This window comes from Staurois parvus, unplaced genomic scaffold (genome assembly GCF_062004578.1).
Source record: "Staurois parvus isolate SC_StPar_1 unplaced genomic scaffold, SC_StPar_1.0 ptg002140l, whole genome shotgun sequence".
NCBI classification, from domain to species: domain Eukaryota; kingdom Metazoa; phylum Chordata; class Amphibia; order Anura; family Ranidae; genus Staurois; species Staurois parvus.
The window spans coordinates 1,076,676-1,198,571 of NW_028319936.1; the positions used below are offsets into that span (position 1 = coordinate 1,076,676).

The window sequence follows — 121,896 nt, forward strand, 5'->3', positions numbered from 1 at the left end:
GGGCGCCGGACCCCCAGGTGGAGCGACAGGTCTCGGGCCCTCAGGCGGAGCGGCGGGCGCCGGACCCCCAGGTGGAGCGACAGGTCTCGGGCCCTCAGGCGGAGCGGCGGGCGCCGGACCCCCAGGTGGAGCGACAGGTCTCGGGCCCTCAGGCGGAGCGGCGGGCGCCGGACCCCCAGGAGGAGCGACAGGTCTCGGGCCCTCAGGCGGAGCGGCGGGCGCCGGACCCCCAGGTGGAGCGACAGGTCTCGGGCCCTCAGGCGGAGCGGCGGGCGCCGGACCCCTAGGCGGAGCAACAGGTCTCGGGCCCATAGGCGGAGCGGCGGGCGCCGGACCCCCAGGAGGAGCGACAGGTCTCGGGCCCTCAGGCGGAGCGGCGGGCGCCGGACCCCCAGATGGAGCGACAGGTCTCGGGCCCTCAGGCGGAGCGGCGGGCGCCGGACCCCCAGATGGAGCGACAGGTCTCGGGCCCTCAGGCGGAGCGGCGGGCGCCGGACCCCCAGGTGGAGCGACAGGTCTCGGGCCCTCAGGCGGAGCGGCGGGCGCCGGACCCCCAGGTGGAGCGACAGGTCTCGGGCCCTCAGGCGGAGCGGCGGGCGCCGGACCCCCAGGTGGAGCGACAGGTCTCGGGCCCTCAGGCGGAGCGGCGGGCGCCGGACCCCCAGATGGAGCGACAGGTCTCGGGCCCTCAGGCGGGGCGGCGGGCGCCGGACCCCCAGGTGGAGCGACAGGTCTCGGACCCTCAGGCGGAGCGACAGGTCTCAGGCCCCCAGGCGGGGCGGCGGGCGCCGGATCCCCAGGCGGAGCGGCGGGCGCTAGACCCCCAAGCGGAGCAACAGGTCTCGGGCCCCCAGGCGGAGCGGCGGGCACCGAGTCACCAGGCACGACAGTGGGCTCCGAGTCAACTGGTATGACCGCAGGCACTGGGTCAGACATTGTATGGTCTGGCTGGACAGCGGGCATCGGGTCACCAGGCATCAGGTCATTTGGCTCGACAGCGGGCACCGCGTCATCTGGCAAGGCAGTGGGCTCCGAGTCAACTGGTATGACCGCGGGCACTGGGTCAGACATTGGATCGTCTGACCGGACAGCGGGCATCGGGTCACCAGGCATCAGGTCATTTGGCTCGACCGCGGGCACCGCATCATCTGGCAAGGCAGTGGGCTCCGAGTCAACTGGTATGACCGCAGGCACTGGGTCAGACATTGTATGGTCTGGCTGGACAGTGGGCATCGGGTCACCAGGCATCAGGTCATTTGGCTCGACAGCGGGCACCGCGTCATCTGGCAAGGCAGTGGGCTCCAAGTCAACTGGTATGACCGCGGGCACTGGGTCAGACATTGGATCGTCTGACTGGACAGCGGGCACTGGGTCACCAGGCATCAGGTCATTTGGCTCGACAGCGGGCACCGCGTCATCCGGCAAGGCAGTGGGCTCCGAGTCAACTGGTATGACCGCGGGCACTGGGTCAGACATTGGATCGTCTGACTGGACAGCGGGCACTGGGTCACCAGGCATCAGGTCATTTGGCTCGACAGCGGGCACCGCGTCATCTGGCAAGGCAGTGGGCTCCAAGTCAACTGGTATGACCGCGGGCACTGGGTCAGACATTGGATCGTCTGACTGGACAGCGGGCACTGGGTCACCAGGCATCAGGTCATTTGGCTCGACAGCGGGCACCGCGTCATCTGGCAAGGCAGTGGGCACCGGGTCACCAGGCATTGGATCGTCTGGCTCGACAGCGGGCATCGGGTCACCAGGTATGACAGCGGGCACTGGGTCACCAGGCATCAGGTCATTTGGCTTGCCAGCGGGCACCGCGTCATCTGGCAAGGCAGTGGGCACCGGGTCACCAGGTATGACAGCGGGCTCTGAGTCAATTGGCACGACAGCGGGCACTGGATCAGGTACCGGATCATCTGGATCAACAGCGGGCATCGAGTCAACTGGCCTAATAGGATCGTCGGGCTGGATCAGTTCATCATGCTGAGTAGCGGCATCAGGCTGAATGCAGGCTTCAGGCTGAGGAGAGGCTTCAGGCTGAGGAGAGGCATCCGGCTGAGGAGAGGCATCCGGCTGAGGAGAGGCATCCGGCTGAGGAGAGGCATCCGGCTGAGGAGAGGCATCCGGCTGAGGAGAGGCATCCGGCTGAGGAGAGGCATCCGGCTGAGGAGAGGCATCCGGCTGAGGAGAGGCATCCGGCTGAGGAGAGGCATCCGGCTGAGGAGAGGCATCCGGCTGAGGAGAGGCATCCGGCTGAGGAGAGGCATCCGGCTGAGGAGAGGCATCCGGCTGAGGAGAGGCATCCGGCTGAGGAGAGGCATCCGGCTGAGGAGAGGCATCCGGCTGAAGAGAGGCATCCGGCTGAAGAGAGGCATCCGGCTGAAGAGAGGCATCCGGCTGAAGAGAGGCATCCGGCTGAAGAGAGGCATCCGGCTGAAGAGAGGCTTCAGGCCGAGTAGAGGCTTCAGGCTGAGTAGAGGCTTTAGGCTGAGTAGAGGCTTCAGGCCGAGTCACGGAAGGCAGGCTCACCGGTTTGGATACTGGCAGGATGGTATTGGTTGGAAAGAATTTTCGCTTTTTTCTGGTTTTAACTACTGGAGCACTGCAAGTAAACGCAGGTCTGCAAACGAATGGAGCAGCTGGAGACAGAGAAGAACTGGAGGATGGAACAGGAGAGGGAGCAGTTGCTACAGAGGGCTCTTTTACAGGGTTAAAGGCAGGATAGGTGCAGCGAGTGGGAACAGGGGACTGACATGCGGTAGATAGCAGGGCAGGAGGAGCTGGTGGGAATACAGGAGTAGAGTTAGAAGCAGGACTGGGTCTTTGTAAGCTGACTGAGGCTGGGTGCAACAAGTCTGTCCATGTCTGCAGTATGGGTTGAACAAAGCTGAGCTTACACAAAGCCTGTCTGGTCAATGACTGCACTGCGTTGATACAATCTCTTAGTGTCTGTGGTGAACATGTGGAGTAACGCTCCAAAAGGTAACCCACATCATCCTCTAATAACCACACCAGGGACTCTACCTGGTCTGCACTAAATGGTGGCAAAAATTCATCCCTGCATTCGGGGGAACCAGATGAAACCAACTCTGCACAAACCTCAATCAATGGCTGCACCTCAGAGAACACTGTGCCCTGATCTACTAGAACATGAGCGAGCCGTATACATTCTAGCAATTCATCCCGGGTATACTCCTTCAGAGTTTGATAAGCATACTCCCTGTCATCAAACACTAGCAGATATAAATACTCAACCTCATCAAGATCCATCCTTCCCATCAACAAGCCAAGATGGCTTCCCTGTGCAGCCACTTCTGGTCAGGATTGGCCTTGGTGTAATGTCAGGGCTCCCAGGTATGACCAGAGATGTGTGACTGATGCAGGGAAATGCAGACTTCAGAAATGTGATAAACAATATAATTTATTAACACTAACCATACAAACATAAACGCAGGGCAATACTAAACATAATACAGTGCAAACAAACCAAACCAACCACCCACAGATAACAGTACATACAAGCAAGCGTCGTCAGGCAGGCCGGGTCAATATCAATTGGGCAGGTAGGTACGGGGGGAGCAAGCAGAGAATGGTCGGGGTCACAGGCCAGGTTCAGCAGGTAGCAAGCAGCGAGGTACAGAGGGTCAGACAGAGGGGTGGTCAGGGTCACAAGCCAGGATCAGAGCAGGAGAAGTCAGCAGCAGTTCAGATCAGGGTCAGCGAAGGCACAGAAACAGGATGCAGGACAGATACAGGGCCCAGGACAAACACAACACCAAGGCAGAGTCTGCAAGTCTGGCCATCCCTTAAATACCCCAGTATCATCAGTTCCAGGTGTTAGCTGGCTGAAAGGTTGAGTCTCTGATTGCTGGGAGCACCCGCTGGCCAGCCCTGGTACTGCAGATCAAAAAGGCAGGTGAGTCCCACCATTGCTGGCCAGTCCATTCCTAACAACAGCCTAGCATCCCTTGTGCACAGTCTTAAAAGGACAACGTCACATGTACCTTCTTAGAAATTGGCCCCAACATTAGCTGGCCTAAATCTACTAGTTAAGGTGCCAAGTACTTTACAGCCATTCCCAGGGGTACCCCTCTCTGGAACATGTACACCCACCCACTCCTAGGGGTGTATGTATTGAGTACACTTTTTATTTAAATAGCTATTGCAAAGAGTTACACTGAGGCTTTATTTTGTGTTATTCATGCTTTCACCATTGATGTTGTTCTTACCAACGCTGTGTATACTAGTTTAGTGGGGTTTAAATCAAGGGCCATAGATGAGGCTAACATGCCTATCATTAATCTAACTTATTCATTGCTTTTTCATTGTTCTATGCATTGCATTTTGCTTTCCTTGCAATATTTCATTTACTTTATTCACCATCAAGCAGCGTATGGTCTGTCTCCTGTGTGCTAATACAGTTGTGGTATTATACTAATGCCTAGGTGCCTGTAGCATGCTAAGATATATCCAGGTGTGCCAGTGGGGATGAAGCTGTTCAAAAGAAATGGCTTGTGAAGATTCTAATCTCCGATTTCCAATCTTTTACTAAATTCTCCATTCCTCAGAGCAGAAGGCAGTTGATTTTGGTTGATCTTTTTTCACACTGTATTTTTAGGTGTAATATATAAAATACAGAAAACACTATCCGCAATAGGGGTCATCTAAAGACTGATATAGTAATAGAGCCAACATTATAACTGATTATTTGCTGTTGTCTTGTGGCCATTTTAGATCATTACACTCTGTGCTATTTCACACCTTATTTTGTTTTTGTGTATTGATAATGTACTCCCCTGATACTATAGGACCCAATACGTAGTGCCACACAATGCTGTGGGATGGAGGTGTTCTTATGTACACATTACATCATATACATCCTTTCATGTTCTAGGTTCTCATGCTCCTTCTCCTGGACAATGTTTGTTCTGGGATTATAGAGTGATAGCACTGTGAATACTATTTTTGAGATGTTCAGTGTCCCAGGACCCTAATGTTGGTGAGTACGCATCAGGTATTTCTGAGATCTCTTCTTGGGTTCCCGTGCTGGCGCTCCTGGCCCCTTTCACCTGCCGAGTGCCCCCTGAGCAAGCAGTTTGCTATAGGGGGAGCCTGCATGGCCCCCTGCCCCCGCTCTCTCCTTATTGGTTCACTACCTGTGATTGAGATAGCCGGAGCCAATGGCTACCGCTGCTGTCTCAGCCAGTGAGGAGGAAGAGTCACAGGAGACTTGCTGCTCTTGTACACATCGCTGGATCCTGAGGAGGCTCAGGTAAGTAATAGGGGGAGCTGCTGCACACAGAAGGTTTTCTTACCTTCATGCATAGGATGCATGAAGGTAAAAGTCCTTGAGCTTTTACAACCACTTTAAACAAGCAAGTCAGCCTGGCGTCCCCTGTACTTCCTGATTAAAGTAATAAATGCTCAGCTTTTTCATTGTCTGCATTAAGATAACAAAAATTGATTTTTTTTTTTTTTTTACTGTAAATTGCTTTCTTTGAGTTGATTGACATGCACAGCCTTTTCGAAATCTTGACCATCTTTAGGGGGCAGTATAGTCCTATGGTCACGGTTATGAAGAGGCCATCTGTCAATGAACATAAAAGACCCCCATGGCAAAGGCCATATTGTGCTTTGGTGCAAATTATCCAGGCTAAGGGCTCGTTCACACTTGATTAGGTTCTATCTCTTACTCGTTGACAAGCATTAGACAGGTGTTTGGGAAGCGGTTTTAAAGTTTTTAAAGCTCTTTAAATGCTCCCCAAACGCCCTATGCGTGTTTTGGATGTGTTTAATAGATGTTTGGCAAGCGTTAAAACTGCACCACAAACACCTATAATGAAGTTTAATGGTATTAACGCTCCACAAACTCCTCGTAAACACCCCACAAATGCCTGCCAGGCGTTTGAGGAGCGTCACCATAGCCTTGAATGGGAGGCTTCAACTCCTCCTGACTCAGCGTCGCGCCACAGCAAAATTGACATGATGTTAATGCTTCAGTGTGAACAGCACTGTGTGCTGCCATACTGGTATGTAGAATTTCATAGGCGTTTGAGGAGTGTTAAAAACGCTTCCCAAATGCCTGTCTAACGCCTGCTAACAAAGTTTGCCTAATGCTCCCTGCTGGACTGCTCATGAAAGCCTCACTCTCCTCACACATCCTTCACTTATTAAAATGTTACTAAACCCCTAACCGTAAAATTGGTCTATATATGCAGTAGAGCATGCTTGTTATACTCACTGTGGAACCTAAGGGGTTAATCCTCCACAGTATGTAAAAAGGCGGTTTGATCCTGTCTTCTCTGATTATTCTCATCTTTTACTGTCCCCCAATCCATCTGCTGATAGTACAAAGTCCTAGGAGACACTCTGCACATGCTCAGTTTAGTGTGTATTGCTAGAGAGGGTTTTTTTTTTTGGAAGGGTGCATGTGATCGGCACAGGGCAAATCAGCACTGTCCAGACAGAAGGTCAAGGATGATGCAGCCTCATAGGACAGTCAGAGAGGAATGAAAACTCCTACAAGATTAATCACTGATAGAAGTCACAAGACTGTTATATACTGCCGATGAGAAAAGGTATTTAGTAGTTTATATTCACTAAAATAATTGTATTTCCATCTTCTATGTTCTACAGAAGACCAGATATAGTGTTTGCAGGGTCATGGGTTTAGTAGCACTTTAAATCCAGCAATCGTCAAAAGCTCTGGTGATGCAAGATAAATCAATCACCCAAACAAAATAAAACTAGCATAGTGATCACTGTAATATCTTAATTGAAGACAGAAATAAATTGCACTAACATGGATATAGGGGGAAAAAACACATCACTTTAAAATATAGCGGCGCTGCTGTTCATCCAAAAGAGTCATGTCTATGTCAATATCCAAACCAGCCCAGCCAGCTTGCATACAGCTCTCTGGATGTGGCACTTTAATACAGTTTAGGTATAGATTAGCAAATATCAATATATTGAAATAACCACATGATTTAGCTGAATTATTTTTCAAGATATCTTTATTATGTTTTGTAGACAGTTTAACAAGAGAAAACGTACACAGCAGCTCAATTGAACCCTAGCGGAAAAAAAATCCAAAAACTAAAACAATAGTCTTTCATGCTTGAACAAATCCTTATAGATGCAATACAAGAGCAGTTCCATAACGGCATGTATATTTCGGTGAAATTTATTTTTTTCACATTTATTGAGATTTGTACACATTTATGTCTGTTTGGAGTATGACAAACATATATACAACTGTGCTTTAAAGTTTGCATACCCTAGCAGATTTCTGTTTCTTTAATTCACCTGTTGCAAAGAAGTTGTGATAATATGTACACTTTTACTAGCACATGTTGAGAGCTATGTGAATATCTTTGATTTTCATAAGTTCTTTAATGGTGACAGAAATTAATTAAAGCTCGTATGCAGATATATCAGGGAAAAACAATTTACAGTTGTCTCCAGAACAAAGCTAGAGAGGTCATATTCAAAAGGGGAAATTAGTTGGGGTCTCCCTTCATTTTAATTAGATTTCCACCTACTTTACGTTATATCTTGGGACAAGGTGTGAGGGGATACATAGTTACATAGTTAGTCTGGCTGAAAAAAGACAAAAGTCCACCCAGTTCAACCATAGAAAAAAAAAAAGGTATATTCCTATACCCACAGTTGATCCAGAGGAAGGCAAAAAAAACCCCAGCAAAGCACAATCCAATTTGCTCCTGCTGGGAAAAAAATTCCTTCCTGATCCCGCGAGAGGCAATCAGATATTCCCTGGATCAACTTTACCTATAAATGTTAGTCCAGTTATATTCTGTGTATCCAAGAAAGAATCCAGGCCTTTTTTTAAAGCAATCCACTGAGCTGGCCATAACCAACTCTTGAGGGAGTCTATTGACTGTGAAAAAACCTTTCCGTGTTTGGAGATTAAATTTCTTTTCCCCCAGACATAAAGCGTACCCCCTTGTCCTCTGTGATGACCTCAGGGTGAATAGCTCTACACCAAGTTCATTATATGAACCACTGATGTATTTTTACATGGACATCATATCCCCCCTTAATCTCTTCTCAAGAGAGATTAACTTCAGTCGCTCTAATCTTTCCTCATAGCTGATCTCCTCCATGCCTCGTAGCAGTTTAGTTGCCCTTCTCTGTACTTTCTCAAGTTCCCCAATGTTTGTTTTGTGAATTGGTACCCAAAACTGGATACAGACAGCCTTAAAACCTTTTAACCCTTCCCCAGTCTGTCCAAAACTGAACAAGGTGGGGGGGGGGGGGGTAGAAAGATTTGAGTGTCATCAGCATAAGCATCATGAAAGCCATGAAAGACTAACCCAGACAGGGAGGTGAGTGCAGAACCTGCAAAGTGCTTTGTGGGGATAGAAGGGTTCCAACTGCACCTCTTTCCCTCCAGTGGGTCTTGGAGAGTTCAGAGGAGGCCAGCACGAGAGAGGGCAGCAGGACAGGCAGAGTCTTCTATCCAGGTTTTATGAGAAATAGAAACTATATTGTGTACTTTGGTACTGCTTCCAGAGGGTGGGGAATGCTGGGCGTGTTGGTCAAAGTTAAATGGTGGAAGCCCAGTGTTTGGGGAAATATCTCCAGAAGTTAGTAGAAGCAGAAGGGTGAGAGAGGTAATATGGGAGTATGATTTATATGGAAGGACATGCTCTCTACTCCAGTTGCATTGATATTCTTAATGTCAGTTTTGAATATCTCTACTGAGACCAAAATCTTTCATTGTTCTGTCCTCCTCTCTTCCCCTTTTTTCCTCTTTTTCACTATTCTACTGCTCTCTTATTCTACCTCTTCTTGACTACTGCATAACCCAGTTGAATTCTACATGATATTGCAATCTCTGTCCCTCTGCTGGAGGGGCAGAGCAGAGAGCCAGTGACTGACAGTCACCACTCTCTGCTCACTGTAGACCAAGAACTGAGCAATCACATGACCACTGATGGCTCATTTCTTGGTCTACAGAGGCGTCAGGGTCCAGTTGAAGCATCAAACTAATGCTGCATCCACCTAGGTGAGCATGATTGTTTTGTTTCAAAACCCACACTTCTCTTTTAGGTCAGCAGCAGAGAGCTGCGAGAGTGCTTTACTGCTTCAACAGCTGTCTGCTGCTGGCTTCCTTGTTTTTGTTTTAAATAAACTTTATTTGAAGTGTACAAAATGTACACTTCATTCATGTGTTGCGGCGCTGTACATTGCCATGCGATTTGGCATGCTGTGATAAAATGCAGCATGTTTGCATTTTATTGCAGCACACTGCAACCTAGCCATGAGCTGCGTTGCAGTATGAATGGGGCACATAAGAAATAACTGTTTCCTGTGTGTCCTTGCAGTGACAGACATTTTACAATGCAGTAAAATGTCTATCACCACACACGGGCTTTTTTTACTAAACCTGGAGAGTGCAAACTCTGGTGTCTGGTGCAGCTCTGCATAGAAACCAATCTGCTTCCAGGTTTTATTGGCAAAGCTTAAATTGTTACTAAACCCAGGACACTGTGTTCACTATATCTGGTCTCCACAGTACACAGAACATAGAAGTGCAATTATTTTAGTAAATATAAACTGCTAAATATCTTTTCTCATCAGCAGCTACAGTAGTCTTGTGGCTTCTATCAGTGTTCAATAGCGCACTGGTTAAAGCTTGTAGGAGGAGTTTTCTTTCTGCTCTAGGAGGATGCAAAACCCCTGACCTCTGTCTGGAGAGTGCTGATTGGCCCTGTGCTGATCACATGCACTCTGACAAGAAAAAAAAAACCTCTCTAGCAATACACACCAAACTGAGCATGTGAAAAATGCCTATTGTTCAGTCTGTCTTATCAGGAGATAAGAGGTGGTCACTTAAACAAGGAGAGGAACATAGCAGTGCAGACGATTAACCCCTTAGGTTCCACAGTGAGTATAACAAGCTTGCTTTACTGCGTATACAGACTGATTTTACTGTTTTGGTTTCAGTAACACTTTAATTGATTGAGCTGAAGCTAGAAGCTGACTGGATACCATGCAAAGCTGCACCAGATTCTGAGTGCACCAGTTTTACTAAATTGCCCCCACAGTGTAAATTAGCACTTAAGGCTCAGTTAAAGTGTTACTAAACCCAGGACGCTGCATTCACTATATCAGGTCTCCCACAGTACACAGAATATGGAAATGCAATTATTTTAGTAAATATAAACTGATAAATACATTTTGTTAGAGCAGTCTTGTGACTTCAGCAGAGCACTGGTTAAAGCTTGTAGGAGGAGTTTTCTTTCTGCTCTAGATGGATGTGAAACCTCTGACCTTCAGTCTGGACAGTGCTGATTGACCCTCTGCTGATCACATGCACCCTCTCAAGAAAAAAAAAAAAAAACCTCTCTAGCAATACACACCAAACTGAGCATGTGCATGTGGCCATGGGTTCTGTCTGTATCTGGCAGTCATTTCAACAAGAGGAGGGGCAGAGAAGTCAGGATCAAATAGCCTTTTACACAATGCAGAGGAATAACCCCTTAGGTTCCACAGTGACTATAACAAGCATGCTTTACTACATATACAGACTGATTTTACTTTTGTGGGTTAGTAACACTTTAAGTATCCCGGAATAGGAAATTTATCCCTCAAACCTTTGTTTTTTTTACACATAGTTTGAGAGTTACCCTTCATAAGAAATGTTCTATTAAAAATACAAATTCATTAAAAATCAATGAAAAATAGTAACATATGCTTGCTGATCTTAGAAAAATGTAATAAATAGTTTGCTACTGGAGCAATGAAGGGCAACATGGTGACTATCAGAACGCCACAGATCAAGGTTTCTTCAAGGGAACCACAGATAACGTGAAGGATGTGGAATCCAACAGTATTACAGCACACTCTGGTGTACAAACATCAATTAGCATCTACCAGATCCAATAATACCATACAAAAGCAACAGCACAATAGACTGCAAGAGACAGGTAAGTAGGCATACTGGCGTTAGCTTACTTTTTCTAAATGTTTTCTAGAAATATTAATCAAATTTCTGGCTGGCTGCTATATGCTATGCCATATCGTCATTTCTTCACTCCATTTATTGACAGCAAACCTGCCCAACTCTTTAACGGTTAAGTTGCTATGCATTATTTATGTATTTATTTCTTTCAGGTACTTACAGTCAGGTCCATAAATATTGGGACATCAACACAATTCTAACATTTTTTGCTCTATACACCACCACAATGGATTTGAAATGAAACAAACAAGATGTGCTTTAACTACAGACTGTCAGCTTTAATTTGAGGGTATTTACATCCAAATCAGGTGAACGGTGTAGGAATTACAACAGTTTGCATATGTGCCTCCCACTTGATAAGGGACCAAAAGTAATGGGACAATTGGCTTCTCAGCTGTTCCATGGCCAGGTGGGTGTTATTCCCTCATTATCCCAATTACAATGAGCAGATAAAAGGTCCAGAGTTCATTTAAAGTGTGCTATTTGCATTTGGAATCTGTTGCTGTCAACTCTCAAGATGAGATCCAAAGAGCTGTCACTATCAGTGAAGCAAGCCATCATTAGGCTGAAAAAACAAAACAAACCCATCAGAGAAATAGCATAAACATTAGGCGTGGCCAAAACAACTATTTGGAACATTCTTAAAAAGAAGGAACGCACCGGTGAGCTCAGCAACACCAAAAGACCCGGAAGACCACGGAAAACAACTGTGGTGGATGACCGAAGAATTCTTTCCCTGGTGAAGAAAACACCCTTCACAACAGTTGAGCAGATCAAGAACACTCTCCAGGAGGTAGGTGTATGTGTGTCAAAGTCAACAATCAAGAGAAGACTTCACCAAAGTGAATACAGAGGGTTCACCACAAGATGTAAACCATTGGTGAGCCTCAAAAACAGGAAGGCCAGATTAGAGTTTGCCAAACAACATCTAAAAAAGCCTTCACAGTTCTGGAACAACATCCTATGGACAGATGAGACCAATATCAACTTGTACCAGAGTGATGGGAAAAGAAGAGTATAGAGAAGGAAAGGAACTGCTCATGATCCTGAGCATACCACCTCATCAGTGAAGCATGGTGGTGGTAGTGTCATGGCGCGGGCATGTATGACTGCCAAAGGAACTGGTTCTCTTGTATTTATTGATGATGTGACTGCTGATAAAAGCAGCAGGATGAATTCTGAAGTGTTTTGGGCAATATTATCTGCTCATATTCAGCCAAATGCTTCAGAACTCATTGGACGCCGCTTCACAGTGCAGATGGACAATGACCCAAAGCATTCTGCAAAAGCAACCAAGAGTTTTATAAGGGAAAGAAGTGGAATGTTATGCAATGGCCAAGTCAGTCACCTGACCTGAATCCGATTGAGCATGCATTTCACTTGCTGAAGACAAAACTGAAGGGAAAATGCCCCAAGAACAAGCAGGAACTGAAGGCAGTTGCACTAGAGGCCTGGCAGAGCATCACCAGGGATGAAACCCAGCATCTGGTGATGTCTATGCGTTCCAGACTTCAGGCTGTAATTGACGGCAAAGGATTTGCAACCAAGTATTAAAAAGTGAAAGTTTGATTTATGATTATTATTCTGTCCCATTACTTTTGGTCCCTTAAGAAGTGGGAGGCACATATGCAAACTGTTGTAATTCCTACACCGTTCACCTGATTTGGATGTAGATACCCTCAAATTAAAGCTGAGTGTCTGCAGTTAAAGCACATCTTGTTTGTTTCATTTCAAATCCATTGTGGTGGTGTATAGAGACAAAAATGTTAGAATTGTGTTGATGTCCCAATATTTATGGACCTGACTGTATATAGTAGCATTACAAAGTATGTTGAAAACATCTTCATTTATTTAATAAATAAAAAAAAACCCTTGTAGTGGAGTCCCTCTGCCACTGCAACAGTTACAAACATGTACAGTTTAGGGGGAGAGGAATAAGATATACAGTGATACTTACCATAGATCTGTCTGTCAGTTTTTCAGGTGGATCCAGACTGAACCACAATAAATGTCTAAGGGTGGGCAGATGTAAACGGATGATCATCCATTTACATCCAACTACATCTGTCATTTCAGGTCTGTTTTTTTTTTTATATGGAACAGCCAACGTCCAGATCCGTTGAAACAGAATGGAACAGATGTAGACTGATGCAGGGGCGGACTGACCATTTGGAAACTCGGGCACTGCCCGAGGGCCCGGGGTCAGTAGGGGACCCCATGAGATGCCCCTGGTACCTTTTTCATAGGCTTTTTTGCGTTTAGGCAAGGACACAGAGGCCCCATGATCCCCTATTGCCGGGGGCCTCATGAGTTGTCAGTCCGCCCCTGGACTGATGTAAGCTGAATAGAACTACACTGATATAAACCAATGTAAATTGGACTGAATTGAACTAATATAAACTGCCGGGAAAGAAAGAGGACCATTGAGTGGACTTTATGTTCTACAACAATATTAATTAAAATGATTGCTTTATTGAACATACATAGACATACAACAATTATTACAATCCTCTCTGGAGAGTGTACTCCCCCAATGGAATTGTACTCTCAGTGCAGTTACAAATCGTGTAGGTACGTATATATTGATACATCCCACAGTAAAAGTATACCGTAACCCAGTAAGGGTTTGAAAACAGATATTCTGATAGCAGTAGCTGTAGTGACCCGACATGTTTTGCGATGATATCGCTTCTTCAGGAGTTAGATTTCTTGATCCACAGGCATCAGAGTGGGGGTTAAGGAGGAGGATCTAAGGCCCTCCCAACCAGGGCCAGTCAATGGGGGGATCCCAGTAAGTCAAACGGACAAGTGACAGCTTCAAAAGGCTTCCTTCCTACAAGTGAAGGTACGTTAGTATTACCAATTCCGGATCAATTGTGGCACATATGAAAAATCAGCGGTGTATTGGTATAATGTAGAAATATAGTCACATTGCCAGTTCTGGTCCAAACAAGATAAGTACGAAACCACTGATAGTCAGCAAGTATGGCGTATAAGAGGATCCCTATATGTATGGAAAGTGAGCCATAAAGGGCAAGGATTCTTCAATGTAGTGGCACAATAATTGCGTTAGAATGATCAGATATGGTCAATCAGAGTTCCATCTGTACGATTGAACAGAATACATCGACCATATTGGTCCCAGAGCCATCAGTTGCTGAAGCCTCCAAAGACACCTCACCCACCAGGGCCTATCCTCAAACGTTCGCACTGTCCTACCATTGTAGCCAATATAAACTGAACTGAATATGGATGTGCAAACTGAATCCATTTTATCTTGTCAAAAAAATTTGACTGAAAGACCCCTTTCACCGTGTCTGCTTGGTCTCTCCGCTGATCCCCGCTGAGCAAGCGGATGACAGGTCCATATCCACTCCGTTGCTGCAGAGCGGACACAGACACAGCCCACTGTCCTCTATGGGTGGTCAGATGGAAACAGACCGCCTGTCCGTTTCCATCCTACTGCCATCCCATCCGATCCAACAGACGGAAGGGGAATGGGATCCCCATCCATCTCTTTTTGGTGGATCGATTGGATCGGCTTGGATGTTAGCAGGTGGAAATGGACACGTCCAGAATAGAGGTCGCAATCGGGTGCACCTGAAGAACGGGCAGGCGGACCTGATCCAAACGTCCATGTGAAAGAGGCCTAACAGATTTAAAAACAATAATGCCAACAAGTTTAGGCTACCAAATGTTAACAACTTCAAGAAATGATGTATGGCAATCTTAAAAACACACGAGTTATCCAACAAAATATATCATGTAAAAGACACAAATAATTTAGTTATATATCAGAAAATGATGAAATATGTTTTTGAATATGTTTATTATAAATATTTCAAATCTGCAGAACTCAGATTGTGGAGATGGTGGAAAGAAAGGGTCAGCAGTGTCAGCCACTGAGACTCTCTTTCACAGTGGTGTCAGTCTTGGTAAATTTAAAGGAGGGTAAAACAGTGTTGACCTCAGAAACAAATTTCATTTATCACTATCCATTCAGAAGGTTGGGAGAAATATTTGACAAATTAAATTCCTTAAAATAAGATCAAACACAATTCTTTTTTTCATTTTGGATTGGTTAAGGTAGGGTGATAGCCCCTGTCAGGTTTTTTTGCCATCTGATCTGCACATGCCTGATGAAGGGGTTCTGCGAGACTCCAAAACGTTGCCTTGCTGTAACTACGTGATCATTCATTAAAACTTTTGGACCCATATTTTTCATCCTTGGTGTGCTGGTGACATTCTCCCTTGCTTATTCCCATTCCACTCTATTCAAAACTAAAAGAAAAAAAAATTTATGCTTTTAGTTTATCTAAATTATCAAAAAAAAGACCGAAAATTTTGACAAAAACCAAGTTTTTCTTTGTTTCTGTTATAAAAGTTTGCAAATAAATAATTGTTCTTCTTACATTTAGGCCAAGATGTATTCTGCTACATTTCTTTGGTGAAATAATCCAAATCAGTATTTATTATTTAGTCTGTAGGAAAGTTATAGAGTTCACAAACTATGGGATATATCTGAAAATTGATCAATCCTGAAGTACTGACGGCCAATCTAATTTCTTGAGGCTCAAAAATGTCAGAACAGTACAGATATCCCCCCAAATTACCCCTTTTTGCAAAACAGACAGTCCAACGTATTTCATAAGAGGCATGGCAAGTTTTTTGAAGTTGTAATTTTTTTGTCATTTTTTTGAAAATGAAGAAATTAAAAAAATTATTTTCTACATTTTTATTTAACATACTGTCACCAGTGCAGTATAGCGTCAGCATATAACTGGTGTGGCAGTGATCAGGGACACTGACTGGTGTTTTATAAATTTATAAAAAAAAAAAATTTTATTTTTTAATTACATTTTTTCTCTTTTACGATTTTTTGTCATATTGCACTATGACCAAAGTAGTATAATGTTAACATAGTAACATTGTACTACTTTGGAGAAGTGATCAGTATTTTTTTTTTTTACACAATTTAATTGATTATAGCAAAGAATTTCTTTGCTATAAGCAAGCATTTAACTGAATGAAATTGATTAATTCAGGTTTTTTTGTTGTAATTAGCTGTGATTGGCCATGGCTAATCACATGACACAGATGGGCTGTGATTGGCCCAGCCTGTGCATTTGATTGCTGTGACCATTCACAGCTAGACACACTTGTATACAAGGGATGGCATGAAAGGAAGCCATCCATTGTATCCAGCTGTCATGTGACCTGCTGTGATTGGTCACACTGCCCGAGGGCCCGGGGTCAGTAGGGGGCCCCATGAGATGCCCCTGGTACCTTTTTCATAGGCTTTTTTGAGTTTGGGCAAGGACACAGGGGTCCCATGATCCCCTATTGCCCGGGGGCCCCATGAGTTGTCAATCCACCCCTGGTCACATGGTACTGGCAACGGGGCCGGTACACAGATCTGTCATCGACCGTGTCCCAGGTACATGGCTGGTGACAGATCTCGCTACATCGCAGCCCTGTGGTCACGCACAAACTGCGATCTGGGAAGGACGCCATATGGCGTCCTCCCAGAGGGACGAAATGTTCGCCCGGCTGCCATTTGACCATAGGCCAGGTGGCAAATGGTTAACCAGTGAATTGAATGAAAGAAAAAAAAAACCTCACAGATCCTCACATTCACACAACAATGTGGATGCAGGGATTTCTCCCCAACCCCATCAGAATACACAGATCAGCACTACAGCCATTGGCTGCAGCAACTGATCAAATTCTGATTTTCTAGCAGGATTGTTTGACAGAAGCCTGTCTAACGACTGGCTTCTGTTGAATAGACACAGATACACACGAACTGAAATTCAGCCAGTTCCTGCTGAACCAGCCACATTTCAATACATATATACTCGGCTTTAACTATGGCAGAGAAAAAAAGTCAGATCTTTTGCCTTCCAGACAGTGTAAATCTCAGAAATGGTTGCAAAATCCTTTGCAAGGTAGAACATCTCCCTTACGTGTATTGAAGTTGTGTGTTTAGCTGTTTGCCTTAAAGCTCAGCTCTAACTCATATAGAAAGTGATGCCAATCCTGACATAATGGAAGACAGGTGTGTAAGTCACAAAGATGACTTAACAGAATAACAACTTTTTTTTCCATATGAACATTATAAATGCTATATAAGGCAGTCATTGTATACAATATTTTTTGTAATTGGAAAATGATCCAATGTACCGAATTGTGAATGCATTTACCATAAAAAGCCTTCTGTTCTATTGCCAGGAATGTTCTACCATGAATGCAGCTATGGATAAAAGTCGGTGATCGTGTTACTTTTGTAGAATAAATATTTTTTATTATTTAAATAGTTCATTTATATAACATTATGCATACGCACTCAGTGTTATGTACTTGATCTTTTTAGAGATGGTACTCCTAGTCATTAAATTTACCCATGAAGATTATAAAATGTCAAGGGCCTCATATATTATTTGAGCTGAACCTGTTTTTTCATTAAAGAATGTTACTCCAACAATTCATATTCCTGATATGTGCCTGCTTTACCATGTACTTGTGTTAAAAAGTATCCTGCTCTATTAGTATTGATTCCTTTGTGTGAAATCCCTGATGTACCTGCCACTTCCCCCTGCTTTCTTATTTCAAACTGACCACTCCAGGGCATGAGAGCACATCCATCCCAGAGTGGTCAGAGAGAGGTTCTGGTATGGCCTGGTATTATTACTGTAATAATACCAGCCCATACCAGAACCCCACGTCTACCTTGCTGGCTTCTGTGACGAAGTGAAACTCTGTGCCCATTGCTGATCCAGCCACAGGCCCATCCATCTGGTCTGTCAAGAGTCATTCTCATCTCATCAGTCCATAAAACCTTTGAGAAACCTGTCTTCATATATTTCTTGGCCCAGTCTTGAAGATCCAACCTGTGTGTCTTGTTCAATGGTGGTCAGGTTTCAGCCTTCCGTACCTTGGCCATGTCTCTGAGCACTGAACTCATTGTACTTCTGGGCACTCCAGGTAGGTTGCAGTTCTTGAATATGACAGCACTGGAGGATAATCTGTTCCTGATAGCTTTAGGTTTGATTCCTCTCAAATCTTTGGCAGTTTGCGTCTTTTTTTTTTTTTTCCTCGACATGTTTTTTGTGACCCTGTTGACTATTTGCAACAAAACGTTGCAAATGTGGCACCAGCATTTTGGTAGAAAAAAAACCTGACGCTTGTCAAAGTGTCTAATGCTTTTACAAGCGTTTAGGTGTGTTTACAGGTGTGAAGCACTTGGGTGTTAATTCATTTTATTGGCCAAAATAATATTTTATTATAATGTTATATTATAATTTTATTTTAATATTTTAACACTTAAGCACTAAATGCGCCTAGCATTAACACACATCAAGTGTTTTTTTCTGCCAAAACACTGCTTTTCCTGGACTCGTTCGCCCTGGGATTTCTTCATGCTGGTAAATGCTACTGCTACTAAAAGCTTCTAAATGTCTATGTGTGCATGGGCACATTGCATAACTTGGAGGGTCGTTTGGAAGCAGTAAAAAAAAACCCCACCTGACTCCCATAAAAGTGGCTACAAAAACGCCCTGTGTGCATGAGGCCTCAGAATAAATTAATTTTTATTTGTTTTCAATCTGAATTTGTTAAACATTTTCATATAAACAAAATAAAACATGGAAATGAAATACTGAGGAAATTGATAACAAATCCAACTTTTAACAATTTTTAACTTTTAACAACTATTATAGCAAGTAAAGGAAAATCACATCACTTACTCTGTAGACAAAGATCACTGCATGTAAAAGTGAGAGAACAGAGTTGACCCCACATAGGAGCACAGACAGAAAAATTGCAAAGCCAATTAGTGTGAGACAGTTAAAAAAAAAGGAAAGAAAAAAAATCAGAAGGAGAAGATGGGGGGGGGAATGACAAAAATAGATAAAAGACAATAAACAACAACAAAAAACAAAACAATAACAACAAAAAAACAGAACACTGCGCCAAGATGAAAATATGATACTAAGGAAGGCGATTGATTCCACTTTATCTTGATATGAGGAGATCTTTCAGTTCTTGAGAAAGTCTAAAGACCTTCCAGGAGAGCCAAGTTTGGTGGTGACAATAATAATAATAATAGGTGCCAGTTCATGTGCATTAAGATCATCCATATGCTCTATATGGTCCATCTCAAAAGCACATTCCAAAAGAGTTGGAGCCTGTGTCGATTTCCAAAGGTGCAGGATAACTGCCTGGGCTGCTGTTAAAAATGCCATAATATGTCTTTCTTAATATGTTTGAGAGTACCAGGAATAACAGAGAGCAGTGCTATCTGGGGAGAGTTTTGTATAGTCACATCAGTACATGTACACATCCAAGATCGAGGTCCAGAACCTATGAACAGGAGGGCAGGCCCACCAAATGTGTGTCAGGGTACCCTGACTCTGCTGACAATGCCAGCAGAGATCAGTCACAGATGGATAGAGATGATTAAGAAAGGTTGGGCTCCTGTTTCACCTAGATAGTAATTTGATGCTAGTCTCATGGGCCCTACTGGCTAAGGATAAATGGTGAGTAAGTATAAAGGATTTAATCCAGTCTTCCGATGAGAATAAAACATCAAGTTTTGATTCCCAGCAGTCTGTGGAATCAGGAAGATCAAGATGTTTGCAACACACAAGCATGTTATATATCACTGGGAGAGTACGATCAAGCATGGAGTCTCGAAGAAGCAGATCCTCTAAGGGGGTTGGGTCCTTAACCAATAGATCTCTATTAGGTAAGAAAAAGAGAAGTAACTGACTATATTCCAACCAATGAAAAATGGACATAGATCCAATAGGGATGATTGAAGTAAGAGGGAGTACCATTCATTCCCATCACATAAAATATGAACCAGCCAGTGGGACTCAGACTTATGCCAAGTCAGAAGTGTTGTCCGGGACAAACTGATTAGAAACTTTAGGGTCCCAAAAAGGGGGGGTCATAGGTCCCACAGGATATGATAGGGAGAACCTATCCATGTATCTATCCCAAAGGTGCCAAACTTGAAATGAAAGAAGGGGAAGCAAGGGAGAACCCCCTCTTAAGGCAGGTTCAATCCAGAGAAGTGCTTGTAGGTATCATTGGGAGATAGCCTGCTCTACAGAGACCCACTGCTTAACAGAGCCACTGTGAAACCAGTTGACCACTCTGGTCAAAACTGCTGCACCATGATACAAAGAAAGGTCTGGGACTCCAGCTCCAATGTTATATTTTAGAAGGGATAACATTGTTTTGTGCAGTCGTGGTTTTCCGATTCCCTCTGATAAAATTAGTAAATGCCCTCTGCAGAGATTTGGAGAATAAACATGACACTACAATAGGGATTGTCTGGAAAACATATAAGAAACGTGGATCGATATCCATTTTTAAAATGTTAATTCTTCCAAACCAAGAATAAATACGATCTAAGATAAGTACGATCATGTGACCTAAAGTCAGTTAGGATCTGCTGTAAAAGGGGAGTGAAATTTAATGCATACAGTTGAGTAAGATCAGTGGGGATATACAACAGTCAGAATAAATTAATATCCTGGCCAATGAAATGAATGTACGCCCAAACACTTGTTGCACCTAAACGAGTTTGAAAAACACTGCTTTAATCACGTATTTAATACTGATTTTCTTCTGTCAGGAGAAAGGAATTTAGCAGTGCCTAATGTGCATGAGCCTTTATTGAAACACACATTTATTGGGGAACGCAGGAGAAGAAGCCTCCAGGACGCTGCTCCCGGCCCACCTCCGCTTCACAGACCCTCCGGTCCCTCCAGTGACATCACCAGCACCGACAGCAATGGTCCAGGAAGCCGCCAAACACCAGCCCCAGGCGAAGGCGATCAAAGAGGCTTCATCCAAGGTGGCCACCGGCACTAATATACAGCCTCAGCCACAGTCACATTCCTATGCAGCACTGCAGGCAGCACATTCCCGCTGTACATCAGATGGTGAGTCAGATTCTGATATGGGGACACCTCTCTTTGCTCCAATCTCCGTCCCTAGACATCCTGACCTTCTCAAACAATTTGAGACAATGTTGCACAAAGACCTGAAACAGACCATATTACGGGAAAATTGTCTAAAGAAAGCCATGACCTGGAAAATAGGGTTGACAACTTAGACACTGCTATTCACACTCACTCTGATGAACTTGATGTCTTACGGGATGAAAACTTGACGTTACAGTCCGGACTAGAAGGCTTTGAAAACAGAGCCCGCCGCTCAAATATCCGTATTCGTGGCCTTCCGGAGACCATAACGGATGTCCTCTCCATGGTCATGGCCCTTTTCCAAGAACTGGCCCTTGCTATACTGATCGAATACCTCAAACTGGACAGAGTGCATCGGGCTTTGGCACCCCGCCGTCCGGACGGCGATATTGTCGCCAAGCTCCATTATTTCAGGACTAAAGAGTAACTACTGCAGGCGGTTCACAAAACAGGGACCCTAACCTTCCAAGGTAACAACTACCAGCTATTTCAAGACCTGTGCCCTAAGTAGATCCATAAAACCACATCTACAGGTCCTCCAACAACAGAGTATAGCCTATCGATGGAACTTCCCTTTTTTTTGTTCGCTTTTCCTACCAGTCTCGCGACTACACTTGCAGGTCTCCAGAGGAGCTGCTCGGTACGTTGTACCACCTTCAGCTCCAGCCCTCTACAGCCTCCCCAGATGGATCGTGCAGACGTCGCTCCTCAATTTCTGCTCCAGGTCAGCTCAGCGCCCACAAACGTGGATGATACTCATCTCCAGCTCCAGTCCCCCAGGACTCTATTGACTGAAGCTCTCATGTGCAAGCTGCACCACCTCACAGCCCTATACCGGGCCATGCCTGCTACTGGGACCATACCTTCTGGCCTCCTCACCATAACACAACACCGCTGATCTACCCCCTTTGATGATACACACTGAGAACATCTCCATTAGCCTCAGCACCCCAGCCGGCCACCAACCAGAAGCTACTTCTTAAAGTTTGGCCCTGGCAGAGGTCCACCTGGGATCCCCGGCTCTTCCCCATCTTCACATGAAGCCGCATTCCCTTATCCTCAAGCGGTTATCCTGCCGGGTGTTGGGCCCTGGACTCCCCTGATATCCCGGGAGCTCCAGGCACTGGTTTAAACTGGCGTTTGTTCACTTGTGTTTACATTCGGACAGTCTTCTCCCCTATGTCCACCACTGCACACCCACCACTAGTCCATGCTGTACAGGCCTCTTGTGCCGCCCGGGCTACCTCTGACCCCCTGGACTGTTTGTGAAACTTTTGTCCAGAGGGCCAGACTACTGACCTCTGTTGCTCTCCTCCTTCCTTATCTGCCTCTGTCTTCATCGTTTCCCATCATCCTCTCACTCCCATGTGACTCCCCTTCTGTTCTCACCTTTCCCTCTCCCTCCCACCCCTCTCGGGACCGTTCCACGCATGCCCAATCGTGGACTCACCACCTATTTGCTGATCACATGATTCCACCATGGGACCCCTGAATGTCCTCACCCTGAACATGCAGGGCCTCAACGTCCCCCAAAAGTGCAACAAGGCCTTCCGCTCTTTTGCATCCCAAAAGGCACACGTTGTCTGCCTACAAGAAACACACTTTACCCCCACCTCTACACCTACATTTTTTGACCCTCACTACCCCCAAGTCTTTACTGCTTCTGCTAAATCCACACATAGAGGCGTCCTTATCGCCTTCCATCGCACAGTCTCTTTTACGCTACATACAGAGATTGGAGACCCAGAGGGCTGTTACCTCATCCTGTCGGGACTTCTCCTTGATTCTGAAATCACCATAGCCTCTTACTATGCTCCCAACCTGGGTCTTCTTCCTTTCCTCTTCCACCTACTGACTCTCGTCGACCACCATAAACGTGGCGCACTGATTTTATGCGGGGACTCTAACTGCACCCTATACCCCTTCCTTGATAAGTCCCCCCTGTAGTAATCGTACCCACAGAGATGGACGCGGTTCAACCATTTTGCTTCAACCTCCATCTTGGCAAAGGATCGTCCATCTTGTACAAATATATCTTTCCTCATCCCCCTCCTTCTCTGCTCATCCACAGTGACATGTGGCCTGAGTGATGAAAAGTGTCACAGGCGAGCTATAAAACCTCACGAGCTGGGTGCCGCTCTGTCTAAGAAACTGTGCAATCTGGCACATCAAAACTGAGGGAGAGACCAGAAATCCTTTTTGGCTCATGAGATTTGAAGCTGCTTAACCCAAGGCTTTTTGGCAAGTACTTATCTACCTAAACTTCTTTCTGTTACCTTCTTGCTGTGTTATTGCTCTCTGAATATTTATATATATATATTGGTTACATCTTTTTTCTGTAAATATTTTTATTGCACCCTTTTGACCTTTTAGTAATAAATCTTTTCTTTCTGGAAGTGTTGAACTGTTTCTATAGCTCTTTAATGCAACTTACAAATTCCTGCCACAGGTTTTAGATTGGCTAGTCCTTCGGTCACGAGTTTGGTGAGGTCTGGGGTCTGACGTCGCGATCGTCACATATTGGTGGCAGCAGTGGGATAGTTGCATTAGAGCTTCAGTACATTGTTAGGAATTAGCTCTGCACTGAAGGATTGTAACCTTTGTGGAAACAGTCCTTAGAAACAAGCGGTGCATATTTTCTTTTTTTTATATATAGAGAGAGAGAAAGCAGAGTCTCCCTGTAACATCGAAACTGAGGGAGAGACCAGAAATCCTTTTTGAGCTCATAAGACTTGAAACTGCTTAACCCAAGGCTTTTTGGCAAGTACTTTTCTACCTAAACTTCTTTCTGTTATCTTTTTGCTGTGCTAGTGTTCTCTGTATATTTATATATATATTGGCTACATCTTTTTTTCTGTAAATATTTTTATTGCACCCTTTTGACCTTTTAGTAATAAATCTTACTTTCTGAAAGTGTTAAAGTGTTTCTAAAGCTTTTTAATGCAACTTACGAATTCCTGCCGCTGAAGAGTGCTACTATGTGTGTTTAACCCTCTGTATAACCTGTCTGTGACAGTGGTATACAGATGATTATTTCAACCATCCTAGTGTTATTGCTGATATTGCCGAGTTTCCTCTTTCTCTACAAAAAGGAGGTGGTGGCAGTGTGAAGGGTTAATTGCGTAATTAACCTGACCCAGTAACAATCACGCTCAGGCTGCCGGTACATCGATTTGTGGTCCAGTGAGCTGGAAAATCGTTGTGCAGGGTGCAGCTGGGCGTGGCATTGTTACGCACATGACATCGAGGTTTTAGATTGGCTAGTCCTTCAGTCACGAGTTTGGTGAGAAAGTCTGGGGTCTGACGTCACGATCGTCACACCCCCAACCACCCCTCCCTTCTGCCTCTAAAATCTGTTTTCACCAACTCCTGAGTGCCACTTCTTAGTTGACCTCTTTTTAACGGACCAAGCAGAACTAGCTCTCCGCAGGTTCCGACACAAATATTACACCAAAGTGAACAAACCCGACACATTCCTGGCCCTTTCACTTCACAGACTAGACCGAGTCGCTAAACCAATTCGCCTGAAACTATCTCAAGGCAGTTATACCAGCAACCCTACACGAATATTGCAAATTTTTTGTAAGCACTTAGCTTCGTTATATTCTCAGATGGAGCCCTTCAATCAGTCTCATGCAGAAAATCTCCTTGCTCACCTTTCTTTCTTGACTTTGTCCGCTCATCAACTGGAAGTCCTCGAGAAACAGATCACATCGATTGAAACCCTGCACGCAATTAAAGACCTTAAGCTATGCAAGCGCCCTGGCCCGGACGGTTTCTCTGCCTCCTATTACAAGAAATTTACCCACCTTATTTCTCCTGTGCTAGCCAATGCCTTTAACGTCATCCTAGCTGGCCAGTCTTTAACCCTGGAACTGTAACAGCTACTATAACCATGCTCCTGAAACCCAACTCTGACGACTCTGCCTGGTCCAATTACAGGCCTATCTCTTTTCTTAATATCGATATTAAGCTTGCAAAAATCCTCTCTACTCGCTTGAACCCAATAATAGGCTCTCTAATCCATAACAATCAAGTGGGCTTTTTCTCCACATGGAAAGCCAGCTACAATGTGCAACGCACGGTCCTCCTTTCGCACATAGCTCGTGCCCGCAATATCCCCACTTGCTACCTGTCCTTAAACATTAAGAAAGCCTTTGACACGGTCTCATGGTCCTATCTCAATTTCATTCTGCATTGCTGGGGTTTTGGAATCCACTTCCTATCCTGGATCTCAGCTCTATACTGCAACCCCTCAGCTAATATTCGATATCTGGGTCACAACTCGGCCTCTTTCCCAATATCACGAGGTACCCGCCAGGGATGTCCATATTCGCCATTGCTTTTCGCCCTAGCTATTGAACCCTTAGCCCTTTTGATCAGACCTGATTCTGATATACGTGGACTCGAGATAGGTAGATCCTACCACAAACTTTGTCTTTTTGCGGACAACGTACTTCTCTTCTTAACCTCTCCGCTGACTTCTGCCCCTACCTTACTATGGCTTCTACAGGATTTTGGTCGCATCTCCGGTCTCCATGTTAACCCTCAAAAGTTGACAGTACTGAATATCTCCCTTACCTATCAGGAGATATCACATTTGCAACAGGTCCTCCCATTTTCTTGGTCTCACCAGTCTATTCCCTATCTAGGCGTCAAACTGACGACTGACCTATCTGATTTATATCCCGCCAACTGCTTGCCAATGCTAACCCACCTAACTAGCCTTATGCACAACTGGTCTTCACTGCCGCTGGCATGGATGGGGAGAATCACAGTGGTTAAAATGTCCACCTTGCCTAAGATACTATACTTGTTTAGAGTCCTCCCCATCTCTGTTCCGGCACATTTTCTTCACATCCTACAATGGCGAACCTACACATACATTTGGGGCTCTATTCGCCCTCATGTACCTTGTTTCACCATCCACAAGACTAAACTGAAGGGTGGTCTAGGCCTCCCAGGCTTTGCTAAATACTACCAAGCTGCACATCTTGCGCAACTCCTGAAATACCATGTGATGCACAGATCCCTCAATGGGTCGTTCTTGAATCAGTTGACTTTCAGTGGCCAATCTTCTATGGCTCCAGCCCTCTGACCGTTGGACTCTCCAGAATCCAGTCACATCCCATTATATATCCCTATGGGACAGAATCAAATTCCGCTAGCCCCTCCAATGACCGCACAATTCTCTTCTCTCACACCTTTGCAACCCGGCCTTCCCTCCATCCTGGTCCTCTCCACGTTCTTTCGCACATTGGTCCTCAGAAAACCTAATCTGAGCCCACCACTTTTTGACTATCACTGGGTTCAAGTCTTTCCCCTCCTTTCATGAATCGCATTCTTTACCTGCGTCGGAAATCTTCAGATACCTCCAACTGAAGCACTTCTATGCTCCTTTATCCTCTAAGTCACACTCCATCTGCTCCATGACCTTTTTTGAACGCTCCTGCAACAAGGACTCGCATAGGCAGGGCCTTTTCTCCACTCTCTACGCTCTCTTGATGACTCCCGAGTCTTCCCCCATCCCTACCTATGTCGCTAAGTGGAAGAAGGATCTTGGATCCCAGCTGAGCCCTAATGATTGGGACCGCATCTGGTCAGCAACCAAATCCTCTTGACAGAACGTGGTGGCAGTTGAGATTAACTACAAGGTCTTGGCTCGATGGTACCTAGTCCTGACCAGGATTGCAAAATATAACCCGGGTTACTTTCCAGACTGTTTTTGGGGCTGTGCGATGGCGGGAACATATTTCCATATTTGGTGGTCTTGCCCAACTGCTCAAGTTTTCTGGCATGAAATCTTTTACATGCTGTCCACTCTCCTTGAGCAACCGATATTGCCTACCCGGCCATCCCCCTGCTTAATCTTCAACCCCCCTCATTATCCAAATCCCAATTTAAACTTCTTTTTCAAGTCACTACAGCAGCAAAGCAAATTTTGGCCAAATCCTGGAAGTCCCCATCCCTGTGCGTTCTGGCAGTCCGGAAGAAGGTAACGCAGACAATGATACACGACAAAGTGGACCATACTGGACACTGTTCCTAAATTTTTGTCAGTTTGGACCCCTTGGTTGGAACACTTCCTTCCTCCGAACTTTGATGAATCATTGCTCCTTCCCTAATACTCCCCTACCTCACCTATTGGTAGTCCTGAGCCTTAGTCCAGTCTCGAGCCCCACTCTTTATTCTGGAAGTCACACGTCCTTTCTGCCCCCCTTCTATTCCCTTTTCTTGCTCTCCTTCCTTTATTCTTACCGTTAACACTGTTCCACTTCTTTTCTTTTGCCTTTAAGGAATCCGCACATTAGTTCTAGGAGCTACACTCCCTTGTTTACATATAATATTGCCTCACTCCCTTTTACATCACATGCGCCGCTCCCGTTCATTTCGGTTCCATACTGTTCGTATAAGTTTGTCACTTTTTATTGGCCATCTGGCCTATTACTTTTTTTTCTGTGAATGTAATTTGATTGTCTCACATATGTCACAGCACTTGAAAAACCAATAAAATGAACATTTGAACAAGAGATACACATTTATCACCAGTCACGCCATTTAGGAGCCCCTTCTTCCCCCCTCCCCTTGTCCTCCGCCGCTGTTATAACAGCAGAGTGGACAGCAGGAGACAGAACATTTCTGGAGCGAGTGTGGGATAACAGCATAGTACTGAACAGAGCACGGGAGCAGGAGCTGTCATAAAATTTCTGGTCAGATGCGGGAAGGACAGCACAGCATTGAATAGAGCGCTGGAGCTGCCTGGGTTAACTTTTTAAGTTAACCAGCAGCTGATTGGAAGCAGGGCAGTCCTAGCAGCCAATCACCTGCTGGTTAATACAAAAAGTTAACCCCCCCCCCGCAGCTCCCATGCTTTATTCAATGCTGTGCTGTGTTTTCTGCATCCAATCCAGAAATGTTATGACCTGCTCCCGTGCTCTGTTCAGTACTGTGCTGTTATTCCACACTCGCTCCAGACATGTTCCATCTCCTGCTGTCCGCTCTACTGTTATAACAGCGGCAGAGGATGGGAGGAAAGAAGGGGTTCTGATCAATGATGTACTGTGCTTCCCACACCCGATCCAGAAATGCTCTGCCTCTCGCTCTACGCTCTAAGGTAGGAGAGTGAAGAGGGGGCCGGGGACACTACTCTGGCTGTGTGTGATGTAAAGGGGGGGGGGAACGTGAAAAGGATCAGTGCTGTGTGCATGTGGTGGTGGGGGGGTGATGTAAAGGGGGCAGTGCTGTAAAGGGGTGATGTAAAGGGGGCAGTGCGGTGGGGGGGGGGTTAATGTGAGGAGGGCAGAGAAAACTACATTTGGGGGAGGGAGTTATGATGCGGGGGGGCAATATTGTGGAAGGGGAGATGTAAAGGGGGGCAGTGTTGTAGTGGGGGTGATGTGTGAAGTGGGGGGTGGGGTTGATGTGAGGAAGGCAGAGAAGACTACTGTTGGGGGGGGTATTTGTGAGCTGAGGGGGTGGGGCAGTGCTGCTGGGAAAGATGTAGAGGGGCAATGCTGTGGGGAGGGAGATGTAAAGGGGGGGCAGTGTTGTGGGGAGATGTGAAGGGGGCACAGTTCTGCTGGGGTTATGTGAAGGGGCAGAGGACAGCACTGTGGGAGAGAGATGTAAAGGGGACAGAGGACAGTAGTGTGGGGCTGGGGGTGATGATTTGAAGGGGGGTTGAGGACTGCTGAAAATAATGGGGGTGTACTGTAAAGGGGTGGGTGGGGGTGATGTGCAGGGGGCCTGAGAACACTACTGTAAAGGTGAAACTGATGTGAAGTTGGGGACTGTGACATGTAGGCGGGGGGACTGAGGACATTGAAGTATAGGGATTATGATATAGAGTAGGAGAGCGCTGGGAAAAAAAAATGTGGTTCGGACTGCTGTTGGAAGAAAATTTTAATGTTTGGACCTCCATGAAGTTTAACCACTTGCCCTCCTGAGGATTTACCCACCTTCCTGACCAGGCCATTTTTTGCATTACAGTGCTGCATTACTTTAACATACAATTGCACGATCATGCAACGCTGCACCCAAATGAAATTTACATCCTTTTTTCCCATGAATTGAGCTTTTTTTCTTTGGTACTTGTTCACCTGTGTGTTTTTTTATTTTTTGCAACCGACAATTTTGAGGAAAAAAAACAATATTTTTGACTGTTTGCTATTAAACATATCCAGTAAAAAATTTTTTAAAAATCTAATTTGTCATAAATTTAGGCCAAAATGTGTTCTTCTGCATGTCTTTGCTAAAAAAAAAAATGCTTATACGTGTAAATTAATTGGTTTCCGTGAAAGTTGTAGTGTTTACAACTGGTGGTATAGATACTGGAATTTTTTTTTCATTTTTACTAGTAATGGCGGTGATCAGCGACCTATAGCGGGACTGTGGAGGGCATTCTGACACTGGGGGGAACTGACTTGGTGTCACTGACATCCCCAGTAACACCAATTCAGTGATCAGTGCTAAAAAAGAAAAAAAAGCACTGACACTGTACTAATGGCACTGGGCAGGAAGGGGTTAACATGAGGGGCGATCAAAGGGTTAACTGTGTGCTGGGAGCAGGGGCGGACTGACGATTTGGAAACTCTGGCTCTGCCCGAGGGCCTGGGGTCAGTAGGGGGCCCCATGAGATGCCCCTGGTACCTTTTTCATAGGCTTTTTTGAGTTTGGGCAAGGACACAGGGGCCCCATGATCCCCTATTGCCCGGGGGCCCCATGAATTGTCAGTCCGCCCCTGGCTGGGAGTGTTATACATAGGGAGCTGTGTCAGTGTGCTTCACTGTTTGCACAGTACAGCCATCCACCCACAGCAGTGTGCCCGAGCTGTCAGGGAAAACTGTTAGTAAACAAAACAGTTCTCCTCATCGGAGATCGTTGGAAATCACCAGGCGCCGGAGAGTAATCACTGGCTGGGACCTGGCGATTGACAGCTGCAGCTGCGAATGGCAGCTTGGGTAGGGCGCGTGCGCCCCATATCTGGGAATGAAAAATCACGAGTATATATTTGTGATTTTGCGCACCTGTGCAACCCTGTACCAGTGTTTCTACTATAGGGTGGACGGGAAGCGGTTAATTCAGTACCCCTGCTCTAAATCCTTTGTAGCTAAGGAATTAGTTTAGATTAGTTTTTGAACCTGGAGATCAGCTTTAGGCCTAGTTCACACTGGCATTGAAAGCATGTGTTTAAGGGGTGTTTTAACGCTGCCCAAATAATACTATGGACAGCACACAGTGCTGTTCATATGATCAAAATATGAAGCATAAAAATATGTCGTGTCGCTTCAAAATGGAAGCCTTATGTCAAGTCTGGAGGAGTTTGAAATTTTTCAATGCCTCCCATTCAAGTCTCTGGAGACACTCTGCAAACGCACTGGCAGGCATTGGCGGGGGGTTCATAGCGTGCTGCAAGCACGTTAATAATATTATATAGTTTATTATAGGCATTTGTGGTGCAGTTTTAACGCTTGTAAAATGCATCAAAAGCACGCATAGGGTGTTTGGGGAGCGTTTTAACGCTTGGAAACACAAGTCTAACACCCATACTAACGCTATAGGAGATGCACAGGATGCTTATGCACAGGAATTGACAAAAGAATTGCCATGCAGCATTTTTTTCTGAAGCAACACACCACAACATATGGGAGTGCGTTACTGCGTGTTGTGGTGTGCTACAATTGATGTGCATTGGAGCTGCATTACCCTAGTGTGCTATGTGCCATTCAAAATGAACAGCAACATGCAGACTCATGTAACATGTTGCTAGCGTGTGTTTTGGTCATAAAAGAAAAAAATGGCTGGAGTTAGGAAGTATGGAGGCTGTCATTGCTGTCCTTCTCTTCAGGAAACCTAGCTCCCTGGCTAACAAGATGATCCAATGACTTCAATGCTTTCTCAGAAGTCACTTTTATTTCATCTTATTTGAAATCAGATTTAGCTATGCGGATGAATGACACCAAAAGCTGCCACATTTCTTGGTTTGGTTTAACCTTCATTCTCTGTATTCCCCTGCAACAGAAATCTAGCGTGCATCCCACATGGTCACTGAGAGTGTACTTCCTTACGTCTGCGCTGTGTAACCTCCTTACTGCCTCCCGCATCACTAGGCAGATTTTAACTTTCAAAAGCCAATTTTGAATCTGATTGGTGGCTGTAAGAGACATTTCATTGTTTTTTTTTTTTGTTTTTTTACATTGGGCTTTCTGTAAGTAAAATTAACCATGAAGCCTGCAGGTTTTTTGAATTCCTCTCCTTCTAAATGAGTTCTGCCACCCTGCGATATTACAGTGAGATATAATTTATACAAATTGTTTGCCTAGTTGGTCAACACTGTGTATTGTTGGTTAGGTCAATTTCAGGTGTGGTGAGCATGAGGGTTTTCTTGTTAAAGCAGAACTTCATTCTCTCAATCAACACTATTTTAATCATTATGCTGCTAGCACTAGTAAATAGGTAGGAAAATACACTATAGTGCCAAAAGTATTGGACCACCTGCCTTTACACGAACATGATCTTTAATGGCATCCCAGTCTTAGTCCGTAGGGTTCAATATTGAGTTGGCCCACCCTTTGCAGTCATAACAGCTTCAACTCTTCAGGGAAGGCTGTCCACAAGGTTTAGGAGTCTGTCTATGGGAATATTTGACCATTCTTCCAGAAGCACATTTGTGAGGTCAGGCACAGATGTTGGATGAGATGGCCTGGCTCGCATTCTACGCTCTAATTCATCCCAAAGGTGTTCTATCAGGTTGAGGTCAGGACTCTGTGTAGGCCAGTCAAGTTCCTCCACCCCAAACTCGCTCATTCATGTCTTTATGGAGCTTGCTTTGTGCATTGGTGCACAGTCATGATGGAACAAGAAAGGGCCATCCCCAAACTGTTCCCACAAAGTTGGGAACATGAAATTGTCCAAAATGTCTTGGCATGCTGACGCCTTAAGAGTTCCCTTGACTGGAACTAAGGGGCCAAGCCCAACCCCTGAAAAACAACCCCACACCATAATCCCCCCTCCACCAAACTTTACACTTGGCAGAATGCAGACAGACAAGTACCATTCTCCTGGCAACCGCCAAACCCAGACACATCCATCGTATTGCCAGAGAAGAGTGATTCATCACTCGAGAACACGTCTCCACTGCTCTAGAGTCCAGTGGCGGTGTGCTTTACACCATTGCATCCGACACTTTGCATTGCACTTGGTGATGTAAGGCTTGGATGCAGCTGCTTGGCCATGAAAACCCATTCCATGAAGCTCTCTATGTACTGTTGTTGTGCTAATCTGAAAGTCACATGAAGTTTGGAGGTTTTTTAGCTATTGACTCTGCAGACAGTTGGCGACTTCTATGCACTGTGCACTTCAGCATGCACTGACCCCGCTCTGTCATTTTACCTGGTCTACCACTTCATGGCTGAGTTGCTGTTGTTCCCAGTTGCTTCCACTTTGTTATAATTATTATACAGGATTTATATAGCGCCAACAGTTTGCGCAGCGCTTTACAATATAAGGGAGACAGTACAATAACAATACATTTCAGTACAGAAGGAATATGAGGGCCCTGCTCGTGGAGCTTACAATCTAAAGGAAGGGGGAGGTGATACAAAAGGTGATAGCTGCGGGGGATGATCTGGTGGAGGTGATTCAAGTACAGTTCTTAGGTGGGGTAGGCTTCCCTGAAGAAGTGAGTTTTCAAAGATTGCCTAAAGGCAGACAGGGTGGGGGCTGCCCAGAAATACTGTGGTAGGGAGTTCCAGAGGATGGGAGGCTCTAGAGAAGTCCTGGAGGCGAGCGGGGAGGAGGTGATGAGGGAGCTAGAGAGGAAAATATCTTGGGAGGAGTGGAATGGGCGATTTTGGGTGGTATCTGCGGATGAGGTTGGCGATGTAGCTAGGGGCAGTGTTGTGGATGGCTTTGTAAGCTGTGGTTAGTATTTTGAATTTTATACATTGGGTTAGTGGAAGCCAGGGAAGGGATTGGCAGAGAGGGGCAGCAGTCGCTGATCAGTTGGTAAGGTGTATGAGTCTAGCAGCAGCATTCATAACAGACTGAAGGGGGAATAGCCTGTCTAACGGTAGACCAGTGAGGAGGATACCACTAACAGTTGACTGTGGAATATTTAGTAACAAGGAAATGTCATGGATGGACTTAATGCACAGGTGTCAACCTATCATGGTACCACGCTTGAATTCACTGAGCTCCTGAGAGTGTCCCATTCTTTCACAAATGTTTGTAGAAGCAGTCTGCATTCCTAGGTGCTTGATTTTATACACCTGAATCCAATGATCTGGAGGGGTGTCCCAATACTTTTGGCAATATAATGTATATCATAGTTACTTGTTTTAAACTTTTTTTTCCCATTTCTTCAGTTACGTCCTGGTTTCCAGACCTAGGCAAATAATGTCATACATCCCAAGAGACTTCATAATGGGAGGAAGGGTTTTCTCAGCAAAGCACACACTCTTGTCTGCATGTCTGATCTAAGGGTAGATGGATTCCAGGAAGTAAATCCTACAAAAATCATATGCTCTTACTTAAATAGCATTTTTGGTTTGTGGTGCTCAGATGCAGTGTAGTTACACTTTAAAGGTTTAGTTCACCTTTTACAAAAAAAAAGGTAATAAATGCACATCTTTTTGCAGGCAAAAAAGTGTATTTATTATTTTCTTGCATTGCAGATCCCATACAAGTAGGCCGTTACGGAATGGCAGGAAAAAAAAAATCAATGAACTACTAGATCGCTCACCAGTGTCCTCACAGTTCATTAAGAATTCCAAGCTGTTGGTTGTGGAGGCCAATGGTACTTGTAGTTCATTCATTCACAGAACTCTGTGAATGAATGATGTAGCTGTGGGAGCAGAGCCACACACACCTGCACTGTATTTAAATTGTGACCACGGGTCTGGGAAGAAGAGCCCCTACTCTTTGTCACAAGGACTTGTAGTTCATTCATTCACAGAACTCTGGATGAATGATGTAGCTGTTGGGTCAGAGCCCCACACAGCTGCACTGTATTTGAATTGTGACCACGGGTCTGGGAAGAAGAGCCCCCGCCCTTTGACACAAGGACTGGCCGATGGTACTTGTAGTTCATTTATTCACAGAACTCTGGATGAATGATGTAGCTGTTGGGTCAGAGCGCCACACAGCTGCACTGTATTTGAATTGTGACCACGGATCTGGGAAGAGCCCCTGCCATTTGACACAAGGACTGGCCGATGGTACTTGTAGTTCATTCATTCACAGAACTCTGGATGAATGATGTAGCTGTTGGGTCAGAGCGCCACACAGCTGCACTGTATTTGAATTGTGACCACGGTTCTGGGAAGAAGAACCCCCGCCCTTTGCACAAGGACAGAGAAGGATAAAGGGGAGAGACGGCAGGAGCTGGAACATGTTACAAGTCAACCCTAAATATGGGTGGAACATGGTACAAAGGTGAACTTATCCTTTAAGTTCTGAGGTTATGGACAAAAAGGTACTGGGGTGAATTAGTGCAGTACAGCAATACGTGACTGAAAAACAAAGTGTTGATTACGTAGAATAAGAAGCTTGTATGCATCTCAATGTTTAATTCTGAGTTTTGACTGGTGTGTACCTTTAAAATGTATTGTAAAAATGTGAAGGCAACAGAGTAGATACATGCATATATAACAAAACAACAAAAAGCATCATATCTGCAAGAAAATGTTTATTAATTGTAAACCCCACAGAAAAAAAAATGAATTGCAGCCAAGACTGGGTGATTAACAAAATTTGCCTCTCAGGCAGCAAGAGAAAAAAAATGTTGGGGAACTTTTAAACACAAAAGTCAATGATTTTCCATGTTTTTTTTACAAAGCTGGGAAAAACTATGAGACATCTGTGTAACACTTTAATGGTGACAGCAATACAAGATGGTATAAAATGCAAAAATGATGGCAAATACACATCTTGCTAAAAACTAGAGGTTTAATCCAAACAGAAAGAAAATAATAATACTTCTATTGCACGGATTTGCTTTTTCTACTTTATGTTTTATTGAGGACCCCCATGACAGTACAGAAGTCTTTGCTTCATTTCAAAACACTGATCCTAAAAAAATGTAATTTGTATATTAGATTTTGAGACCATTATTGTACTTTTTCTAGGATTAGAGTAAGAGTGAGAAATAATGTAATGTGTTCCAGTGAAGTTTCTTCTTTCAAGTCCGATAAATCCTTGGCACAACTGTTGGTCTAAAATCTTTAAACTCTGGATCTTTTCTATATATTTGGTAACTGAGCCTGTTGTAGTGATATTTAGCCAAACCAAATAATTATTTCCAAAAAATAAAAGACATAACGATGATTCATTGTAAGAAACCAACTTTCATGACCAGGTTTGGAGACCAACAGAAACGAAAAATACTACGTAGAGCTAAATTTACATTTTCCACAATTCAATATAATTGCTTCAAAAGGAGACCAGCTGTAAAATCTGTCTGTGGTGGTGAAAGGGTGAAGTCAGACAAGCACTTTTTTTTGCATAGTGCTTTAGGTCCCTCTTGAGTTAAAAAAAAAAAAAAAAAAAGTCAAAATGATAAAACATTATTTCGCCTAAAACTAGGGCAAACACCACTAGATCTTGCATGTGCAAGAAGCAATTGCTCCAACCTTGAAAAGGTGGAAGTGAAATAGGAGCATGCCTCATGATCATGAAGCCAGCTACATGTTAGGTGGTGGTTGAACATTCTGACTACAGTTACTGCTGCTACACTTTGAAGATTAACATGCAAGTTTTGATAACACTGGCATGTATGTTAAAGAGTAACTCCACTTTTGAGGGGAAAAGAAAAAAGAAGCACATTCCCCTTTGAGTGATCCATGTACACTGACTGCAAGAATTTTAACAAATTTGTTGCAGAATCCTACCTTTTGTTATTCTGAAGAAATAGATGTTTGTCTGTGTCCACGTGCAGAGTGAACCTGTATGGAAGTGATTTAATAATCAACAATCAATCAGCTACCGCACCTACAGGGCTGTAATGAGACAATTGACAAGGTCTGCATCCCTTTACGCCTGTGTTTGCACAAGCATGGCAGCTCATTCATTTGAAAAAGCTGCTGTGCCCGCATTTATCACACCTTTCTAAATAAGCAGCCACAAGGAAACCGCATGGTCTTTTTCACCATGCAATTTCCCTTTGGTTCCCACACCCACAGGCTGAGATCCATGGGGTTCCATTCAGAATGAATGGCAACCCTGTGCATCTCTAGAGCAGCACAATGTGGTTACGGGTGTAGGAACAGAAGAGATTTCAGCACCCACCACCAGCCCACATCGTGTGAACCAAGCCTTAGACGTGTTTTGCCTTTGTGAGTATCTCATCAGCAAGGATATATTTCTTGCAGGGGATTCCCAAATTCTGACTTCTATCTTAGTGCAGACCTCTGGGAAAATCAGTAAGCCAATCACACAAGCAGGACATGACATTTCTGGGCAGTGTTCTGTACATCTTCTGTGTACAAAATGCCTCCAGACTGCCATATTGTATTACATTTTATAGAATATTACAGCTCTGCATTGAAAGGGAATGGTCATTTATTTTTAACCACATTCAATTACAATTTGATCTGTGTTGCAATTGTATACACTATTCTTTTTTTATTTGCTTTTTTTTCTTCCCATGAAAGTGGAGTGACCCTCTAAAAAGAAAAAAAAGATAAGGGGACCAATAGGTGACACTCCAAGCACTAAAACTAATGCCTTGGAAAGATGTCACAATTTCAAGTCTTACCCAAAACCAGCAGCAAAAATTATTATTGGCAGAGGAAAAAAAAAATTAGCCAAAATCTACTGGATTGGGCAATCATTGTACTAGGTTTATTGGCACTGCATCACAAATCTGAAAAGGTATAAATGTAAGAAAGGGAATATTTTTTCAGCCTAGTTTTACTGCTAGCACAATTCCAAAAAGAGTTTGTCTGACATCAACTTTCCGGTAGGACCTTTTTTCACTGTAGCTTTCAGTGAGTACAAAGTAGAATATTTTTGTAAAAGGTCCTCAAAATGAAGGAAGAAAAGTAAATCCCAAGAGCTAACCATTGCACCATTAACAGTCTATTCTCAAGGCACTGAACGAGACCCATTCCACTAGAAACACCAATAGTAAGAAATACTTCACAGTTCAACTAACAATCAAAACCACCACAATCTCGTTCCTTTACACAAAGACTATACCCACAGTAATAAGAGATTTGGTCCATTGTAGGCATTCTTAGAATTCCAAAACCATTTTCTAAACTTTCATCAGTCTATTACTGTAACAAAAAAGTTTGTAATAGAGTGCTTAAAGCATAAATGAACAATTTAAACATTTAAATTCAGTACCTGATCATTCAATGGATTCTCAGGCTTATTTAAAACCCTGTTATGGAGAGGAAACAGGGCGGCAGCATGGCAAACAAATGTGACCTTTCAGCTTTATGAACCTATTCCCAACATGGTACTTTGAGTTACTGCATACTACTCATTTCTCTTCATCTTAATAAAAGGCATGTATCCAGCTGGTGTCTCTGGGGTACAACATATTCGTATGGAAAGGGACTAGAGCCAACAAAACATGTTTTTATTGAAATTTATCACAAAGAAAAAATAACTGCATTTACCAATTAGCACCCATTCTTCACCACACTTACCAGCATATTGGGGGAAAATGTCCATGCTTGCTTTTTATCAAAAAGCTGTGACAGTGTCAAAAAAAAAAAAAAAAAAAATTGGTTGTAAAATGGAGAAACTTGGCAAAGATAATTCAGACACTCAAGATATTCCAGAGACCAAAGCTCATGTAATCTTTTTAAGAATACAATACACAAATTAGGTTTTCTAATATGGTAACCTGAACCTTTGTCACGCCGTTTAAAATGACTTTTTTGGTATCTCTGTATGCTGGACTTTTCTAGACATAAAAGACCCATTCACACCAGCATTTAAAGTCCAGGTACTTTGAGCTTTGTATATCTATGGCAGGGGTAGGCAACCTTCGAGGTGGAGATCTATTTGAACAACATAGGAGTCAAAGATCACCAGACAGTGTTGCCCGTCACCTCCTCGGTGCCCGATTTAATCCGAATTGCTGTTCTCTCACACAGCGATTGTGTGTATTGCATGGCAATGACACATTTTACCACCTGTCAAACACAAATAGCTTTTCAGATAGGAGTAGCTGTGCCTGTTGCACTTGTGAATGAGTCCTTAGTTGCACTGCATGATGGCACCCTTAGGGTGCGGTGGGGGGGGTTCAAGCCATGCATTTGAATTGTGGATTTACCCAACACCCCCAATCCCTACCCCCTTTAGCTGCAGAGACAGCAGGATTTATACCCCGTTGCTTTTGAGAGGAGCTACCACTCACCAATCATGACACATTCAAGTGAATGGGGCTACTCTGCAAGCACTGAACAACCATTGTCAATGTATGCAGTTACAGCATGTTCAAGCAGGTGGTGAGGAGGCAATGCAACACCTCCTCACCACCTGCTGTAACACATTGGTTGCTGTACTGCACAGGGTTGCAGGGCATTTACAGAGTGGTCCTGTTCACTTGAATGTGTCTTGCTTGGCAAGCACTACACCCGCCAAACATCACAGGGCATACATTTCCCACTGCAGCCACGGCATGTGTACACCAATGGCCACTGCAGCTAAAGGAGGTGTGGGGGGGGGGGGGGGGGGGGACGACGACAAACACAGCTCACCTGTTGGGGGGTCTTTATTGTCCTGAGCCCCCTAAAATAGTGGCTTGCTCTGTTTGTGGGCTTCACATGGACCTGAACAAGATAATACAGGAAAGGAGTCCACTGTCCATCAGAACAAAGTCTCTTGCAGGAGTTGCTGCTGTTCTGGTCCTACTAAGCAGGGAGAGAGGCCGAGTGCAATTGATATCACTACAGAAGCGGTATCGGCTGATGTGGTCAATGGCTCTCTACATGGCCAACCTCCAAGTAAAAGAAGAGAAGGAAAGAAAAAAAAAAAAAAAAAAAGCTTCTCATAAGGGCTCCACTGTGTTTGAGGTTCTACAGAGGGCAGGTTGACAAGCCAAGGGCACAATCTACCAGTCACCAGGTCAAAATCTACTGGTAGATCACAATGAATGGGTTACTGACCCCCGATTTACGATCTATTTCGGAAACAAATATTTTTGTCCTATATCAGTTATAAGAATTGTAGTTGTCATCTAGTAAAAGCCCTCCAAACATACTGCTTACCTCCTATGATGCATTGACATGAGCAAACATTTAGAGCACTTTTGCACCACAGACTCATTTTATTTCTAATACGCCGGGCACTTCAAGCCCTGTCCAGTGAATTCGCCACAGGATTGAATGAGTATGATGCTTGACTATCAGATAAAGTCAAAAACTAAAATAGGAACAGGCAGTGCTGAAATAGCACTTGGTTGATCTCTGTGTAGAGTCCCAGGGGAAAGGAAAAAAAAAAAGTTTTTACTGAATAATGAAATGTCCACACATTGGGTGGACTTGCCCTTTAGTTTTGCATTTTCTAACATTACTTGTATGCCGTGTAATTTATTTTTTTTTCTTTTTACTCCCAGAAAAAAAAAAAAAAAAAAGGGGATGCAATGAGCTAACTGGCATAACAAATGTACTCTCCTTTAGCAAAGACTTTTTTTTTTTTTTCCCCATAACCTTACATGGAAAATCTTCCTTATTTCCTCCCCCCCCCCCCCCATATACATTGACCTGGGAATGTTACTGATCATTGCATAGTATTAACTGAGAGTGTAGTTAGTAAACAATCATTTGTTTTTGGTTGTACAGGAAGAGCTCTACAAAAAAAGGACACCAACAGAAGTCATTTTCCTCATAAGAATAAAATGATAAAAAAGGTGGGCACATTATGAGGATGATTTTAAAATTTACATTCGATGAAAGAATATTTCTAATAAACCTTTCATTGTTTGGAGAGGGGGAAAAAAAAAATGAATGAAAGGGATGATTCACTGTAGTATACATTAAATAAAAGGCAGAGATTGGAGGAGGTAAAATGAAGATGTTTCCATTGGCAACCAATAAAAGAAAGGCATGCAGTTTGCCCTCTGTTTTGATTACAGCTTTTAGGAATAAAAACCACAAAATTATGAATGTGACGAGGACATAAGAGGAAGGATTATATTTCTTAGACTGAAATCAGGCACATGCATATAGCATTCCCATCTTGTGGCAGCAGGTTTACAATTCACATACTTTCCTCTTATGTCGAGACAGCTTTTGTGCCTGATATGACAGTTCTGGAAAGGAGTGTGGTTTTGGAGGAATGAGTTGAATTAGTGATCAGCAAATTTACCAACCATTTTTAAGCTGCTTTGTTGCAGAGATATGAAGCACCAAAAGAGATTTTGTTCATATTTCTGCACTGCAGGTAAAACATGCCAGACCTTCCAAAGGGGGCTAAATGCACACAAACTACCTTTTGAAGAAGCAGTAGATCTTCAATAGTATGTTTAGCATGAACACCACTACACCAATGACATTTTTGGCAAGCTCTGGCCTATTGATTACACTGGGCCAGAAATCTGAGGCTCAGATATGACACCTTGTTTTCCTCAGTGCTTCAGCTTTGGCTACAGAAAATCAGTTTCCCATAGTGCAGCTGTACATTTTCTGAATGCACTAAACCGCAACACTAAGGGGTGTGTCCATGGTACCACAATGCATAGAATGTGTTAGATTGGATGTTCTCCCGTATGTGGAAATGCAGAAAAAAAAGAAACACTTAAATGTGATCAGGGTGGCTTTGCTGCTGTCAGCCAAAGGACCAGGAATAGAAATAGTTAAGCCATGTTTGTGCAGCAGCACCCTCTCTCTCTCTTACTCCTGGTGGAAGCAGAACTCAGATACTGATATTTTTAGAGGGTGGAGAGGGAAACAAAAAAATACCTTAAATAACAAAGGAAAAAATTAAGCATCATGTGTTTAACTAGTTTTCATTAAAGCGCTTCATATTCTCCAAAAACGAGAAAATATTCCCTCAGGTATGTTTGATGTGGTTTATCAATTCCTTAGGTAACCAAAATGACTGCAAACACAGATGTATAATAAAAATATGATAATGAATAAAACTCATGTGAATCACGTGTAGCCACTATATGATGAACTGCAAAATTCTGTGAGGTTTATTAAAAAAACAAAAATGAAAAAAAAAAAAAAAAAAGAAAAAAACACTGCTCTCATCCTATCACAACATGATGTTATCAGCTTTGTTTTTTTTTTTTTTTTTTCAGTTTAAGGTACAACAAATGCAGTTCTTGTAATACAATTCCATCTTTAATTGCAACAGATGCTTTTGCATGTTGACTCCAATCAGACAAAACTCATGGGGGATTGAGTGGATTGATGGCAGCTGGCATTCATTTCTTGAGAGGCTGGTAAACTGATGCATTAGGGTCCAGCCCAGATGAGCTAGTTTCCACAAACTTGGAAGAATAGTGTGGGGAAACGGGGCTTAGGGTACTTGTCCCTGCAGTGTAAGCAATGCTGGGCATTACAGCCATTACTTCTGCAATCTTCTGTTTGAGGTCTTTGATTTCTTGATCTTTCTGAAGTATCTGACCTGTGGAGGCAAAGAAAATAAAAAAATATTAGAAAAACGCTTTTAGAAATACTTTTTGCTTTCGTATCTTTCACATAACAGAAGTCACAGACCCGCTCAAACTGAGGATTTTCTAGGAGGTGCAACAATTTATAAAGCGGTCTTTAACCACTTCCAGACCAAGCCGGTTACATGTAACACTCAGTTTTTTGCTACAAAATTATTTCGAACGCCATACATTTTAAAGCAGAGTCCCTAGAGAATAAATTGGTGTGTTTTGCAATTTATGTCACACGATATTTGTGCAGTGTTTTTCTTAGATGCAGTATTTTTTTTTGGGGGGGGTTAATAGGGGGAGGAGAAAAAAAAAAAACACACGCGATACAGAACCCTTTTTTGTAAAATATAAATGTTATGCTGAGTAAATCGACACCCAAACATGTCCTGCTTTAAAAATTGCTCGCGCCCATGCAACGGTGACCAATGCTGTAAATTTTACTATCCATAGGTGACGCTTTAAAAGCCTTTACAAGCTACCACTTTAGATTTACAGAGGGGGTCTGCTGTTAGAATTACTGCCCATTATCTGACGTTTGCAGAGATACCTCAAGTGTATGAAGAAGCAGTTACCATGTGTGCGGGTCCAACGAGTGTCTGGGGACTAGGGCACTTTAAACTTTTTTTTGAGATTTAATTATTTTGACACATTTTTCGTTTTTTTTCTAGTTAGCCGTTCCGATTGCCATTACAAGCAAGCCAAGCATCTGCACAAATACCAGTACCAGGATGATGGGTGCGTCGCTGGAGCTGAAGTAGTTAATGTATAAAAAAATGATTCACATTATTTGGGTATAGTTATGATTTTTTTACCAGGCAATTCACAGGAGTGAGATTTAACAGGATTTACCCTGAAGCCACATTCACCATTTACAAAAGCATAAATGTGTGCCGGACCTCCAAAAACACTGATGCTTAAAAGGAGAAGTTCACTTATTGATAAAAAAATAATAAATGCACATTTTTTTGCAGGTTAAAAAAATGTGCATTTATTTTTTGCAGCAGCAGAAGCCTGGAAAGCATTGCACCAGCGATCAGCAGATCGTTGGTTTCATTCAGGTCTCCTGCAGATCTGTCCATATATCTGCTTGTCCATACAAGATGTACAGCAAGCAGATATACTGACAGGAAGATTCAATGAACTAGCATGGCACTCCACAGCTATATATCTAACACTTACCCGTCCCACCACAGCCCCCTGTACTTTTCGTCAAGGACCAACCTTCCACCATCACAGTGGGCCTTGTCCTAAATATCTTCAAGGATCAAACTGCACAGGGTTTGAAAACGCAGGGTCCAGTGCCATAAAGCTGCGTTACAGGCAAAACCCCAAGGATTCTTCTCCTTAACCAAAATGAATGGTACCCGAGCCTCATTGGACAACAGCTTTTCGAATGGATCCGATTGAGGCCCTTGACTCTCAGTAGAATTGTTCCAGACCTCCCAGTATGCTTCAAAGAGCATATGCAGCACATGTTCAGTGAACATCCACCTTATAGACACTGGCGAAAAAAAACTGAGCCCTTCCTGTGTAGGAGGGGTTATATGGGGGGGAAGACTTCCTGCTTGATTGGTCAGCCAGTACCCATACACCTATAGGTTGGCATATAACCCACACAGTCAATATTATGGCCTGCTCTGTGTCCCGTAATGTACGATAAAGAAACCACTTTTGGGTGTTTGACTTTTTTTTTCCAGCCTCTAAATTGCCCCTCTGTAAGCCTATTAGGCAATGCATACATAAGCATTTACAGGCATACCGGAAGTAGAGTGTTTAGAGGCTGAAAAAACCCATCGCTTGCACATTCAGTAGAGGAGCGTTTGAGAATAAAAATGCTTGATGCACAAACGCTAGGAGTGTTTAGCACTTGAGCGATCATTAGTTTCAATTGCCAGAATAAACTGATTTGGCTAAAAGAATGAGGCCTAAGAATGCCACAGGCTACACACCGTAAGCATTATGCTATCTCAGAGTAAAGGGATATATAGCGTTTTTTCATCTTGTCACAGAGAAAGCAGCTAGTTAGTCACATGAAGCAACAGAGTAAACTTGTAGTAAGGGACCGTACCTTGGGCAATCTCCAGCTGTCTCTTTGCATCACCTAGTGCAGAGAACAAATCCAACTTGATTCTTGTTTCTGCACTGAGGCTATTTTCTAAGTGCTGTGTTTTATCCTGCATGGCCGAAAGTGCAGACATTAACACCTCTGTATCCTTTTCATTTTCTTTGTACTTTCGTAGCTCCTGAAAAACAAAATCAACAAATTGACCAGATACATTTATGGACATAAAGAAAAAAAACCCAAAACATTTAAATGTCTGGGGAACACAATCTTTAATGCTGCTCCAGTTATACTGGAAAGGAATGTCTTCCTATCAGATCCCAGAATAAAATCTAATAAATTGAAAGTAGTGAAAATGTAAAAGTAAGGACAGAATGTAAACAATGGGGGAGATTTGCTCAGAATCTGGTGCAGCTTTGCACAGTAGTCAATCCACTTAACTTCAACTAGCTCAATTAAGCTTTGGCAATACAACCTGGAAGCTGATTGGAGTATGCAAAATCTGGAGCAACATTTCATGGAAACCAGTTTTAGTAAATAACTCCTACTGTGTCAGTCAGCAATCTGCAAGAGGTGGTTAGCTGTGCTCCCAAACATCTAGGCTGTCACAGAATAAACCTCACATATAAAACATTTTGTGACAGAATTCTGTTCTCTTCAGCAAGCAAATAAAATCCTGCCTTTAATTTTCTAATACACAATAGAAGCTTGAAAGGATGTACTAAACTTCTATGGCCTGATGCTTCCTAAACTTTGGTCAGTTTTTTTTTTACATCACATTTCTGTACTTTCTAGGTATGGCTTGTAATTGTGCCACAAATCATAACTGAATAAGTTTAACATTTACTTAGAATATGTGTGCTCTAAAAATATTTTGTCTGTCCTAAAAAAAAAAAAAAAACATTAGGACCCCACTCCAAAATAAATTCAACTGCTTGCTGCCGACAGCCAGGCTTGGTAACAAACTTGTATGTTACCACCTGCTGACACGTGCTGTGAATGGACACAGCCTGAGTTTATCAGCAGGTTTCAGCCAATGATTTGGTCTACAAACACACAGAACTCTGTAGACAGAAGAGCAATCTGGCTCCCCCCCCCCCCCCAAAGACATGCAGCAGAATACATTTTGGCCTACATTTATGAAGAAATCAGATTTTTTTTTTTTTTGCAATGTTTTATAACAAAAGTAGAAAATATTGTTTTTTCCCTCCTTTTTTCTTTATACAGGGTAGCCCTAAAGTTTGGACACAGGCAAAATACATATGGAGGGGAAAAAAACAAACAAAACAAAAACCACATACTTAGTGATATTTCCTATGTACTTTATTGACACCCTGTATAATAAATCAAAAACCCAGTGGTGACCAAATACCATCAAAAGAAAGCCCTATATGTGAGAAAAGATACAGATTTCATTAGGGTACAATGTTGCATGACTGAACAATTGCCAGTTAAAGTAGTACAGCCCTGATTATCAAAAAAAGGCCTGGTCATGAAGGGGGTAAAACATTCCGGAGGTCAAATGGTTAAAGAGTGTATGTTTAGTGATTTTGTTTAGCAGGATTTAATAAAACTTTTAAAAAAGGTTTTAGTGTGGCAAACATGAAAATGTTTAATATTAAGATTTTGTATTGTATTTTCCAGTTGCTTATTTTCTCCTCTGATGCAAAAAGCCCGTTTAGAAAGCTCAGCAGCTCAAACTGAAATTTACATACAAGTGATTAAAGTACTGGACTGGTGACAATACGTATTAAAAAAAAAAAATAAAAAAAAAAAAAAAAAAATTAGTTTGCAAATTTTATAACAGAAACAGAGAAAAAAAAAAACAAAAAAAAAAAACCAACATGTTTTTCCCAAAAGTTTCAGGGTTTTTTTTTTATTTAGCAAAAATAGTTTCAGTGGTGATTAAGTATCACTAAAAAGAAAGCTCTACATGAAAAAAAAAAAATATTTATGTGTACGATGTTGCATGACTGAACTATTGTCATTGAAAGTGCAACACTGAAAGCTGAAACTTGGCCTGGGCAGGAAGGGGGTAAAATTGCCTAGTTTTGAAGCAGGTAAAGTACAAAGTTGTACTATTGATCATTTAAAAAAAATTGGAAATGTGTCAACACAATGTCAAAGATGGGTTGCATGTGTAATATCATTGGTTTTTAACTGGCATATTAGGTTTGTTTCACTTTGCCCCATTTACGCATCTCCAATCTCCCATTTCTACAGTGATCTGCCATGACTGAACTGGTGAGGACAGGCCAACCACATATGCATCATTGAAAAGGTGCAATACCTGAACTTTCAGTTCCAAATCCCTTATCTGGTCTTCTTTAACTTTCATGTCTATTGACAACTTTTTACATTCACTCTCCAGATCTCTGATTCGACTTCTTAATGTTTCTGTGCATTCACCTCTGGTGGGAAAAAGTAACAAACAGCATTTAGTAACAGGAATTTGAGAAAACCTAGCTTACAAAAACAAACATCCTAAAAAAAACAAACAAAAAAAAAACAACCACCCCCCCCCCCCCAAAAAAACAAAAAAAAAACAAAAACAAAAAAAACTTAGCACATGTAACCTTTACACTCATTTTTACACATGGTAATATAAAACTACCTGTTTGCTGCAGCAAAGGCTACTGCTCTGGCTGCTGTGGCTTCTTCTAATTTCTTTCTCTTCTTCTCCTCCATAAGCTGCTTCTCTACAAATGCTCGAGCTTCCTGCTCTGCCTTTAGCTTCTTCTCCAGCTGACTGATCGTCTGCTTGTCTTTCTGTTTCATCTGAACTGCATTATGCAATCTGGTGAGAAGACAAATATTGAATCATCTGGTGATATGAAACTGTTACAATGTTTCTTACTGAAAGAAGACTTACTTGTTTTGTAGCAACTCATTCTCCTGTCTGAGCTGCCCTATTTCATTTCGAATTCCCCGCTCTGTGCTTGTGAGTACACTGATCTGACTGCGCAGATCCTGTTCAATCTGCCTGCTGCCCTGCAAATCTGCTTTTAACTTCTTTACATCTTGTTCCAGCCTAAAAAGAAAAAAAAAATACACACATTCAAGTGATCAGTAATCGCTTAAAAAATGAATGTCAAAAGCTGAATTGGCGGATGACAGGAACAATGCAAGTGTATGTATGTGAATACAGTGGGAGGAACAGATCAATATCTCTTAGATGAATGACCAGAGTCTTGTATATACTACAAAATTATGCTTATCGCAACTACAATTATATCACATTCATGTAGAATGCCAAAGAACATTTCTTACAGGATAAACCTAGCAAATCATCTCAAGCCACATACCCAAAAAGTGTAAACCCCTGCACCTAAAAAGTGCAGTTATGTATAGACCAAAAAGCGGTTTTACCTTTTTTTCGGCAGGGTCCCACTTAAAAAAAAAAAAAAAAAAAAAAAAAAAATCATACCAGACCTGGAGGGCCCGGTATTAAAAGGGGTATCCCATGCCATTTTCTCCTGTGCGGGAGTCCCCCAACATCCACCTTTAGGGTCTGGTATAGATGAATGGTATGCCCTGGCTGCTTTGTTTACATTTTGCCAGCAATTTAACTGCTTGCCGTCCAGCCACTGTAGAAAAACCAAAATCACGTTTTAAAATGTCATTTTGCAAAAACAGGTAGGGGGCGCACGCTCGCCCTACCGATCGTGGCTGCGGGTGTTAATCACCAGGCCCAGGCTGGTCATTGCCCGCCGTGTCCCGGCGATTGCCGGCAAACAGTGACACAGAGCACAGCTGCATTGTTTACAATGCAGCGCTGCTCCATGTCAGCTCCTAACACACTGATCCTGAGAGAGGAGTTTATCTCTTGGGATCAGCTTGTTCTGTGAAGCACACCCCTGCCCCTAGTAAACCACTCCCCTCACAGTTAACCCTCTCATTGCCTTAAAAAAAAGTTAACCTCTTCCTCCCCAGTGCTATTAGTACAGTGTGTTTTTTTTATTTTTTTGCACTGATCACTGTATTGGTGTCACTAGGGATGTCAGTGACCCCAAGTCAGTTCCCCCCCAGTTTCAAAACGTCCGCCACAGTCTCGCCATAAGTCGCTGATCACGGTCATAAATCGCTGATCGTCGCCATTAGTGTAAAAAAAAAAAAAAATCCCAGCATCTTTCCCGCCATTTGTAGACGCTATAACTTTCACGTAAACCAATTAATTTACACGTATTGGAACTTTTTTTTTTTTTTTAGCAAAGACACGTCGCAGAATGCATTTTGCCCGAAATTTATGATGAAATTTGATTACATTTTTTTACTGGACATGTTTTATAACAAAAAGCTCAATGTTTTTTTTTTTCTCAAAATTGTCAGCCTTTTTTTTATAGCACAAACAAAAAAAACAAAAAAAAAAAAAAAATGCACAGGCAATCAAATACCACCGAAAGAAAGCTCAATTTGTGGGAAAAAAAGGATGTAAATTTAACTTGGGTGCAGTGTTGTATTACCGCACATTTGTCAGTTAAAGTAACACAGCGACGTAACACAAACCTCTTCTGTAACCGCATCCTGACCGCCCTATAGCGGAAATACTGCTACAGGGCGGAATGGGTGCGCAAAATTACACATACATACATATACACACGCGATTTCCGCTCCCGTGGTTTTCACACCCCTCCCAGATAGCGTCAGATTGCCGGTCAGTACACCAGTCATCACATATAACCCCTTGATTGCCAGGAGCACGCTCATGCACAATAAACCTCCATTGCTAGTATAAAGTCTGAACGGATCAATATCTTTGATCAGATCAGCACTATACCAGTGTTCACATTAATATAGCATCCCCAAAAGTGCAGCATTAGTGGGATCAGCCCCGGCACCTGCGTTTAGCCCCTACACTTACCCCCCCTTCTCCCCCAGCAAGTGCAGTGTCAGTAGGTCACTGTCACTTGATATATTACACACAAAACCACAGTGTTCGCAGAATCAGGCCTGATCTCTGTTAGCACTTGCTGAATACAAAAAAAAAACAAAAAAAAAACAAAAACCATAGCATGTACACCCAACAAGGACCAGCAATGTACTGGTAAATCACTGGACTTTGAATGTTTATACCAGGATGATGCCTACAGCTGCAGGCATCATCCTGGTATCGTTTTTTTTCAGCCAGCAATCGGCATTCATGTAAAAGCAATCCTAGTGGCTAATTAGCTGCAAGATTGCTTTCACAAGCAAGGGGATATGATCCCTCCCCCGCTGCCTTCCACAGCCTTCTCGGGCTGTCCTGTGCCATCAGGGGAACCTGAGAATGCAGCCAGTGTTTCTGCCAGCTGACCATAGAGCTGATTGGAGACCAGAATGGTGCCAACCATCTCTATAGTCTAAGAATTTGGAAGCTATGCGCATTTCTTCACTTCAGTTTCGCAGGATATAAACAGCACCATTTGTAAACTGGGAAAGCATCTGATCACACCGATCTTGGTTTCATTAGATAATGTAAGGGCAGAGGAGATATCTACAGTAGAGCCTGATAGACCCCAGATTTCTCCAAAAAAAAAAAAATAAAAATATGACAATGCCCATTGAAGTTATAGGGGATATTTGTATTCTCTGTGATAGCATTAAAAGTGATCAAATAGAAGAAGAAAAAAAAAAAGAAAAAAAAAGGTACAGTGTAAAAATAAAATAATTTGAAAAAAAATCTAAATGACTTAAAAAACCTCGCCCCTCCCATTCACGCACACCTGTGTGCACAAGCATTGACCCTGTGCCGGTATGTAAACAGCGGTTGCACCATACATGTGAGGTATCGCTGTGAATCACATCCAGGGCAGTAATTCTAGACCTCCTCTGTAAATCTAAAATGGTAGCTTTTAAAGGCTTTTAACGTGTTGCCTATGGATATTAAAAATGTATGCAGTTTGCCGCCATTGCACGGGGCATGTGCAGTTTTACAGCAGATCATGTTTGGTATCTATTTACTTGGCATACCATCATATTTTATATCGTAACAAATAATTGGCAAATATATTGTGTTTTTGTGCATTAAAAGTAAAAAAAAAGTTTTTTTTTTTTTTAAATTGCTTTTGAAAAATCGCTGCGCGAGTACTATGCGCCATAAAAAATTGTAGTACCCACCATTTTATTCACTAGGGTGTCTGCTTTAAAAAAAAATATATATGTTTGGGGGGTTTAAATTAATTTTCTAGCAAAAAATACAGATTTTTTTCATGTGAACAAAAAGTGTCGGAAAAGGCTTGATCTTCAGGTGGTAAGAAGAGTGAGTGATGTGTGGCATAAACTTCTAATGCTGGGCATAAAAACGCCCCCACCCCCCAAAACGACCCCTTTTTGGAAAGTAGACACCCCAAACTATTTGCTGAGAGGCATGTTGAATCAATAGAAGAATTTACTTTATTACCACAAGTTTTTGGAAAATTACAAAATTTATTTTTTTTTTCACAAAATTGTCACTTAAATTATTTACTGCTCACACATGCCATGGGTATATGTGGAATTACTCCCCAAAACACATTCTGCTACTTCTCCCGAGTGTGGGGGTACCACATGTGAGACGTTTTGGCACTCTAGCCAAGCACAGGACCTCAAAATCCGCTAAGCACCTTCAGGCTTTTAAAGGACGTTATTGCCTCATTACACTTCCAGACTACCTATCACAGTTTCGGAGGCCCTGAAATGCCAGGATAGCACCTAACCCCCCCCCCCCCCAAATGACCCCTTTTTGGAAAGCAGACACCCCAAGGAATTTGATAAGAAGCATGGTAAGTATTTTGAAGATCTCATTTGTTGCCACAAGTTTTTGGAAAATAAAGAAAAAGAAAAAAAAAACAAAAAAAACATTTTTTCAATTCATTTTTATATTTCAAAACCTTGTGAGAAAAAAAAAAAAAAATGAGATCTGCAAAATACTCACCATGCCTCTTTTTAAATTCCTTGGGGTGTCTACTTTCCAGAAAGGGGTCATTTGAAGGGGTTTGGTGCTATCCTGGCATGTCAGGGCCTTTGAAACTGTGATAGGTATTGAGGAAGTGAAATGAGGAAGTTAAGCACCTTCAGGCTTTCAAAGACGTCATTGGATTTCAGGCTCCTGTATGTGGCTAGGCTCCCAAAAAGTCTCACACATGTGATATCCCCATACTCGGTAGAAGTAGCAGAATGTAATTTGGGGTGTAATTCCACATATACCCATGGCTTGTGCGAGAAATAAAATCATTTAAATTACAACTTTGTGTAAAAAAAAAAAAAAAAATGTTTTGTCATTTTCCAGAAACTTGTGGAAAAAATAAATCTTACATGGACTCAATATGCCTCTAAGCAGATAGCTTAGGGTGTCTAGTTTCCAAAAAGGGGTAATTTGAGGATGTTTGTACTATCCTGGTATTTTAGCACCTCAAGAAATTGATGAGCAGTCAGAAAGCTAAAGCTGTGTAAATTCCATTTTCTATACCATAGTTCGTAGACGCTATAACTTTCAGACAAAGCAATCAATATACACTTACTGGGATTTTTTTTAACCAAAAACATGTAGCAGAATACATTTTGGCCTAAATTTATGCCGACATTTTAGTTTTTTGTGATATTTATGAGTGAAATGAGAAAATGTTTTTTTAAAAAAAATTTGTTCAAAAATGTTTTTGTTTATAGCGCCAAAAATAAAAAGTGCACAGGTGATCAAATACCACCAAAAGAAAGCTCTATTTGTGTGAAAAAGGACATAAAATGTATGTACCGTATTGCATGACTGCGCAATTGTCCATTAAACTAGCGCAGCGCTGTATAGCAAAAAAATGATGTAAATTGCAGTATCTATACCATAGTTTGTAGACGCTATAACCTTCACACAAAGCAATCAATATACACTTGAGATTTTTTTTTTTTTTTTAACAAAAACATGTAGCAGAATACATTTTGGCCTAAATTTATAACCAACTTTGAGTTTACTATATATTTTTTTATAGCTGAAAGTAAAAAAATATAGTTTTTCGTCAAAATTGTCAGCCTTTTTTTGTTTATAGCGTGAAAAATAAAAAGTGCACAGGTGATCAAATACCATTGAAAGAAAGCTCTATTTGTGTGAAAAAAGGATGTAAATTTTGTTTGGGTGCAGCATTGCATGACCGCGCAATTATCAGTTGAATTAGTGCAGTGCCGAGTAGCAAAAATTGGCCTTGTCATTAAGGGGGGTAAATCCTCAGGAGTGCAAGTGGTTAAAACACACCTTGTGTCTGTTTTGCTGTAGTAGGTATAATTTGCACAGGTGCAAGGTTTCAAAAGCATGATCAGGGTCATTTCAAGCATGCTATTTAATGGAGTTTTCAATTTGTAATGTTTAAAAAAAAAAAAATTGGCTGGGGACAGTGATTTTAGTATTGCTTACATTTTAACTGTTTGCTTTGGTGCATGTTCCCAATGGCAGTGCCCAGCCTCTTCACCCTTTAATGTGAAGGTGGTTTATGAGCAGGTAGGCATAGAGCAGGTCCAGTAGTCTTAGAGCTGGAGGGTCTGATCTACTGCAGGTCCATCACCTTGTGGGACTCTGAGGGGGCAAACAGATCTTATCTGTGTGGCAGGGCCTATTTAATAGGGAAGTGCAATTGGGGTTAGTGGGGTAGATAGACCCTTCCCTCAGTAACGGCTTCAATGATTTACTAAAGGCAAATATACTTTGCAAATTAGAGCAGTCAGAATCTTCTTCTGTCAAGCAAGACTAGGACAACATTGTTCTCCAAAACTCCAGCAACTAGTCTCCTCAGTTCTCGGTGTAGCATCCCTTCTTTTAACACTCTGGAAATGTCCATTGTAAGCACAGCCCTGTCCCTATTTTTTTCAAGACGTGTTACTTCCATTCATTTCAAAAATTTTTTTTTTTTTTTTTTTACTTAAAATGGTACATTTTTTCAGTTTGAACATTTGATATGTTTTCCATTTTCAATTATGCATGAACTCATTGCATTCAGTTTTTATGTAGATTTTACAGTGTGTCCCAGCTTTTGGAATTGGGGTTGTATTTCTACAAGGACATTCAGAACTCACTGTTGATTTCTCCAGTCCAGTTTGCCATGGTCTGGGTAACAGAGCCGGTCACAGGGCAGAACCTGCCAAATAAAAAGGACTTGGGGCCTGCAAACATCTATACAGTACAAGATATCCAAATTATTAGGAGGAAGAAACCTAGCATATTATATAAAGGCCCAAATAGCAAGATCCATGCTCAGAGAAAAGAAAAAAAAAACACAACACGTGGGATATGAGCACTAGGTGTACCTAGAGACTAGAACGTGTTGCTTAACCCCTTCACGCCTAAGGGAAAAACAAATCTAAATGCCTAAGCACAATTTTGCAACGTTGACATGTGTTAGTAAAATCGTGCATATAAATCACAACTACTTTGTACATCCAGGTGAATTATACCTTGTTATTTTCAGGACAAATTGGGCTTTCATTTGGTGGTAAATGGTAATGGATATCTTCTAATTTTTTTTTATCAAAAAGGAAAAAACTGGCCCAAAATAGCTAAATGAAGAAAACAATTTTTTTTTTTTTTACTGTGTGTTTCTTGTTGCTACCATAACCTACCAAAGAACAACCCTAAATAAATTCTCCAGCTCTTGAAGATAGCAGCGATAATATATATGTGTATATATATTATTTGTTGTTTGTACCCATAGTACAGCCCAGAAACATTAGTGCACATTTTGTTTATGTCTTTTTTTTAACCTAAAAAACACACTGAAATTGACACTAATTTTTTTTTTTTTTTTAAATCCTGACTTTTGACCCTGAACTAGATCAAACCTTGATCTAAGTACTTTTATTTTTTAATATTTATCTTTTTTTCTCTACAAACTTTTTTTCTCCTCTATGCCATGAGTTAGAGAGATACAATGCATCTCTCTCCTCCATTAATAGAGGCAGAAAAAAAAAAAAACATCATCAGAAAAAAAGATCATTTTGGGTGCTGGAATGGTGTCTGTGTAAGGCCTTGCTCCGGAACAAGAAAATGGCTATTAACTTGAAAGAACGGCAGCAGAATCCCCACTGTATGTCCCATGTGCTCCCCAATGCCTAAAATCCATGAATGTCAAGTGAGGATCAGGATGTGGACTAAGGAGTTTCAGCATGCCCAGTTTGAAGGAAAAGCAATAACCCAAGCGCTAACAGAGCTCCTGTAGCAATGCCTAAGGTTTAAATCAACAGGTGAAATGGCAAGTGATCAGCTTTCATTGTCCTCAGAAATGGGGACTGGAAGCGCAGTCAGGTGTCTTATAAATACTGTTACCAGCCAGAGAGGAAGTTCCTGTAGTGAGATAAAACAAAAGACCAATAATTTTGAATAGGTAAATGCTATAATAAGGTTACCTACAAAGCTGAGTAAATGAGACAATAGTTATGGGAACACTCAAAAGTGTGGATTACCCCCATAACCTGTGTCTTCAAAGCTGCTTGTTTGCTTAGCACTGTGGTATGTCTTGGGAAAAAAAGGATGTAATATCTACTACATATCCAGGTAATAAACCAACAAGAATATGTTGAGTCGGGAAGTGGTATGTAAATGTTTAGGGGAACCCTGCCTTGCCTTATCCTCATAGCTGCTCCTATCCCAGGTTTACGCTTTGCCAATCCCAGTGGGCTTACCACAAAGAGGTTCAGGATTTGGGTGCCATAGGAATGGACCATTGCCCTGGACATGTACAGCACCCTGCGTCTACCTCACTTGTTGCACCACATAACTATGGTTATCCCTGAAAGTAATAATGTATTCAGGACCTGAAGCAATCATGACAGACCAACCTGCTGTCAGATCCCTATCTAAAAAAACATTTTTAATTATGGTTAGTGTAAGTAATGATTGGAACTTAGATTAGAACTGCTGTCTGGGGCTTCATTAGAAAAAAAATTCTCTTCAATTCTTGTCCCGGGGGCAACCATTTCACCAGACAAAAAGTTACAGTGGTTGTAAAAGCAGCTTCCCCCGCAGTGCCCCCCTCTCCTTCCTCAGCGAGGATGAGCAGGGAACTGGGGGTTTTGGGGTCGAGCCATGTTCTGTGTGCTTTATAGAGACACAGAGCAGGGCTCGAGAGTGAGCACGCATGAGTGCTCCCAGAGCAAACTACTTGCTCTGGGGGCACTCGGCGGGGGGATACAGCAGCCCAGAGCGCCAGTGAGGGAACATAGAAGAGAATTGTGGCTGCTCTGTTGCAGGCAAGTATAAACATGTTTGTTATTTTTAAAAAATAAAAAGTGAGCCTTTAGAAATCACTTCAAAGAAACTCCCAACAGCAACACAGGCAATACACAGTGGATCATAGAAACTGGTCTAAAGTTCAACAGTGGGTGGCCTGCTGGCTCAACAAAAGTCAATTACTGGGCCATATATTGTCATCCAAAACGCCTGGAAGACTACATTCACACCTGTTATTTAGGCCAGTGCGATCTGTAGCAGCAGGAATCCGAGATTCCTGATGCAGCTCTGAGCAGCTAGGTGCAGCCGCCAGCCCCATTCACTATAAAAGGTCGCCAGCGGCTGCAGCTATTTGGGGCTGTCTACACAATCACCAATTACCTGCGGTGATCTCTGCTGAGCGCACACAAGGAGCGATCAGAAGTGATTACTGGCTGTGCAGAGAGCCCAAATAGCTGCGGTCTCCAGCAATCTGTCAAAGTGAACGTGGCCGCACCAGGAATCCAATTCCTGCTGCTACAGTTCGCACTGGCCCAATTCACTGGTGTGCATGTAGCCCAACCAATCAGCTGCAGGGACTGTACGGATATTCTGACAGCTGGCCCTAGCCTCGATGATGCATGGCAGGCCCACCCTATTTCAGAAGTTGTGAATGGAAATGAAGCATATGTGGCTCCAGGGTGGTGGAACCGTTGTTCGCAGACAAGCAAAAAAAAAACAAAAAAACAAACAAAAAAAAAAACAACAAAAAAAAACACATCCATCAGCTTTTATTGTCGTGTTACCATACAATGCCCCCCAAGATAGGAAGTGAGGGAAAATCTCTCCAATGTATCTGCAAACAGAAGTAAAACCAGACAGGTGTTCCCCTTCCCTGCTTTCTCCAAAACTAAATGGTTTTGCTATAGACACTTTAATCCTCCAAGATAGCTGTACAATGGTCTGCTCATGGGGAGCCCCAGTAGCTGCTATGATGCAGGTCATACTAGCTGCAGTCTTAAAATCCTGTAATTGGGTCAAGTTATCAGGGCAAGTTATGTTGTAGCCCTGCACTGATTAGCAAATGTCTAAAGGCTGGAGAGGCAACCTTGCCATGGCCATTCAAAAGGGTAATTTTTCATACTAGTAAACAAACCTAAACACAAAAGTATGAAAATGAACCACAAACCATTCATAGGAAAAGGAACTATAAGTTGAACTAAATTTCTAACTGGATGATCAACCATTCTCTGCAGATTTGTGTGCCTGCCAGATTCCTTAAAGCGGAGCTCCACCCAAAAGGAGAAGTTCCGCTTTAAAGACTGGTCCCACACTCCCCATTACGGATTGGCACCTTTGGGGATGTGGGCACCCAAAATTGAGAATGGGGGGGGGGGGGGATTTGCTAGATCAAGGTCTGATCTAGGTGTCAATGTCATGATTAAACTTAGGGTCAAGGTCAAGAGTCCAGGTCATGGTCAACAATCAGGATCAAAAGGTCGGAGTCCAATTATTTTAGGTAGGATTATTTAAAAAAAAAAAAAAAAAAAAAAAAGAATTATTCTGATAATGTTTACAGTACAAAGCAATTTGAAAAACCTTAAAGGCTTTAAATCCTAACTCCACAATAAAAGGGATTTCTTAGTCACTTGCAGACCACCTACCACAGTTTTACGGCAGCAGAGCAGCACCACTGCGCCAGATCACATGCATGTAAGTGATCTGTCATTTCCAGGTCACATAACCGCCATCCCTTCTGTGATGTCATTTGCTACAGCACAAGCCGATCAGCAGGTCCCAGCCAATGACTTAAGGCCGCAACCTGATCAGTTCAGCGAATAACAGGCCAGAGCCCTGCGTTGATAAACACACAGGGCTCTGAATGGAGAGCAGCGATATGGCAGTTTTTTTTTTTTGTTTTTTTTTGTAAACAAATCACATCTAGTAGTAAAAGTAGCACACGTTACACATGGTTAGACGCAGAGTTAACCCTGATTGCCCCTAGATGTTAAACCCTTCCAAGCCATTGTCATTCGTACAGTGAAAGTGTATAGTATCACTACTGATCACTATTCATGGCACTGGAGACTTCAGTGTCGTTTAGTCAGTTCCCTCCCCGTGTCAAATTGCCTGCCACACTATCACAGTCCCACTATAGGTTGCTGATTACCGCCATTATTAGTATTATAAATAAATAAAATTGCAGTATATATAGATTGTGGACACAAACATTCGCACAAATCATTTAATGTATAGATATGTTTTAGAACAGAAATTTTTTTTCTTCAAAAGTTTTCTTCATTTATATAATAAAAAGTAAAAACCCAGTGGCGATAAAATGCCATCAAAAGAAAGCCATCTGTGTGAAAAATATAAAAATTTAATGTGGGTACAATGTTGCATGCCAGTGTAAATGCCAGGTAAAGTACTGCAGTGCTGAATAGCAAATAAAACACCCCGGTCATGAAGGGGGTAAAATCATCCAGAGCTGAAGTTGTTAAAAAGGTAGATAGGACCAGCGTGCTTACCTCCAATGATTGTTATGCAACATCTGAAGGCTTGCTGGGTATGCTCAAATGGTCAAAGATAGTCTATTCCATATACAGTCTGAGCTGTTCTCTTCCACGTGTTGCGGTGATTCTGGTCTTTCAGTGAGTATAGTGGATCGCTCGGAACTTCCTCCACTCAAACACATCTAATTACATGTATAGAGCATGACATTCATCCTCCTGTTCTCCTCTACACCTTGTCTAATCTTGTATTAATTAAAAATACAGTTTTGGTTGAATGGAGGTGGTGTCGAGCGAGTGACCTGCTATACTCACCATAAGATGGGAAGCTGGGGCTGCGCTGCAAGGAAGATCACAGCTCAGACTATTTTGAATAGGCAACAAATGACAATTTGAGAAGCGGAGGGCTTTACAAATGAACTATGGAATCCTAGAGAAAAAACGTTTACTTAATGTCAGCTTGTGATATGGATTCGATTGTGCCAGTGAAGAGGTTTTGGGGGAATGGTCCCACAAATGGAGGGTATCCGTCAGAGTGAGCCAATCACACAGGTAAGCATATGCCATACTTGGCCAATCCTTGTGGAAGCTGTAAATCACTGCAGTAGGCAATGCTATCACAGTGATCGCCGCTAGCTTCTGGGCCCTGTGCAGAACAGCTGCCCTGCTGCTTAGTGAACACAGGAGGTCATTCTCTGAGCACGAGCACATTTCTGTTTTTTCTCAATTAATGCAATCACTTTAAGGGTCCACTTCCACTTTCCAAATACATCCAATCAATCCAAAAATCCCAAGAATACTCAGCTTTTCCTCAGGGACAGTAGGAAGAAAACAGATTCTTTTATATACCCTATGGTGTGTGTGTGTTGTCACTAAAAACACAATCTATGGTCTTCTAACACCTCAAGGCGCAATTACATCACAGGCTGCTGACCCCACCCATTAAGCATTTCATCTACAAGTGGCCATCTTCAGGGGTGTTCTCTGAAGACATTCACTTGTAGTTGAAACACGCATTGTACGGGGTCAGCGAACCTGTGATGTAATTACACCTGCCCATGTACAACGGCGAGAATATTCTTTATATACCTTGGGATTTATGTGAGTATATAGGATATATAATGGCAAGATTTTAGTGATACTAATCTACAGTTTCCTATTGATCTCTTCCCATACCCATTGATCTCTTCCTATTACCCTTGAGGAAAAGGGGAGTATCTTACCAATTTTGGATTGATCGGATGTATTTTGGAAAGTGGCAGTGGACCCTTGGAGTGATCTTACATATGTAATTGAGTACTGTGTTGTGTATTAAAATTCATTAAAGTGGAAAAACTGCTGCGCAAATATGTGACATAAAAATATGCAACACCCACCATTTTATTCTCCGGAGCCTCTGCTTAAAAAATGTATAAATGTTTGGGGGTTCCAAGTATTCTTCTAGAAATATAGGATTTTTTTTTACATGTAGGAGAGGAATGTCAGACTTGGCCCAAGTGGTTAAAAGGGTCCAACGTATTGCCTTTTTTTTTTTTTTAATACAGACTTGAGAAATATATGAACATCTGAATTATAGGCAGATATCCCCACATTGGCAACTGTCAGGGATAAAAGACAATACTTGCCATAACAGTTATATTCTGCTGCACAATAACATACATACATTTTCCAAAATAAACCCAACGAATGTGAATTTTTCAAGACTAGTGCACTTATGTGAGATTTATATCACAATACTTTGTAAAAGCACAAATCCACTACTGACACATTTTTGCATATTATCTTGTTTCAAAAGTCCACAAACTATGGTATATGTGAAAAAACTATCAATCCTGATGGAGTGACCAATCTCATTTCTTGAGGCCCAAGAAACCAGGACAGTACAAATATTCCTCAAAATTACCCCTTTTTTTGGAAAGCAGACAAGTCCAAGGTATTTAGTAAGAGGTATGGCGAGTTTTTTGGTCACAGTGGGTGACAGATCCCGCTGCAGCGTGGCCCAAAGGGCACGTTCTGGGGAGGACATCATATGACGTCCTCCCAGAGCGACAAGTGTTCCGCCCAGTTAAAATAAAATGGCAATGTTGAAGAGGAACCCAAAAGATGAATTATTATACATTCTAGGTACTGATATTTTTACATTTGGCTAATTCCCCCGGAAGCTCGAAATCGCTGTAATAAGCACCAACAATACAGTAATCCCCAATAGTTTTCCGGGTGCTGTGCCGAGCGACTGCCCTGCTGCTTTGTGAACACAGAAGTTTACCTGCTCGACACGGGTGCCATTCAAAAGAATGCTTTACATTTTTTCAATAAATGCAAAGTGTTCTGACTGAATGAGATGAAGAGGTGCAGTGGTGACATTACAATCTCTACCTCATCCAATCAGAGAACGCTTTGAATTCATAAAGGAAATGCAAAGTGTTCTCATGCTGAACGAGCAACCTCCTGTGTTCTGCAAGCAGTAGGGCAGCCACTTTGAGCGAAACCCAGAAGTTAGTGGATAACACTGCAGTAGCTGTACCATTATGCAATGTTACACAGGTCCGAACTTGACCAGCAGATTTTGGAAAGTTGGTTATCCTGGCAAAAGGTTAGAAGGCACTGAACTGTCTTTTGAACATTGTTGTGACTGAGGAGTTCAGTAGAGAGTCATCCAGGTAACCTGTGACACGAATGCGAAGTGGGGGCAAGCATCTTCATGCCTTCACCATACAGTGCATAGATCAGCTGCCCACACTGCAAACGTTAGCCAATACCTTTAATCTTAATCGTACAGTACAAGACTCAGCATGATCATTCATAGATCCTAAGACATCTAGCAATGCAGAAGAAAGGTGGGCAACATTTTAGACAAACTGTGCCAACAGGCCCAACTTCAGAGTGCCTGTGTGTTTTATTGGAGAGGTCTGGAATGAAATTGGGCAAATGGAAAAGCCTTAAAAAAGGAGGCGACCAGGAGGTCCAGGACTCCCATAGAGAATCTGAAAGGGGGTTCTCAGGACCCTAGCATAATATCTGAAGTAGAGCAGTTTATTCTCTAGAACAGGGGTGGGCAACTGTGGCCCTCCAGCTGTTGGTGAACTAGAAGTCCCATCATGCCTCTGCCTTTGGGAGTCATGCTTGTAAATGTCAGTTTTGCAATGCCTCATGGGACTTGTAGTTCTACAACAGCTGGAGGGCCACAGTTGCCCACCCCTGCTCTAGAACAAAGTCTTTTTTTCAGGTTTCACCCTGCGGGTAACTATACGCATTGCACGAAGTGCCAAGGTGAGCACCCATTCAGGATCCAGTGGCCAAAGCAACATTACAGGCCTGTCCCCAAGGTGTGGGGTCTGGGTATGGTTTCAAAGGTCACACTGAGGTTACACCAGTTTGGATGCAATGCTTATATTGTTGTAGTAGAAGACATGAAGAACTGAATGTAGTAAAATTACTGCCAGTGTCCTGTACGATTAAGATAAAAGGGAATTTTGATTTACCTGTAAATTCCATATTTTGGAGCACCATACAGGACAAAGGCCACTGTCCCTTCTAATCCTGCGCTACTCTGCACTGCTTGCTACAAAACTGAAGACTCCGGGAGCAGGGTAGGGTTATGGGGCACTGTTCTCAAAAGCTTTGCCAATGCACAACCACCTGGAACAGCCTATACCCAAGGTCTACATATATTCAGTCTGTGCCCTCTACAGTAACAATTAAGATTTTTTTTTGTTTTAACCCTATCGCTGTCAGGTCCATATGTCAGTCACAGTGAAAATCTGATAAGCTGACTCCTGCCCATCAGGTGGAAGAATACGGGCAGCTGAGCTGCAACCCAACTGCTTCCACACACCCCTGGTAACGGCACCCACATCATGGATCCAGGGCTCCACTTGCCCAACTGTGGGCACAGGACCAACATAGTGGGTGCTGGCAGGTGGAGGGCAGGGCACCCCCTATGTTAACTTGGAAAGCGACGTGTTTTATCCCCATGTCTCAGAGAGAACCTATCACAAAAAAAAAAATATATATAATCACACCATAGGGGACTATCTTTCCCCTATGGATTTAAAAAAAAAAAAAAAAAAGAAAAAATTGTAAAATAAGAAAAAAAAAAAAAAGTTACACCCAAACACAAAATCCCCCCCACCTTAAGCACTTACAAGCTGTAAATGTACACGTCAGGGGCACCTACGTTAAAAACAAAAAAACACGATTGCAATACACATTCCAGATCTCTGTGCATGCCGGAGTGAGCAATACTTCTGGCACCAGATCTCCTCTGTAACTCTAAACTGATTACCTATAGGGGGGCCTTCTGAAATATTGGGTACTGAAATTTGTCACCATTTCACAGGCGCAAACAGATTTATAGGTTTGACATGTTGGGCATCTGTTTATTCGGTGCAACCTCATCTTTTATAGTCTACAAAAAAAAAACAATTGGGTAATTTATTGCACATGTGTATCCCAAAACAGGGCTCGAAAAATCCCAAGCACCAGGTTGTCACGGCAAGCAGAAACAGTGTCCTGATACCTGGGCCAGCCCACACTATCCCACGCTCCCCCACTCCGCATCCTTGGCCAGACCCTCTCTCCTGTCCCACAGAGTGGAGCCCAACCCAATGCCTCTGGACCCCAGGCAGAGCCCCCTGGTGCACACTTCTACCAGGCAAACAGTCTTCCCCCCTTTGAACTCCACGAGGCCAATACGGGCCCACCACCCCACACACATCCACCTGCCTACCCAAACTCTACGCCACCCCACAGATGACACCCCTGCCCCCCAGAAATTCCCATGGAGCAGACTACATTATAGCAGCGCCGTATGCCAGAGCCCATCAACGCCACCAACATGTGCGTCTCCCTCCCGTAGGAGCACCGCGTGCAGACTGTCACCTGAGCTACCAAGTTCCAGTCTCCCCCTCCCCCACAACAACCAGGCAGACAGCCCTCAGCTACCCCCCTTCTGGCACCAGATCCTGTCCACTGACACAATCTGGAGAAGCTGCTGCTGGACAGGTGAGAGTTGGTGCCCCCCACCTGATCCACTGCTCTTCCCCTCTAACCTTTTTTTCACTTTGTAAATTGGCTCCTAGATTAAAAACAAATCTGGTCAACCGCTGCACTAAAATTACTTTAGTGTTTTCTACTGAAATTTTGCATTTCCTAAAACTTGCGGCAAGATCGGGTTTCATGAAAAATTGGAGCTACCACTATTCTTTTACTCTAGGGTGTCTGCTTTCGGGAAGGGGGGGGGGGGGTTCTAGGTGTAAAATTAAAAAATCGTCCAAATATCATCCAGGCAAAAAAGTAAGCCAAGTTTGTCTCGGGCAACCCTGGCCCTGTTTATACAATAGTTTATCAGCATATTGGGGTAAAACTTCATGCTTGAATGCTCCCTTCCCCTTTTTGTCAGCTCCTGGACCATGACTTGTCTGCAGTGTGACAGACAAGTGCAGCTGCCACAATACCGGTTATAAAAAGTGTGCAGCACCGGCAATCTAGCCAAGGGAGACACAGACTAATGCATATACTTCAAGGGAATTGGCAGTCCACAGCTGGAGACCTTGGTGCTCATGTGCAGTATTGTAGTCCAAGTATGCGATCCAAGAACAGACTCCAGAAGCACGAATCTCTCCATTTTAGCACAAAAGCAATGGCAAAGCCATTGGCCAAAGTCTTGTCAAGGTTTTTAGTCTCCCAGTGTTACAAGGAAGAGAGAATAATGAAGAGTGCTTCTGGTGCCTGTCCTTGGACTGCAGCTACCACAATGCAGGCAAACCATGGGAACATTTGGCACGGTTATTTATGGTTTAAAAGTTGCTCTACTGGTAAAGTAATAAGTCTGTTCTGTATTTTCATTGTGAAAATAAACTCAGTCCATAGTCACTTGCTATTAACTGCAGATTTAAGTCTTACACAGGCCTGCAAGTCTTCTAAACTGATCTTGACAGTGTTTCAAGCTATGGGACATAGCAATATCCAAACTAGGCATTCCGGGGGTTGAGAAGTCACACCACCTTGGCACAATCGATCTTGGCTTAAGGTACTGTATGTGTCGGAGCTCAGATATAGGCATGATATCACACGTTTAACACAGATCTTAACCTGTGGACAACTCAAACCCTCACCTGGTCAAAAAGAGGAAACGTAAAGCATAAGGAATTCTATGCTTTTCCAATACCTTCAGCCTAGACATGCTTTTACCAGACAATTTGGGCCCATATTTCCTATGCTTGCAGATAATTCTTTGGCTGTTGCTATGGTTAGAGCTTCTCCCAAATAAATGATTCTGAAACTCTACACAGCCTTTCAGCAACCCACGGCCCAGGCCTAAAATAGGATTTTATGGGGAGGAGAGTTTGGGTGCTATTGATTATGAAACCTAGGAAGAGGCTCTAACCAGCCACCAGTCTCCCTGCAACTTACTTATACGCTCACCTATTTATACTTCATTGTACCCATTTGATGTCAATTAGGGCATAATGAGTTAAAAGACTTTTTATATATTGCTATCCTAAGTGTTAAGGGGCTTTTTTTTGTCCACCTGCTTTGATCCTTCTCACAGATACAGGTTTACTGTAAGCAAATAACCTCTGTAATCCCTGAGGTTCCTGGGTCCTCCCAAGTCTTTGGAAATAAACCTTTATCAGCGTACCTTTTTGCGTAGGGTATTACTGCTAAGAAACAAGCCATCGATGATTACATTTTGTGTTTTGTCGGCAGGGAGCCTTCCCAGCCGGCAGAACACAATTACTACTAGCGGCTACAGCCACCAGCAATAATCGCATGTACAAAATCCAACAGGCTGGTTGTACCAAAGTAGACTGATCAACTTTGGTACAGGCAGCCTGCCCATAGATGGATCGAATCTTGGTCGATCCCTGCTGAACCGGCTGAGATTGAACTACTCTATGGCTGGCTTACGCTAAGGGTTCCAGCTGGGGTGTCGAACTTTCAACTGTAGAAAGCAGAGATTAATAAAACACTCCCATAGAAGAAACTGACCTATGACCACAAAGTCTGCTTGAAAAAAAAAAAATGTCAAAAGATTTGGGTTATGTAGCAGGCAAATCTACTTGCTGTCCATTAGAAGCAGCTTCTATGCGATTTTGAACAGTGGCTCAGTTTAGGTCAAATATACTCTTTTTACTACTTTTTTTATCCACAGACTGACATCACATCTTGTGACATCACTTCTACTTCCCACTTGTGGAGAAAGAAGAGGACAGTTTTGACAGTTTATTGCAGAGCCTCCCTTTACATCATAGTTCCTGTCACAGTCCTCTGTCCATTATAGTCACCATCATTGCCCCTCCTTTGAAATCACAGTGCCCATTAGAGCACCCTTTATACTACAGTCTTCACCATCAGCACCCCTCTTTACATCCTAGTCCCCATGAGAGTCCTTCCATTAACATCCCCCTCATCAGGATAGGTTCATGCAAGTGAGTGTGGGTGGTAAATTTGTGTATAACATTCTGCTTTTTAACATTACCTAATGGCACCCCCATGCATTGGAAAATGCAGCACATTTTCATGTGCACAAAACTAGATGGTGCCACAGCACTGTGCAGTTCTGTGTGGCCGTATTTTTAAAAAAAGTCAGGGACATTTTCCCTGCGTTTCCTACAACTACAGCAGCCTATTTGAATGAATAGCAGGCATGCAAGACCTGCACAAGTGTGAACCTAGCAATGTCCCCTTTCATCAGCGTCCCCTTCAGTTTTCTGCTCACCAGTGTCCCCCTCAGAGTCCCCAAAAACTGCTCCCTAATCAGAGCAGCCCACTATCAGTGTGCACCCTCACCACTGCTCCCTACCATCTGTTTCCACTCAAAGCATTATGCCAACAGTGTCCCCCACATTGCAGCTCCCCCCCATCCATGTCAAAGAAACAAAAGTTACACGGGGAAAAAAAAAACAAAAAAAAACAAAAAAAAAAACACCACACCATAACGTGCAGACTTGGTGGACCACTTTTTTTTTTTTTTTTACATGTGTGTTTGTTGAACTTCCGTCCAGCTAGTTTGAGGTCATGTCCCCATGTTCTTGATCATGGCTTCATACTGAAAAAGAAATCCTGCCCTCCTAACCCTTATTTCACCCCCCTTGATGTATTTAAATGTTTAAATAAATGTCTCCCCTTTCCGTGCATTCCTCCAGGCTGTACATATTAGGTTCCTTAAGTCTCTCTTGATCTGTTTCACCCTCAGAACTTTTACCTTTTCTTTTTTTCACTTTTACCTGTCTCTGAACTCATTTTAGTAATATCTTATAGTGAGGTCTCCAGAACTGGAAATAATTTTAAATAAAGTCTCACTAAAGAGCTATGTAGGGGGAACCAGGAACTCCTTCCTCCTGCTGGTGACCCCCACAGTGCAGCTCCCGCACATCAGAGTCCACCCATATCAAGGGCTGGGTGAGAGCCAGGACGCCAGTGGATTGCATAATATTTTTTTTTTCCAATGTAATGTGTTTCTGCCAGTTTCCTTCAAAAAGAAATATGGGTTTCTATAGCCCCCCCCCACCCCATTTATACTTACCTAGGGGGTTGCAGCATCAGTCCAGTGCTGCATCTGTCCCCCTGCCGGCTAAGTGTGAGAACTCGGCACTTACATGACCACTGATTGCCAAGTTCTCACAGCTGTTCTGAGCAGAGAGTGGTCAGTCACCGCTGTCTGCTCTGCCCCCCTTCCCACGCTTACTGGAGAGGGAGGGAATGGCTGGCTCAGGATCTCATTGGCTCACTAAGAAGCTGAGCTAGGTGCCGCTCCAAACTCTGGGGTGGATCCCAACTTTAAAGTCGGGATCTTTCCCCAGCCTTGACCAGCTGAGTGATGTCAACCTACAGCAGGCTTCAGCCCACTGTCAACTAAATATGGATCACAGGAGTGCAGAATGAACTGCAATCCTGTGATCCACAAGAGAAGTACAGCCAAAAGACCTTTGGCTGTACTTTTCCTTTCAGTTTAGTTGCAGAACTGTAGAAAATTGCAGCCATGCTGCATAATTCCACACAGCTCTGCACATCACACCTGTATTTTGGTGTGAACGAGATGAACAGAAAACAGTTCTTTTCTTTACATCTGTTTTTCTGCACTAGGTCTCTATTTGAGATGGCACATGACTTTTTTGTTTTTGGGTTTCAAAGTTTCTCAACTGATTATACTCCAATTTTATGTGCTTTGCCAAATTATTTGCACTTATTCTTGCAAACAGTCTAATTAGGATTTCCATTTGTTAGTTTCGATCTCTATTTTTGTCCCTTGCTCCTTCTCTTAACACGCACAAAGGAAAAGGATGGTATGTCAGAGGAAATAACCTGCAAAATTCATAGCAATTTAACCTGCATAAAAATAGGTATCAAAAGCATGTTATAATGTGTGTCAATGTACATTTCAGCTACCTATATTATAACATGCGGGCTGTATAGTGCTGGCTCCTAGATTTTTAAATCTGGCTCCTAGTACTGGGTGAAATTTGTTCAGGGTGGGGTTAAACAATACGTGCAGTTATCCTGTAAATGTCATTTTCCTTAGTTGAAACTACTTACCTTACTAATGTATCTGGTTTGCTAAGCTGGTTGTTTGGGATACAATTTTCCATAGGATCCTTGTGCGTAGTTGGACTTTTACTAGTGCATTTCTTTTTGTCATTCTTATTGGACGATGATGAAGGGATACTCCCGTTGGATGCACTGTGGCTCCGAGGAGATGAGTTTGCTGTCCCTGTGGTGTTCTTGTAGTTTTTAGATGAGGTGGTGCACGTGTCCTCTTTCAAGAGGTTTTCTGTGCTCCCCAAATCATTGTTCAATCTTTTACTGTTGATATGATTCTCCATATATTCAATCTCCTGAACTTTGGAGTCTGTGGGCTGCAAGATATTGTTGTTAATCCCCAAATTATGTCTTTTCACATCCTTATCTTTGCCCTTCTCTTTATACTCCAGCTCCGGTAAGGTGCTAGAATTTTTTTTACTTGTTGAGAGTCCGTTGTGCTGTAACAGTATTGAAGAATCCATTTCGGATAAACCCTTGGCGGCTGGAGAAAAAAAAAAAAAAAATTACTGCTATGACATGTAACTCTTTGAATTACATAACTGCACAGAATTAAAAAAAAAAAAAAAAGTTAAATATATTAAAACATTTATTTTCCCAAAGACATGAGAGCCAGGTTTTAAATAATATGGCTATTCCTATTCTTGCTTTTCTTTATCTTCAGTTACAAAATAAACAGTTGTAAGTAGATACCGTGCACAAAAAACAACTACATTTATAGCAGAACTAAACCATCCTATCCTTTTCATCCACGGAAGCTGCCATCTTAGCCTGTTTGATCTACTACAGTCATGGTGCTTCACATATGATCAGTTATGACACCAGCCATTTGATGGTTTTACAGTTTAGTTAAGAGCACAAGCAAATGTGAGTTACATTCCTGACGTATAGGGAATACAACTTTTTTTAAATTGTTAAAATTGATGTATTTAGTTCCACTTTAACCACTTGCCGCCCTGCCACTGCATATATACGTGTGCAGGGCGGCACTGGGGCGCAAAAGCACGATTTAAAAAAACGGGCTCCGCGCTCCCGACGTTTTCGCCAGCAGGGGGCGCGCGCTCCCGCGGGTGACACCATTTGATCCCGGAGGGATCAATCATTCGATTTCAGCCAGTGATGTCTGGCTGAAATCAGATGATCGGTCCCTGTCCTATCCTGTTGACAGTTACACAGGACAGGATATGATGTCATTCTTCTCTGCCTGGACACATTCCGTTCCAGACAGACAGAGAAGACGACATACAAACAGTGAGTAGAACAGCACATACCCACAGTTAGAACACTCTAGGACACATTTAACCCCCTGATCGCCCCCCCCCCCCAGTTAACCCCTTCACTGCCCTGTCACCGATCAGTGAACCGATTTTTACTGATCACTGTATCAGTGTCGCTGGCGACTTCCGATAGTGTTAGCGCCCCTCCCAGATAGCGCCAGATTGCCTGCTAATACACCAGTAATCCCGTCTAACCCCTTGATCGCCCCCCCCCCCCCCCCCCGTTAACCCCTTCACTGCCCTGTCCCCAGTGTCATTGATCAGTGAACAGATTTTTACTGATCACTGTATCAGTGTCGCTGGCGTCTTCCAATAGTGTTAGCGCCCCTCCCAGATAGCGCCAGTTTGCCCGCCAGTACGCCAGTAATCCCATTTAACCCCTTGATCGGTTTCCCCCCCCCAGTTAAACCCTTCACTGCCCTGTCACCAGTGTCATTGATGTGAACAGATTTTTACTGATCACTGTATTCGTGTCACTGGTGACTTCAGATAGTGTTAGCGCCCCTCCCAGATAGCGCCAGTTTGCCCGCTAATGCACAGGATTTTTTTTTACCAAAAACATGTAGCAGAATACATTTTGGCTTAAATTTATGACTAACTTTGAGTTTACGATATATTTTTTTATAGCTGAAAGTAGAAAATATTGTAATTTTTCAAAATTTGTGGGTTTTTTTTGTTTATAGTGCAAAAAATAAAAAGCGCACAGGTGATCAAATACCACCAAAAGAAAACTCTATTTGTGTGAAACAAAGGACATAAATTTCGTTTGGGTGCAGCATTGCATGACCGCATAATTATCATTTGAATTAGTGCAGGGCCAAACAGCAAAAAAAGGCCTGGTCATTAAGGGGGGTAAATCCTCAGGAGCTCAAGTGGTTAAAATTTGAAAAACTGATTGTGTGTTCCATGAGACATTTAATGATCACGAATGTGATCAAATCAAACCTAACAAACGTATTTTACAAATTTGTGCACTAAATATAGAGGAATATACTAAGCACAATTTTCAAAAAATGAATTACTAGGGGTGTTCTTTTCTCAGCCTCTACATATACCCACCTTCTTCTGCTTCCCTTTCTTGTCTCTGTAACATCTGCTGTTCTGGGGGTAGTGCCTGCTGCAGAAGCTGCATGTAAAACTCATTTTCTTTTTGTACCTCTTTCTGTTTTCTTAACCGCATCTTATAGCTTACATAACTTTTGAAGCCGAAGCCTAAAGTGACAACAGGATACCCAATACTGGGAAATGAGAGCAAAAGAAAAATAAATTAGAAACGGTTGACAAATAAAATTATTCTGTTAGTATATTTCATTTCTTAGGCAGCAGATGTCTTACTAAGGATGAGAAGACATCTGTCCGTCTGATAAAGCATCACAGCAACAATAGGACCCACCATTTACCACAAACTTAGCTGATGGCTGTTGAATTCTGAAGAGCAACAGTCATGTTACCTTTCCACCACAGAAATCTGAGAATGAACACCAGTCCTGTCCTTTTCCATCAAGCTTAAATTAACATTAAGCCCTCCTTGTAAAATAAGAACTGTATACATTTGTACACCATTGCCTCCATCCCCTGTTTAGTGCAGTCTTTCCAGCCTATGAAAGTTGCTGTGTACCGTTTATGCCTGTCGGATGCTCCCATGGCCTCCAGTATCTCTAGATTCACGCACTACTGCGGTCTCATGTTTTCTGGGATGCATGTGCGCTCTCCTGCCATCACGTGCTCAGTGGAGGGCAACTTTCCTGTCCATGCTTCTGCACTGTGCTTGAGCATTATGGGGCCACTGGAGCTGATGGAGCCCAATGCATGTGCAGAGCAGCCACCATGTCTGGCGCATGCAAAGTAGTGTTTTTAAATTCAATAGGGTTACTGCACATACCTTACAGTTATGCAACATCAGAGCACAAGACAACCAGCGGCTGCACTGAACATGTGCCAAGCAATTCAGCACAAGTGGCCTCATAATGCAATCACACCTGCCAAACAGCACGAGGGCACACAGAGCTGTACCCACTGCGAATGCTCCAGAAAGACTGTGCCGGCGGCCCACAAGGCACGCTCCTGACCGTCCGTTCAGGAAGGAAGGAACACCGGTAGGAAAACAAAACATATCAAAAATGTAAGTATTTGAGTCACAAAAAAAAAATGCATTTAATACTATTAGGTTGGGCCTCAATGCATAGACAAGTTGATTTTAGTCAGTATGTGTGACTACACAGCATGTGATACCATGGTACTAAACCCTAGTAGTAAAAGTTATTGTCACTCCCTAAACTAGCACTGATGATAGCCAAATTTCATTTGTTCCACTCACATGGATGGATGGCTGGATGAATCTTCACTGCCAGCTATTGTAATCAGGTTGCCTGAATACCCAGTGACCTCATCTGACCTGATAGGATGTACAATGAACAGTTGTGTTCAAAATAATAGCAGTGTGTTGAAAAAAAGTGAATAAAGCTCACAATCCTAATAGCTTTTATTTCCATACACACAAATGCATTGGGAACACTACACATTCTATTCCAAATCAAAACATGATGACAAACATATCAAATTTGTGTTGTTCCTCTAAAAAAAAAAAAAAAAAAAAAATGAAGAAAAGTGAATATTAGACTGTTCAAAAAAATAGCAGTGTTTGTATTCTTCTTTACAAATTCAAACATTCACTATATAAACTGAAAAATGTTTGAAGATTTTGCTTTCCTTTGAATCACTTAATATTTAGGTGTATAAGCACTGTTTCTGAGAACTGCTGTACATCTGTGTTGCATGGAGTCAACCAACTTCTGGCACCTGTGAACAGTTATTCCAGCCCAGGATGATTGGACTACATTCCACAGTTCTCTATTTCTTGGTTTTGCCCCAGAAACTGCATTTTTGATGTCACCCCACAAGTTTTCTATTGGATTACGATCCGGGGATTGGGCTGGCCACTCCATAACGTCAATCTTGTTGGTCTGGAACCAAGATGTTGCACGTTTACTGGTGTGTTTGGGGTCGCTGTCTTGTTGGAACACCCATTTCAAGGGCATTTCCTCTTCAGCATAACCTCTTCAAGTATTCTGATGTATTCAAACTGATCCATGATCCCTGGTATGCGATAAATAGGCCCAACACCATAGTATGAGAAACATCCCCATATCATGATGCTTGCGCAACCATGCTTCACTGTCTTCACAGTGTACTGTGGCTTGAATTCAGTGTTTGGGGGTCGTCTGACAAACTGTCTCTGGCCACTAGACCCAAAAAGAACAATCTTACTTTTATCAGTCCGCAAAACGTTGCGCCATTTCTCTTTAGGCCAGTCAATGTGCTCTTTGGCAAATTGTAACCACTTCAGGACATGTTTTTTTTTTTTTCCAACAGTGGGACTTTGCGGGGGCTTCTTGCAGATAGCTTGGCTTCACATAGGCGTCTAATTGTAACAGTACTCACAGGTAACTTTAGACCTTCTTTGATCTTCCTGGAGCTGATTGTTGGCTGAGTCCTTGCCATTTTGGCTATTCTTCTATCCATTCGAATGGTAGTTTTTCGCTTTCTTCCACGTCTTTCAGGTTTTGGTTGCCATTTTAAAGCATTTGCAATCATTTTAGCTGACCAGCCTATCATTTTCTGCACTTCTCTATAGGTTTTCCCCTCTCCAATCAACTTTTTAATCAAGGTACGCTGTTCTTCTAAACAATGTCTGGAACGACCCATTTTCCTCAGAATTTCAGAGAGAAATGCACTGTAACCAGCATGTGCAACATTTGCTGCCTTCCTTCCTTAAATAAGGGCAATAATTGCCACCTGTTTTTCAAAGAATGAATGACCTCACTAATAGAACTCCACACTGCTATTATTTTGAACATGCCCCTTTCAATTAGTAATTCAATTACACAGAATCAGCAGCATGCATGTCATGACTGTTGGGTCTGTTGGATTTCTATTACTCTACTACACCTGCTAGTAAATTATTTGCCATGTAGAAATATCATTTCTACCAAAAACAGTGACTGATCAGGTTAGTGATGTCTGACTGCTATTATTTTGAACACAACTGTATATACTTACAAAATTATGGCAAATGCTAACCTCACCACCCAAGCTTATGACTGCAGGCTAAAAGGTATGTGTTAGCAATATTTTAATACACAAACGGTTGACAAAAATAGAATAGCAGCAGATACAAATATCAACTACAGTACAAAGTTATTTTATGGCGCAGTTAAAATAATACAAGGAAATACAAATTTACCAGTGTGCAGCAAAAGGACGACATAGATCTACATGAAAATTCTTCAGGTCTTTAAATCTAATTGCTGCTTCAATATATACAAACAGTATCCACAGCGAAACTGTAGGTAAACACACTCCTCTTTCTAAAAAAGAAAAAAAGTTTTGTTAGATATCCTATTACTTTCTGCTGTCCCTGACAGATATTCTAATCACTACAAAACTATAAAGCAGCTTTACTTTAGATATTTCAGATATCAATATAGTGCCAACAAAATACAAAGCACTTTACACTCTGTGCATTCATATCAGTCCCTGCCCTTCACGTGGTTGTAAACCTGCAGTGAATGCAACATAAAAATAAGGCACCCTATTAATGTGTACACATTGCAAAAGCAAATCGTACGTTTATCTTAAAATTGTTATCCCCTGCGCCAGTCTGAGCCCTCAAAATATTGCTGATTAGTGGGCAAGTCTGCATACCGGAGCTCGGGAGGTGGAGTCGTGACCTTACTGGACTCTCCTCCCATCTCTACACTCCCTTTAGCCTGACAGAGTGAACCCCTGGCAGTTGGCCACACCCCCTTCATGAGCATCCATTGGAACTCGTGGAAGGTACCACCTGACTTCAGCATAGCCAATAATGCTGAAGTGCGGAGCAGCCAATCATGGGTGAGCCAGAGGAGGTAGGGAGAGCAATCTGTTGCCGAAATGCTGGACATATGGCCCCTTCTCTCATGCATGAGAATTATGTAGTCTGTCAATCAAAGGAGAGGGGGTGTGGCGACATTTTTTGCCATGTGTCACTTTTTAACCCTGCAATAAAGTAGAGAGGATTTAACAATGTTGATTCACTTTTCTTTGCAAGACTGGGGACAGATGGTTTCTTATTCTTAACTGTACCAGGTAAAGTGTTTAGTTTATTTTTATTTTTCAGGTTTACAACCATTTTAAGGATCTTACAAAGGACCCGACCTCATACATGCACACACATACTAGGGACAATTTAGACAGTAGCCAATTAACCTACCAGTATGTCTCTCAAGGGTCAAGAGTTCCTGGAGGAGACCCACTCAAGTACAGGGAGAACATGCAAATAGTGTCCTAATTGGAATTTGAACCCGGGACTCCAATGTTGCAAGGCGCAACTGCTAACACTTCCCTGCCCATAAAGACTAACAAATTAAAAGGAGAACAGAAAAACTAAAGGCGTATACAGTATATTGTACTAAGGCGGGTGTCGGCAACCCGCAGCTCCGGAGCCGCATGCGGCTCTTTTTCACCTTTCCTGCGGCTCCGGAGCACACTGCCCACCAGGTGACAGGCAATAGGGTCGGCAAGCCGCGGCTCTTTTAATGCAGATCTTCTGTGTGCCGGGCGCCCGCTGGCAAACATTGGCTGTCAGGATGTAGGCGGGGCAGCCCGGATGTAGGCGGGGCAGCGTGACGAACTCCTCTCCTCTCACAGTCCGCCCTGAAGACCAGAACGGCGCGGGAACCCAGCGAGAGGAATGCGCGGAGCAAAGGTAAGTGAATTCACACAATATGGGGAATGAATTACTATAGGGGGGATGAATTACTATAGGGGGGATGAATTACTATAGGGGGGATGAATTACTATAGGGGGGATGAATTACTATAGGGGGGATGAATTACTATATGGGGGATGTATTTTCAGTTTTAAAAATGTTTCTCTCAAAATAAATTTCAATCGTGGTTTTGGCGAGATTTGGCTCAGTCGAAAAAAAAGGTTGCCCACCACTGACCTAAGGCTATGATTGTGATTATGACGATACACTGTGGCCCTGATTAACCCTTTGCTTACTGGACCCTTAAACCCCCTTCATGACCAGAGCGTTTTTTGCAATATATGCAGTGTCGGATTTGTTTTAAATGTTGCAATGGTTTTGCGGCTCCCAGTCTTTTTTTCCCTCTCGGAAACGGGTCCAAGTGGCTCTTTATGTCTTAAAGGTTGCAGACCCCTGTACTAAGGGAATAAATACATTCTACATAGTAAAATAAAATTAAAATCCAACACTTAAAACCTACTGGATTCAACAAGATGTTCAAATTATGTACACAAGCCTCTCCACTGTAGTCAATGCTCATTTACCCCACAATATCAATCCTAAATTGAACTTAAGGCTAAGAATGGAGCCAAGCTTTAATGGATAAGTTCAAATTTGTAACATGTTACATGTCCCACCCGCTGTCAGAAATTTATACAGCCACGTCATTCATGCAGTTTCCTGTGAATGAATGACTACAAGTGCAGCGGATGGCTTGTGTACAAAAGGCACGGATTAGCACTCTTGTAGTCCATTAATCTTACTGCTCTCAGGTAACTGCCTACCCATATGAGGTACGGGCAGACAGCTATCTCAAGTGCCAGCGGGGGACCCAAGAAGAGGAAGCTCAGTGCAAAACCATTGCACACAGCAGGTAAGTATGACAAGCTTGTTAAAATAAAAAAAAAATTATGTGTCTACACACAATTTTTTTTATTATTCTTATAACAAGCTGGTCATACTTACACACACACACACACACACACACACACACACACCTCGGTTTATGAACGCATCAGTTAACGTAATTTTCGGTTTACGAATGAAAATCCACTGAAAATGCCTCAGTTTACAAATTTTTTTCGAAATACGAAGTGCATGTCAGTGCTGATTTTTAAATGCAATTGCCTGCTTTTTTTCTTTCTTCACTATAGCTCTCAGAATTAGCTCTCACTTTCCTTAAGCTAAAGAACACTTTGTTTCTTTTATCTCAGGAAACTAAAAGGAAACATTGTTTCTTTTAACTGGGGGAAAAACTAAAAAGGAAACTTTTAGCTGGGGGGAAGTGACAGCTGATTCTCTGAGCTATAGTGGAAAAAAAAAAAAAAAAAAAAAAAAAAAAAAAGGCCGGTAATTACAATTAAAAACCAGTACTGACCTATAGTGACAGCGACTTTTTTTTTTTTTTTGACCTCCGGAACAGATTAATTGGTTTTCAATGCATTCCTATGGGAAACCGCATTTCAGTTTATTAATTTTTTGCAATACGAAACGTCCCGGAGAACGCAGTAAATTCGTAAACCAAGCAACACACACAAGAAATACCAAGACATTTGCAGACCTCCTCAATCAGCACTCAATCAGCACTGAAATAGTATTCGACTTTTGGCAACAGAGGGACCTTCTTCTACAGGCAAGTCATCCAAGTCAGAGGAGGAATATGACCTGTGCATTTTCTAAATCTGAACATTGTGAAGATTTTGAATTGGAGGGATGAGAGAAAACCAAAAGGGACTACAGGCCCTAGCCCTTTAAGCTCATATTTTGGAAAAAAAATATTCTAATTTTCTTATATAAGGAGGACATTTGGGAGGAAAATTCTTCTTTACTTAAGCAAGTAGTATCAGACGTCTGACAACACCGCTCACAAGGTAGAAGTTGGGGAGAACCCTGATTGCGGGATAGAAGGAGAAGCACCTGTACCTGGGTATCCAGAGAAAAAGTACGTCTCAGAATGTAGGAAGGGACTGGAGGTCCTTCAGACTACTCTACCTTCCCCTCTGTGCCCAAGATCCTCCATGCTAACCCTATGGGGTAAAATGCCCTCCTGGATAGGCAGTGTGTTTGAATGAGCTCTGTTCCCCAGTAAACTAAACAACTAAGCACTAATCCAGAGAACTAAACACTGACACAGTGACTTGGTGCAGTTAGTATTAATAATAGAAGAAATCACTAAATCTATCATCTCTCCTACAGGGATTCATTCATGACCTGAGGACAAAAGCAAAACAACTGGTGAACATATGATGGGAGGAGTTCTATGTCAGAGTGTCTAAAGCTTTGAGTGGCAGTGTCCAGTCACCTGAAGGTGCAGCATATAACCCATACATTTTGATTGAAGACTTGTATTCTGTACCGAATGATAAAGAAATTGTCTTCAGAGGCAGATTGTTGTGACTCAGAGTCAAATATTAACTAAGGTCACAGGCTCGGCCTTTTCTAAGGACTCTGCAAGGTCAGATACAAGCTTCTGTAGGGGAAAGAATCAGTGCACACTCAGAGCACATGTGAATGGTGTGGCCCAACAAGTGAGAACATACAAAAGAAAAAAAAAAAAAAAAAAGTGCCGAGTAGACAGAGGTCAGGACTCTGCATCCACAAGCCATGAGACTCCGATGACTATGACCTTATATTATATATACCTTAACAAACTCATGCAGACTCCACCTCCGCAACATCGCCAAAATCCGCACGTACCTAACCCCAGAAACCACTAATCAGCTCATCCACTCCCTCATCATATCACGACTCGACTACTGCAACTCCCTCCTCACTGGCCTGCCTCGCCGCTGGCTATCCCCGCTTCAGTCGATTCTGAATACGGCTGCCAGACTCATTCACCTTTCCAACCGCTCTGTCTCTGCCACCCCCCTCTGCCAATCCCTCCACTGGCTTCCGATTGCGCAACGGATCAAATTCAAAATCCTAACGCTGACGTACAAAGCTGTCCACCATACTGCCCCGAACTACATCACTGACCTAATATCCAAGTACCGCCCAGCACGCACACTCCGCTCCTCACAAGACCTTCTCTCTAGTTCCCTGGTCTCCTCCTCCCATGCCCGCCTCCAGGACTTCTCCAGGGTGTCACCCATCCTCTGGAACTCCCTGCCCCAACCCATCAGATTATCACCTACTCTCCTCTCCTTTAGGCGCACCCTGAAAACCCATCTCTTCAGGGAACGCCTACCCCACCCCCTGCTAACTTGCCGACCTCCTCCACTCTTCCTACCACTCCATCCCCCACAGCTATCTCCTCCTGTGCCACCACCCCCTCCCTCCTAGATTGTAAACTCGAAAGAGCAGGGCCCTCGATCCCCTCATGTTTTGCATTGTATTGGTATTGTTCTGTCACATGTTCTGTCCCCCTTTGTAATGTAGAGCGCTGAGCGAACTATTGGCGCTTTATAAATACTGTATAATAATAATAATAATAATAATAATATTAAAAAGTCTTAGATTGGACATACAGGCATAGGTTGCTTGTGAGGATATCATGGAAGTGCTCACAGAACCACTACTAGGGGCATATGAGCTGAGGTCTCCCAAGGCACCCGGACTGTTCTGACATGTTGCTTCCATGTAGGGGTAATGGCCAATGTAAATAAACGGTGGTAAAGGCCCAATGTAAAGGAAGGTGTCTAGAACTTGTAAAGCCACACAAGCAGGTGCTGATGGGTGTTAATAGCAGCTGGAGGTGACCAGTGGAAACAGAATAGAGATCTATGTCGTGCTTCAGGAGCAGTAATGGGATGGTGCTTCCTCTAGGCCGAATGGTTGCGGGGGGGTTGAAGTGATAACGCATGATTGTTGTTCCAGGAAGCAAGTGTCAGTAATCAATCCTTCCATCCTAAACCTTATTGCAGTAAATATAACGGTCTCAGACGTAGCCTCTCTTGCTTCAGCCCAACTAATGTTACCAAGTGAGCCCTCAAAGACAGTTTCTCGCCTGGAACAGCTCCAGACCTAAAACAATGCTCTGCAGGCAACCAACACTAGGGTCTGAAAACTGCCACAATGCACAGCACACTTCAGGCTAGCCCCACACGGTCAACCCAAAAATAGTGCTGAGGAAGCACCAAACCAAAATAGCTGCTATATATAGAGACTAGCTCAAGCAGCAATGAATCTAGACTGAAGTTCCAAAGGAAAAAAGCCATTGGAGGGGGAAAACAAAACAAAAAAAAAAACAAAACAAAAACTAGCAAGACATTTGACTTTACTAATGAAAAAGGCATTCAACCACCCCAGACACTAGTAAAATGCTAGGGTGGAGGAGGGAGTTATACATATGCTAGCCTACTATGATTTTTCTGCTTGCTAGTGTTCAAACCTTCTGAAGGCAGCAGTATAACCCGACTGTATTCAAATTCCTGCATCTCTATATATATATCCTAGTTATCTTCTGTAGACTATAGATTATCATCCCGTGATATGGAGAGCAGCAGGTGTTCATAGTTCAAATAAGGAGGGAAGGCTAGGGTGACAATGCTGCTCCTCACATGCAGTACAGCATGCAGTACAGCAAGTGAGCATTATCCCCTAGGAAAGAAGTGTATTACTAACTGGATTGCCCAGTGAAAAAAAAGAGTTAAAAAAAAAGCCTGAAAAAAAAAGTAAACTAGCGCAGTCACATCTGGTAAGCTGCAAAGTATTATCTTTTTGGGTTTTAGATACACTTTAAGCTAGCATTTATAAACCCCGACTAACAAAGCCCTGTATGGAAAAATCAAATCTAGTTTAATTTTCATATGAAAATTTCATAAGCACATGATTTGCATTGGCACAAAATTAAACTCATTTTAGAAATGGTAACAGGGAAACTTTCAGTGGAGATTGTAGGAAGAATTCAAATGAGAAAACACCAAGTTTACCAGGAAAAACTAAAAGTGTAAATGGTGCCAGCTTATCTAATCTGGAAATCTGATAAAGATAGCAAATTTTAAACAAACTTGTTTAAAGAAGAAATATTAAGAATCAGAAAACCCTTACCTGTATGCCATACATACTGTACCCATACATAGGTACTGGCTGCAAAAAACAGCCATTGTACTGGTATAAATAAGAGACATATTATATCGGACGTGAATGCTACACACACAAAAAATACTGAGAAGGCCTGAAACACAAAAGGGAAAAAAAAAAACAGTTAGCCAAGACAAAGTGGAATGTAGAGAAATATTTAAGAAAAATACCATAGCAAACTAAATTCAAGCAACTGAGGCAATGAATCTTCCAAACCAAATGGGATTTTACTAGGTAGACTGTGGCTGGTTCAATAATTCAGATTAAGACTCTGGGATCCGATTATGCCCATTTAATGCCAAAATATATAGTCAGTTTATGCAGTTCTCTCTATACACTAATCAACCATAACCTCATGGATAAGCGGATTATCGCATTACAATGGCATCTGAAAGTCAGTAGGATATATTAGGCAGGAAGTAAACATGTTATCCCTGAAGTTGATGTGTCGAAAGCAGAATAAAATTGGCATCACAGTTTGTTGTGTATGGGGCCGTGTAGACGCACATCGGTCAGGGTGCCCATTCTGACCTGTGTCCGCAGTCAAACGTGCCTACAAAGGACATGTGAGAATCGGAACTGGACCATGACATAATGGAAGAAAGTGGCCTGATCTGATGGGATTCATCACATTTTTACCTCATGTGGATGAGAGATGGCACCAGTATGCAGTATGGGAAGAAGGCAAGCTGGCGGAGGCAGCGTGATGCTTAAGATATGTTTTGCTTGGAAACCTTGGAACCTGCCATTCATGTGGATATTAGTCGAGATGTAGCACCTACCTAAACATTGTTGGCAACCAAGTACACCTCTTCATGAAAACTGTATTCCCTGATGGCAGTGGGCTCTAAGCAGGATAATGCACCTTACCACACTGCAAAAATGGGTCAAGGATGATTTGAGGAACACAAGTTCAAGTTAGATTGAGATCTTAAAAATGTGGAGACCAAGTCAACAAATGAGCATTTGTGGGATTTGCTGAAAAAACAAGTCAACCTTGCAACTTTCTTGAAAGGATCTGCTACTGATGGCTTGATGCTGGAAACCACAGCACATCTTCAGAGCTCTAATTATGTCCGTACCTTGATGTGTCAGGGCTGTTTTGGTGGCAAAAGAAGGGAACTACACAATCTTAGGTAGGTGGTGATCAAGTTATGGCTGAATGGTGTATGTTGCTGCTAATTCATCAAGGTGCAAGTGACCATGTTATACAGCATAAAGAAAAACAACATTACTTGGTACCGGCAGCATGATGGATAAAGGATCTGTAATATTTAGTATTGACTGGAACATCCTATTAATCTAAAAAACATTATAAAATGCCCATTAGGCTCTGTATCCCCTGTAGATTCCAACAGAAAATATAGTAAACTTAAGAGTCTGTAAACCCTAACAATTTCCCCTATTTACTTCTTTTTGGTCTATTTAATATAAATCGCCAAAAGCATTTTGTTATATCCACTTGTTAAGTGCAAAAAACCCTATCAGTCTTGTCAGACATTCACAGCAATCTTCTGCAAACTTATTTCAAAGAACCCTCTTAGTTATTTTGGCCTACAGAATAATTAAGACCATACATCACTATACAGTCTGATTGTACAATCAGACCAAAACTGCAGGCACACTGTGCTGTACCCACGCTGCGACCAAAGCACAGCAGCCCTTAAGCATATATCAAGTAAACGAAGAAGAAAATGTATTACTTCTTTGCATTGGATCTTGCACCAAAATTGTAATTACAATGAGTGCGATTGCAGGTGCAGTGCACATGCTTCTTCCAGACTATTACTCTAGTCCTAGGTCCGTACAGAGCTAAGTTTGGTTAAACCTGGAAGAAGTAAAGGACTAAGAGTGGCAACGCCACCACACTTGTGTCCATAGAGAACGACGCTTCCCTATGCAGTGGTGGCAGCTGGGACTTTCATTTTTCCAGTCACAGAACCTGTGCTTGGAACTGTGAATGGATGACAAACTGTTTGGGTTTTGTGCACACCAGATGCAATATACAAATTGCAAAATCAAAAAAAACAAAAAAAAAACAAAAAAAAACAAAAAAACCTGTGATTCAGGTGTGTGGGGCGGGCACCCATCCTAAATGGGTGAAAAATAAAAATCTAGTATGAAAGGTGGAATTGGCCATTAAAAGACAAAGCTCTTTTGGCTGCACTTCTCCAGTGGATCACAAGAGTGCAGTTAGTTCTGCACTCCAGTGACCCATTTTTGGCTGTGCCTGCATTGCATGGGTTAAATGTTCATTCTTGTCTGGGGATTCGGAAAGAAAAGATAATCCGCTGATCCTCTGAACACAAGACCGGTCCTTACCGCTCTCCCCCACCCCCGCACGCTAGCGGTCTTGTGAATGGGCTGTTCCTGACATCACTTCCATAGACAGGCTATGAACGCAAGGACAGCAGAACAGTCCACCGCTGGACTTGGGGGAACATGGTTTTCTGGAGGAATAGGCAAGTACAGCTTTTCCTTGAGCCCCGGGGGGTGGGAGTGGGGTGAAAGCACTTAACACATGCAGTGCAGGCATAGCCCCACTGCATGGGAAAATAAGTTTTGACCAGAGTTCTGCTTTAACAAGAACCTAATAATTCATTCCTTTACCATTATAGGTTATCTTCATTTTTCTGTTCAAATGTTTGCTCAACTGCATTCAATTTGAGTGCCTGTATAGCCAAAACTGTATTTTTTATTTTTAGTTCCGGTTAGAGTAGAGATGGGTTAAAACCCATGCCAGGATATTTTTTCCGTCTCTTGTACCAAGGGGGAAATTTTTCTATACTTCTTGCCCAGAGATGCAACAGAAAGTTGGTGGAAATCTCCCAAAGTGATGAGAACTCTACTCGTCGCCACTCACAGTTGTCCCCATTAAAAGAATTCTACTTTACCTCTTGTTCTGGGGACAACTGTATAATTTGGGATTTCCTTACGGTTTCAGTAACCGTGGATACCAATACATATAGAGGGGTAAATCTCCTCAATGAGGACACAGACAGCAAAAAATCTTGACAGCGAGTATAACCGTAACCAAAGGGTGAATGCCTGAGGCAGATTGACTGCTCACATTAGGGTGCTTTGCATGAACAAGTGCATAGCATAGTAGCACTTTCATTTTCAATAGGTCCCAACACAAGAGAAATCACTTCTAAGTCCCCTTATACATGTTGCGGTACACTGTAGTGCAGGTGCATTTTGTTTTGTGTTGGAGTACTATTTAAAATAAATGGCACTGCAACATAAAGCGTGCTCTTTACTGTGTGTAGCAATGGTGTAGGCAGGTTTTAGGTAAGTATGCACCGATAACGGTTAGAGCGTGGCCTATAGGAAACGGATTCTTTAATTTTTAAAAAATTTTAATAAATCCAGACACCTGCTAGGGTCATTTTTCTTTTATAAAGGTTTCTACATTTGGCCCAGTGCCACATTAGCAAGATCAGACACAGTACAATCTAACAAAACTAAAATTATGAGAAAATGAGATTAATCTACTAGGTTATAAATTTTCAATATAAAAGTGTAAGACAAAACGTTGAGAAAACTAAACGATCAGGACTTTTAGAGTATCTGGATTATAAAACATCTGAGCAGAACTAAAAATTGAGGGAAAGTAAGAATATGTATTTCAATTTCATGTTTAGCTATTTGCCAACACCCACACTTTACATCATTAGCTAGAAAACATTGCTGGACATCAGGAACTATCCTGATGCACCCATTTTTATACTAAACATATTGCATTAATAGTTTGGCAAAATGGCATCAAGCAAAAGCAGCAACTGTAAGCTTAATATATACATACCAAGCCCTGGTATCTGAATGAATCGTATACACTTCTGATGAACAGCCAAAATGGCCACAGGTACTCGAACCTGAACTCTAGCACAAAGTCCGCTAGTAATACTAGAGCCCAGACCACCAAGAACTTCAGATACAGGAAGGTGCTGGAAAGAAAAAGAAATACATACATAGGATTATAGAGTATCTATCTTCAGCATGGACATATGCATAAGTACACAACATTTTCAAGGCACATATACACAAGATTAACAGGCAGAGTATGCAGGGTAGCCTAGAATTTAAAGAAGAACTTTAGTCAGAAACAAAAAGTCCTGCTGGATCACTTAATAGCCCTTTTTGCAGGTATAGCCAAGTAAAACATTACAAATAAGTACCGTATTTTTTGCTCCCCCAAAAAAGGGGGGGAAATGTCAGTGCGTCTTATGGAGCGAATATGGAGCGGCCGGTCCGGTATTTCCACCGCCGCCATGTCAGAATACCGGGCCGACCGCTCAGCTCTGCAGCGGGACCTTATGGAGATGACTGCTGACCTTTGAGGAGGTGGGGAGCGGGTACCTGAATTTGACAGGTACCCGCTCTTACTTCTTTGTTCTTTGATCTTACCTGTTCCTCTATCCAGCGGCGCGCTGTCTTCCCGGCTTCTGTAGTGTGGGCGCTGGGCTTGACGGCCGGGTGCCAAGTGCGCATGCGCAAGAAGCTGTGCTTTTTGTGAATGGTAAGGCGGTACCTGGGACACGACAGATCCCAGAAGCTGCCGGACCAATCACAAAGCGCAAGTGCTTCTTGCTCATGCACACTGGGCACCCGGCTGTCATGCTGAGCGCCAACACTACAGAAGTCGGGAAGACAGCGCGCGGCTGGACAGAGGAACAGGTAAGGTCAAAGAACAACTCCGCGGAAGTAAGAGCGGGTACCTGTCAAATTCAGGTACTGGCTCCCCCTCCCCAAAGGTCAGCAGTCATCCCCTGTGCTGTCCGCAGTCTCTGGTCATCCCCTGTGCTGTCCGCAGTCTCTGGTCATCCCCTGTGCTGTCCGCAGTCTCTGGTCATCCCCTGTGCTGTCCGCAGTCTCTGGTCATCCCCTGTGCTGTCCGCAGTCTCTGGTCATCCCCTGTGCTGTCCGCAGTCTCTGGTCATCCCCTGTGCTGTCCGCAGTCTCTGGTCATCCCCTGTGCTGTCCGCAGTCTCTGGTCATCCCCTGTGCTGTCCGCAGTCTCTGGTCATCCCCTGTGCTGTCCGCAGTCTCTGGTCATCCCCTGTGCTGTCCGCAGTCTCTGGTCATCCCCTGTGCTGTCCGCAGTCTCTGGTCATCCCCTGTGCTGTCCGCAGTCTCTGGTCATCCCCTGTGCTGTCCGCAGTCTCTGGTCATCCCCTGTGCTGTCCGCAGTCTCTGGTCATCTCCTGTGCTGTCCGCAGTCTCTGGTCATCCCCTGTACTGTGTCCGCAGTCTCTGGTCATCTCCTGTACTATGTCTGCAGTCCATTAGTTCAGAATTTTTTTTTTTCCTGTTTTCTGCCTCTAAAACCTAGGTACGTCTTATGGAGCGAAAAATACGGTACCTACATGCCTTGAAAAAGTATTCGTACTCCTTGAAATTTTCCACATTTTGTCATGTTACATCCAAAATTGTAAATGTATTTCATTGGGATTTAATGTGACAGACCAACACAAAGTGACACATAATTGTGAAGTGGAAGGAGAATGATAAATGGTTTTAAAAAATTTTTTACAAATAAATATCTGAAAAGTGTGGTGTGCATTTGAATTCAGCCCCCTTGAGTAAATTTGCAGAACCACCTTTCACTGCAATTACAGCTGCAAGTCTTTTTGGGGATGTCTCTAGCAGCTTTGCACATCTAGAGAGTGAAGATTTTGCATAAAAATCCCAGTAGCTAATCCAGTGACAAATATCCAAATAAGATTGTTCTTGCATGTAATTTGCACATAAAATACTGATCAGTAACGCAGGATTTTTTTTTTTCTACTAGCTTAAATGTAGTGCTATTTTACTGATATGTACGTGCATATTCATACAGGCCTCTTGAAAGCAATGGGATGCATTCAGACCAGTAAAAACAAAAGCCTGAATACCTAAAAAGTGGCATTTGTTGGAACCCTTGTGCAATAGCCCTATATAAGTAACTAAAGTATACAAAAGGTGAGCAAAAGTTAAAAGGAAAAAACATTCACTCAAAAAGAAACATGGTCAAAATTAACAAAAATAGAGAATTGACAAATACCTTACACACAAACACACAGGCTTTGCCTGCATTGTGGTGGCTGTGCATCTCACAGTAAAGACAAGTGCTGGTGCTAAAATTGTCAGCTTCAGAAAGGAAAGGGAACATAGTAGCATGACAAATGGGGATTGACCAACCTGGATATAGGAGTTAAGAACCTTTACCTAACAGCTACACAGTTTGAACACACAGCGACTCAAAGCACTAAAGACGGGATTAGCATGACAGCCAACTAAACTAGCATTTTAAATTATATGACAGCAACTGTAACCAACATATTTCTCCAATGACAGGTTCCTTTTAAAGCCGTGTTCCTTAACCACCTGGCGACCGCAGATAGACGAATGACGGCTACACTGCGGCCGGCCAGTTCTGGGAGGGCGTCATATGGCACCCGGCGCTCGGACACAGCTGATCACGTGATGTGGTAAAAAGCCAATCACAGCGGCCTTTTACCACGTGATCAGCCGTGTCCAATGACACGCTGATTGCCGGGAAATGTAATTGCCGGTTCTCGGCTGCACTTTCCTCACGCTGTCAGATCGTGAGGAAAGTACTGCCGAGAACCGGCAGTTGTCAGAGCGGGGATCGGCAACGATCATCAGGGCACTGATGATCAGTGCCCTGATGATCGGTGCCCAGCATTGCAGCCCAGCAGTGCCCCCCACCAGTGCAGCCCAGCAGTGCCCCCCACCAGTGCAGCCCAGCAGTGCTGCCAGTCAGTGCCACCAGTCAGTGCCCAGTGGGTGTGCCAGTCAATGCCTAGCAGTGCCACCCATCAGTGCCACCTCATTAGTGCTGCCTATCAGTGCCGCCTATACGTGCCACCTCATTAGTGCTGCCTATCAGTGCCCATCAGTGCCGCCTCATCAACGCACATCAGTGAAAGGAGAAAAATTACCCGTTTGAAAAATTTTATAATAGAAACAAAAGAAACCTTTTTTTCAAATTTTTTGCACTTTTTTTTGTCTATAGCGCAAAAAGTGAAGTGCGCAGCGGTGATTAAATACCACCAAAAGAAAGCTATATTTCTGACAAAAAAAATGATAAAAATTTCACATGGGTACAATCTTGCATGACCGCGCAATTAAAGTGCGACAGCGCTGAAAGCTGAAAATTGGCGTGGTAAAGAAGGGAGTATAAGTGCCCGGTAGGCAAGTGGTTAAACTACTCATTTTAAAGTACAAGGCACAGAACTTTAGCTGGCAGTGACAGAAGGAGTAATCTCCTGTCCGACAGTGCCTGCACACTGTCGACCATAAGGTCATCCTGCTAGCAGAGGTGATGCGTTGGACATGGTGCATACACAAAGGAAAGTGACCACTAAACATCAATGCTAAAGAGTGAGTGGACTGACAGCTTTCCTAATGCCACTGACCTCAGTAACTGGGCACTCTTTTCATCCCACTTACCAACACAGGGACAGTTTCTACTCCCAATTAAACCAACGATGGTCCATTATTCCTCTTACTGACCACTGAAGTGGTCAGTAAGAGGAATAATTTAATTCAACTGATAGTTTGCTCTGGGGCTTTTTTGTTTTGCACTTTCAGTGACAGAAGGCTTTTCTTACTTCTACTTGTCACAGTACAGTGTACCTGCACATTTTATATGCTTTGTCATAGCCTTCTATTGCATTGGGAAGTTTTGGTATGTTTTCTGAAAGCACAACAAAAGCCCTGCTTTCCGATAACTCACCAAAACCGCCTGATGCAAGAGAAGTATATGGCAAAGTGCAGGTAACCCACACAAACCCCACTGTGCTACACCTGTGGTGGGGGAAAACTGCACTACATCAGTATAGAGAAAATGTTAACTATCTCATTGTTTAAAAAATAAATTAAAAAAGTCTGAGAACTTCTGTTTTACATAGGTAGAGGGGGTAAAAAAAAAAAAAAAAAAAAAAAAAAAAAAAAAAAAAAAAAAACTACCTGGACCTAGGACTTCTGAAAGGAAACTGTTTCCATTTCACAACCAACCAATATCAACCTGTCATTCTATCACTGTTCGTGAGAAAAGTGGTCTTTAAAGTGGATCTAAACCCGCAGATGCTTTACAGCCAAGAAAGCTTCCATTTTAGCCTATGATCTGTATTTGGTATTGTGCAATACATGTGATCTGTTAAGACACCAGCCATTTGGTGATTTGACTGTTTAGTCGAGAGCACAAACTACAGTTCTCAATCACAGCAAGCCATTTAATGTAATGGTTTTGGAAAATGTATTTAATGGGTTTAGTTCCATTTTAATTTTGAGCTAGGTTTCCAACCTGCTGTGGCCTCAAACAACAAGGCATCAAGTCTGAAGGCTTCCATGCCTGTGCATACCCAGCTGTAGTGCTGGTTCCCCAAGAAGTCCTCCTTGGCTTAAACTGCAAACAAGGTAGAGAAAGGCAAGCCACATTCCAAGATAAAAGCTGATAAAAGGCATTAATCCTTCTGGCGAAAATGGCAAAAAATTACCTGAACCCCGTCCCCCGATCCTTTTTTTCTCAGAAATGACCCCAAGCATGGCAATTTTTCAGGTCCAGTCCTTTCACACATTAGGTTTTGTTTATTCTCCCTCTGACCTATGTACACAATTATTACAAAGATCATGCTGCTAAGGACTCTGATCACTGTAATAGCTACCTACAAACAATAGAGACCCGGATAAGATATACAAGGAGCCATACCCCATCCTCCAGCCAATCATCTTTCCCACCTTTCCAGACAGACAATACACTTCACATAGAACAGACCCAGGGTGGGGAAAAGCTGGCCTGTGAATGGTTCACATGGCAGATTTCAGTGCCCCTCCACAGCTATAAACACATACATAGACCAGACTACACTCACCAAGCAACTTCCCCTACTCCAACAAAAAACACGGGTCAAAGACATCCTTCCATTAAAGCGTCACAAGCACCACAGCAGCACCCTCCTCCCCATCAGCAACAGGTCTTAATGACCCGTTTTCCAAGTCTTTCATTCACCTTGGCAACTGGGAATTGTCCATCCCATCCCCAATTTAAAATGCATTTTTTTTCCCCAGCAAAACTGGGAAACACCTACTTTATATTTAATGTTCCCATTCACATTGCATAAATGTTTAAAAAAATATTTCAAAACAGCATTAAAAGATTTTTTTTGGGGGGTTCTGAAAAACGGTTACACTAATACAGAACACAAGTGAAAATATATTGAGAACCTAACTGATAAATTTGATATGCCAACCTCCATCCCCTCCTCCAAAATAAAAAAAAAAAAAATTGAAAGTTCAATGTGCAGAAATAAACTACGGGAAATCAATTTACTTGACAGCAACGGCAGAGGAAACTTGCTGACAGTATGTGAAGCACTTTAACGTCCCTGTGCCCAGGTCATATCTCTTCATGCCAAATGGACACTGCTAGAGGTGAAGCGACTGCCAAGAACAGTCCACACAGGGGTCAGAAGAATGGCTTTGAACACAGCTTGAGGTCCAGATGCACTGATGGTTACACACTGTGGCTCAGCTAATCTCCTACAACACATGTCAGAGTATAGAATCTATAAAAGAACCAAGCATCTTTCCTTTTACTGTCTTTTTATGTTTCTTAATCATCTTTCTGCGGTGTTCGTACACCTGCTCATATACCGCTGGCACAACGAAATGCAATAAAAATTGAATCCTACCAGATAGGCTACAGGACTACGCTAGAATGACTAACTACTAAGTAGTGTCTGTGGGTGGAAAAACTTTGCAAGAAGGAAAATCTGTTGGGTCACAGGGACATCATTCCTAAACTATGCAAAGATTTAGTGATGGGGAGAAAAAAAAACCCATACATCAACAATCTGGAATTTTAGCCAAAAACCTATTGAGGAAGGAAAATAACAAGGTTTTAAATGCTATCCAGGGCATGGTTAGATTTCCCCCCACTTTGAGTGACAACGAAGAGAGAAAAATAGAAGTCTGATAGGATCTAGATTTCCCAATGGTTACAAAAAATTATGTCTGTGTTGCTATTGTACTGTAGAGTTCCCCTCACTTTAACTGGTGAAAGATGTCCATTGGGACAGAACAGTGGGAGAAAAAATATTTGTAATGGTGCCCTGGACAGCAGTAAAAACTCAACAGGGGTTTCAATACTTCCTCACTCTATCCAATACGAACATATGCTATAATACACGGTTGTACCCACAGAGAAAGGATGAGAAGCCATTTACCTTCAGATGATCTGCCTACATTCCTTATTTAGTAATGCGCTCGCCTGTAAATGTAAACTAATGAGATCTATTAAAATGATTTCTCAGACCAGTGAAGAACTGACATGAAAGCATGTGAAAAGAAGCCTTGAGCTACACCTTCTGGCTGCAAAAGAAAACACGAAAACACATACGCATGCAAAGTAACACGTGACCAAAAAGGAGTGCTCTTAAAGTTTAGGGGAAAAAAAAATAAAAAATACAACCCACACACAAATACCACAGGGTACACGGTCTTAAGTAATCTATTAATACTCAAAAATAGACCAACGCATACTAGCCTTGTAAATCCCATAAGAGTATTCTTAACCACTTGCCATCCTGAGGATTTACACCCCCCCCCCCCTCCTTCCTGACCAGGCCTCTTTTTGCTATACGACGCTGCACTAGTTCAACTGATAATCGCACGGTCATGCAATGCTGTACCCAAACGATAATTATGTCCTTTTTTCACACAAATAGAGCTTTCTTTCAGTGGTATTTGATCACCTGTGCGCTTTTTATTTTTCGCACTATAAACAAAAAAAAAAAAAAAAAAAAACTTTGAAAAAAAACAATATTTTTTACTTTCAGCTATAAAAAAAAAAAAAAAAAAAAATATATAGTAAACTCAAAGTTAGTCTTAAATTTAGACCATAATGTATTCTGCTACGTTTTTGGTAAAAAAAAAAAAAAAATCCCAATAAGTGTATATTGATTACTTTGTGTGAATGTTATAGCGTCTACAAACTATGGTATAGATATTGCAATTCACGCCATTTTTCTGCTACACAGCGCTGCACTAGTTTAACTGACATCGCGCGGTCATGCAATACAATACATAAATAAAATTTATGTCCTGTTTTCACACAAAGAGCTTTCTTTCGGTGGTATTTGATCACCTGTGAGCATTTTATTTTTGGCGCTAAACAAAAAAAGTTTGAGAAAAAAAAAAAAAAAAAAATTCTAATCATCGCAGTAAGTGTATATTGATTGTAGATGCTATAACTTTCACACAAAGCAAACTATAGTATAGATAATGGAATTTACGAAGCTTTTACTTTCTGACTGCCTATCACATTTCTTGAGGTGCTAGAATACCAGGACAGTACAAACACCCACAAATGACCCCTTTTCAAAGTAGACACCCTAAGCTATCTGCTGAGAGGCATATTGACTCCATGGAAGATTTATTTATTCTCCACAAGTTTTTGGAAAATGACAATTTTTTTTTTTTTTTTACACACAAAGTTGTCATTTAAATGGTATATTTCTCACACAAGCCATGGGTATATGTGGAATTACACCAGGGATGTTGAATTCCTATCGCCCGACACACCAGGACATGTAGTTCCGAGCGTTGGGCAGGTAGTTTTTTTTGCCTCCTTTAGCCCTGCTGTGGGCAAGCAGCGGGCTCGCCTGTCAGGTGAAGCAATTGGCGGCAGCCTCTCCGCGCTGCCCCGCCGTGAGGTTTCCCAGGCTCCACTTGCCAATCGGTGGGCCTGGCTCGCCGTTGGCTAGAGAGCAGGGAGAAGAGCAGGCAAGTCCACTCCTCCCCCCTTCTTGTGCTGACCCGGAAGTGACGTTACGATGTCACTTCTGGGTCCCCGATGAGAAATTGCAATACAATCCCTGGGAAAGAATGTAATATGATGCAATGTATACCACATTACACTCAGTGGAGCAGATAGGAGACATGCAGGGTCTTTTAGACCTTGGATGTCTGGGACCAAAAAACTTTTTTTTCTTCATCACATAGGGGACAGAGTCTCCTATGTGAAAAAGAAAAAAAAAAAGTTTTTTTTTTTTGTAAAAAATGAAAGTTACACCCAAGCACATCCGCATTCAAAAAAATAGTTACACCCATCACATAGGGGACAAAAAGTCCCCTATGTGCTGAGTTTTTGGCGACAGGTTCTCTTTGAGACTTCCAGGGTCTACAAGACGATGCATGCCTCCCCTGTACTACACTGGATGTAATGTAGTGTACAGCGCACTGCATTACATTCCATAATTATCACTTCAGTGCACCACTAAATGACAATTTAGATCTTGCATTGTTTACACCCACAATTTGCACAATAGTCACTTTTTTTTAATGGATTCTTAAGTGAAAAATAGAGGAGTATTAGGTAAACGCAATGTTAAACAGACACCTAAATTTACTCTCCATCCAAGCCCAACACCAACCTCAACTAAGCCCTAACTGGGTTCCACCAAGGGTTTATAGGGCTATGCATGGGGTCCATACAATGGCTTGGGCGTTAAGAGGGGTCCGTAAATTCCTGGGTGTCAATAGGTGGTCAGTAAATGATGGAAAGGTAATTGGGTCAGCTAATCTTATAGGTCACTTTAGAGCTCCATGCCAACTCCTTGTCCTGAAGGTGAAGTGGCTAGAAGTGAAATAGTATTACCCAGGGATGGATGGTCAGCTACCAGCAAGGGCTGCCTTGAGTGGTTTCTATCAGATGTGTATTATAACTGGCATAGTTTACCAGTGTGCTGTGCATTGTGTGTCTAAACTTCCCTTTTTAGGATATAGGTCTATGTTAATTTCACACTGGGGGCTGAGGAACAAAACTAAGAAAAAAAAAAAAAAAAAGGAAAAATAGGCTACACACCTATAAGGATTCCCTTAAACCAATATTAGTATGACAGTATAGCATAAAACAGTAAAAACATATTGCATCAGAGATACAGATACCAATCCCAACCATGTAACCCTGCCCCCACAAGAAGAGACCCCCCCCCAAGATGAGAACGCCAAAAAAGGCATGCAAGGGAGGTGCCTAATCCGCCCCGATGCAAGGCCGCAGCACCCGTACCACCCCCCAACCCTCCCAAACCCCCAGCAACCAACTGGGAACACTTCGCACGCACGCACACACACACCCCAGATGAAGCACTCACCCACTTAATCCTCCCTACCCCCCCAAATGGTGATCCCAGTCTGATCTAATTGCCCGCCTAACACCAAACTACATAGACATCACAGGTATCATAGGAGCTGGTCCCATGTCCCTCTATGACTCTGACAGGGGGATAGTGAGGTAAATACAGCCAGTGAACGGCCGACATAAGCAACAGGTGGCCACTGGATAGTGGACTGGACCCTGTGGCTGAGAGATCTGATTCCAGGATAACCTGTAGAGATAGGATAGCGCCTCAAGAGTCCAAACCAGGCAATCAGATCAATAATGCAGAACTCACCGATGTATATATCAATATAGCCAATCCAAAAAGTCCTCGCAGATTGTATGCAGCAATGTAAGTCAGATGTAGAATCAAGTCTATGAATGTGCAGCATGTAGAAGGAAAATCACATAGAGCCTGCAGGTAGTTGAATTAGGCCGAATACCATGCACCATGAAAAACAAAAAGGCGATCCTCAATTGCAAGCCTCCTGTCTATAGGACAAAAACAGTGTATATGAAGTGTAGACATGGATAGATGCAGCACAAGCAGCTGAATAGGCACAAACATGTAATCTGAGCACCTGCCACAACAACCTCTGTGTACTTCCAGTCCAGCCTCTACAAGCCTGCACAGCTGATATGACCTAGATATCAACAATGGGTCACCAGTAGTCACTCTGTGATGGGACCGACTGGGTCCTGTCAACTCGTGATACCGCAGCTCGTGATACCGATGGTGCAGACCATGTCATGTGGAAATTCCGCCAGTCATCCGACTGATTGCTGGTTGCCATGCTCCATTAAGGAAAGCACCCTGACCATGAATGGGTAAAAAAAGTTCCGTTCAGGCCAGTAGTAGAGCCATGTGGTTTATGTGGCATGTGGAAAATGGAGGGAGGGGGTCCCCTCTGGGACCCCTGGTGGAATTACCTGATCAGCTAATACTGTACATGGAAGGGCATTTCATAAAGAACCATGTACAGCACTATCAATTGATTCCACATAGCAAAGTTTGCTTTGAAAACATTAAAGCAATACTAAAGGCCTAATTTTTTTTTCTAAATAGAACAAACATGTCATACTTACCTGCTGTGTGCAGTGCTTTTGCACAGGGCAGCCAGAATCCTCTTCTGGGGAAACCCACAGGCTGTCCTGGCCCCTCCCTCCTGTCAGGTGCCCCACAGCAAGCAGCTTGCTATGGGGGGCACCCGCTGCTCCATGTGTCCATTCACACATGGAGCAGCAGCTCGACCCCACACCTTCTCATTGGCTCACTGGCTGCCATTGACAGCAGCAGATGCCAATGGCTCCAGCTACTGTCTCGGCTAATGAGGAAAGGGAGTCCTGGGATAGCCGAGATTCCAGTGCATATTATTGGATCAAGAGTGGGGCTTAGGTGAGTATTGGGGGGGCTGGGGGATGCTGCACAGAGGTTTACCTTCATGCATAGAATATATAAGGGTAAAAAACATTGAGCCTTTACAACCACTTTAAGGCATAACAAGTGAGGTAATGAATAATATAGCTGGGGCTACAATACGAAGGAAGGAATAACGCATCAAGAAGTCGAGACAAATATGTTTTTAGAAAAGCACGATGTGAGTTATGAATTTCAAACAAGAGAAGTAAACATTCATTAAGTGATAAACTGCAGCTCCGGCAGTATGTTAAACACGAAAGCCTGTTTCACACACAAACATCTAACCGACTTGCCTTATACACATGCTTAGACATCAGGTCTGTCACATGCAGGTCTTTTAACAGAGGAATCATAATCATTTTGTGGCCTAGATAATTTTGGCAGATGGAATCGCCATCTATCATGTAGTGCGTAAGCATCGCTATTCATAGTTTTAAAGTGGATTCTCTTCAAGAGAATGACAGTGCATCATCTAATGTTCTTCTGCACAGCTAGAATAACCAGAAATCCACCTGTAAGCTCTTTCAGTCCAGAGTAAAAAGACGTGATCAAAACATAATCCTAAAGAGTCAGAACTATAATATACTGCTACAGTTGTCTTCCTCCATTTCTTGTGCCAATCTCATCCTTGGTGGTACTTTTTTGCGGTTTAGTCAAATAAAAGTCGTTGAATATATACAAATAGTTTTTTTTGTCACTGATCTTCACTTTATCAATTAGATAAACTGTGGCTTAGCAGATACTAGTGTCCCACTAGAATATCTGGCCATGTGCTGGGGCTAAAGATAACCATCTGTACAGCCTCTCTTCTGACCACTGGACATCTCAATTGGAAGAAAGAGGAAAAAAAAAAAAAAAAAAAAAAAAAAAAAAAAAAAAGAAGAAGGGCTGGTTCACACCATAGAAATGCAGTCCAGATGTGTTTCTGCATGCTTGTTTTGATGCATTTTTTATGCGTTCTGGTTCAATTTTACCCCATTCTTCAATTTAAATAGGGACATGTACGTTCCAGTAAAGCTCTGTGCAGGAAAAATGCAGCCGGTTCTACTTTTTTTTTTCTGCAACCGGAACACGCTGGGTAAACCTTTTGCCTTCAGAAACACTTAATAGTGTTACTAAACCAACAACAGTAAAATCCATCTTTACAAGCAGTAAAGCATGCTTGTTATACTCACTGTGGAACCGAAGGGGTTAATCCTCTGCATTGTGTAAAAAAGCCATTTGATCCTGCCTTCTCTGATCCTCCCCTTCCATTGCCCCCTCTTAACTCCTGATAAGACATATGGTGTGGAAATACTGCCCAAGCTCAGTTTGGAGTGTATTGCTAGTGTTTTTTTTTCCCTTGGAAGAGTGCATGTGATCAGCACAGGGCCAAATAGCACTGTCGAGACAGAGGTTAGGGGTTTTGCATCCTCCTAGAGCTGAATGTTCATGTTTTGTGTACTGTGGGAGACCAGATAGTGAATGCAGGGTCCTGGGTTTAGTAACACTAAAGAATAGTGACTCAAAAGTCTTGAAACCAGCAAAACACACACCGGAAAAAAAAAAAAAAAAAAAAAAAAAAAAAAGAAGGGACTAGACAGGTTTGAAAAACCAAGTTCATTGCTTATGTTCAAGTTAGGGCAGTTTCTGATGTCTATAAAGCAAAAACAGGTAAAACTATATATGCACACATTCATAACACACATAGGCAGTCTCCGGGTTACAAACAAGTTCTGTAGGTTTGTTCTTAAAGCAGTAGTAAACCACATTAAAAAGAACATTCCCTGCATACCAGCCCATTATGTAAAACTTACCTAAAAAACACCCTCCAGCTGTGCTCTGTCACTGCTGTAGAGGCTTCCATCTTCTCCCGGTCTTCCTTCCAGGTTCGTGAGGTCCAGCCATCTGGCTGGCTGAGCCGCGATGTCACTCCCGCACAAGCACACAGGAATCACGGGCCAAGGTACAGTGCTTTGAAGGAACAACACGGGCATTCTGATCCTTCAGAGCACATGCACCAGCTTAAAAAACAAAAAAATAAATAAACCAAACAACCCCCCCCCCCCCCCCCCGAATTTCTCCTAAATGGTGCACACATTTAGAAGATATGTTACCTACAGGTAAGCTTATAATAAAGTTTCTTTACTCCTACTTTAAGTTGAATTTGTATGCAAGTTGGAATATGCACATTTTTTAAGTGTAACTTTTTTTTTTTTTAAGTTTTGGATAGCAAATGGAAGGGTTAACTGGCCATGCAGTGATGTGGGATCTGACAGGTCCGCTGGGCTGTAGGTGGCAGTATGCAGTGAGCAACAAGATGGCTGCCCAGCAGTTTCCAGTACCAGCGCAACGTCACGCTGCTTCCATTCTTAAGTACGTTGGATGTTCTAACACATACACACCAAAAAAACAAACAGTTCACCTGTAAACAATATTTGTGTATTTGATACAACCAAAATTTTACACTCCTTGTCATCAGAAATATTGGCCTTGATTCAATATATTTGTTCTTATTGAGAATTAGAAAGCACTGTTCATGCAAGTTAAGAAGGCATGAGAACACAAAAAAACTGCTACAGACAGCGAAAGCAAAAGATGGGAGCCATGCCAAAAATCCAGCAAGTCATTTCAATTTTCTGTGCATTACGTATATTACTAAACAAAGATAAAACCCCACTACTAGAGAAGCATTAATCAAATACATTTATATAATAAAAAGACCACTCTTGGTCTACAATCCGTGGACTTGAACCTACCCAGGGCTGCAAAAACTATCCTTTTACATTTTTCTAAGCTATGGAAAAATATCCTTCCAGGAATGTACCTGTACGGGCAACTGATAGCAACAAAAGTCTTCTGCCGTTTGTTTAAATGGGAGCAGTAGGATGCCTTGATAAACTAATTCAAATTATTATTATTATACGGTATTTATAAAGCGCCAACAGTTCGCTCAGCGCTGTACATTACAATGGGAGACAATACACGAGACAGTACAACAATACAATGCGATACACGAGGGGTTTGAGGGCCCTGCTCCTTGGAGCTTACAATCTAGGAATGAAGTCATGCTTTGCCCATGCAGGCAAAGAACCAAAGCCAAATGAATATACTCTCCCACAGTAGAACATATTCCACTTTTCTGCTATCTCGCAGTTCTGACAGTCTGCTAAACATGAAAACCCCCCTTGTGTAGACAAATACTATTCGGGCTGTAGCTTACACAGGACTATGAACCTTCGATGTCACACTGTTGTGACCACTGATTGGCCCAGTGCTGTCTCAAGGAAAGAGGCACACTTTTTAGATCAAAATATAATATATTTTCGGCAGTCCCAGCAGCTAAATGGAGGTGACTGCAGGGGGGGGGGGGGCTACTCTTTGCCCAGCATGTTAAAAAAAAAAAGTTTTAAAATACATTAATGTAGACAGACTGCTCTTCTGCACAATAAGACACTGCTATACCCTTCCTGAGACTGCTTAGTTGTAGGACATGATGGTCAAGGGGTTAGGGAGCGGTTGGTGCACATGACAAGGCTGCATGGTGTCATCTAGAGATAAACAAGCAGTACATGACTTGACTTTATCTGATAAAGCTTAAGACCTCTTCTACAATAACTAATTCACAGGGTAACACAACTAGCAATGTGCTCACTGTGAATAAAGGAGTTCTATGGTGACAGCATACGCTTTCATTTTATAAAATCATTGTAAGGCTCCATGTACACTAGCATTTTTTAAGCTCAAAAAACCGCTGGATAAAAAATGCCAGTAATAGCGGTTTTTAGTAGCATTTAGAAGTGTTAGCGTTTTATTAGCATTTTTAACAGTACATGTAGGGAAAAAAAAAAAAAAAACGCTAGGAAAAAAAGCATTTTTTCTGCTCCTAAAAGCTGAAGCTTGAAAAACACTTAGCCTACAATAGTGTGCATGAACACATAGGATAATACCATTTGCTTTTAGGGGGAGAAAAAAAACCCACACGCTCATAACTAGCTGCTAGGAGCTTAAAAAGAAGCTAGTGTGCATGGAGCCCAATAGCAATACAAACAATATTTGAGGATCCAGCAAAGGATTACTACAAAAATCGCCTTTCATGTTGCGAGTTCTGCCAGTCTGTTGGTCATCTTTTTCACAACGTCCTGGTCCCCTGCATGCTTTGCAGCATCTCATCTGTTTATTTTCAATTTCTAAGGACTACATATTCCATGGTACCTTGCTGCTTGTAAGCACGGATTCCTGTATTTATTTCATTTCTGAAGCACATCCTCCGCAGCACCTCTGTAGTTCAGAAGGCAGGCTCTGAAATGTGTGACACAGCAATGCCTACCCACAGGGCATAGTGAACACGTCACAGAATTCCATAGGTAAAAAAAAAAGGTGGAAAACTTCACAAAGCACGTTTACAAACTTAAGGACCAATCAGATTAATAGGAGTAGGCTAGGAATAATTGAAGTGCAATGTGGAAAATATACGAGTTTACATTTTGACATGTTTTAAAAGCTCTTCCATTGGTCTTAAACTACATATTTTGGAGTATGAAATGGTTTAAACTTTTCTGTTTATATTACTTTCTACTACACTGACTGTTCATCACAAATGATTCTTTGTTCATATTTCAAGTCAAAGGTTTACAACCACGTCAAAGTAAAGACAAAGCACATTGCTCTATATCAGGGGTCTCCAAGCTTTCTAAATAAAAAGGGCCAGTTTACTGTCCTTCAGCCCTCAGGGGGGCCAGACTATGTGCCAGTGGGAGTAGAATGGGCAGACTCAAATGGACCACTCTGTCTTTTTCTGCCGTCACTTTTCTATGTAGAAAATGCTCTGGAATCAATGGAAGTAAAAAATGCCCCATCACTGCTTTTAATGAAAGGAATACTGTAGTGACCGATTCCATCAGTTGGAGGAACAGTGCCCCATCATTGATGTCAGTGGACGGAATTGTACTCCCATCATTGATGTCAGTGGATGGATAGGTGCCCCATCATTGATGTCAATGGATGAAATTGTGACCCAAGGGACTCTTTCGTCCCCACTTTCCCTACATTCTGGGGGTCACAGAATGCACCTAATACTGCACTCCTGTGACCCAGTATCAGCCAACAGCGGTCTAAAGTCTGCTCTCTGTTGACCTCACTCACCCAGTCCAAGCTCTGTGGCGATCTCGACAATGTCAGGATCCACCCAGATGCACAGCTGAGTGCCTGAGACAGCTGCTCCAGCCCCCTCCACAGCCCAGTGCTCCAGTGAGCATTGGAAGAGCAGAACAAAGCCTATGACTGACCGTCCCAGACTCTCTGCTCACTGAAGACCAGGAACTGAGTGATCAGCAGTCTATAAATAACTCAGTTCTCGATGTAGAGCCAGCGGAGGGACAGCTGCAGAATCAGATCAATGCTGCAGCCATCTAGGAATGTTTGTGCTTTTAGGATTCCCACACTTCTCTTTATAAATAGTGAGCAGCAAAGGGGTGGGGTGCTATTGTGTGTGAAATGCAACACACATACATTAAAGTTCAGTACAAGTCCTTACACCAATCACATTATCCCACACAGCTATTTTGGGAGACGCGTCTGTAGAAATGAGTAACATAAATGCAAGTGAACTGTGACAGAAACAGATATCAGTGTCAACATCGATTTACTGATTCCAAAATAAAGGTTTTTTTAAAACAAGTTTGAAAAATTGAAAGACTGAAAGGTGTGTGCTCACTGAGATTTGCCACTCTTACATTCCAGCATGTATTTGTGCTTATTGAGGCATTTACCTGATTATTTTTTTTTTGCAGTCCCTTACAAATTTATAAATGCCCACTATAGAGGCCACCTGCATATCAATCAATGTAAATAACATCCATGCTCAAGGCCCAACTCTTTGCTTAAAACCAAACTTACCCAGCCACTGCCCCATCACACTTCTTTGCCGGTTTCCTATTGCAGCATCCCTAAATGCAGTACGTTTCTGCAAGTCCAGGGCAGGGGGCAGAAGCCAGAGTAATTCAACACAGAAGAGGAGTGGTGCTGGGATCTGTGACCAGGTGAGTCTGTGGGGACAGCACCAGTGATAGGTCAAATATTGCAGCCAGAGCTGCCTTTTAATTTTTAAGATACGTTTGATAGTCATGTATTTATTTTTATGTCAAAGCTGGAGTTGGGCTTTAAAGCAGAAATACACTGCACTTCTTTCCGCAGCTATCACACGTAGGAGCAGATGATTCATGCAGCACATATATAACATACATTCCTATCGACATACTAAAGTTAAAGTGGAATTCCAGGTTTTACCTAGTCTTCCCTCCCCTCCTAACACCTATGAGGACTAACCTGTCAAAGAACGATCTGTATACTTGCCTATTTTCAGCCCACACTGGTCCTGTCACGTGATCTCCTGTCAGCCAACACAGTCTGCATGAAGATGAGAGAGCTCTTGACAATGGATAGTTATGCATGGGAACAGTGTCGTCACCCATAAACTTACTATGGTGCTCCCCACTCTCCCCTGCAGCAGCTACTGGCTGATAGAGTGGTGCCGATCATGTGATCAGAGCAGGCTGAAAATAGTCAAGTACACAGATGTTTCTTGCATAAGTCAGTTAGTATAGGTGTTAGGAGGGAGCATTTTTAAAATTAGTTGGGTAAAGCCCAGAATTCCACTTTAACCGCCTCCCGCCCGCCATATAGTAATATGACGGGCGCAAGGCGGTTCTCTCGTTCTGCGAGAACATCATATGACATCCTCCCATTCTCACCGCGCATGCGCGGCTCCGAGAGCGCGGCGAATGGCGGTGCGCTGTGCCCCTCGGACACAGCGGATCACCGATCTAAGGAAAGTGCCGAATATGTCGGCTCGGTCATGTGATCAGCTGTGTCCAATCACAGCTGATCACATGTAAACACGGAAATGCCAGTTATCGGCATTTCTCTCCTCACGAGCTGTCACGCCGACAGCTCCAGAGGAAAGCAGAGCCGGTATTCGGCATTCCTCGGAGGGGACATGTACACAGATCATCAGAGCACTGATGATCAGTGTGCCCTGATGATCTGTGTAGCCCCAGCAGCGCCACCTGTCAGTGTCCATCAGTGCCAGCTCTGTGCTTTTCCATGCCACCTGCCAGTGCCCATCAGTGCCACATTTCAGTGCCCATCAGTGCCACATATCAGTGCCCATCTGAGCTTCCTTTCAGTGCCACCCATCAGTGCCACCTATCAGTGCTGCCAATGCTGCCTAACAGTGCCATATATGAGTGCTGCCTTTCAGTGCCCATCAGTGATGCCTGTCAATGCCCATCAGTGCCACCTACCAGTGCCTCCTCAACAGTGCCCATCAGTGCAGCCTCATTAGCGCACATCAGTGAAGGAGAAAAATCACTTTTTTACAAATTTGTATAACAAAAACTAAGAAAAAAACGTTTTGTTTTTTTCAAAATTTTCAGTGGTTTTTAGTTTAAGAAAAAATAAAAAAACCCAGAGGTGATTAAATACCACCAAAATAAAGCTCTGTCACAAAAAAATGATAAAAATGTAATATGGGTACAGTGTTGCATGGCCGCACAATTGTCAAAGTGCAACAGCGCTGAAAGCTGGAAATTGGTCTGGGCAGAAAGGGGGTATAAGTGCCCTGTAGGCAAGTGGTTAACCACTAGCCTACAGGGCACTTATACCCCCTTCCTGCCCAGGCCAATTTCCAGCTTTCAGCATTGTTGCACTTTGAATGACAATTGTGCGGTCATGCAACACTGTACCCATATGACATTTTTATCATTTTTTTGTGACAGAGCTTTATTTTGGTGGTATTTAATCACCTCTGGGTTTTTTTCTTCTTAAACCAAAAACCACTGAAAATGTAAAAAAAAAAAACAAAAAAAAAAAAAACACGTTTTCTTAGTTTTTGTTATAAAATTTTGTAAAAAAGTGATTTTTCTCCTTCACTGATGTGCACTAATGAGGCTGCAGTGATGGGCACTGATAGGCGGCACGGATAGGCGGAACTGACTGGCGGCACTGCTATGTGGCATTGATGTGCACTGCTAGGCACTGAAATGTGGCATTGATGTGGCACTAATGTGGCATGGATGAGCACCGACAGGTGGCACTGCTGGGCTACACAGATCCTCAGTGCTCTGATGATGTGTACATGTCCCCTCTGAGGGATGCCGATTACCGGCTTTCCTCTCGAGCTGTCAGCGTGACAGCTCGTGAGGAGAGAAATGCCGATAACCGGCATTTCTCCATTTACATGCGATCAGCTGTGATTGAACACAGCTGATCAACAGAGCCGAAGATGTTGGCTCGGTCATGTGATCGGTGATCCGCTGTGTCCGGGGGACACAGTGTACCGCTGATCGCCGTGCTGCGTGCTCCCGGAGCCGCGCATGCGCAGTTAGAATGGGAGGACGTTCTATGACGTCCTCCCAGAATGAGAGAACTGCCTTGCACCAGTCATTGTACTATATAGCGGGCTGGAGGCGGTTAAAAGCAGCTTAAAAACAAAAATGCAGCTCTTTACCCATTAAAAGTGCAACTCTAAGCTCACCCCACCAATCATCATTCCCCTGGGGGTTCTCATACAGACCAGCTGCTTTGCCTCTTAGCAGCTCTGCAGTTTTGGAGCACTTGCCTCAGCTCTGTGCCACAGGTCTGACAGGAGGGGGGCAGAAGACAGAAACTGCAGGCATTTATGGCGTCAGGACCCAAGGTATAAACCCAACAGATGGCGCATGCACTGGGAGCCTCCTTGACCTAAACTATAAAGTTATGTACCCTTTAATAGGATACCCAAGCATGAGAAGGCTGATAAGAGGATATTAAAAAGTCAACACTAACCTATGGGCTATAAAATGCATTCCCATACTGCACCAGTTCTTAGTCACATGAACTAAGGCCAGCATGTTAGGTTGCATTTTCTGCAGCAAAACTGCATTCTGGACACCAAAGTCTTCACATGCTCTCACCAAGGACTCTGGTGGACATCAGTGCCTCAGTGCAAAGACCTAGCAGCTCCTCTATACTTCTTATTACAGAAATGGACAATAAGGCTACCAGGTCAAAAACAAAAATTAAAAAAATACACTGAATCTTTATTACAAAAATAGCTTAAAACCTAATAACGGGAAACTACTGCTCTTTGCGACAATATTCTTTTCACTATTACGTCCCGGATAATCGCATTACCATGCTTATTTAGGATCCTCACTGATTTTGCATCCTTCAACGGTCTCAAAATCAACTAATCCAAGTCCCAAGTTATGGATATCCCTCTAACCCCCTCTACTCTGACTTCATTACAATCTTCATTCTCCTATAGTTGGACTACCAAACTCCTCTATCTGGGGGTCCACCTAATATATCAGGCGAACTATCCCCCCTATTAGATTCCTGGTCCCCTTTCTCTGCTCTTGGTCACAATTTTCTATTTCCTGGGATAGGCCGTTTAAAAGCTGTCAAAAAGGTCTTTCCTACCTAAACTCCTCTACTACTTTCTACCCGTCCAAGTCCCATCCGTGGTGCTGCGAGTTTTACAAAATACAGTTCTCATTTATCTGGCAAACCACTAGGCTTCGAAATAATAGGTCTACAGTGTACAGACAAATACAAATGGAGGTTTGGGAATTGCACATCTTCTCCACTATTATAGGACAGCACAATTAGCCCCACTTACCTGACTCCATTCTACTACCGAAGCCCTGAATGGGTATTGTTGGATAAATTGGACTGTGTAACACAGCTTTTAAATCCCTGCTCTGGCCACCACCACCTCCCTAGTGCCCCCCCAACTCATTCCCTTAGAGTCAAGTACTCATGTGGTCTTATTTCTCCATATCTCCCACTATTAAACCTGACAAACTGCCCCTTGTTCATTCCTGGACTTGAGGCCACACTCAGATTCCAGTGGCGATGTCTACCCTCTACTGGACTCTAACGGTGTCAAGTCTTAACTATTTTTGTGATACACAGATGAGGCACAGTCATGGGAACTCTTTAGTTATATCCAACTTAGACACTTTGGTCACTTCCTGCTTTTGAACAAATCTGCCCCTTTCACACTGAGTAAATGCCATGCAGACCCAGACTCTCCAGGCCTCATCTCACTTTTATATACTTGCCTTAATTCTTCCACATCTACCAAGAAAACAACTTATGTGGCAAATTGGGAATAATACTTGGGAGTATCTTGGAAGACTGGAAGGATATCTGGTCGACTACAGCCACTTGCTTGTGGAATGTAATCGTGCACTTATGTTCTTATGCACTTGTATCTTACACCGGTTTGTATCTCTAAATTTGTACCCGACCATTCTTTTCTCTGTTTTCGGTTGTGCGGACAGGAGGGCACAATGGCCCATTATCTGGTGGACCTGTCAGACGCTCCGTAGGCTTTGGATTCGGGTGTACACCTTGATCGACACTCCTCCACTATGATCTACAGAAAAACCAGGTGGAGGCACTACTACTCAAACCTATACAAGAGGTGCATAAAAAAAAAAAAAAAAAAAACATGCAAAACTAATCAACTGTTTATTTCTACTAAGCAAACTGTAGCTCACTCCTGGAAGTCACCTGTTTTCTGTTTCAAGGAAGTCAAAAGCCGCCTGACCAGCTTCATGGTCAATGAGAAATGGACAGCCATATTGGAAAATAAACTTGATACATTTTTTAAAGATCTCACCCTCCTGGATAGATTATTGCCAATCTGATTTGAGAGCATTGCAACTATGGCCACTTCTGCCCTTCTCTCCCTGTTGCAAGACTGAACCATTAGGCTGAAGCAAATCTGCAGGGTGCTACTTTCTCCCTCTTTTCTACCCCATTCTGTTACTCTTCCTTCCCTCTTTTCCATCCACCTAGTTTTCACATTTCTCTTACTTCACCTCTCTCACTTTCCTCATCTTCAATCCCCCGCCCCCCACCCCTTCCCTTTATCTAGTTGGGCCATTTAGTTTTTGGCCTTCATTTTACAACACCGGTAGAGCCTGCAAGTAGAGCCTCAATATGCCCATAGGGCTCTGTTTTTTTATGGCTTTCCCTGTCCCGTGGTACAACTTGATTCACCCTCCAGAAAACCTGTGCTCACTACAACTGTTCCATATGATTCTGCTGGCTCTAGTAGCTCAGATGTTACCGACTAATTTTGGTACCTGCAACAGGGTGTCCCAGCCCCTTCTTTTGTAATCTATAATCCAGTTTTGGTTTCTCATTATGTACTTCATTTTTTGTATACATGTAAACTATCAAAAATGTACTGAACTAGAAAAATAGCTTAAACAATCAAGGTCACCAATAAATTAGGAATATAAAGGCTTATATTTATTAGGGGAACTACCCTTGGTCCCTCAAGGACTGCAAGCCCCCCCACATCCAAATGCAGCAAAAGAGACCCACATGATTATATTTTCATTAACAGACAGAATGTCAGTTTGGTGCTGGTAACCATTGCCTTGGTTTCTTGAAAATATGAAGAAAAAAAAAGATCAAAATTTTGCCTGTCCACAGAAGAGTTTCTGGGTACTGTTGTGGATCATCTACTGTAGTGTGTCCTGAACCATCCTAAGAGAGCCACAATCTTCTTTTGACAGTAGTTATTTCCTATATTATAACCAGCTATTTACCCAAGTTGTTTTGGTAGACTGATGAACACAGATGTTATCAAGTGCAAGGATGCATTGCCACCTGCTAAGGGAGTGTGTGCTGTGATTAGTAATAATAATAATAATAATAATAATAATAATAATAATAATAATAATGCTAAATTCCTTTCAGTTATTCCACTGTGGATTGGTATAGACTCTAGTATAGAGAGAGAAAGAAAAAAAAAAACGAAAAAGAAAACAAAAAACGAAAACGAAAAAAAAAAAACAAAAACAAAAAAACGAAAACCCCCCCCCCCCCCCCCAAAAAAAAAAACAAAAAAACAAAAAACTTTGTAACCCCTCTTCTAAGCTTCCTATTCTACAGAGATCGTCTGGCATCCAATTGTGAGAATTCAATATAAAGCAGGGTAGGTCAAAGCTGTTTTGATTAGAACACCAAACTCCAATTACCCTCGATCAAGAACTTTAGTTCTGGATATTCATATAAATTTTTCCATAAAGCACCCCAATTTAACCAATTTGTTCAACAAAGATACAATATAAAACATAGGCGTTTGTTAAATAAGATTATGATTGTAACATGAAATGGTCAAAACTGCTCTTCAAAATAATAGGTCAAGTCAAATGTGTTTTTTTATGTACAACTATTGAGAATTTTCTCAAGTGTCTGATAGCAGTTTCACCATGAATCAATTCACACCCAACTACAATAAAACTGGGAGAAAGAAAAAGGATTCAACAGCCAAAATCATTTAACCCAATTCTCATTCCTATCATAGCAAAAAAATATTACTTGAAATCTAGTAGCAAATGGACAACCACTAGATTATAAAAAGGTCACTTACTGTAGGTCTTAGATCAGTCAACCAGAACTCTGTGGAACCTTGAGGTTCCTCCAAAGGTTGCTAGAGGGTTTAAGCAATGAACAAATTCAGCCTACCAGATAAACCACTGACACCAATCATCTTTCTAGAAATCTAAGGGGAGCATTCTTCCCACTGATCAGCAGGCTACTGTAATGTAAACTGTAAATATACAATTTTCTGCCAGGGATTCCTCAAGACCTAAAGAATTTCAAGGATTCCTCTGTTAAAAAGGCTATCAAATGTAGCTTTTAGATCCAAAAGTCTTATTTTGTGAATATCTGGCATATATCAAAGTCTCGGATGAAGACCCTCCTCAGACTGTTGCACAGAACAGCCAATTAAGACTTTTTATTTCCCCATTTTTTGCACTCTGAGTTGGAATGGTAAAGTTGTTATTATTTCAAAAGACACTGATGTTCAAGGAAGAACAAAGTAGCTGTGTGCAGTATCTACTAAATAAGAAGCCAACTCATTCTGCAGGGTGAAGGGGAAAAAAAAAAAAAAAAAAAAAAAAAACCACAACCACCACACAACCCTCTTTCCTCATCCCTTTTACAAACATTTATATATGCCAATTTCCATTATCCCCATGCTTCAAAGCATTTCCGTTTATGTGAGATCAATAAAAGGACACACCCCCCCCCTTTTTTTTTATTCATCAATCATTTGCTGAGCTTAGAAAACAGAGTTTTAGGGTTTTTTTGCCGCAAGAGGCAGACTTAAATTCTGCTTTACCTATACGAAGCCAACTGATTATTACAGCTTAGAAAAGGCCATCTTAACAATTCAGGAGCAATGGCACAAGGAAACACAGAAACAGAACACCTACAATAATTTGCATTTAGAATAGAAACCTTTAGGCCTCTTCACTCTTAATTACCATATAAAACACTGCATTTATCAAAACATTTTAAATAATCACCTTCTGTTTTGTCCCATAGCCACCAATCACATTTATTCAAATTGTCATTGTCTAATGCAGATTCGAAGCTGGTCGCATGTATTAAACTTAAAACAGACCCATTTCTAAGATATTCTTTCAAATTAAAATATACTCAATTTAATCAGTGTCTTTATGCATTACTTGCAGGTAAATTATTAACTCTCAAAAAACAGGTCAACTGTGATCTCTCCATTTGACAATGCTTTCATCTTCACTTTACCAACAAGGTCATTACCACCATTGTTCAGGTACCCTACCAGGTCAGAATCTGCGTCCTGGAATGATAGTGGCCAAACGATGACACATTTAGGTAAATCCTGGTGCCTTTATATAGTATTTATGTTCTTTGCTTTGATCAGCTCTCTATGCCAGCTTATGAAGATAAAAGACAACAAAGTTACAAAGTACAACCTGCTTCATGGATCCTTTTGGTAGCGGAGACAAAAGCAATCATTTCTGCTGTTTGCAGCAGAACAATGACACTCTTCTAGGATACTCCCTCGCAAGACCTAGGCACAATCACTTGACAGGAGTTATTTTTTTAATCCATACTGCCAATCTTGAATGTTGTAACAGGTCAGTCATAAAGATTCTGAAAGGTCAAATAACTTCCAATAAACTATATAGCATAAGGGCCTGGTTTAAAAAGCCAATTTTTTTAAATCTAGTTAGATAGACCTTTGCTGCACATGGCAAATTTTGGTGCTCCAAGGTTAAAACTGACTAACCGACAACTGTCTGTATGGCCAACATTAGTCTTTAGTGACTGCTGTATACCGGTCACTTTGTTTATACAGTAGATATAAAAAAACCTACACACCCCTGTTAAAGTGTCAGGTTTTGTGATGTTAAACAAATGAGACAAAGATGAACCATTTCAGAACTTTTTCCACCTTTAATGTAGCCTATGAACTGTACCTGAATTGAAAAACAAACTTAAATCTTTTAGGGGGTAAACATAAAAAAATAAAATAATGTGGTTGCATAAATGTGCATACCCTCTTATAACTGGGGATGTACTGTGTTCAGAATCAATCACAATCAAAAATTATGTTAACTATGAGTCAGTACACACCTGCCATCCTTTAACCTGCTTCTGATTAACCCCAACTAAAGTTCAGCTGTTCTAGTAGGTCTTTCCTGACATTTTCTTAGTCACATCCTACAGCAAAAGCCATGGTCGGGAGAGAGCTTCCAAAGCATCAGAGGGATCTCATTGTTAAAAGGAATCAGTCAGAAGGGGGGTGCAAAAGAATTTCCAAGGCATTAGATATACCATGGAACAGTGAAGACAGTCATCAAGTGGAGAAAATATGGCACAACAGTGACATTACTAAGAACTGGACATCCCTCCAAACCTGATGAAAAAACAAGAAGAAAACTGATCTGGGAGGCTGCCAAGAGGCCTACAGCAACATTAAAGGAGCTACAGGAATATCTGGCAAGTACTGGCTGTGTGGTACATGTGACAATCTCCCGTAATCTTCATATGTCTGGGCTATGGGGTAGAGTGGCAAGACCGAAGCCTTTTCTTATGAAGAAAAACATCCAAGCCTGGCTAAATTTTGAAAAAACACATCTGAAATCTTCAAAAAGCATGTGGGAAAAGGTGTTGTGGCCAAAAAGTTCAACCTTGGTTTCATCAGACAATAATTTCAAAAGATATGTTTGGCGCAAAAACACCACTGCACATCACCAAAAGAACACCATACCCACAGTGAAGCATGGTGGTGGCAGCATCATGCTTTGGGGCTGTGTTTCTTCAGCTGGAACTGGGGCCTTAGTCAAAGTAGAGGGAATTATGAACAGTTCCAAATACCAGTCAATATTGGCACAAAACCTTCAGGCTTCTGCTAGAAAGCTGATCATGAAGAGGAACTTCAACTTTCAGCATGACGACACAAAGCATACATCCAAATCAACAAAGGAATGGCTTCACCAGAAGAACATTAAAGTTTTGGAGTGGCCCAGGTAGAGCCCAGACCTGAATCTGATCGAAAATCTGTGGGATGATCTGAAGAGGATCTGGAGATACCCTCGCAATCTGACAGATTTGGAGTGTTTTTGCAAGGAAAAGTGGGCAAATATTGCCAAGTCAAGATGTGCCATGCTGATAGACTCATACCCAAAAAGACTGAGTGCTGTAATAAAAACAAAAGGTGCTTCAACAAAGTAAATAGTTGAAGGATGTGCACACTTAAGCAACCATATTTTAGTTTTTTATTTTTACTTCCCCCCCTCTAAAATATTTCAGTTTGTTGCTCAACTGAGTTGTATGGTTTATAGGTTATATTAAAAAAGGTGGAAAGTTCTGAAATTATTTTTCTGTATTTTTTTTTACATCACAGAAACCTGACATTTTAATTGTGGTGTGTAGACTTTTTATATCCACTGTACAGGTAACTCTAGGTTACTGCCCTATCAGCTGCCTGACCTCAGACACTGCCACCTAGACCCTAGGACGCATATCACTATCAAATAGCGTCTTGTAATTAAAAGAAAAAAAGCCAGCAACTGTCAGACTTCAAGTGACAGCTGACCTGACACTCAAGTTAAAGTTTTAGGGAAGAGTAGGTAAAGCTAAAGATAAAAAAGCAAAGGAAAGCGTTTATTTAAAAAAAAAAAAAAAAAAAATTTCCCCCTCAACCAAGAAAATTCCTCTGTTCAGAACTGCTAGCAATACCATGATCTGGATAAATGAGAGCTTTTACAGACACAATTTTGACACATAGTAGCTTACGGAGACATTTGTCACTTTTCCCATTAGGGACAAAGTGATGGCATCCCCGGATAGCACCGTCTCCAATATGTGCCTAGGCAGAGTTCTTGCTCTCCTGCTCTAGCAGAACAGGGTGTCTGGGTATGGGTGATCTCACTAACATGACAGTGCTCATCACCAGAGAAAGCTCAGGACCAAAATCTTGCAAGATGCTCCTGAACTGTGAAGAACATTCTCATAGGATTTGAGATCATCAGCTCTCTTGGGATAATGCAAGAAACCCCTGCAATGTCATGCTCACCTAGGCAAGCATTCCAGACTCTGGTGCTTAAAAGAAGCACTCTTACATGTTTTCATTTTTTTTTTTAATCATTTTCACTGTGCTTTTTTACATGGGCAGAAACAGTTCATGCGCCGTCTGCTTTAAAACAGAATATGCACTTGTTCAATAGGGACTGGTTTCCCCTAAAGCTGAACTCCAGGCACATATATAGGACAAAATGAATGCAGCTTTGCAGTCAAATACATTATTCAATGTTTTTTTTTTTAATGCCAACAGTGAGAGTACCTGAATTCTACTTAGTGTCAGGCTTTTGGAGTTCCCTGCACAGAAAAGCAAAGGGAGGCAGCACAAGGAGCAAATACGTTATGCTGCAATGCAAAGAAGAGAAAAAGTGACAAAGGTAAGCTTAGTCTGCTGCTTCTCCTTTCACTGTCCAGTCACAGGCTGAGGATGGGGATAGGAGCTGTAACAGAACTGCAGCAGAGAAAACTCAGATCTCTTGTCTGGTCACACAGTACTGTGGCACAGCAGTGTAAGTCTCAGGACTGGACAGAAGAAAACCCAAATCCTTGTATAGGACAGAAAAAGTCTCATGTGTGTATTTAGTGCTTTGCCTGGAGTTCATCTTTAAAATCCAACTCTGAGAAGTGCACAAAACGTTACATTGTAGTGGAGGCCCCTGTACTGCAAGGGTTAAAGTGATAAAAGGTTCAGGTTTTTTCAACATGTTATACCTACTTGCTCTGTGCAATGGTTCGGCACAGAGCAGCCATGATCATCCTCTTCTTAGGTCCCCTGCTGGAGCTCCCGACACCTCCTCTTCATCCTGTGCCCCCACAACAAACAGCTTCCTATGGAGGCACCCATGCGTGTTCGCTCCTGAGCCGCCTGTGTTACACAACGCGGCTTGCCCGCAAGGGATGGTAGAATGGCAAGGAATTGCCCGCAACGTGGAGTGTTGGTAGGATAAGAGACCAACAATGCTTGCCAGAGTGAGGGATAAGAAATCACACATTAGTCCTCTACCCCCTAATCTTAAAAAGCATTTAAAGCTTAACTCCATCTTGAGTCAATGTAGGTATACATATCATAACTGAGAAACCGCTGTGATAGTGGGTCTGATTACTGTGATGCGTGATTTTCCAGACTGTGATCAACAAGCTTAACTTCTGTATAGTAACCGCAGGAGGTCACTTGCTCAGCACCACTACCATTATCAGGAAACCTTGTACTATTTAATGAAAACAATAAGTTCTCTGAATGGATGATGTGGAGAAGCAGGGTGAGTATGTCACAATCTTCACCTTGTTCAAAAAATGCCTTGTATTTACCGAAAAACTACAAGGCTTTCTCTGAATGGCAGAAGTGCAAAGCCATGACGCCCCATAGGGTCAGTATGCAGAAGGGTAGCTGCTCAGCACAAAACCTTGGAGACCACTTCTATCACCAAAGTAGCACTGCCTGTTCCAGTAATCTGCTGTTTCAACAGTGGTTGCTCAGGTATAAGATACACATATTTACATTGGTGTAAGCTGGACCAATGTAACTATGCAATAAAAATTATACCTATAGTTCAGCTTTAACCCTTGCAGTGCGGGGGAAAGGGAGGCTACCACCATGGTAAATTTTGTGCATTCCCAGAGTCAAGCTTCAAAATAGGTTGTAGTGTGAATACCAACACACGGTTCTGCAGACCTAGCAGACAAAAAGGAGAAAAAAAAAAAAAAGTATTTTTAGAAATATACACTTCCTGCCAAGACAGCCATACTAAATCTATGGTCACAGGGGAGAGAAAGAAAAAAAAAAAAAAACTTCTGAAGTCTGGGGTCTAAAACTACATTTACAGTAACAGAGATCCAGACCACTATATTGAAGACTTCAATGATGACTGAAAACTGACAAAAATAAATCTTATGGTTTACCACTTAGAAGGGAACACTAAATCATTTCTCATTGCATTTTTCTGCCTCCCTGTAACACCCTCAGTGAGCTCCCAGACATCTCTTTTCCCTCTTACTTCTGTTTGGAAAAAAAATGCACCACTATGCACATTACAAATCCTAGAGTCTATCTTAGGACTGAGCAAGAAAGGTTGACTACATTCCTACATAGAGAGGGTCATGGAGAACAAACAGCCATCCTCTAACAGAAGAGTGATCACAGCAGCAAAAGAAAACATTTGGAGATCTGGAGGAGGCTGAGAGCAATAGAAGGTCCTTTTTTGCTATAATGTCATCATAAAGTTAAAGTTTTTTTATCTTAATGCATTATCTGCATTGAGATAAAAAAACACAAACCACACACCAACTGTTCTAGCCCTCCCAACCCTACACATTTACACAACTCCTCTCACCAATCCAGTACTGTTCTGACTGCAGCACTGCTCTCACCTATTTCTGGTCTCACGAAGAAACTGAGGCCAGTGGGAGCCATAGGCTGTCCAACGGCTGTGAGGAGTTAGGCTATGTTCACAACTAGCTTTTTAAGCAGGCGTTAGGGAAGAGTTTTAAGGCTCCTCAAACACCTATGAAAATTCTACACATGGCAGCACACAGTGCTGTTCACACGGAAGCCTTAGCGTCATGGCACAATTGACACCTCATGTTGAGTCAGGAGTTGAAGCCTCCCATTCAAGTCTATGGTGATGCTCCGCAAACACCTGGGAGGCGTTGCAGGTCATATGCGGAGCGTTAATATCATTAACCTTCATTATAGGCATTTGTGATACAATTTTAATGCTTGGCAAACGCCTATAAGATGCTTCAAAAACGCACATAGGGAGCTTGGGAAGCATTTTCAACACCTGCCAACCACTATAGGAACGTTTGGCAAGCATTAGAAATTAGTCAAGTGTGAACAAGGGGGGGGAGGGGGGGGAGAGAGAGAGAGAGAGGGAGAGAGAGAGAGAGGGAGAGAGAGAGGGAGAGGGGGGGGGGCTCGGAACAGGAGTGTGCCTGCATGTCTGTGCCCCCGTAGCAGACAGCTGGCTAAGAAGTGTGTGCGGGCTGCTCTGTACAATATCCCTGCACAAAGCAGTTAAGTATAGGAACTTTTAGCAAATTTAGTATCACTTTAAGAACACAAAGTGTATACAATGTAGTTTCTAAACCAGAGTTTACTGCCACATTAAAGTACTGTATAACTAAAGGTAAAACTTATTTTTTATTTTTAGGATTGTATACAGTGGAGATGGATTAGCACACCCGTCAGGCTTTCATTGCTGTTTGTACTACATATGATTCGTCCTCCATATTTGTATTGTTTACCATAAAAAACAAAACAAAAAAAAAAAAAAAAACGCACATTTTGGGTGTTCACCAGAAAAAGAATAGAGAGGGAATTGTCCAATGGGGACACTAGTTCTGGTAGCACACAGCAATTCCCTTATTTTAGAGGGGTTTCTTCTCAGTTCTTGTTTTGGCTATTGGACAGGAAATAAAGGGAAATCTCCCCAATTAAACACAGATTATTATTATACAGTATTTATATAGTGCCAAAGGGTATGCTCAGCGCTGTACAGTAGCAAGGGGGACATAACATGAGACAAGACAGTAAAAATACAATACACGAGGGGTTCGAGGGCCCTGCTCTTTCGAGCTTACAATCTAGGAGGGAGGGGAAGGTGGTACAGGAGGAAATGGCTGTGGGGGATGGAGTGGTGGGAGGAGTGGAGGAGGTTAGTTGTTAGGTGAGGTCAGGTGTTAGGCGAGATCTTAAAGAATAAAAAATGGAACAAAAAAGGACACCTGTGGTTCTAAAGAAGTGTTTCTCTACCTTTTTTCAGTCAAGGCACCCTTTACAATTCTGCACCCTTTAGAAAATATAAACTAAATGTTTTACAGAATACAGCAACATCTGCACATGTAGGATACCCAATGTTAGAGGTGATTTTTTCTTCCAAATCAAATACACTTCTGCACACTGGTACTGACTAGTATTCCATTGTTTCTCTTCTCCCCCAGTTTCTCTCCTTCACTCAGCTAGTGTGACCCCAGAGCTTATGGAGAGGGGCAAACAGGGATGCGGTGCAGGTACACGATGTCCTTATCAACTGATAACATCATTGGTTTTGTCGCTGTCGGCTAGAAAGTCATAATTGTGCACAATGAAAACCTGTGGTTTTGTGTAACTGAAAACCAAGCTTGATCAACCTGTTGGCTTGTATTCAATTTTTGGGCATCCACTGAAGAAGCCTCAGGGCACCCTGGTTGAAAAAGGCTGTGCTAAAGTCAGGACATTAAATGCATTCCCTGCAACAGAGTGATTAAAAAAAAAAAAAACACAAAAAAAAAAAAAACACCACAAAAAAAACTTGTCTGCTCTGTCCACCATTTTTGCAGAGCAGCCCCAATCCCAATCTTCCTTTTGGTTCCCCCCACTGGTGGTCCTGGCTCCTCCCCCCCCATTGAAAGTCCCCAATAAACAAGCCTCTTGCTATGGGGGCTCCCAAGCTGTGCTTCTTTGAATGTACATTGTCCATTCACACACATGGTACCCATGCCCCCGCTCTCTCCTCATTGGCTCACTGGTTGTGAGTGACAGCAGCAGGAGCCAATGGCTCCTGCATGAGCCATTAAGGAAGAGACCCAGGAGAGCCGCTGCTCTCATACACATCGCTGGATCAAGATGGGGCTCAGATAAGTAGGAGTGGGGGATTGGTGTTGCAAGTATCCTTTGAATTTGTATTGCACTGAAACCACATCATTATGTTATGGTCTATTCTGCATTTTCTTGACTACAATAAAGCACACCTGTTTTGTATGAGGCGGGAGCTGAACCCCAAAGGTTTTTTACCTTAATGCATAGAATGCATTAAGTAAACAAAAAAAAAACCAACCTACCTTTAGAACCAATTTAAAGGATAAGTTCACCTTTTAACAAAAAATAAATGGTTAAAAAAAAAAAAAAAAAAAAAAAAAAAAAGTATTTACTATTCTGTTTTAGGAGTCTAGAAAGCATTGCACCAGCAATCAGCAGATTGCTGGTACCATGCAGGGCTCCTGCAGAACTGTCCACCGTATCTGTGTGCTCGTACCTCATATGAGCAAGCAGGTACATACTGACAGGAAGAATCGAACTACCACAGCGCCGTGGAAGTTCGTTGAGAACTACAAGCTGCCAGCCACAGAGAATACTGTTAATGAGTGACATGACCAGAGCCCTGCACAGCCATTTAGTTTTTTAAATTGTGACAGCTAGCAGTGCCGAGAAGATCCCCTGCTGGCTGTCAAAACAAGAGATTGGGGGCTGACCCTTTCGTAACATGATACACCCTGAATATGGGTGTAACATGTTATGAAAAGTGAACTTATCCTAGAATGTAAAAAATGTTCCATTGTTTTTAACCAACTCCACCTCATACCCAAGCCCTCACTTGATCTAGCGCTGTGCCTGTCTAACGATTCTCTCCTCTCTCCCTACATTAACGCACAGAGGCAGCAGCTGGAGCCATTGGCTCCTGCTGCTGTCAATCAAATCCTGTAAGCAGAGATTGGAACTGAGCCACACTGTAATTCTATGGACATACACAGCCCAGCTCAGGAGCAAGTCTGCACAAGAGCCCCAATGGGAAGTGGCTTGCTACGGCAAAAAAAAAAAAAAAAAAAAAAAAAAAAAAAGAGCCTCAGGCGGGGGAACCCCAGAAGGGGAGGGAGCCTCAAGTGGGGGAAGGAGCCTCAGGCGGGGGAACCCCAGAAGGGGAGGGAGCCTCAAGTGGGGGAAGGAGCCTCAGGCGGGGGAACCCCAGAAGGGGAGGGAGCCTCAAGCGGGGGAAGGAGCCTCAGGCGGGGGAACCCCAGAAGGGGAGGGAGCCTCAGGCGGGGGAACCCCAGAAGGGGAGGGAGCCTCAGGCGGGGGAAGGAGCCTCAAGCGGGGGAAGGAGCCTCAGGCGGGGGAACCCCAGAAGGGGAGGGAGCCTCAAGCGGGGGAAGGAGCCTCAGGCGGGGGAGGGAGCCCCAGAAGGGGACGGAGCCCCAGAAGGGGAGGGAGCCCCAGAAGGGGACGGAGCCCCAGAAGGGGAGGGAGCCCCAGAAGGGGAGGGAGCCCCAGAAGGGGAGGGAGCCTCAGGCGGGGGAACCCCAGAAGGGGAGGGAGCCTCAGGCGGGGGAACCCCAGAAGGGGAGGGAGCCTCAGGCGGGGGAACCCCAGAAGGGGAGGGAGCCTCAGGCGGGGGAACCCCAGAAGGGGAGGGAGCCTCAGGCGGGGGAACCCCAGAAGGGGAGGGATCAGGACTGCTCTTTGCAATACAATTACAAAGAGCAGGTGGGGCAGCACATTAGCTAAATGGTTAGCCCTTCTACCTGGCAGTACTAGGGTTATTGGTTTGCATCTCACCCATTACACCACCTGCCTGGAGTTTGCATGTTCTCCCTGTGCAGGTTTCCTCTGGGTAACCCAGTTTCCTCCCACACTCCAAAGACATGCTGGTAGGTTAATTGGATCCAGCCTACATTGGCCTTAGTATGTATGAATGTAAGTTAGGGACCTTAGATTGCACACCCCTTGAGGGTTAGGGACTGATGTGAATGTACAATATATATGTAAAGCGCTGCGTAAACTGACAGCGCTATATAAGTACTAATAATAATTATTATACGTATACCATGTTTAATATTTTAAAGTAAAGAAATCCTTTATAAGCCATGTTAAGAATATTCTGTATCGAACTGTATTGTAATTGTCCTGCCCCTTACATTGTAAAGCGCTGTGTAAACTGCTGGTGCTATATAAATCCTGCATAATAATAATACAAAGGGACAACAACAACAAAAGTGTTTAGTATCCATGACAACCTGTAGTCCTCCCACCATGGCAGCAGGAGTCTATTTTGGCCAGCTAGCCCCTGAGGATAGGAGAAGTGAAGTGATCTGATGATCCCATAGAGCTGTCAGAGGCCGGCCTCCCCGGCCATGTGGGGGTATGGGGCTCTCTAGCCAGCTGTCAGCTCCTGGTCCGGCCTACAGTGAGTCGGTGGAGCGCACAGGCAGGACAGGCGGCCCTGTACACACACGGTGCCCTGATCATGGCAGACAAAGGCTGCGGATGACATGTGCACCGAGGAGGCCTCCTCTAGACAGGAGAACACAGAACCAGGCCCGGAGCTGACCGCCTGACACACGGCACAGCTCCCAGGCGCTGACACACAGGCCGCGCTCTCAGCACACAGGAAAGGCCGAGGCTTCAGGTGCGGCCTGCTCCTTCCCGGGGATCGGCCTCTCTCACTCACCTCCCGTAGATGCCATCCGTGATTCGGTTCCGTTTTAACGGGCGCCGGAGTTTACTGCAGTCCGCATTCCGCCGCTTCATTCTCCCGGTGTCCGCCTCCTCCTCCCGCCGCCGCCACCCGAGGCCTTCCCCGTCCACCGACACAGCGCTCACACACACTCCAGGGATCACCAGGGCCGGCCCGCCCGGAACGGCACCGAGACACACATTAAATGAACGGCCGAACGGCGAGTTTAGAGGATTTGAAACAAAGAAATAAAGATGGAGGCCCCTCCTCCTCCTCCCCTCAGCAACGGTGCAGCCAGGGGAGGACCGAACGCGCTTCCGCCCCACATTGTGACTGACGGCCGGGAGGGCCAATCCGGGGCCGGCCCACGTTGTGTGACAAAGATACCGGCCAACCAAGTCCAAGGGCAAGCTGCCAATAATGACGCAGGGAGTTCTCCCTGAGCTTTGGTGGCCTTAGAAAGAAAAGCCGAAAGAAGGGGCGGGGAAGGATTGCGAGCGACAGGGCTGGTGGCCAATACAAAAGCAGCGTCAGTGCATGGGGCGGAGACGCTGGGTCGCAAGTGCGGTGCGCGGGAACCCTGGTAGTGAGAGGCGAAGGGGTGGGATGTGTCAAACCTTAGAACCAACCAGAGACAGTTCTGGGGAAAGGGTGACAGCTGGTTGACCAATGAGGATAGCGATGGGGAGGAACCGTCACTTACCCTGGAGGCAGAGCACTGGGCGGGTTTGTTTTGGGTTCCACGTCCGCAAGATGAAGGGCCGGACCGAAGATCCCGCCCACTGCGAGACCTGGGCTGTGCTGGGGGTGTGATTGACACAGGAGGGGTGACAGCGCACTGCACGGGGGATATCACTTACAATAGAAAGTCAATTGGCAGAAGTCATTGGAGGAGAGATCGGCATTTAGGAGCTATGCAGGGAAACACAGGAATAAGCCGTCTCATCAACTGGAGTGTCACCAACTGGCTCTAATGTTTATCACGTGTCAGCTTTTTATTCCTCTGTATAATAAACTATGTGTAATGCTTCTTATACAGACTACCCATGTATTCCTACATTCCTGTTATTTTGTCTGCTCTAAGCAATTGCAGAATAAAACGCCTTCAGCCTTCATGCACACTTGCTTATTTTTAAGCTTCTAGTTATGAGCGTTTTTTTCTGCCCCTAGAAGCAAATAGTATTATCTTATGTGTCCATGCACACTGATGTAGGCTGGAAGCTTTTTTCAAGTTTTTTCAAAAACGGTTTTTTTGCATTTTTGGGAGCAATTTGTCAGCAGACAAAAATGTTGAATACTCAGAAAGTCTCCTAAAACGCTCATAACAGCTGTTTTCTAGCTTTTTGTTTCCCTACATGTACTGTAAGGCTCCATGCACACTCCAGCGCTTTATGTAAGCTAAAAAAAAAAGCTGGATAAAAAACGATGGTAGTAGCGTTGTTTAGGAGGGTTAGTGTTTTATTAGCGTTTTTACCAGGCCCGGTCTGGGACAATAAATAGGCCCGGGCATTTTGGACTGAGCAGCCCCAAGCCCAGGGACCCTTTTCTCAGAGCCTGGTCGCAAGAGCGACCTTTGTGACCCTGGTAGTTCTGCCACTAGTATCAGTAGATTTTAATTTTTTAGTTTTATATTTTATTATTTTTTACTTTTTTTATAGGAGAGAAAGGAAGAGAGAGAGAGGAAGGAAGGAAAGAAGGAGTGAAAGAAGAAGTGAAAGAAGGAAGGAAGGAGTGAAAGAAGAAGTGAAAGAAGGATGAGTGAAAGAAGAAGTGAAAGAAGGAAGGAGTGAAAGACGGAAGGAAGGAGTGAAAGAAGGATGAGTGAAAGAACAAGTGAAAGAAGGAAGGAGTGAAAGACGGAAGGAAGGAGTGAAAGAAGGAAGGAAGGCGTGAAAGAAGGAATGAAGGAGTGAAAGAAGGAAAGAGGAAAAGAAGGAAGGAGGGAAGGAAAGAAAGAAAGAAAGGAAAAGAAGGAAGGAAGGAGGGGAAGAAGGGAGGAGGGAAAGAAGGAAAGAGGGAAAGAAGGAAGGAGAGGAAGGAGGGAAAGAAAGAGAGAAAGAAGGAAGGAGGGGAAGAAGGAAGGAGGGGAAGAAGGAAGGAGGGAAAGAAGTAGGGAAAGAGAGGAAAGAAGGAAGGAGCGGAAGAAGGAAGGAGGGAGAGGAAAGAAGGAAGGAAGGAGGGAAAGAAGGAAGGGGGAAAGAAAGAAAGGAGGGAACAAAAGAAGGAGGGAAAGAAATAAAGAAAGGAGAGAAACAGGAGACAGAAATAGAGAAGTATAGAAAGAAAGAGAAAAAGAAAGAAGGAAGGAAAGAGAGAAGATACAAGGTTGGCGGACAGTGTGGGCGTAGCAGACACAGGAGGAGAGGGCGGGAAGAGGAGGGGAAGAACCAGCTTTCTCTCTCCTCTCCTGTCTGTGTGGGCGGGGAACTGTCAGCACTGGGGACAGAATATGCTGACAAATGCTCCGCAGTGGCTGCAGGGAGGGCGGAACCCGGCGGCAGCGCTGCAGAAGATGAGGGGGCGGCCATGGAGGGAGCATACAGGAGCCCACGGTATGCAGCCCAGTGGGCTGGGGCAGCCTGGATAGGAGGGGCGCCCGGGCAGCACATAGAGGAACAGAGAAATGCACAGTCTGGTTCCTCTATGTGCTGCCCAGCCGCCCCTCCTATCCAAGTGGCTCCAGCCTACTGGGCAAATGCCCAGTGTGCCTTATGGCCAGTCTTGGCCTGGTTTTTACAGTACATGTGGAGGAAAGAAAAAAGCTGTTAGGAGCATTTTAGCAGCATTTAAAAGTGTTTAGTATTTTTTCCTGCTGAAAACACAATCCAAAACTCTACAAAATCATTTTTTTTCTGCTCCTAGATGCTCAAAAAATGCTAATAGCCTAAAGTGTGCATGGATACATAGAATAACACTATTTAGCTTCTAGGAGCAGAAAAAAAATATATGCTGATAATAGCTTCTAGGAACTAAAAAAAACACTGGGTAAAAACCGCTGGTAATAGCGTTGGATTTTTCTAAAAAAAATTTAGCAATAATTTTTAATGCGTATATCAGCAAGACAAGATGTCTTACAGAAAAAAAGGTGCAATATATCCAAACAAAAAGGGTGAATACTTGGACAAGAACCAGAAAATTGTAGCATGGTGCAGGGTAGATCCTGTGCAAAATAGAAGGTACCCTATACCAACGGGTCAGTACTTTAAACCCCGATTCCTGTAGTCTACTGGCTAAAGAGGAGCGGTGGGCGAAGTATAGGATACGTTCTCACTGTTTATCCATAAATATCAGGTCTAGCTCCTGTTCCCATTTGCTTATGTATGGAGGCACATAGCTTTCAGGTGGAATAGACAAAATTACATAGGTTTTAGAGAGAGCATGGTGTAGAGGGGTTGGGTCCAGGCAGTAGTCCTCAAAGGCAGTAGTTAGGTCTCTTGGGGGTCTCCCTCCTGAGGAGGACAATAAGTAATGTTGGATCTGCATAGCCCTCAATTGATCTAAGGGGAGTGATACCATATTCCTGATGTCCTCTATGAAACTCCATTGTGTTCCCCGGATAAAATTTCAGGCCCTATTTTGGTTAGTCTGAAGGAAAATTTTTAATTTAGAGTCATTCAAACCTGGTGGAAAGTCTAAAACCCCAACAAATGTTAATAAAGATATAACAACGGAGGAAGGAGCTCCTGGACAGGCATCCAGCCTTTTTTAAGGTTCAGGAGCGTAGCTCCAGTCAAAGGTGATATTTGACCCATGTCGGTAGTGGAGCCTTTTGCCACGTAAGGGTCTGTAATGGCACCGGGGATGAGTCCTGTTCCAACCCTACCCACTCCTTCTCTTGAGAATGTTTGATCCAATCAAACCAAAGGGATCCGGGAAGCCAATGCCCCCAAATTTCTTTGGTAGGGTTAAGAGACAATGAGCAATCTTTTTGGTTTTATTGCCCCAAAGAAAGTGTAGAAATTCTACCCTTATAGCCCTAAGGAAGTTACGTGGTAGCTGGACTGGGAGCACCTGAAGCAGGTAGAGCAGCCTTGGAAGAACAGTCATCTTTAAGATACAATTTCTCCCAAACCGGGTAAACGACAGTTCTTACCATTGTTGAAGGTCACCCTTGGTCTTGGTCAACCATGGAAGAAAGTTTTCTTTGAATACATTGGATAATGAAGGGGTAAGATAGATACCTAGGTATTTTAATCTATGGTTGGCCCATTTAAATGGGAAGTTTTGCTTAATATTCAAGAACCTTGCAGGGGATACATTCACATTCATCACTTCCGACTTTTGCACATTTATCTTGTAGTTGGAGAAGGCAGAATACGTCTTCAGGGAGTTTAGCACAATATGGATAGTAATTTCAGGGTTGGTTACAAAATACAATAGATCATCAGCATAGGTTGCAACTTTGTGGTGGGTAGTCCCATTTTATATGCCCCTAATGTCCGGGTTGGCCCTGATATTACAAAGAAGGGGTTCCAATACCAACACAAAGATCAGGGGTGTAAGGGGACATCCCTGCCATGTCTCATTGCCATGCTAAAGGTAGAGGAAATCATTTTGTGGGCTCTCACTGCTGCAGTCGACTGAGAGCAAATAGCGTCAATCCATTTACACATTTTGGGACCCAAACCTACATATCTAAGAGTCCATCTCATAAAGAGCCAGTTGACTTGATCTAAAGCTTTTTCCACATCTACCGAAATCAGCATTAAGGGAATGGCTTCCAACCGAGCTCTGTGGATC

The 121,896-nt window shown here is 42.9% G+C and overlaps 1 protein-coding gene across 1 annotated transcript; it reads right to left on the reverse strand.

The window, feature by feature from the left end:
• Positions 1-34,660: 34,660 nt before the first annotated feature.
• On the reverse strand, positions 34,661-117,462 carry MACO1 (macoilin 1). The gene is made up of 11 exons (XM_089665168.1): positions 117,151-117,462; positions 82,765-82,906; positions 78,927-79,053; positions 72,390-72,513; positions 69,206-69,384; positions 66,867-67,353; positions 46,549-46,707; positions 46,291-46,473; positions 45,967-46,087; positions 43,683-43,857; positions 34,661-41,577 (listed from the first exon to the last, which is right to left on the reverse strand). The coding sequence occupies exons 1-11, from the start codon at positions 117,228-117,230 to the stop codon at positions 41,375-41,377; spliced, it is 1,980 nt and encodes a 659-aa protein (XP_089521294.1). The 5' UTR covers positions 117,231-117,462; the 3' UTR covers positions 34,661-41,374.
• Positions 117,463-121,896: the final 4,434 nt, after the last annotated feature.

Bases quoted from the DNA above. Each gene is read 5' to 3' on its own strand.
- MACO1 (XM_089665168.1), bottom strand. From the start codon at position 117,230: ATGAAGCGGCGGAATGCGGACTGCAGTAAACTCCGGCGCCCGTTAAAA. The intron at 69,385-72,389 runs GTAAATTTGTAT...CTCATTTCCCAG, and splicing joins CGTCCTTTTGCTGCACACTG to TATTGGGTATCCTGTTGTCA. The intron at 67,354-69,205 runs GTGGGTATATGT...TTTTTTCTCCAG, and splicing joins AGAAAGGGAAGCAGAAGAAG to CCGCCAAGGGTTTATCCGAA.